This window comes from Ranitomeya imitator, chromosome 2 (genome assembly GCF_032444005.1).
Source record: "Ranitomeya imitator isolate aRanImi1 chromosome 2, aRanImi1.pri, whole genome shotgun sequence".
Lineage (NCBI taxonomy): Eukaryota > Metazoa > Chordata > Amphibia > Anura > Dendrobatidae > Ranitomeya > Ranitomeya imitator.
In genome coordinates this window covers 334142003-334286181 of record NC_091283.1, presented here as the reverse complement: position 1 = coordinate 334286181, position 144179 = coordinate 334142003, and the positions used below count along the sequence as shown (strand labels likewise).

Here is a 144179-nt window from a genome sequence, read left to right as displayed (position 1 = left end):
CTGATACCCCAATACTGAGTTGCTGCTGCCATATGTTTCTATTACTGCACCTGATACCCCAATACGGAGCCGCTGCTGCCGTATGTGTCCCTATTACTGCACCTGATACCCCAATACTGAGCCGCTGCTGCCGTATGTGTCCCTATTACTGCCCCTGATACCCCAATACTGAGCCGCTGCTGCCGTATGTGTCCCTATTACTGCACCTGATACCCCAATACGGAGCCGCTGCTGCCGTATGTGTCCCTATTACTGCACCTGATACCCCAATACTGAGCCGCTGCTGCCGTATGTGTCCCTATTACTGCACCTGATACCCCAATACTGAGCCGCTGCTGCCGTATGTGTCCCTATTACTGCACCTGATACCCCAATACTGAGCCACTGCTGCTGCCGTATGTGTCCCTATTACTGCCCCTGATACCCCAATACTGAGCCGCTGCTGCCGTATGTGTCCCTATTACTGCACCTGATACCCCAATACTGAGCCGCTGCTGCCGTATGTGTCCCTATTACTGCCCCTGATTCCCCAATACTGAGCCGCTGCTGCCATATGTGTCCCTATTACTGCACCTGATACCCCAATACTGAGCCGCTGCTGCCGTATGTGTCTCTATTACTGCACCTGATACTCCAATACTGAGCCACTGCTGCCGTATGTGACCTTATTACTGCACCTGATACCCCAATACTGAGCCACTGCTGCCGTATGTGTCTCTATTACTGCCCCTGATACCCCAATACTGAGTCGCTGCTGCTGTATGTGTCCCTATTACTGCACCTGATACCCCAATACTGAGCCGCTGCTGCCGTATGTGTCCCTATTACTGCCCCTGATACCCCAATACTGAGCCACTGCTGCCGTATGTGACCCTATTACTGCATCTGATACCCCAATACTGAGCCACTGCTGCCGTATGTGTCCCTATTACTGCCCCTAATACCCCAATACTGAGCCGCTGCTGCCGTATGTGTTCCTATTACTGCACCTGATACCCCAATACTGAGCAGCTGCAGCTGTATTTGTCCCTATTACTGCCCCTGATACCCCAATACTGAGCCGCTGCTGCCGTATGTGTCCCTATTACTGCCCGTGATACCCCAATACTGAGCTGCTGCTTTCTGATAGAGTCGTTCACTTTTCCAGTCTTTTCCATCTGGCCCAGACCGACATGACAACTTCTTCCAGCCAGGACTCGTCTGCAGAGAATACAACAAAGACACATTTGACTTCTCATATTCCAGCCCCATCACCATCTTTTCCCAACCTGCACAAACTCCTCATCCTGCTGATAACCCAATACTGAGCCGCTGCTGCTGTATGTGTCCCTATTACTGCACCTGATACCCCAATACTGAGCCTCTGCTGCCGTATGTGTCCCTATTAGTGCACCTGATACCCCAATACTGAGCCGCTGCTGTCGTATGTGTCCCTATTACTGCACCTGATACCCCAATACTGAGCCGCTGCTGTCGTATGTGTCCCTATTACTGCACCTGATACCCCAATACTGAGCCGCTGCTGCCGTATGTGTCCCTATTACTGCCCCTGATACCCAATACTGAGCCGCTGCTGCCGTATATGACCCTATTACTGCACCTGATACCCCAATACTGAGCAGCTGCAGCTGTATGTGCCCCTATTACTGCCCCTGATACCCCAATACTGAGCAGCTGCAGCTGTATGTGTCCCTATTACTGCCCCTGATACCCCAATACTGAGCCGCTGCTGCCGTATGTGTCCCTATTACTGCCCCTGATACCCCAATACGGAGCCGCTGCTGCCGTATGTGTCCCTATTACTGCCCCTGATACCCCAATACGAAGCCGCTGCTGCCGTATGTGTCCCTATTACTGCACCTGATACCACAATACTGTGCTGCTGCTGCGGTATGTGTCCCTATTACTGCCCCTGATACCCCAATACGGAGCTGCTGCTGCCGTGTGTCCCTATTACTACACCTGATACCCCAATACTGAGCCGCTGATCCAGTATGTGTCCCTATTACTGCCCCTGATACCCAATACTGAGCCTCTGCTGCCGTATGTGTCCCTATTACTGCCCCTGATACCCCAATACGGAGCCGCTGCTGCCGTATGTGCCCTATTACTGTACCTGATACCCCAATACTGAGCCACTGCTGCCGTATGTGTCCCTATAACTGCCCCTGATACCCCAATACTGAGCTGCTGCTGCCGTATGTGTCCCTATTACTGCCCCTGATACCCCAATATGGAGCCGCTGCTGCCGTATGTGCCCCTATTACTGCACCTGATACCCTAATGCTGAGCCGCTGCTGCCGTATGTGTCCCTATTACTGCCCCCGATACCCCAATACAGAGCCGCTGCTGCCGTATGTGTCCCTATTACTGCCCCTGATACCCCAATACGGAGCCGCTGCTGCCGTATGTGCCCCTATTACTGCACCTGATACCCCAATACTGAGCCGCTGCTGCCGTATGTGACCCTATTACTGCACCTGATACCCCAATACTGAGCCGCTGCTGCTGTATGTGTCCCTATTACTGCACCTGATACCCCAATACGGAGCCGCTGCTGCCTTATGTGTCCCTATTACTGCACCTGATACCCCAATACTGAGCCACTGCTGCTGTATGTGTCCCTATTACTGCACCTGATACCCCAATACGGAGCCGCTGTTGCCGTATGTGTCCCTATTACTACACCTGATACCCAAATACTGAGCAGCTGCTGCCGTATGTGTCCCTATTACTGCACCTGATACTCCAATACTGAGCCGCTGCTGCCGTATGTGTCCCTATTACTGCCCCTGATACCCCAACACGGAGCCGCTGCTGCCGTATGTGTCCCTATTACTACACCCGATACGCCAATACTGAGCCGCTGCTGCCGTATGTGTCCCTATTACTGCCCTTGATACCCCAATACTGAGCCGCTGCTGCCATATGTGTCCCTATTACTGCACCTGATACCCCAATACTGAGCTGCTGCTGCCATATGTGTCCCTATTACTGCACCTGATACCCCAATACGGAGCCGCAGCTGCTGTATGTGTCCCTATTACTGCCCCTGATACCCCAATATGGAGCCTCTGCTGCCGTATGTGTCCCTATTACTACACCTGATACCACAATACTGAGCCGCTGCTGCCGTATGTGTCCCTATTACTGCCCTTGATACCCCAATACTGAGCCGCTGCTGCCGTATGTGTCCCTATTACTGCCCCTGATACCCCAATACGGAGCCGCTGCTGCCGTCTGTCCCTATTACTACACCTGATACCCCAATACTGAGCTGCTGCTGCCGTGTGTCCCTATTACTACACCTGATACCCCAATACTGAGCCGCTGCTCCCGTATGTGTCCCTATGACTGCCCCTGATACCCCAATACTGAGCAGCTGCTGCCGTATGTGTCCCTATTACTGCCCCTGATACCCCAATACTGAGCCACTGCTGCCATATGTGTCCCTATTACTGCCCCTGATACCCCAATACTGAGCCGCTGCTGCCATGTCCCTATTACTGCACCTGATACCCCAATACTGAGCCTCTGCTGCCGTATGTGTCCCTATTACTGCACCTGATACCCCAATACTGAGCCGCTGCTGCCGTATTTGTCCCTATTACTGCACCTGATACCCCAATACTGAGCCGCTGCTGCCGTTTGTGTCCCTATTATTGCATCTGATATCCAATACTGAGCTGCTGCTGGCATATGTGTCCCTATTACTGCACCTGATATCCCAATACTGAGCCGCTGCTGCCGGATGTGTCTCTAATACTGCACCTGATACCCCAATACTGAGCCTCTGCTGCCGTATGTGTCCCTATTACTGCCCCTGATACCCCAATACTGAGCCGCTGCTGCCGTATGTGTCCCTATTACTGCACCTGATACCCCAATACTGAGCCGCTGCTGCCGTTTGTGTCCCTATTACTGCATCTGATATCCAATACTGAGCTGCTGCTGGCATATGTGTCCCTATTACTGCACCTGATATCCCAATACTGAGCCGCTGCTGGCGTATGTGTCCCTAGTACTGCCCCTGATACCCCAATACTGAGCCGCTGCTGCCGTATGTGTCCCTATTACTGCACCTGATACCCCAATACTGAGCCGCTGCTGCCATATGTGTTTCTATTACTGCCCCTGATGCCCCAATACTGAGCCGCTGCTGCCGTTTGTGTCCCTATTACTGCACCTGATATCCAATACTGAGCTGCTGCTGGCATATGTGTCCCTATTACTGCACCTGATATCCCAATACTGAGCCGCTGCTGCCGTATGTGTCCCTATTACTGCCCTTGATACCCCAATACTGAGCTGCTGCTGGCATATGTGTCCCTATTACTGCACCTGATACCCCAATACTGAGACTCTGCTGCCGTATGTGTCCCTATTACTGCCCCTGATACCCCAATACTGAGCCGCTGCTGCCGTGTGTCCCTATTACTGCACCTGATACCCCAATACTGAGACATTGCTGCCGAATGTGTCCTTATTACTGCCCCTGATACCCCAATAGAATCGATCTCCCTGCCCTGCTGCCCACTATGGGGCCCCTGAGCAGGCCGGGGGGGCCCAGTGTCGGTAGTGGACCCCCAGCCCGTCACCGCGCTGATGAGGGAAGGACTGCTGCGCTGCGCTCCTTCTATCATCCTCCTGTCAGCGTCTGGGGTCACCGACGCCGCTGGCAGTGGGAGCGATGACGTAACCACCCTGCGCCCGCTGTCAGAAGATGAGCGGGAGGTCAGAGCACTGCTGGAATAAGGAGGAAGAGAGGTATTTATTTATTGTTTTTTTTTATGGGGGCTGCCATCACACTAGCAGTATTTGGTCAGTATTTTACATCAGTATTTGTAAGCCAAAACCTGGAGTGGGTGATGAATACAGAATTGTGTGCATATGTTTCTATTATACTTTTCCTCTATTTGTTCCACTCCTGGTTTTGGCTTACAAATACTGATGTAAAATACTGACCAAATACTGCAAGTGTGATGGCAGCCTCATACTTCAGGATCTGCCTATAAAGGGTGCTGCTTTAAACTTCAGGATCTGCCTACAAGGGTGCTGCTTTAAACTTCAGGATCTGCCTGTAGGGGGCTGCCTTATACTTCAGGATCTGCCTATAGGGGGCTGCCTTATACTTCAGGATCTGCCTATAGGGGGCTGCCTTATACTTCAGGATCTGTCTATATGGGGGCTGCCTTATACTTCAGGATCTGCCTATAGGGGGGCTGCCTTATACTTCAGTATCTCCCTATAGGGGGGCTGCCTTATACTTCAGGATCTGCCTGTAGGGGGGCTGCCTTATACTTCAGAATCTGCCTATAGGGGGCTGCCTTATACTACAGGGTCTGCCTATGGGGTGATGCCTTTTACTACAGTCTGCCTATGGGGTTCTGCCTTATACTACAGGGTCTGCCTATGGGGTGCTGCCTTATACTAACAAAAGGGGAGAAGCCAGCGCTGCTTGTGGTCAGAACGCAATACTAAAAGTGCACATGCACATATTAATTTCTGACTGTATATCAAAATGAGACATTTAGCAAACAATTGATCAATTCTTTGAGCCACACCCCCAAAGCATTTCTGAATCACTCCCATGGCGCCAAAAAGGGTATGCGCAAATAACGGTCGACCAGGTCCAAGCATGGACATTTCAGATCTGACCTCCACACAGCCTGACCAGCACCATAGATAAAGAGAGAGACAGGCACAGGTGCACTAATTAAAACAGAGCCTGGGGCAGGGCAGGGCTGCTGTATGTGTGTACAGCAGCCTAGATCAATCACAAAGAAAAGAGAAAGAACGGCGTAAATGACCAAGCGCGCACGGCAACAGTGGTGGTCAGCCACAAACCAATATAAGAACAAAAGGGGAGAAGCCAGCGCTGCTTGTGGTCAGAACGCAATACTAAAAGTGCACATGCACATATTAATTTCTGACTGTATATCAAAATGAGACATTTAGCAAACAATTGATCAATTCTTTGAGCCACCCCGCCACTTCACGGCATTCTCTTGGGGCAGTCCTACTCTACGATTTTTATATTTGCTGTGCCATTACGGCCTCCTTAATATGTTAGGAGAAAGACCACGTTAATCCCACTCTACGTTTTTTTGGGGGGTTATATTCGCTGTGCCATTACGGCCTCCTAAATGTGTTAGAAGCGGGACCATATTGAATGCAAACCGTTCACATGTCACTAATCCAATGTGATCTACTTACTACAATTATCGCTTGTTCCGATCTTGTGTGGCACACTAAAACTAGCATACTAATCTATTCTCAGTCTGCCACACAAGATCGGAACTAACGGCTGCAATTACTGATCCCAATAAAAAAAACATTCTCACAAAGTTTGCTTGATAAATTTTATTTAATAAAATATTATTTTTTGTAAAATAATTATTGTAGAAACTTGATTCCAGCTCACCCAATTGCTCCACGCTCATCTACCTGGGGCCCAGACTCCGGCTCGCCCTGGCCTCACATCAAGGAAAATAGAAAAAAATTGGAGTCCGGCACAACAGGACTGGATTTTCCTTTTCTTTTTCAAAAGAAATTATAGTGCATGCAAAAGAAAAATGTACATGGTTGACATGACCCAGTCAACGCGTTTCCACTGCACTAGGCAGTCTTACTCATGACTAATATTATTTGACCATTAGCCATGAGTAAGCTAAAGCTCGTTAATATCTCCTCCTCTGGGCCTTCTGGGTTTTTTTCTGCAAAAAATCTAGTATTTCCTGGGATATCTCAGACGGAGGCATCACATCAAGAACAGCAGCAGCAGCAGCACTCCGCTAGCCACGGCTACCTCCACTAGTGCTGGGCTGCGATGTTATGTCTACAGTGATCACCTGTTCTGCAGGACATTCCGAGCGCTCTTCTAATATGATGCTTGGTTCAGCGGAATCAAAAGATGTATTTGCACCACTGCTGCTTGACTGCTGCTGCTGTGATTGTGTGGACTCCGCAGGAAGACTTTCTTCAGGTCTGCAAATGAGAAAAGACAATTAAAGAACCTAGACAGCAAAGATCAACATGGAGGATATTTCATATACTTACTCGCGCATGTCAAGGACAGGAAGCAGAAACTAAAGCTGTTTTGGTGAATCTGTAGGGCTTCTTTTTTTTCTCATCAGCCTCTCCAGATCTCTCTCTCTCTCGGCTTTGGCCTTTATTTCACGTTTCAATTGGTCCCTTGCAGATCCCCACTTAAGCCCCGAGGGTGGTTTGCACGTTAATGACAGGGCCAATTTTTACAATTCTGACCACTGTCCCTTTATGAGGTTATAACTCTGGAACGCTTCAACGGATCTCGGTGATTCTGACATTGTTTTCTCTAGACATATTGTACTTCAGGATAGTCATAAAATTTCTTTGATATTACCTGCGTTTATTTGTAAAAAAAACAGAATTTTGGCAAAAATTTAGAAAATTTCGCAATTTTCCAACTTTGAATTGTTATGCCCTTAAATCACAGCGATATGTCACACAAAATACTTAGTAAGTAACATTTCCTACATGTCTACTTTACATCAGCACAATTTTGGAAGCAACATTTTTTTTTTTGGTGAGGTATAAGGGTTAAAATTGACCAGCAATTTCTCATTTTTACAACACCATTTTTTTAGGGACCACATCACATTTGAAGTCATTTTGAGGGGTTTATCTGATAGAAAATAACCAAGTGTGACACCATTCTAAAAACTGCACCCCTCAAGGTGCTCAAAACCACATTCAATAAGTTTATTAACCCTTCTGGTGCTTCACAGGAATTTTTAGAATGTATAAAAAAAATGAACATTTAATTTTGTTTCACAAAAAAAATTATTTCAGCTCCTATTTGTTTTATTTTACCAAGGGTAACAGGAGAAAATGGACCCCAAAGTTGTTGAACGATTTGTCCTGAGTAACCCGATACGCCACATGTGGGGGTAAACCACTGTTTGGGTGCATGGCAGAACTCGGAAGGGAAGGAGCGCCATTTGACTTTTCAGTGCAAAATTGGCTGGAATTGAGATGGGACGCCATGTTGCGTTTGGAGAGCCACTAATGTACCTAAACATTGAACCCCCCACAAGTGACACCATTTTGGAAAGTCGATCCCCTAAGGAATTTATATAGATGTGTGGTGAGCACTTTGACCCTCCAAGCGCTTCACATAAGTTTATAATGTGGAGCCATAAAAATAAAAATAATATTTTTTCACAAAAAAGAAATTTTCGCCCCCAATTTTTTATTTTCCCAAGGGTACCAGAAGTAAATGTACCCAAAAAGTTGTGCAATTTGTCCTGAGTACGCTGATACCCCATATGTGGGGTGTCACGATATGGTATGAAATATCATATAAGTAGTTTCTCTTTTTAGCAGGCTGCGGGCTAAAAAGCCCCCCTTCCCTTGCACTCAGCCAAGAGCTTTCCTTTCCAAGGGATGGGGGAAGAAGAGTTTATTACCTCTAGCTCGGAGAGCAAAGGTATTTACGACCGGCATTCCTGCAGTGGAAAGTGACCGGCTAGAACTGGATTCTAAGTCTCTAGAATCCATGGAAGTTCTTTGTTTTGCTTTTGTAAGGTATTACGCAAACCGTTTATGTTAAGAACACGAAAATATATATTCTTAATCTCCCTCGGTGGATCTACCCATCCCTCTAAACACGGGCTTCTAACTCCATCTGGTAAAGAAGTAGGGATTTCTCTGTAAATATGTATCCCAGATAGGACATATTTGATCTCATTAGAATGCCCACGTTAATCCGAGATGAATGCTGGGTTTGTTATGACTATTACATGTTTTGTAGCGCAGTTATAGAAATTAGATAAAGGTTAGGGAAAAATTAGTTAACTGAAGAGGTAGGAGGGACGAGGTGATCCAACCCCTTTCTGGGATGTTACAGGCTGCAGCTATAACTGCCCAGATCCCAGCAGGGTCTTCTTGTCTTTTTTCCTGGAGAGCCCTGAGCATGTTCAATGAACTGGGACGTATGGAAACTTCACTAGCCTGGTTGCCTGCAATGCTTTGAACATGTGTTATCTTTTCTCCTGTAATCCCTTTATGTTATAATTACCTTGTACATATTTGCAATTGTCTCATTTGTAACATCTTTATAAAATATTTTGATAAAACACTGCCTGAAACTTTTGATGGGGTATATTATTTAACCCCTTCATGACCCAGCCTATTTTGACCTTAATGACAAGGCCGTTTTTTGAAATTTTGACCAGTGTCCCTTTATGTGGTAATAACTCGGGAACGCTTCAACGAATCCTAGTGGTTCTGAGATTGTTTTTTCGTGACATATTGGGCTTCATGTTAGTGGTAAATTTAGGTCAATAAATTCTGCGTTTATTTGTGATAAAAATGGAAATTTGGCGAAAATTTTGAAAATTTTGCAATTTTCATATTTTGAATTTTTATTCTGTTAAACCAGAGAGTTATGTGACACAAAATAGTTAATAAATAACATTTCCCACATGTCTACCTTACATCAGCACAATTTTGGAAACAAAATGTTTTTTTGCTAGGAAGTTATAAGGGTTAAAATTTGACCAGCGAAACGAAATTTACAAAACCATTTTTTTTAGGGACCACCTCACATTTGAAGTCAGTTTGAGGGGTCTATATGGCTGAAAATACCCAAAAGTGACACCATTCTAAAAACTGCACCCCTCAAGGTGCTCAAAACCACATTCAAGAAGTTTATTAACCCTTCAGGTGCTTCACAGCAGCAGAAGCAACATGGAAGGAAAAAATTAACATTTAACTTTTTAGTCACAAAAATGATCTTTTAGCAACAATTTTTTTATTTTCCCAATGGTAAAAGGAGAAACTGAACCACGAAAGTTGTTGTCCAATTTGTCCTGAGTACGCTGATATCTCATATGTGGGGGTAAACCACTGTTTGGGCGCAGGGCTTGGAAGAGAAGGAGCGCCATTTGACTTTTTGAATGAAAAATTGGCTCCACTCTTTAGCGGACACCATGTCGCGTTTGGAGAGTCCCTGTGTGCCTAAACATTGGAGCTCCCCCACAAGTGACACCATTTTGGAAACTGGACCACCCAAGGAACTTATCTAGATGCCTAGTGAGCACCTTAAACCCTCAGGTGCTTCACAAATTGATCCGTAAAAATGAAAAAGTACTTTTTTTTCACAAAAAAATTTCTTTTCGCCTCAATTTTTTCTTTTTCACATGGGCAATAGGATAAAATGGATCCTAAAATTTGTTGGGCAATTTCTCCCGAGTACGCCGATACCTCATATGACCCCATTTTGGAAACTAGACCCCCCAAGGAACTTATATAGATGCATATTGAGCACTTTAAACCCCCAGGTGCTTCACAGAAGTTTATAACGCAGAGCCATGAAAATAAAAAATAATTTTTCTTTCCTCAAAAATGATTTTTTAGCCTTGAATTTCCTATTTTGCAAAGGGTAATAGGAGAAATTGGACCCCAAATGTTGTTGTCCAGTTTGTCCTGAGTACGCTGATACCTCACATGTGGGGGTAAACCACTGTTTGGGCACATGCTGGGGCTCGGAAGTGAAGTAGTGACGTTTTGAAATGCAGACTTTGATGGAATGGTCTGCGGGCGTCACGTTGCGTTTGCAGAGCCCCTGATGTGGCTAAACAGTAGAAACCCCCCACAAGTGACCCCATTTTGGAAACTAGACCCCGAAAGGAACTTATCTAGATGTGTGGTGAGCACTTTGAACCCCCAAGTGCTTTACAGAAGTTTATAACGCAGAGCTGTGAAAATAATAAATACGTTTTCTTTCCTCAAAAATAATTATTTAGCCCAGAATGTTTTAATTTTCCCAAGGGTAACAGGAGAAATTTGACCCCAATATTTGTTGTCCACTTTCTCCTGAGTACAGTGATACCCCATATGTGGGGGTAAACTACTGTTTGGGCACATACCAGGGCTCGGAAGTGATGTAGTGACGTTTTGAAATGCAGACTTTGATGGAATGCTCTGCGGACGTCACGTTGCGTTTGCAGAGCCCCTGGTGTGCCTAAACAGTAGAAACCCCCCACAAGTGACCCCATTTTGGAAACTAGACCCCGAAAGGAACTTATCTAGATATGTGGTGAGCACTTTGAACCCCCAAGTGCTTCACAGAAGTTTATAACGCAGAGCCGTGAAAATAATAAATACGTTTTCTTTCCTCAAAAATAATTTTTAGCCCAGAATTTTTAATTTTCCCAAGGGTTACAGGAGAAATTAGACCCCAAAAGTTGTTGTCCAGTTTCTCCTGAGTACGCTGATACCCCATGTGTGGGGGTAAACCACTGTTTGGGCACAGGTCGGGGCTCAGAAGGGAAGTAGTGACTTTTGAAATGCTGACTTTGATGGAAAGCTCTGCGGGCATCACGTTGCATTTGCAAAGCCCCTGGTGTGCCTAAACAGTAGAAACCCCCACAAATGACCCCATTTTGGAAACTAGACCCCCCAAAGGAACTTATCTAGATATGTGGTGAGAACTTTGAACCCCCAAGTGCTTCACAGACGTTTACAACACAGAGCCGTGAAAATAAAAAATCATTTTTCTTTCCTCAAAAATGATGTTTTAGCAAGCAATTTTTTATTTTCACAAGGGTAACAGGAAAAATTAGACCCCAGCAATTGTTGCGCAGTTTGTCTTGAGTACACCGATACCCCATATGTGGGGGTAAACCACTGTTTGGGCACACGTCGGGGCTCGGAAGTGAGGGAGCACCATTTGACTTTTTGTATACAAGATTGGCTGGAATCAATGGTGGTGCCATGTTGCGTTTGGAGACCCCTGATGTGCCTAAACAGTGGAAATCCCTGAATTCTACCTCCAACACTAACCCCAACACACCCCTAATCCTAATCCCAACTGTAGCCATAACCCTATTCACAACCCCCCCAACCACAACCCTAATTCCAACCCTAACCCTAAGGCTATCTGCCCACGTTGCGGATTCGTGTGAGATTTTTCCACACCATTTTTGAAAAATCCGCGGGTAAAAGGCACTGCGTTTTACCTGCGGATTTACCGCAGATTTCCTGTGTTTTTTGTGCGGATTTCACCTGCGGATTCCTATTGAGGAACAGGTGTAAAACGCTGCGGAATCCGCACAAAGAATTGACATGCTGCGGAATATACAACACAGCGTTCCCGCATGCGGTATTTTCCGCACCATGGGCACAGCGGATTTGGTTTTCCATAGGTTTACATGGAACTGTAAAGCTGATGGAAAACTGCTACGAATCCGCAGCGGCCAATCCACTGCGGATCCGCAGCCAAATCCGCACCGTGTGCACATAGCCTAATTCTAAAGGTATGTGCACACGCTGCGGAAAACGCTGCGGATCCGCAGCAGTTTCCCATGAGTTTACAGTTCAATGTAAACCTATGGGAAACAAAAATCGCTGTACACATGCTGCAGAAAAACTGCATGGAAACGCAGCGGTTTACATTCCGCAGCATGTCACTTCTTTCTGCGGATTCCGCAGCGGTTTTACAACTGCTCCAATAGAAAATTGCAGTTGTAAAACCGCAGTGAAATGCGCAGAAAAACCGCGGTAAATCCGCCATAAATCTGCAGCGGTTTAGCACTGCGGATTTATCAAAACCGCTGCGGAAAAATCCACAGAGGAGCAGAATACGTGTGCACATACCGTACCCTAACCCTAATCCGCAGAGGACCAGAATAACGTGGCGTCAAAGGTCGGGAAGGGGTTAATACTAGTTTGTTCTCCTGTTCTAAACCGTACCCCAAGTCTCCTGAAGGGAATTACGCTACTGTTGTGTTGGGTTAGCTTCGGACCCGTTTAATCGAAGCTGGTGGCAGCGATACCGTGTGCAGACTTTTGGGTGATGTTGTAGCGACTGTGGCGTTGATAATTATTGTTCCTGCCTGAGTGGGAGTAGTTTATCGTGTCGCTGCAGCGTGCCCAATAGCCAGTACATAGCAGGCAGCCTGTCTGGCGACTAATTACCCAGGGTGCAGTACCTCATCTGACCTGAGTTAGGGGGGCGCCAGAGAGCTGAAAGTTTTAAGTGGAACTGTAAGCGGGATATACATAAATCCCTGCAGTTCGTGGTATATTGAAGAGCAGTGGGATACCTAGAATAAGCCCCTGCTGTAAACTAAGAGGTCAATAGCCATGTGTTTTTTCATCACATTGTGGAGTGGAGGGATAACTAAGATAAGCCCCCCTGCACATGTGATAGCCGTCTGTTGGCCTAAAGTCACCCCGATCTGTGACATAGGGGTGACGGTCACTGTGTGAATCGTGACATGGGGGTAAACCACTGTTTGGGTGCATGGCAGAGCTCGGAAGGGAAGGAGCGCCGTTTGACTTTTCAATGCAAAATTGGCTGGAATTAAGATGGGATGCCATGTTGCATTTGGAGAGCCCCTGATGTGCCTAAACATTGAAACCCCCCCACAAGTGACACCATTTTGGAAAGTAGACCCCATAAGGATCTTATCTAGATGTGCTGTGAGCTTTGAACCCCCAAGTGTTTCACTACAGTTCATAACGCAAAACCGTGAAAATAAAAAATCATATTTTTTCCACAAAAATTATCTTTAACACCCAGTTTTGTATTTTCCCAAGGGTAGCAGGAGAAATTGCTCCCCAAAAGTTGTTGTCCAATTTGTCCTGAGTACGCTGATACCCCATATGTGGGGGGGAGCCACCGTTTGGGCGCATGGCAGAGCTCGGAAGGGAAGGAGCGCCATTTGGAATGCAGACTTAGATGGATTGGTCTGCAGGAGTCACGTTGCCTTTGCAGAGCCCCTGATGTACCTAAACAGTAGAAACCCCCCACAATTGACCCCATATAGGAAACTAGACCCCCCAAGGATCTTATCTAGATGTGATGTGAGAACTTTGAACCCCCAAGTATTTCACTACAGTTTATAATGCAGAGCCGTGAAATAAAAAAATCATTTTTTTCCTACAAAAATGTTTTTTTAGCCCCCCAAATTTTTATTTTCCCAAGGGTAACAAGAGAAATTACACCCCAGAAGTTGTTGTCCAATTTGTCCTGAGTACGCTGATACCCCATATGTTGGGGTAAACCCCTGTTTGGGCGCACGGGAGAGCTCGGAAGGGATGGAGCACTGTTTTACTTTTTCAACGCAGAATTGGCTGGAATTGAGATCGGGCGCCATGTCGCGTTTGGAGAGCCATGATGTGCCTAAATAGTGGAAACCCCCAATTCTAACTGAAACCCTAACCCAAACACACCCCAAACCCTAATCCCAACCACACCCCTAACCCCAACTCCAACACACCCCTAACCCTAATCCCAACCATAACCCTAACCACACCCCTAACCCTGACACACCCATAACCCTAATCTCAAACCTAAATGTAATCCAAGACCTTACCCTAGCCCTAACCCTAGCAGGAAAATGGAAATAAATATATTTTTTTAATTTTTCCCTAACTAAGGGGGTGATGAAGGGGCGCTTGATTTACTTTTATAGCGGGTTTTTTTAGCGGATTTTTATGACTTTCAGCAGTCACACACTAAAAGATGCTTTTTGTTGCAAAAAATATTTTTTTGTGTTACCACATTTTGAGAGCTATAATTTTTCCATATTTTGGTCCACAGAGTCACGTGAGATCTTGTTTTTTGCGGGATGAGGTGACGTTTTTATTGGTAACATTTTCAGGCACGTGACATTTTTTGATCGCTTTTTATTCTGATTTTTGTGAGGCAGTATGACCAAAAAACAGCTATTCATGAATTTCTTTTTTGGGGGGGCACTTATACCGTCCTGCGTTTGGTAAAATGGATAGAGCAGTGTTAGCGTATGTGCACATGTTGCGGATTCTCTGCAGATCTGGAGCATTTTTTGCAGTGCAGAATGTACAGTACAATGTAAATCAATGAGAAAAAAAAAATGCTGTGCACACTTTGCGGAAAATCCGCTGCGGAAACGCTGCGGTTCAAAAGAAGTAGAATGTCACTTATTTTTTGTGAATCTGCAGCGATTTTGTACCCATTCCATTATAGAAAACTGCAGGGGTAAAAAACGCAGCAAATCCGCAAGAAAACCGCAGCAAAAACGCACAAAAAACGCTGCAGAACCGCCCAAAAAGCACGACAAATCCGCAGATGCGTTTTCTGCCAGGAGAGGCAGAATCCGCACCAGAAATTCCTAAGCCTAATCCGCAACGTGTGCACATAGCCTTATTCTTCGGGTCAGTACGATTACAGCGATACCTCATTTATATCATTTTTTTATGTTTTGGCGCTTTTATACCATAAAAACTATTTTATAGAAAAAATAATTATTTTTGCATCGCTTTATTCTGAGGACTATAACTTTTTTATTTTTTCGCTGATGACGCTGTATGGCAGCTCGTTTTTTTGCGGGACAAGATGACGTTTTCAGCAGTACCATGGATATTTATATCTGACTTTTTGATCGTGTGCTATTCCACTTTTTGTTCGGCGGTATGATAAGAAAGCGTTGTTTTTTACCTTGTTTTTTTTTTACAGTGTTCACTAAAGGGGTTAACTAGTGGGACAGTTTTATAGGTCAGTCGTTACGGACGCGGCGATACTAAATATGTGTACTTTTATTGTTTTTTTTATTTAGATCAAAGAAATGTATTTATGGGAATAATATATATATATTTTTTTTTTCTTTATTTAGGAATTCTTTTTTTATTTTTTTTCACACAACTAAATATTTTTTTTCAGAACATTGCCCCGGGGGGGGGGCATCATGTTATAAGGTCAGATCGCTGATCTGACACTTTGCAGAGCACTGTGTCAGATCAGCGATCTGACGTGCACTGCTCCTGGCTTACCAGTGCCAGCTCTGAGCAGGCGCTTGATAAGCCACTTCCCTGCAGAACCCAGATGCAGCCCCATGGCCATTTGGGATCCGGGGCCTGCAGGGAGAAGAATGTAGGAGACCCTCGGAGCAACGCAATGTGATCGCATTGCTCCGAGGGTCTCAGGGAAGCACGCAGTGAACCCCCTCTCTGCGCGATGCTTCCCTATACTGCCGGAAAACTGCTATCATGTTTGATCGCAGTGTGCCGGGGGTTAATGTGCCGGGGCAGTCCGTGACCACTCCTGGCACATAGTGCCAGATGTTAGCTGCGATAGTCAGCTGACACCCGGCCGCGCTCCCCCCGTGAGCGCGGCCGATCGCTATGACGTACTATCCCGTTCCTGAGAATTAAGTCCCAGGTCACCTTGACAGGATAGTACATCAAATGGGATTAAGGGGTTAAAATCCGCACACTGCCAGTGGTTTGGGATGAGGGACTGGGCCACATCCTCCCAGGCCCGCTCTTCATATCACGGTCGTGATAACTCTTCCGCCTGGAATCCCAAATGCTGGAATGATCTGAAGCTAAAAAGGGGGGGTCATTAGCAATAGCATATTTTTGAAAAGCTATGCAACCCCTCTTTTGCACTCTCTGCCATCCCTCTTTTGCACTCTCTGAAACCCCTTTTCCACTCTCTGCCACCCCTCTTTTGCACTTTCTGCCACCCCTCTTTTGCACTCTCTGCAACCCCTCTTTTGCACTCTGCAACCCCTCTTTTGCACTCCCTGCCACCCCTTTTGAACTCTATGCCACCCCTCTTTTGCACTCTCTGCAAACCCTCTTTTGCACTCTGCCACCCCTTTTGCACTCTTTGCAACCCCTCTTTTGCACTCTCTGCAATCCCTCTTTTGCACTCTGCAGCCCCTCTTTTGCACTCTGCCGCCCTCTTTTGCACTCTATTCGACCCCTTTTGCACTCTGCCACCCCTCCTTTGCACTCTCTGCCGCTCCTCTTTTGCACTCTCAGCCACCCTTCTTTTGCACTCTCTGCAACCCCTCTTTTGAACTGTAAGCCACCCCTCTTTTGCACTCTCTGCAACCCCTTTTTTGTACTCCCTGCAACCACTCTTTTTAATTCTATGCCACCCCTCTTTTGCACTCTCTGCCACCCCTCTTTTGCACTCTCTGCCACCCCTCTTTTGCACTCTCTGCAACCCCTCTTTTGCACTCTCTGCCACCCCTCTTTTGCACTCTCTGCAACCCCTCTTTTGCACTCTATGCCACCCTTATTTTTCTATTCTTTATATTCCCCTCCAATCTCTGTATGGCCCCCGTCACCGCAAAAAACAACAGTACCGGGAGCCTGTGAGGGCTCTTCACCCGCGGTCCCCCATAATAACCTGGAGCCTCCCGTACACTCCTCTACACCGAACAGGGGGGGGGGGGGGGGGTTTAGCACCCTACATACCTGAACGATGATTCTCTCTAGGTCCATCTTGTGTGTCTGCAGGCATGGAGTGATAAACTTCAAAGTGATAAACAGAAGTACATGGGAGTGTTCTAGTAAAAATACGGCGTTCCGCAAATACGGTCTTCACTGTGTACCGCAAAATCAACACACTGGGCAAGCTTCCATTGTTTTTGTGGCCCCATAGATTTTCAATGGGGCTGGGTCCGTAAGCCGTGAAAAATATCGAGGAGGCTCAATATTTTTTCACGGCCATAAATACAGCCCTCACGGCCGTGTGGCATACGGCGCTCTGACGAAATCTATTCGGGCCGCAAAAACATGGCAAGTGTAAAAGAAGCCTAAATAAGCCTCTTCTGGTTGATGACCACAGATCGGGGGATTTGGCAATTATGGCTCAGATTCCAGGTGGGAATAGGAGACGGTTTTCCTTGATGCCCCAGGAGGTTCCGGTAAAACATTCTCATTAATTTGCTGCTCTCAGAAATTCCCTCCATCAATAACATTGCTCCGGCCGCTGCATCGTCTGGGGTTGTGGCCGCTCTCTTAGATGGAGGCGCACGGCTCAGTCAGCACTAGGATCACCCCTGAATCCAGCGCTCTTGGAATCTCCCGTCTGTAATATCACTAAGGTCTTTCAAAGGTCTGGGGGGATCCAATCACTTAATGGGGGGAATTGTTCTACTTTTTGCAACGTTACCTGTTCTAAAAGGAGCAGCACCAGCAGTGGAGCTGAATACTTGTCAGCACAGCAGAGTCCTGCATACACTGAGGCCCCTGATCATGTGACCCTGACTCCTCCCCTCCTGTGACCTCATCACAGGTCCTGTGCGCAGTTGCGCACAGAAAAGCCATATATGTGGTGGCGGCTCTGCAGGTGGAGGTAGGTGCTGGAGATTCCCCATTACTGGGTGCGGGGGACATTAACCCCTTCAGCACTGAGGCACTTTTGGGGTCCCTGTGTGGTGTGAACAGTGAGGTAACCGCTGAGGACAGAATGCGGCTTCGCTGGTTCCACATTATTCCCAGTCAGACACCTGCAGGATGGGAGGACAGAAGCCCAGAGAAGTTCTCCCACAATGCGATGATTCCTCTCCTGGCTCCAGCACAATAATGTAGATACCAGTGATGAGTGACCGCTCTCCACTACTCGATCCGGCATCGGGGGCTCGGACAAGCTTGTTACTGGAGTATCGCAGGTGATGGAGCGCCGTGCTCGAGTTCCCAGCCAATAAACATGCGGGGATTGCCCGCCATACACGGTAGTGCTGTAGCCATGTTGGGTACTGGTATTACTGTGACTGTCCGGCCGCATCACGTTATCGGGTTTATAGAAGACCCAGTGACACGACGCTCGGCACACCGTCCTCAGGAAGAGCTGTTATAGGAGGGAGCGCTTAGATTATTGTCAGCCCCCTAAATATTATAAAGCTGTATATTTAGTGTATTTCATGTGGCGGTATAGGGTGTATTTAACCCCTTCACTCCGAAGCTTGTTTTCACCTTCCTGACCAGGCCAATTTTCAACTCTGACCAAAGTCACTTTATGATTTAATAACTCTGGACGCTTCAATGGATCCCACTGATTCTGAGACTTTTCTTTATGACATATTCTACTTCATGACAGTGGTAAAATTTATTTAATATGACTTACATTTATTTGTGAAAAAAATCAGAAATTAAGAGAAAATGTTCAAAATTTAGCAATTTTCGAAATTTTAATTTTTGTGCCCATAAATCAGAGAGTCATGGCACACAAAGTAGTTAATAAATAACATTTCCCACATGTCTACTTTACATCAGCACAATTTTTGAGACATAATTTTTTTTTTGGTTAGGAAGTTATAAGGGTTAAAGGTTGACCAACGATTTCTCATTTTTACAATAACATTTTTTCAAAGCAATTTTTTTTTAGGAACCGCATCACATTTGAAGTGACTTTAAGAGGTTTAGATGACAAAAAGTACCCAAAAGTGACACTATTCTAAAAACTGCACCCTCCAAGGTGTTCAAAGCCACATAGTGTATCCTCACCCATCCCCTGTAGACTGTGAGCCCTTGCGGGCAGGGTCCTCTCTCCTCCTGTACTTGTGTGCCTTGTTTTACTCATGTTTATTGTAATTGTCTATATTTGCCCCGTTCACATGTAAAGCGCCATGGAATAAATGGCGCTATAAAAATGTATAATAACATTCAAGAAGTTTATTTACCCTTCAAGTGCTTCACAGGACCTGAAGAAACGTGGAAGGAAAATATTAACATTTAACTTTTCAGTCAAAATGATCTTTGAGCCCAAGTTTTTTTTACTTTATATAAGGGTAACAGGAGAAAATGGACCACAAAAGTTGTTGTGCAATTTCTCTTGAGCATGCCGATACCCCGTTTTGGGGGGAAAACCTTTGTTTGGGTGCACAGCAGGTCTCGGAAAGGAAGGAGCACTGTTTAAATTTTTGTACACAAAATTGGCTGGAATTGAGATCGGACACCATGTCGTGTTTGGAGATCTCCTGATGTGCCTAAACAGCGGAAATCCCCTACAAGTGACCCCATTTTGAAACTAGACCCCAAAAGGAATTTATCTAGAGGCATACTTTTATAGTAATGATTATAATTCTTTTGGTTTTACTGGTGTATGAACTTATTATGTGGTGTTATGTGTAAGATGTGTGGAGTACATCAGATTATAAAAGTGTGTTGTGTCAACAGGTTAAAAACTAATTTTATTAATTTGTCGACATGTGGTATGCTTTGAAGCAATCCTTAATTCCAAGACCAGGTTTCTCAGCCAAGGTTTCACAATGGTAAATTGTGTTCTTTCGGATTCCCTTCTTGGAGCATACTCTGCACTGTTTTTGTGATAGTCCTTTCTTTGCTGTTTTGGGAACCGGTCCTGGAAAATGTTGACCTGGGACAAGAAGGGAACTATAAGTTTTCCGAAGTACCGGAACCCTCATCTTTGAGTGCCAAACATTAAGGCCTTGATGACTACCTCCTCATATTGAAAGAAGGTCCCTGTATTGCCTGCAGATCAGAACAGCACAAAAGCATTGTACGGTGTCATCTATACAATGTGCACGGCCAATTTTTTGTACCATGCTTTAGCTTTTCACGGCACTGTATGGTTTGAGGACCTGATCTGAGAGATCTACACCCCATGTACCGATTGTAATTCAAGATCCAATTTGGCTTTGGGAATTGTGTTGTGGAACCATGAACAGTGACAAGGGAGCTGTTGTCACGGTGTATGGTGGTGAAGATAAGGATATACCTTTTAACCTTATACTCACCACCAGCATGTTGTCGCTATATTGGGCTCGGCTTTCGTCCTTTCTCAGCATTTGCTCAATTTGTGGCTTAGGCAGGCCTCTCTGATTTTTTTCACATGGTGCTTCAGGCAACTGTACTTCTGACAGAGAGGGCCTTGAATAGTGGGACGCTGGTGTAAAAGTTACCAGTGTAGAAGTGATAACCCTTATCCAGCAGTGGGTGCAGCAATTTCCACACAATTTTCACACTCACCCCCAAGAAAGGGGGGCTTTCACAGGGGTTAATCTGGGTGTGCTTTCCCTTGTGGAGCCTAAATCTGTGGGTGTACCCTGAGGTGCTCTCGCACAGTTTGCACAGTTTAATTCCATACCTGGCCCTCTTACTGGGCAGGTATTGGTGAAATTTTAGCCTCCCTTTGAAATGAACCAGAGATTCATCTATAGTGATGTCCCTTTGAAGGTTGTATGCTTCAGCAAATTTTCTACTAAAGTGTTCAACTATTTGCCGAATTTTATATAGAAGATCAAAGTTCGGATCGTCTCGGGGAGGACAGTGTGCATTATCACTGTAATGCAATAATTTTTGGATCTCTTGCAAATCGTGTCCTTGCTATGGCCATACAGAATACCGGTACTGTAGAGAATATCAATACTCCAGTATCGCTGATTTTCGGATTATGCCCATATGCAGCACAATTCACCAAAATGTCATCATCTCTGCTGCATCTACAGGGGTCCATCTGGCGTATGATAACTTGGGATTTTGGGTGAAAAATAAATGGGCATACAAGTTTGTCTGGGCCACCATAAATTTATTATCTCCTCCCTGAAAAAGAATTTTAAGAAGTCAATTTCAGTGAGACAAAGGTGTCAAACTGGATTCTTGAGCTGCCGATGAAATCCGGAATGACGGGCTGATAATTTTTAGTGTTCACTACACTAATGCTCGCCCCATAAATTTACTCGACAATAACTATTCTTTTTTTTTTTTTTGCAAAAGAAAAATGGACATCACCAACAATACACCATACGCTCCCCCGATGTACTACCTAAAAATTTACTGAAAGCAAATAATTATTTTTTGGTACTGATGAAAAACGCAAATAATTGTTTGGAAAAGAAAACAACGTCACCAAGAATGTGACGTACGCTTCACTAATATTCTAGAAATTACCCGGCGATAACCATTTTTTTTGTGCAAAAGAAAGATGCTACCTCCTTAAATATATAGCTACTCTGTACAATTTTTTTCTCTAAAACAGAATCCGCATCACCAAACACTGTGACATCCGCTACACTGACACTATTCTGTGCAATTTTTTTTCTCTAAAATTACACGTTACCAACTACTAGTATTTTTTTCTAAAAAAAATAATCGAAAGTCACTTACAGTGCGACATCCGCTAACTAAAAAAGTCCCTTTATTGACACATTGCCAATGCAGGGGGTTACAGACCCCCGGGAAAATGTGCAGGGATGGTCTGCTATCCCATTTTAACCTGGTCACTGCACGTTGCAGCGCGGTGACCGGAAATAGCAGCGCCGAATATATAATTCACTTTGTGGGAGCTCAGCAATATATATACAGCACATGTCAAGAAGGGGTTAACTTTTTAAACCTATTAAATAACTAAAAAAAACTGACGTGGGGTCCCCACAATTTTTGATAACCAGCCAAGGTAAAGCAGACAGCTGGGGCTGATATTAAGGTCGTTGGTAATTAAATCCCTAACCAGCCTTAAAATACCAGCCCATAGCAGCCCCAAAATTGGCACATCACATTAGATCCACCAATTATGGAATTTTGCCTGGTTCTTTCCGGGTGCATGGGCAATCGGGGTGATATTTTTGAAGGTTGATGTCAGCTGTGTAGTGTAGTTATCAAAAATGGGAAGGGACCCCGCGTCATTTTTTATTTAGTACCCCAGAGTGACCTTCGAGTCTGATATGTGTCCAGGTGTCTTCACCATGCTGTTCATATTCCTTTTGAGCACTGATTCCATCCATTTCTGCCATTTTCCTGGCCCCCAAGCCCTCCTGTTAGGGTTTTCTGTTAAAATGCTTTTTCATTGACTTCCATTATAGTCAGTACTCGAGTCTGAGCATCCGACCTGCTTGATTTAAATAAAGAGCACTCAAGCATTTTAGTCCTCGCTCATCACTAGTGGATACAATTGATAACACTTCAGGGAATTTGCAGGAATATGTGGCGAATACTCAATGGATCTTCTGCTTTCTGGACCGGTTCCACCTCTATGTCCTATTAAACAATCCAGGAGAAGATCTTGTCAGAACCGTGACGTGAGATCCATCTGCTGCCGGCACAAGCAGCGTTTCATGGGGACATCATGGAAAGGGAGTTAAAGTGTGAAAACGCTCCTTTTGTGATTTTTCTGGGTCGGACGCCTTTTTTAAGTATAACAGGAACACATGAGCCTTTTTTAAGTATGCGTCATATCCCTTGGGTGTTCCTTATATAGTGATTGTCAAATGACAAGAAGATACCAAATGTCAGAACCAATACACATACAGTGGGTACGGAAAGTATTCAGACCCTTTTAAATTTTTCACTCTTTGTTTCATTGCAGCCATTTGGTAAATTCAAAAAGGTTCGTTTTTTAACATTAATATACACTCTGTACTCCATCTTTACTGAAAAAAACAGAACTGTAGAAATTTTGGCAAATTTATTAAAAAAATTAAAACTGAAATATCACATGTTCATTAGTATTTAGGCCCTTTGTTCAGTATTGAGTAGAAGCACCCTTTTGAGCTAGTACAGCCATGAGATTTCTTGGGAATGATGCAACAAGTTTTTTTCACACCTGTATTTGGACATCCTCTGGCATTCTTCCTTGCAGATCCTCTCCAGTTCCATCAGGTTGAATGGCCAACGTTGGTGGACAGCCAATTTCAGGTCTCTCCAGAGTTGTTCAATTGGGTTTAGGTCAGGGCTCTGGCTGGGCCAGTCAAGAATGATCACAGAGTTGTTCTGAAGCCACTCCTTTGTTATTTTAGCTGTGTACTTAGGGTCATTGTCTTGTTGGAAGGTACATTTTTGGCCAAGTCTGAGGTCCAGAGCATTCTTGTTTCTTTCAATTGCAACCAATCATCATGTCCCTGCTGCTGTAAAACACCCCAATAGCATCAGGGGCTGGCTGGCACTTTTCAGTCTGGGGGGCAATCACAAGGCAGTGGCCCTTCAGTTGCGGTGGCCCTCCTTTTCCCTGCTTACCTCTGGCCATTGCATTAAAGCAGCAGACATAACAGGCTTTAAAAACATGCTGGTACAGAGATATGGAAACAGAACTGAGCTTGCTGCATAGATATGGGAGCAGAACCAAGCTTACTACAGAGATAAGGGAGCAGAACCGAGCTTACTACAGAGATAAGGGAGCAGAACAGAGCTTACTATGAGATATGGGAGCAGAACTGATCTTACTCCAGAGATAAGGGAGCAGAACAGAGCTTACTGCAGAGATATGGGAGCAGAACGGAGCTTACTACAGAGCAGTGGCGTAACTACTAAAGTTATGGGCCCCGCTGCGAACTGTCAAATGGGGTCCCCCATGCCAAAATATATAGATGAATTAGAAATGGCGACACACGCAAACGTCATCTGCATTAGTAATACATGCACCATTACATAATTAGTTGTAGGCTGGGTTCACAAGAGTGAAGTTTACATTCTGTATACACACCACAACCTCCAGCCTAGCGGAGGGTATCCCTCCTGTAAACCCAGCCTGATGGGGTCAACCCCTTATAAATGGAAGTGTGCTCCTCTAATCCATGTAATCACTGCCAATCCTCCAACCGTAAGTGGTGAATTTCCAGAGCTGGGAAATGGGAGCTCAATATTAGAACATGTCAACTTTAGTTCCCGTCCCACCTCAAGGAAGTATGGCAGACAGGTGTGATAAGACTATTAGAAAAACTACTGCCACACACACAGCAGTACATACTGGCAGAAATGTGAGGGCATTAGTGCCTGTGTATGGACATGTTAGTGCCTCTTAGCTTCTGGCAATGTTTTACCTCAGCTCACATTTGGGCCATACCATTGTAAAACAGGTAGACACATTTACCCACTGACCCTACTATTCATAAGGAACTGCTGTCTACCGCTTAGTTGCCCACTGTATATCGTCAGTGTGGGGATGTGGGCCACAGAACAACACAGGGCGATGACACTGCTACCTGAACCCTTCAGCTGCCCTACTATGTGCAGGGAATGAAACCAGTACAAAGTATGGCAGCCTCCCTGCAGAGCTGTCCAGGGCCGGACTGGGACTAAAAAGGAGCAGTGCCACACAAACCCCACCAGCCCACAGACTATAACACTCCACCCCAGGGCCGCCATCAGGGCATTACAGCCATCACTACAGTATGGGGCCCGATGAGCTGAAGCAAAAAGGGGGGCCCGCACATGCTTGCAGCCCGGTCTGAGCGGGCCCCCCTCTCTTTGCTAATGCTCATCGGGCCCCTGGGATATTTTGTGTAAAGCTGCCGCAGATCAGATACATAACAACGCTGTGGTGATTTAAAGTTACACCTACAGCGTTGTTAATGTATCCGGCGGAGAGAAATGGGCACTGTACCTTTAATTTGCGGGCCCTGGTGCATCATGGTCCTGACGTCACGTTACACACTGAGCACTTCCTCATTCCTCAACACGTGTGTGTTGTCGTCGGGCGGGCTGAGGCACAGGCAGAGAGCAGGAGAAGTGAGGAGACTGCACATCCAGTGAGAAGAGGCTTCGGGTGGCTGCATCTGCTGGCGGTAATTCAGGTCTCTCCTCCTCCCCCCTGTCTGGCAGTTGTGCAGCTCTGTGCTCTTAGTCAGAGAACTGTCACTCCAGTCCTGTTGGACACAGTGGGGGCAGAATGCTGGACACAGTGGGGGCAGAATGCTGGACTCAGTGGGGGCAGAATGCTGGACACAGGGGGGCAGAATGTTGGACACAGAGGGGGCAGAAAGCTGGACACAGTGGGGGCAGAATGCTGGACACAGTGGGGGCAGAATGCTGGACACAGTGGGGGCAGAATGCTGGACACAGTGGGGGCAGAATGCTGGACACAGTGGGGGCAGAATGCTGGACACAGTGGGGGCAGAATGCTGGACACAGTGGGGGCAGAATGCTGGACACAGTGGGGGCAGAATGCTGGACACAGTGGGGGCAGAATGCTGGACACAGTGGGGGCAGAATGCTGGACACAGTGGGGGCAGAATGCTGGACACAGTGGGGGCAGAATGCTGGACACAGTGGGGGCAGAATGCTGGACACAAGGGCAGACTGTGAGACCCGGGGGCAGAATGCTGGACACAGTGGGGGCAGAATGCTGGACACAGTGGGGGCAGAATGCTGGACACAGTGGGGGCAGAATGCTGGACACAGTGGGGGCAGAATGCTGGACACAGTGGGGGCAGAATGCTGGACACAGTGGGGGCAGAATGCTGGACACACTGGGGGCAGAATGCTGGACACTGGGGGCAGAATGCTGGACACAGTGGGGGCAGAATGCTGGACACAAGGGCAGACTGTGAGACCCGGGGGCAGAATGCTGGACATGGTTGGAGACATAGGGGGCAGAATGGAGACATGGGGCATGATTGGAGACAAGTGGCAGGATTTCAGACATGGCATGGTTGGAGACATAGGGGGCAGAATGGAGACATGGGGCATGATTGGAGACACTGGGGGCAGAATTGGAGACAGATCGTGCAGGATCATGGGGCAGGATGGATACGATGGAGACAGATGGGGCAGGATGGAGAGATCACATGGGGCGATCATATGGGGCAGGATGGGGAGATCATATGGGACAGAATGGATACTCATGAGGGCAGGATGGGAGAACATATGGCTGACGCCAGGAATGAGACACACGGTGGCCAGGATGGGGAATATTATTACCATAGGGGCTAATTTAGGGATATTATTACTGCAGTGATGTATTTATTTTATTTTTTAAAGACACGGTTTTAAATGGGGGGGGGGTGGTCCTGTTACTGTGTAGAGTGACACTATGTCGCCTCTTTTTCTTCATGTGGTGTAATGTAGAAGTTGGGAAAAATTAAGTAATGTATTCTACAAGCAGAGCTCGAGATAACGGTGTTATTTCCTGCAGAGACGAGTCCTGGCTGGATGAAGTGATGGCGGTCTGGGCTGGATGAAAGTTGAAGGACTTCACCTAGAGACGTCACTGGTGAGTCAGTGTGTTGCCTATACACTGACACTATACACTGTATACAGAGCTCCTGTGTATAATTTCACTAGTGATCACTGTATTATCTGTACACAGACACTGCATACTAAGTACAGATTTCCTGTGTATAATGGCACTTATGGTGATGGTATGGTGCTTTTTTTTAAATTACTGATCAGAATTGTAGTATTCAGTCACTATGTGGTGGTAATATGTGGTGTCACGATTACCCCCGACCGCTGTCACCAACGGGTCAGGAGTCACACCGTGACCGTCACCCCTACGTCACGGATTGAGGTGACTTTAGGCCAACAGACGGCTATCACATGTGCAGGGGGGCTTATCTTAGTTATCCCTCCAGTCCACGATGTGATGAAAAACCACACACAAGGCTATTGACCTCTTAGTTTACAGCAGGGGCTTATTCTAGGTATCCCACTGCTTTTCTATATACCACGAACTGCAGGGATTTATGTATATCCCGCTTACAGTTCCACTTAACACTTGCAGCTCTCTGGCGCCCCCTTAGTCTCAGGTCAGATTAGGTACTGCACCCTGGGTAATTAGTCGCCAGAAAGGCTGCCTGCTATGTACTGGCTATTGGGCACGCTGCAGCGACGCGATAACTACTCCCACTCAGGCAGGAACAATAATTATCAAACCCGCAGTTGCTTCAGCATAATCCAACCGTCAGCACACTTTCGCTGCCACCAGCTTCGATTAAACGGGTCCGAAGCTAACCCAACACAACAGTAACAGTAGCGTATTTCCCTTCAGAGACTTAGGGTACGGTTTAGAACAGGAGAACGAACTAATATATAATAGTATATCCCATTAAAAATAATTAGGCAATGCTTTATCAAAAATAGTTTATAAAGAGGTTATAAATGAGACAATTGCAAATATGTACATGGGTAATTATAACATAAAGGGAATAAATGAGAAAAGCAACACTTACATGTTTAAAGCATGACAAGCAACCAGGCTAGTGGAGTTTTTCCATACGTCCCAGCTCATTGGGACGTGAGCAGGGCTCTTCCAGGACAGGACAAGAAATCCAGCAGCAAGTGACTCCTCAGAGCCTGCCAGACACTTAAAACATTAAGGCTGTGACATCACAGAAAGGCTGGCTTATCCAGACCCTCCTCTCTCTACATTCTGCCTAAACTTTAAACTATTCTCTCTGATTTCTATAACTTCACTACAAAACATGTCAGCGTCCTAAAAAGCTCATCATTCATCTCAGATTAACGTGAGCATTCTAATGAGATCAAATATGTCCTATCTGGGATACATATTTACAGAGAAAACCCTACTTCTTTACCAGATGGAGTTAGAAACCCGAGTGTCATGAGATGTGTAGCTACACCGAGTGAGACTACGAATATATATTTTCGTATTTCTAGCTTAAATCGTTTGCCTAATATCTAACAAAAACTAAACAAAGAATCTTTCATGGATTTTTGGAGCCATTTTTCCTGTTCTAGCTGGACAAGAGCTTACACAGGAAATGCCAGTCGTAAATTCCGTTCGGCCATAAAACTTCTAACCCCCACACTCTCTGAGAAGGAAAGCCAGGAATTTGCAGCTACAAACTGTTCTCCAAGAAGGGGGCTTAGCCCACTCAGGCTAGCAAGAGACCTACTTATGATATTTCATACCATATCGTGACATGTGGTCTGGACATGGTGTTGCGGTATTTGTTCCTTGTATGTATGTGACATTATTCGATCACTGTGGTGGTAATATGCGGTCTGGACATGGTGTAGCGGTATTTCTTCCTTGTATGTGATATTATTGGTCATTTTAAAAATTGAAAAATAAATAAAAATATACCTAAATTGTATTGCATATTTTAACAAATATTTAATAGGTTACAGTAGAGTAAGGCTAGGTTCCCATTGCGTTAATGGAAACGCGCTAACGGACAGCGTTGCACGGCGTCCGAGGCGCGCCCGCGGTCCGTTCCCCGCTCTCGCAGATCGGGGATCTGCGAGAACGGGGACGTTACCGCGACCCCGGAACGCAGCCCCGTTAAAAACATTGCGTTAGCGCAATCCGCTAGCGCTAAACGGATTGCACTAACGCAATGTGACCCTAGCCTAAGGCCCGGCCAAAAGTGTCTACCGTGTTATGGTGGCGGCTTAAAAAAATCTTTTGGCCAAAACAAAAGCTGCCGGCTATATGTGTGATCTGGTGATGGGAACTGTCAATGTGTGATAGGTGAGAAGTGGAGTTTTTCCAAGAGAGAACGGTGGGACTGTGGACAGTTCGAGGGGTGGAGCCTAGAGGCGGGGCTGGGGTGGAGCCTGGGCGGAGTCTCAAGGGGGCCCCGAAAATTTTGCCAGTTTGGGGCCCCGAAATTTCTAGTGGCAGCCCTGCTCCCCCCACACCCGATCAGTGGATTTTCCTATACTGTGTTGTGCCCTTCAACACTCCTCTTAAAGGCGTTATTTGAAGAGCTATGTGTGAATGCCGTCGCAGTGCGCACGATTGATTGCTTCTTTACAGCGCCGGTTCTCGAAATCATGGGGGTCCCAGCGGTCGGACCCCAGCAACTACAAAGTTCTCGGGAAAGGGGATAACTTGGTATAATCCATTTAACCCCTTCCCGACCCATGACGCCACGTAGGCGTCATGAAAGTCGGTGCCAATCCGACCCATGACGCCTATGTGGCGTCATGGAAAGATCGCGTCCCTGCAGGCCGGGTGAAAGGGTTAACTCCCATTTCACCGGATCTGCAAGGACAGGGGGAGTGGTAGTTTAGCCCAGGGGGGGTGGCTTCACCCCCTCGTGGCTACGATCGCTCTGATTGGCTGTTGAAAGTGAAACTGCCAATCAGAGCGATTTGTAATATTTCACCTATTATAACTGGTGAAATATTACAATCCAGCCATGGCCGATGATATTTCAGCTGGAAATACTAATGTGCCCCCACCCCACCGATTGCCCCCCCAGCCCCCTGATCTGGCCGGTACACTGCTCCGGCTCCCCTCCGTCCAGTGCTCCGCTCCCCCCCGTGCTCTTGTCCGCTCCCCCCATGCTCCAATCACCCCCCCGTGCTCCAATCACCCCCCCTGCACTCCGATCCACCCCCCCGGTGCTCCGTTCCTCCCCCCCCCGTGCTCCATTCCAGCCCCCCTGTGCTCCGTTCCACGCCCCCCGTGCTCCGTTCCACCCCTCCCGCGCTCTGATTCCCCCCCCCATGCTCCGATCCCCCCCTCCCCGTGGTCCCCCCACCCCATCATACTTACCGATCCAGCCGGGGTCCCGTCCGTCTTCTCCCTGGGCGCCGCCATCTTCCAAAATGGCGGGCGCATGCGCAGTGCGCCCGCCGAATCTGCCGGCCGGCAGATTCGTTCCAAAGTGCATTTTGATCACTGAGATAGATTATATCTCAGTGATCAAAATAAAAAAAATAATAAATGACCCCCCCCCTTTGTCACCCCCATAGGTAGGGACAATAAAAAAATAAAGAAATTTTTTTTTTCCACTAATGTTAGAATAGGGGTAGGGTTAGGGGTAGGGTTAGGGCTAGGGTTAGGGTTTCGGTATGTGCACACGTATTCTGGTCCTCTGCGGATTTTTCCGCTGCGGATTTGATAAATCCGCAGTGCTAAATCGCTGCGGATTTAAGGCGGATTTACAGCGTTTGTGATTTACCGCGTTTTTTTCTGCGCATTTCACTGCGGTTTTACAACTGCGATTTTCTATTGGAGCAGTTGTAAAACCGCTGCGGAATCCGCACAAAGAAGTGACATGCTGCGGAATGTAAACCCCTGCGTTTCCGTGCAGTTTTTCTGCAGCATGTGTACAGCGATTTTTGTTTCCCGTAGGTTTACATTGAACTGTAAACTCATGGGAAACTGTTGCGGATCCGCAGCGTTTTCCGCAGCGTGTGCACATACCTTTAGAATTAGGCTATGTGCACACGGTGCGGATTTGGCTGCAGATTGGCCGCTGCGGATTCGCAGCAGTATTCCATCAGGTTTACAGTACCATGTAAACATATGAAAAACCAAATCCGCTGTGCCCATGGTGCGGAAAATACCGCGCGGAAACGCTGCGTTGTATTTTCCGCAGCATGTCAATTCTTTGTGCGGATTCCGCAGCGTTTTACACCTGCTCCTCAATAGGAATCCGCAGGTGAAATCCGCACAAAAAACACTGGAAATCCGCAGAAAATCCGCAGGTAAAACGCAGTGCCTTTTACCCGCGGATTTTTCAAAAATGGTGCTGAAAAATCTCACACGAATCCGCAACGTGGGCACATAGGGTTAGGGTTAGGGTTGGAATTAGGGTTGTGGTTAGGGTTGTGATTAGGGTTATGGCTACAGTTGGGATTAGGGTTAGGGTTGGAATTAGGGTTGTGGTTAGGGTTGTGATTAGGGTTATGGCTACAGTTGGGATTAGGGTTAGGGGTGTGTTGGGGTTAGTGTTGGAGTTAGAATTGAGGGGTTACCACTGTTTAGGCACATCAGGGGTCTCCAAACGCAACATGGCGCCACCATTGATTCCAGCCAATCTCGTATTCAAAAAGTCAAATGGTGCTCCCTCACTTCCGAGCCCTGACGTGTGCCCAAACAGTGGATTACCCCCACATATGGGGTACCAGCATACTCAGGACAAACTGCGCAACAATTACTGGGGTCCAATTTCTCCTGTTACCCTTGTGAATCTAAAAAAATGCTTGCTAAAACATTATTTTTGAGGAAAGAAAAATGATTTTTTATTTTCACGGCTCTGCGTTGTAAACGTCTGTGAAGCACTTGGGGGTTCAAAGTGCTCACCACATATCTAGATAAGTTCCTTAGGGGGTCTAGTTTCTAAAATGGGGTCACTTGTGGGGGTTTCTACTGTTTAGGCACACCAGGGGCTCTGCAAACGCAACGTGACACCCGCAGACCATTCCATCAAAGTCTGCATTTCAAAAGTCACTACTTCCCTTCTGAGCCCCGACGTGTGCCCAAACAGTGGTTTACCCCCACTCATGGGGTATCAGCGTACTCAGGAGAAACTGGACAACAACTTTTGGGGTCCAATTTCTCCTGTTACCCTTGGGAAAATAAAAAATTCTGGGCTAAATAATTATTTTTGAGGAAAGAAAACGTATTTATTATTTTCACGGCTCTGCATTATAAACTTCTATGAAGCGCTTGGGGGTTCAAAGTGCTCACCACAAATCTAGATAAGTTCCTTTCAGGGTCTAGTTTCCAAAATGGGGTCACTTGTGGGGGGTTTCTACTGTTAAGCCACATCAGGGGTTCTGCAAACGCAACGTGACGCCCACAGAGCATTCCATCAAAGTCTGCATTTCAAAACGTCACTACTTCACTTCCGAGCCTCGGCATGTGCCCAAACAGTGGTTTACCCCCACATATGGGGTATCAGCGTACTCAGGAGAAACTGGACAACAACTTTTGGGGTCCAATTTCTTCTGTAACCCTTGGGAAAATAAAAAATTCTGGGCTAAATAATTATTTTTGAGGAAAGAAAACGTATTTATTATTTTCACGGCTCTGCATTATAAACTTCTATGAAGGACTTGGGGGTTCAAAGTGCTCACCACACATCTAGATAAGTTCCTTTGGGGGTCTAGTTTCCAAAATGGGGTCACTTGTGGGGGGTTTCTACTGTTAAGCCACATCAGGGGCTCTGCAAACGCAACGTGACGCCCACAGAGCATTCCATCAAAGTCTGCATTTCAAAACGTCAGTACTTCACTTCCGAGCCCCGGCATGTGCCCAAACAGTGATTTACCCCCACATATGGGGTATCAGCGTACTCAGGAGAAACTGGACAACAACTTTTGGGGTCAAATTTCTCCTGTTACCCTTGGGAAAATAAAAAATTGCAGGCTAAAAGATCATTTTTGAGAAAGAAATTTTTTTTTTTATTTTCATGGCTCTGCGTTATTAACTTCTGTGAAGCACTTGGGGGTTCAAAGTCCTCACCACACATCTAGATTAGTTCCTTTGGGGGTCTAGTTTCCAAAATGGTGTCATTTCTGGGGGATCTCCAATGTTTAGGCACACAGGGGCTCTCCAAACGTGTCATGGTGTCCGCTAATGATTGGAGCTAATTTTCCATTTAAAAAGCCAAATGGCGTGCCATCCCTTCCGAGCCCTGCCGTGTGCCCAAACAGTGGTTTACCCCCACATATGGGGTATCAGCGTACTCAGGACAAACTGGACAACAATATTTGGGGTCCAATTTCTCCTATTATCCTTGGCAAAATAGGAAATTCCAGGCTAAAAAATCATTTTTGAGGAAAGAAAAATTATTTTTTATTTTCATGGCTCTGCGTTATAAACTTCTGTGAAGCACCTGGGGGTTTAAAGTGCTCAATATGCATCTAGATAAGTTCCTTGGGGGTCTAGTTTCCAAAATGGGGTCACTTGTGGGGGAGCGCCAATGTTTAGGCACACAGGAGCTATCCAAACGCGACATGGTGTCCGCTAACGATGGAGATAATTTTTCATTCAAAAAGTCAAATGGCGCTCCTTCCCTTCCGAGCCTTACCATGTGCCCAAACAGTGGTTTACCCCCACATGTGAGGTATTGGTGTACTCAGGAGAAATTGCCCAACACATTTTAGGATCCATTTTATCCTGTTGCCCATGTGAAAATGAAAAAATTGAGGCTAAAAGAATTTTTTTGTGAAAAAAAAGTACTTTTTCATTTTTACGGATCAATTTGTGAAGCACCTGGGGGTTCAAAGTGCTCACTATGCATCTAGATAAGTTCCTTGGGGCGTCTAGTTTCCAAAATGGGGTCACTTGTGAGGGAGCTCCAATTTTTAGGCACACGGGGGCTCTCCAAACGTGACATGGTGTCCGCTAAAGAGTGGAGCCAATTTTTGATTCAAAAAGTCAAATGGCGCTCCTTCCCTTCCAAGCCCTGCCGTGCGCCCAAACAGTGGTTTACCCCCTCATATGAGGTATCAGCGTACTCAGGACAAATTGGACAACAAATTTCGTGGTTCAGTTTCTCCTTTTACCATTGGGAAAATAAAAAAATTGTTGCTAAAAGATAATTTTTGTGACTAAAAAGTTAAATGTTCATTTTTCCCTTCCATGTTGCTTCTGCTGCTGTGAAGCACCTGAAGGGTTAATAAACTTCTTGAATGTGGTTTTGAGTACCTTGAGGGGTGCAGTTTTTAGAATGGTGTCACTTTTGGGTATTTTCAGCCATATAGACCCCTCAAACTGACTTCAAATGTGAGGTGGTCCCTAAAAAAAATGGTTTTGTAAATTTCGTTGTAAAAATGAGAAATCGCTGGTCAAATTTTAATCCTTATAACTTCCTAACAAAAAAAATTTTTGTTTCCAAAATTGTGCTGATGTAAAGTAAACATGTGGGAAATGTTATTTATTAACTATTTTGTGTCACATATCTCTCTGGTTTAACAGAATAAAAATTCAAAATGTGAAAATTGCGAAATTTTCAAAATTTTCGCCAAATTTCCGTTTTTATCACAAATAAACGCAGAATTTATTGACCTAAATTTACCACTAACATGAAGCCCAATATGTCACGAAAAAACCATCTCAGAACCGGTAGGATCCGTTGAAGCGTTCCTGAGTTATTACCTCATAAAGGGACACTGGTCAGAATTGCAAAAAATGGCAAGGTCTTTAAGGTCAAAATAGGCTGGGTCATGAAGGGGTTAAATGTGTTTTCCTATATATATATATATATATATATATATATATATATATATATATATATATATATATATATATATATATATATATATATATATATATATATATATATATATAATTTTCCCATAGTATTCCTGAAAATAATAAACCAATATTAACCCTCCCAAAGACCAATGTCGCCTATCCGAGAACAGGACAGGAGAAGTGGTACTGTGCATCGTATATATACAGGACAGGAGGAGTGGTGCTGTGCAGTGTATATACAGGACAGGAGGAGTGGTACTGTGCAGTGTGTATATATACAGGAGGAGTGGTACTGTGTAGTGTATATACAGGACAGGAGGAGGGGTACTGTGCAGTGTATATATACAGGACAGGAGGAGTGGTACTGTGCAGTGTGTATATACAGGACAGGAGGAGTGGTACTCTGCAGTGTATATATACAGGACAGGAAGAGTGGTACCGTGCAGTGTATATATAGGACAGGAGGAGCGGTACTGTGCAGTGTATATATACAGGACAGGAGGAGCGGTACTGTGCAGTGTGTATATATACAGGACAGGAGGAGTGGTACTGTGCAGTGTATATATACAGGACAGGAGAAGTGGTACTGTGCAGTGTATATATACAGGACAGGAGGAGGGGTACTGTGCAGTGTATATATACAGGACAGGAGGAGTGGTAATGTAAAGTGTATATATACAGGACAGGAGGAGTGGTACTGTGCAGTGTATATATACAGCACAGGAGGAGTGGTACTGTGCAGTGTATATATACAGCACAGGAGGAGTGGTACTGTGCAGTGTATATATACAGGACAGGAGGAGTGGTACTGTGCAGTGTATATATACAGGACAGGAGGAGTGGTGTGTATATATATATATATACAGGATATAGAGGTGGTACTGTGCAGTATATATATACAGGATATAGAGGTGGTACTGTGCAGTATATATATATATATATATATATATATATATATATATATATATATATACAGGATATAGAGATGGTACTGTGCAGTATATATACAGGACATAGAGGTGGTACTGTGCAGTATATATACACAGGATATAGGGGTGGTACTGTGCAGTTTATATATACAGGATATAGAGGTGGTACTGTGCAGTGTATATATACAGGATATAGAGGTGGTACTGTGCAGTATTTATATACAGGACTAGCTGAAGAGCCCGGAGTTGCCTGGGCATAGTAAATATCTGTGGTTAGTTATAGCACCTCACTTCTCTTATTTTCCCATCACGCCTCTCATTTTCCCAATCACATCTTTCATTTTCCCCCTCACAGCTCTCATTTTCTCCCTCACACCTCTCATTTTCTCCCTCACCCCTCTCATTCCCCCCTAACACTTGTCATTTCGACCTCACATGTCATTTTCCGATCACTCCACTATTTTCCCTCACTCCTCTCATTTTGCACTCACACCTTTTCATTTTCACCTCACACCTCTCATTTTCACCTCAGTATGTACATGTTTGTCATCTCCCTTATATATAGTATACACCTGTATGTCATCTCCTGTATATAGCATATACCTGTATGTCATCTCCCCTGTATATAGTATATACCTGCTGTGTGTCATATCCTCCTGTATATAGTATATGCCTGTATGTCATCATCTCCTATATATAGTATATTATTATTATTATTTATTTATATAGCACCATTGATTCCATACCTGTATGTATACCTGTATGTCATCTCCTTCTATATATAGTATGTACCTGTATGTCATCTCCTCTTGTTTATAGTATATACCTGTGTCATCTCCCCTGTATATAGTATATATCTGTGTGTAATTTCCTCCTGTATATAATATATACCTGTATGTCATCTTCTATATATAACATACACCTGTATGTCATCTCCTCCTGTATATAGTATATACCTGTGTGTCATCTCTCCTGTATATAGTATATATCGGTGTGTCATCTCCCCTGTATATAGTATATACCTGTGTGTCATCTCCTCCTGTATTAGACCTCGTTCACACGTTATTTGCTCAGTATTTTTACCTCAGTATTTGTAAGCTAAATTGGCAGCCTGATAAATCCCCAGCCAACAGGAAGCCCTCCCCCTGGCTGTATATATTAGCTCACACATACACATAATAGACAGGTCATGTGACTGACAGCTGCCATATTTCCTATATGGTACATTTGTTGCTCTTGTAGTTTGTCTGCTTATTAATCAGATTTTTATTTTTGAAGGATAATACCAGACTTGTGTGTGTTTTAGGGCGAGTTTCGTTTGTCAAGTTGTGTGTGTTGAGTTGCGTGTGGCGACATGCATGTAGCGACTTTTGTGAGATGAGTTTTGTGTGGGGACATGCGTGTAGCAACTTTTTGTGTGTCGAGTTGCATGTGACAGGTTAGTGTAGCAAGTTGTGTGCAGCAAGTTTTGCACATGCCAAGTTTTGCGTGTGGCGAGTTTTGTGTGTGGTGCCTTTTGAGTATGTGCAAGTTTTGTGTGAGGCAACTTTTGCATGTGTTGCAACTTTTGTGCATGTGGCAATTTTTCCGCGTGTGCAAGTTTTGCGTGTGGCGAGTTTTCCATTAGGTGAGTTTTGCACTTGTGGCGAGTTTTGCGTGAGCCTAGTTTTTGCATGTGGCGAGTTTTGAGCGGCGACTTTTGTGTTTCGACTTTTATGTGGCGAGGTTGGTGTATGTGTGGTGAAATGTGTGCTGAGGGTAATATGTGTTCAAGCACGTGGTAGTGTGTGGTGCATTTTCTGTGTGTGTTCATATCCCCGTGTGTGGTGAGTATCCCATGTCGGGGCCCCACCTTAGCAACTGTACGGTATATACTCTTTGGCGCCATCGCTCTCATTCTTTAAGTCCCCCTTGTTCACATCTGGCAGCTGTCAATTTGCCTCCAACACTTTTCCTTTCACTTTTCCCCATTATGTAGATAGGGGCAAAATTGTTTGGTGAATTGGAACGCGCGGGGTTAAAATTTCGCCTCACAATATAGCCTATGACGCTCTCGGGGTCCAGATGTGTGACTGTGCAAAATTTTGTGGCTGTAGCTGCGACGGTGCAGATGCCAATCCCGGACATACACACATACACACACATTCAGCTTTATATATTAGACTAGCTGAAGAGCCCGGCGTTGCCTGGGCATAGTAAATATCTGTGGTTAGTTATAGCACATCACTTCTCTTATTTTCCCATCACGCCTCTCATTTTCCCAATCACATCTTTAATTTTCCCCCTCACATCTCTCATTTTCTCCCTCACACCTCTCATTTTCTCCCTCACTCCTCTCATTCCCCCCTAACACTTGTCATTTCGACCTCACATCTGTCATTTTCCGATCACTACACTATTTTCACCTCACACCTCTCATTTTCACCTCAGTATATACATGTTTGTCATCTCCCTTATATATAGTATACACCTGTATGTCATCTCCTGTATATAGTATATACCTGTATGTCATCTCCCCTGTATATAGTATATACCTGCTGTGTCATCTCCCCTGTATATAGTATATACCTGTATGTCATCTCCTCCTATATATAGTATATACCTGTATGTCATCTCCTCCTATATATAGTATATACCTGTATGTCATCTCCTCCTATATATAGTATATACCTGTATGTCATCTCCTCCTATATTTAGTATATACCTGTGTGTCATCTCCTCCTGTATATAGTATATACCTGTGTGTCATCTCCTCCTGTATATAGCATATACCTGTGTGTCATCTCCTCCTGTATATAGTATATACCTGTATGTCATCTTCTACATATAGCATATACCTGTATGTCATCTCCTCCTGTATATAGTATATACCTGTAGGTAATCTGCTCCTGTATATAGTATATACCTGTGTGTCGTCTCCTCCTGTATATAGTATATACCTGTATGTCATCTCCTCCTGTATATAGTATGTACCTGTATGTCATCTCCTCCTCTATATAGTATATACCTGTGTGTCATCTCTCCTGTATATAGTATATATATGTGTGTCATCTCCCCTGTATATAGTATATATCTGTGTGTCATCTCACCTGAATATAGTATATACCTGTGTGATCTCCTGTATTAGACCTCGTTCACACGTTATTTGCTCAGTATTTTTATCTCAGTATTTGTTAGCTAAATTGGCAGCGTGATAAATCCCCAGCCAACAGGAAGCCCTCCCCCTGGCTGTATATATTAGCTCACACATACACATAATAGACAGGTCATGTGACTGACAGCTGCTGTATTTCCTATATGGTACATTTGTTGCTCTTGTAGTTTGTCTGCTTATTAATCAGATTTTTATTTTTGAAGGCGAATACCAGACTTGTGTGTGTTTTAGGGCGAGTTTCGTTTGTCAAGTTGTGTGTGTTGAGTTGCGTGTGGCGACATGCATGTAGCGACTTTTGTGAGATGAGTTTTGTGTGGCAAAATGCGTGTAGCAACTTTTTGTGTGTCGAGTTGCATGTGACAGGTTAGTGTATCAAGTTGTGTGCAGCAAGTTTTGCGCATGGCGAGTTTTGCGCGTGGTGAGTTTTATGTCTGGTGCCTTTGAGTATGTGCAAGTTTTGTGTGAGGCAACTTTTGCATGTGTTGCAAATTTTGTACATGTGGCAATTTTTCCGCGTGTGCAAGTTTTGCATGTGGCGAGTTTTCCATGAGGTGAGTTTTGCACTTGTGGCGAGTTTTGCGTGAGCCTATTTTTTGCATGTGACGAGTTTTGCGCGTGGCGAGTTTTGAGCGGCGACTTTTGTGTTTTGACTTTTATGTGGCGATATTGGTGTATGTGTGGTGAAATGTGTGCTGAGGGTGGTATATGTGTTCAAGCACGTGGTAGTGTGTGGCGCATTTTGTGTGTGTGTTCATATCCCCATGTGTGGTGAGTATCTCATGTCGGGGCCCCACCTTAGCAACTGTACGGTATATACTCTTTGGCGCCATCGCTCTCATTCTTTAAGTCCCCCTTGTTCACATCTGGCAGCTGTCAATTTGCCTCCAACACTTTCCCTTTCACTTTTTTCCCCATTATGTAGGTAGGGGCAAAATTGTTTGGTGAATTGGAAAGCGCGGGGTTAAAATTTCACCTCACAACGTAGCATGATGCTCTCAGGGTCCAGACGTGTGACTGTGCAAAATTTTGTTGCTGTAGCTGCGACGCTTCCAACACTTTTCCTTTCACTTTTTTTCCCATTATGTAGATAGGGGCAAAATTGTTTGGTGAATTGGAACGCGCGGGGTTAAAATTTCGCCTCACAATATAGCCTATGACGCTGTCGGGGTCCAGATGTGTGACTGTGCAAAATTTTGTGGCTGTAGCTGCGACGGTGCAGATGCCAATCCCGGACATACACACATACACACACATTCAGCTTTATATAGTAGACTAGCTGAAGAGCCCGGCGTTGCCTGGGCATGGTAAATATCTGTGGTTAGTTATAGCACGTCACTTCTCTTATTTTCCCATCACGCCTCTCATTTTCCCAATCACATCTTTAATTTTCCCCCTCACATCTCTCATTTTCTCCCTCACACCTCTCATTTTCTCCCTCACTCCTCTCATTCCCGCCTAACACTTGTCTTTTCGACCTCACATCTGTCATTTTCCGATCACTACACTATTTTCCCTCACTCCTCTCAGTTTGCACTCACACCTTTTCATTTTCACCTCACACCTCTCATTTTCACCTCAGTATATACATGTTTGTCATCTCCCTTATATATAGTATACACCTGTATGTCATCTCCTGTATATAGTATATACCTGTATGTCATCTCCCCTGTATATAGTATATACCTGCTGTGTGTCATCTCCCCTGTATATAGTATATACCTGTATGTCATCTCCTCCTATATATAGTATATACCTGTATGTCATCTCCTCCTGTATATAGTATATACCGGTGTGTCATCTCCCCTGTATATAGTATATATCTGTGTGTCATCTCCTCCTGTATATAGTATATACCTGTATGTCATCTTCTATATATAGCATATACCTGTATGTCATCTCCTCCTGTATATAGTATATACCTGTAGGTAATCTGCTCCTGTATATAGTATATACCTGTGTCATCTCCTCCTGTATATAGTATATACCTGTATGTCATCTCCTCCTGTATATAGTATGTACCTGTATGTCATCTCCTCCTTTATATAGTATATACCTGTGTCATCTCCCCTGTATATAGTATATACCTGTGTGATCTCCTGTATTAGACCTCGTTAACACGTTATTTGCTCAGTATTTTTACTTCAGTATTTGTAAGCTAAATTGGCAGCCTGATAAATCCCCAGCCAACAGGAAGCCCTCCCCCTGGCAGTATATATTAGCTCACACATACACATAATAGACAGGTCATGTGACTGACAGCTGCCGTATTTCCTATATGGTACATTTGTTGCTCTTGTAGTTTGTCTGCTTATTAATCAGATTTGTATTTTTGAAGGCTAATACCAGACTTGTGTGTGTTTTAGGGCGAGTTTCGTTTGTCAAGTTGTGTGTGTTGAGTTGTGTGTGGCGACATGCATGTAGCGACTTTTGTGAGATGAGTTTTGTGTGGCAACATGCGTGTAGCAACTTTTTGTGTGTCGAGTTGCATGTGACAGGTTAGTGTAGCAAGTTGTGTGCAGCAAGTTTTGCACATGGCGAGTTTTGCGCGTGGTGAGTTTTATGTCTGGTGCCTTTTGAGTATGTGCAAGTTTTGTGCGAGGCAACTTTTGCATGTGTTGCAAATTTTGTGCATGTGGCAATTTTTCCGCATGTGCAAGTTTTGCGTGTGGCGAGTTTTCCATGAGGTGAGTTTTGCACTTGTGGCGAGTTTTGCGTGAGCCTATTTTTTGCATGTGGCGAGTTTTGCGCGTGGTGAGTTTTGAGCGGCAACTTTTGTGTTTCGACTTTTATGTGGCGAGGTTGGTGTATGTGTGGTGAAATGTGTGCTGAGGGTGGTATATGTGTTCAAGCACATGGTAGTGTGTGGCGCATTTTGTGTGTGTGTTCATATCCCCGTGTGTGGTGAGTATCCCATGTCGGGGTCCCACCTTAGCAACTGTACGGTATATACTCTTTGGCGCCATCGCTCTCACTCTTTAAGTCCCCCTTGTTCACATCTGGCAGCTGTCAATTTGCCTCCAACACTTTTCCTTTCACTTTTCCCCATTATGTAGATAGGGGAAAAATAGTTTGGTGAATTGGAAAGCGCGGAGTTAAAATTTCACCTCACAACATAGCCTATGACGCTCTCAGGGTCCAGACGTGTGACTGTGCAAAATTTTGTGGCTGTAGCTGCGACGCCTCCAACACTTTTCCTTTCACTTTTTTCCCCATTATGTAGATAGGGGCAAAATTGTTTGGTGAATTGGAACACGCGGGGTTAAAATTTCGCCTCACAATATAGCCTATGACGCTCTCGGGGTCCAGACGTGTGACTGTGCAAAGTTTTGTGGCTGTAGCTGCGACGGTGCAGATGCCAATCCCGGACATACACACACACACACACATTCAGCTGTATATAGTAGATATAGGTGGTACTGTGCAGTATATATATACAGGATATAAAGGTGGTACTGTGCAGTATATATATACAGGACAGGAGGAGTGGTACTGTGCAGTGCATATATACAGGACAGGAGGAGTGGTGCTGTGCAGTGTATATATACAGGACAGGAGGAGTGGTGCTGTGCAGTGTATATATACAGGACAGGAGGAGTGGTGCTGTGCAGTGTATATATACAGGACAGGAGGAGTGGTACTGTGCAGTGTATATATACAGGACAGGAGGAGTGGTACTGTGCACTGTATATATACAGGACAGGAGGAGTGGTACTGTGCAGTGTGTATATACAGGACAGGAGGAGTGGTACTGTTCAGTGTACTGTATATATACAGGACAGGAGGAGTGGTACTGTGCAGCGTATATATACAGGAGGAGTGGTACTGTGCAGTGTATATATACAGGACAGGAGGAGCGGTACTGTGCAGTATATATATATACAGGATATAGAGGTGGTACTGTGCAGTGTATATATACAGGATATAGAGGTGGTACTGTGCAGTGTATATATACAGGACAGGAGGAGTGGTACTGTGCAGTGTATATATATACAGGACAGGAGGAGCGGTACTGTGCAGTATATATATATACAGGATATAGAGGTGGTACTGTGCAGTGTATATACACAGGATATAGAGGTGGTACTGTGCAGTGTATATATACAGGACAGGAGGAGTGGTGCTGTGCAGTGTATATATACAGGACAGGAGGAGTGGTACTGTGCAGTGTATATATACAGGATATAGAAGTGGTACTGTGCAGTATATATACAGGATATAGAAGTGGTACTGTGCAGTATAGATATACAGGAGGAGTGGTACTGTGCAGTATAGATATACAGGACAGGAGGAGCGGTACTGTGCAGTATATATATACAGGATATAGAGGTGGTACTGTGCAGTGTATATATACAGGATATAGAGGTGGTACTGTGCAGTGTATATATACAGGACAGGAGGAGTGGTACTGTGCAGTGTAGATATACATGACTTTTGGATATGGGATGGACCCCACTCCTTCTTAAAACCACCATAACTACTGTAAACCTAGGTACTAAAATAAATACACAAAACACATTATTTTGGTTGTCAAAATGGCCACAGCTTTTATTCAAATCACAGGATTAAATAATCACAGTAGGAGTCAGGTGGAGTGCTAGTACATTGGGATTCACAAGTACTGCGATATCCCCAGCTGTCTGACATACAGCACCAGGACAGACAGCCATAAAGGGGCGGCACGCACTGGCTTGCCATTCAAGCAGAGCCAGTAAACTTTCAGGGCACCAATGACCCTATTATCCTCACCCTGTGCTTAACCACTGTGCCCGCCCCTGATTGATGTTACCATTACAACGTCCTTGAGGCTGGCCACCAAAGCCGAGCCTGCTCACCACCATGAGGTTTTACATCCTCTATTAGTTAAAATGAGTCCACCTTAACTTGTCTGCAACTTCCACCTGACTCCTAAACCGCCACCAGCGAGGCCATTTGACACCTTGAATGGACTCGACCCCCATCAACCATGCCTAATAAAGTCATCAACCAGATCTGCATGCTATGGAAAGACTGTGCATATAAGGAACAAAATTCCAGGACTGCAACAGATTAATTTTATCAATGCAACACTACCAAATTATGATCGATAATATGGTAACTACAGCAAAATAACAGCCGCTAAACACCCTGCAATGTGGATCCTATAATAGGGAATGCAGAAACTAAACCATAACAAAGGGGTAGCCACAGTCTGACTACCTGTATAATGACATCTGTGATGCCTCAAAAACTATTATACTGCATGTATTGTAGCCAGCTCTAATAACTCACTAATTCACAGATTTCAGTTCAAGAAACCACCATTACATACAGTAGCTGGGCTGTGCAGTAACCAATTCTTAAACCCACTTACTATTACTACCCAAAAAGTGATGAGTGTATATAAAGAGAAAGATACTATAAACAAGGAGTAATTAAAAGCCATACACAATATAAAATCGACATTATAACCGATCATTAAATAATTTAAATAATTTCTGCAATATTTGGACATGGTAAATGAAATAAGCCTATTGCAGAAAAGTCTACAAAGACATTATTAATAACCTTGCCACGCCATTGTTAATTGCTTTACAGGCACTTGATAACATATACCATTAACCTTCTCCAACTGGGACAAAGGCATTGGGAATAGGCACATTGCCCTTCGTGTCAATGCACTTGATGTCTTCACCCCTAGCCGCTCCCACTGGCTAAAGGGCATCGGGATGCATTTTATTACTTTTCTCTTAGTCACTCCCACTGACTCCAGGGCATCCATATTAGGTACATTGCTCTTCAGTTTGATGCTCCAGATTACTGCATTCTCCAGACAACAACCTTGAAAGAAATAGGAGTTGGTCAATATAAACAGTCAAAATCAGTGCCTCAGCATTCTCAAGTCACAGGTACTATTCAGGACCTCGTCCAACACACCAGGCATATGACCTGTCCAGGTGCTATTCAGGATGTCAGTCCAACACCCCAGGCATATAACCTGTCCAGGTGCTATTCAGGACATCAGTCCAACATCCCAGGCATATGACCTGTCCAGGTGCTATTCAGGACGTCAGTCCAATACCCCAGGCATATAACCTGTCCAGGTGCTATTCAGAACATAGTCCAACACCCCAGGCATATGACCTGTCCAGGTACTATTCAGGACCTCGTCCAACACCCCAGGCATATAACCCAATTTGTATGCATGTAGAATATGATTGCCATGACCACAGGGACTTTACCCTAACAGGGTCTTGTAAGATATAAATGCTTCTGGAGACCAGGGGGCCATACCATGATGGTCACTCCTCCACACCAGGGGGCCATACCAAAGATGGTTACATCTCCATTCCACGGGGTCATACTATGATGTACACCCCTCCATCCAGGGGCCACACCCGAGATGTTTACTCCTCCACACAAGGGGTGATACTATGATGAACACCCCCCCCCTAAACAGAGGGTCCATACCTGAGATGGTTACCTCTACTGACCAAATTATAATTAGCTTCAAGGACCCACTAAAAAAGAAACAAATAAGTGCTTTTTTTTTTTTTAATACACACCTTTATTAATACAAACATACAATAACCCAACAAAGCATAAATAACCTTAGCTAGCTGGGAGGAGTCCTTGAAGCTCATAAGATCTGGAGATTACCAAGCATAAAGTGAACATATAATGTACCAAAAATTACTCCCAGCCGTTACCCCACTGGCTCGGGAGCACCATAACCACAGGGTTCCAATGTTCACTTGAACTTCCTGAGGATCCGACAAACCTTTGCCGAAACTCCCCTCCACATTTCACCAGATCAGAACCATATTTAATACCAAAAGGAAGAATCCATATCCCAATGGATCCCCCAGACCAATTTGTAATGAACTTCAAGGAACCCCCCAACTGCCCGGCTCCAGGTAATCCACTTAGTCTGTGCTATCCACCATCTTAGGTAATATAAAATTTAGCACTCAGTGGATATACACCATTCCTGCAAATATATGAAGGGGACAATATAAGAATTAAAAACAGCATACAATAAAACATCAAAGCATAAAGAACATTAACATGCTGGGAGGAGTCCTTGAAGCTCATAAGATCTGGTGATTACCAAACAAAAAGTGAACATAAAATGTACCAACAATTACTCCCAGCCGTTACCCCACTAGCTCGGGAGCACCATAACCACAGGGTTCCAATGTTCACTTGAACTTCCTGAGGATTCAACAAACCCTTGCTGAAAATCCCCTCTACCATTCACCAGATCAAGAACCAAATTAAATTCCAAAAAGAGGAATCCATATCCCAATGGATCCCCCAGACCAATTTATAACCAACTTCAAGGACCCCTCCCCCCCCAACTGCACAAGATGTGGGATAAGTGAAGATGAAAACACCATGTAAGTTTACAACCAAGGTATATTACAGGTTGATCCTGGAACATGTCCCATCATAAGGTCAGATACATTCGATGATGGGCAATGCTGTTATATGCTGTAACAATAAAGAAGCCGCCTGCTCCTCTACAGCAGTTACAGACAGGCTCTCTAACCACCAGCTGCACATACATCATAAGAAAATATAATATGTAGATCTAGTATAAGCTGCCTGCAGCCATAAGTGTATGTGCAGAAAATGGCAAGGTCTGTGTCCCCAGTCAGTCACACTACCTACATACAATAGACAAGAGACAGGGCTGAAAACTGGGCCCAGGATGTGTTCTCCAGAGCAAGGTGCAGCATCACACTAGGAGTGCCCACTCACTGCCCGCCATGTGCTGAGTTATTAGTGCCCACTCACTGCCCCCGCCATGTGCTGAGTTATTAGTGCCCACTCACCACCCCACCATGTGCTGAATTACTCCCCGAATAATTATTGACACCTGATAAAATATATATAGTAAGGCTCCAGGTAATCCACTCAGGCTTGTGATAAGCTGCCTGCAGCCATAAGTATATACAGAAAAAGGGGTGGATATATCAGGCAGGACAGCATGCAACATAATAGGACTAAAGGCTGCCTTATCTCCAGAAATAAAGCACGGATTTGGAAGTCATGTACAGATTATATGTGCAGCAAGGAAAATAACCTGGAGACCCAGGATCTAACATGTACTCAAAGTCTGTATACATGATAAGCATGCTGCGCAGAGATGGAGCCTTTTCTCATATATCACATATAGATAGTGAGAGTAACCTGGTTATCACCCAGCATCATCAGACTGTACTGCAGCAGAGATGAGGTCACATACAGGTCACCAGACTCCATAAATGGGAAGAGGGGAATCAGCAGACAGCAGCATGCAATGCACAGACAAGAAGTGCAGCCTCTTACCCTCATATATATATAAGGTATATATATATATATATACCATCCCTTTACTGCTCCCTCTCACCAGTGACTAGTCCCTGCAACTGCCCAGCTCCATGCTACCAATAGCAGACACTGTATGTGTCAATGCTCTGACCCATCACACAGATACACAAAACTCATGAAGACTCTGCACAATACAGCAGAAATAAGACACAACAGCCATGTCTGTAAGGAGGTCACACAGGAGCTGTCTCTGCAGTGTGTGAGGCAACTTGTAACAGACCCATGAGGGAACATGGCAGCTACATGAATCTCTGAGGTAATATTACTCCCAAATAAGATGTAAGAGCTGAGACTACACTAATACATAATGAATGTGGATAGTATATCAGCCATGTCTGCAGGGAGGTACACATGAGGGAACATGGCGGCTACATGAATTTCTGAGGAAAAATTGATCCCATATATGATGTAGGAGCTGATACTACACTAATATATGATGTGTGAAGTGAATGTGCTCCTATCAGCTATAATGTGAGGTGATAACCCCAGTATTATACTCCCTTAAACTGCAGACATGTGTCCTCCAATGTTTCCTCCTGTCCATCGAGTGAGAGAGAAAGAGAGAGAGCCAGAGTTGCCTCCCCTATATAAGCCCCACCCTCCTCACAGTAATACACCAGGCACAAACATCTAAACTCCTTCCTCTTAAAGCAACATCACTCTTGTTTAAAATCTACACTGCAATACAAACAAAGGCTGCAGGAGTTCTCAGTCCACCCATCCCCAAGTCATGTCCACCTCTGTCTAGTCTCCGGTGGTTTCTGGACAGGAGGAGTGGTACTGTGCAGTGTATATATACAGGACAGGAGGAGTGGTACTGTGCAGTGTAGATATATAGGACAGGAGGAGTGGTACTGTGCAGTGTATATATACAGGACAGGAGGAGTGGTACTGTGCAGTGTATATATACAGGACAGGAGGAATGGTACTGTGCAGTGTATATATACAGGACAGGAGGAGTGGTACTGTGCAGTGTATATACAGGACAGGAGGAGTGGTACTGTGCAGTGTATATATACAGGACAGGAGGAGTGGTACTGTGCAGTATATATACAGGACAGGAGGAGTGGTACTGTGCAGTGTATATATACAGGACAGGAGGAGTGATACTGTGCAGTATATATACAGGACAGGAGGAGTGGTACTGTGCAGTGTATATATACAGGACAGGAGGAGTGGTACTGTGCAGTGTATTTATACAGGACAGGAGGAGTGGTACTGTGCAGTGTATATATACAGGACAGGAGGAGTGGTACTGTGCAGTATATATACAAGACAGGAGGAGTGGTCCTGTGCAGTATATATACAGGACAGGAGGAGAGGTACTGTGCAGTATATATACAGGACAGGAGGAGTGGTACTGTGCAGTGTATATATACAGGACAGGAGGAGTGGTACTGTGCAGTGTAGATATACAGGACAGGAGGAGTGGTACTGTGCAGTGTATATATACAGGACAGGAGGAGTGGTACTGTGCAGTGTATATATACAGGAGGAGTGGTACTGTGCAGTGTATATATACAGGAGGAGTGGTACTGTGCAGTGTATATATACAGGACAGGAGGAGTGGTACTGTGCAGTGTATATATACAGGACAGGAGGAGTGGTACTGTGCAGTGTATATATACAGGACAGCAGGAGAGGTACTGTGCAGTGTATATATACAGGACAGGAGGAGTGGTACTGTGCAGTGTATATATACAGGACAGGAGGAGAGGTACTGTGCAGTGCATATATACAGGACAGGAGGAGTGGTACTGTGCAGTGTAGATATACAGGACAGGAGGAGTGGTACTGTGCAGTGTATATATACAGGACAGGAGGAGAGGTACTGTGCAGTGTATATATACAGGACAGGAGGAGTGGTACTGTGCAGTGTAGATATATAGGACAGGAGGAGTGGTACTGTGCAGTGTATATATACAGGACAGGAGGAGTTGTACTGTGCAGTGTATATATACAGGACAGGAGGAGTGGTACTGTGCAGTGTATATATACAGGACAGGAGGAGTGGTACTGTGCAGTGTATATATACAGGACAGGAGGAGTGGTACTGTGCAGTGTAGATATACAGGACAGGAGGAGTGGTACTGTGCAGTGTATATATACAGGACAGGAGGAGTGGTACTGTGCAGTGTATATATACAGGACAGGAGGAGTGGTACTGTGCAGTGTATATATACAGGACAGGAGGAGAGGTACTGTGCAGTGTATATATACAGGACAGGAGGAGTGGTACTGTGCAGTGTATATATACAGGACAGGAGGAGAGGTACTGTGCAGTGTATATATACAGGACAGGAGGAGTGGTACTGTGCAGTGTAGATATACAGGACAGGAGGAGTGGTACTGTGCAGTGTATATATACAGGACAGGAGGAGTGGTACTGTGCAGTGTATATATACAGGACAGGAGGAGTGGTACTGTGCAGTGTAGATATACAGGACAGGAGGAGTGGTACTGTGCAGTGTAGATATACAGGACAGGAGGAGTGGTACTGTGCAGTGTATATATACAGGACAGGAGGAGTACTGTGCAGTGTATATATACAGGACAGGAGGAGAGGTACTGTGCAGTGTATATATACAGGACAGGAGGAGTGGTACTGTGCAGTGTATATATACAGGACAGGAGGAGAGGTACTGTGCAGTGTATATATACAGGACAGGAGGAGTGGTACTGTGCAGTGTAGATATACAGGACAGGAGGAGTGGTACTGTGCAGTGTATATATACAGGACAGGAGGAGAGGTACTGTGCAGTGTATATATACAGGACAGGAGGAGTGGTACTGTGCAGTGTAGATATATAGGACAGGAGGAGTGGTACTGTGCAGTGTATATATACAGGACAGGAGTAGTGGTACTGTGCAGTGTAGATATATAGGACAGGAGGAGTGGTACTGTGCAGTGTATATATACAGGACAGGAGGAGTGGTACTGTGTAGTGTATATATACAGGACAGGAGGAGTGGTACTGTGCAAGGCTGCCATTAGAAATTTCGGGGCCCCATACTGGCAAAATTTTCGGGGCCCCCTTGAAACTCCGCCCAGGCTCCACTCCAGCCCCACCTCCAGGCTCCACCCCACGAACTGTCCACAGTCCCACTGCTCTCTCTTGGAAAATCTCCACTTCTCACCTATCACACATTAACAGTTCCCATCACCAGATCACACATATAGCCGGCAGCTTTTGTTTTGGCCAAAAGATTTTTTAAGCCGCCACCACAACAAGGTAGACACTTTTGGCCGGGCCCTACTCTACTGTAACCTACTAAATATTTGTTAAAATACGCAATACAATTTAGGTATATTTTTATTTATTTTTCAATTTTTAAAATGACCTATAATACTACATACAAGGAACAAATACCACAGCACTATGACCAGATGACATATTACCACCACAGTGATCGAATAATATAAAATACAAGGAACAAATACCGCTACACCATGACCAGACCGCATATTACCACCAATGACTGAATACTACAATAATGATCAGTAATAAAAAAAAAAAAACCACAATACTATTACCATCAGTGCCATTATGCACAGGAGATCTGTAATTAGTAAGCAGTGTCTGTGTACAGGTAATACAGTGATCACCGGTGACATTACACACAGGAGCTCTGTATATAATGTATAGGTAATACAGTGATCACTGGTGACATTGTACACAGGACCTCTGTATATAGTATACAGTGTATAGTGTCAGTGTATAGGTAACACTGACTCACCAGTGACATCTCTAGGTGAAGTCCTTCATCTTTCATCCAGCACAGACCGCCATCACTTCATCCAGCCAGGACTTGTCTCTGCAGGAAATAAAACAGTTATCTCGAGTTCCGCTTGTAGAACACATTACTTAATTTTCCCAACTTCTACATTACACCACATGAAGAAGGCAACATAGTATCACTCTACACAGTAACAGGACCGTCCCCCCATTTAAAACAGTATACTCAAAAAATAAAATAAATACATCACTGCAATAATAATATCCCTTAATTAGCCCCTATGGTAATATTCACCATCCTAGCCCCCGTGTGTCTCATTCCAGGCTCCAGCCATATGTTCTCCCATCCTGCCCTCATGAGTATCCATTTTGCCCCATATGATCTCCCCATCTGTCTCCATCGTATCCATCCTGCCCCATCTGTCTCCAATCTTGCCCCATCTGTCTCCATTCTGCCCCATCTGTTTCCAATCCTGCCCCATTTATGTCCAGCACTCTGCCCCATCTCTGTCCAGCACTCTGCCCCATCTCTGTCCAGCACTCTGCCCCATCTCTGTCCAGCACTCTGCCCCATCTCTGTCCAGCACTCTGCCCCATCTCTGTCCAACACTCTGCCCCATCTCTGTCCAGCACTCTGCCCCATCTCTGTCCAGCACTCTGCCCCATCTCTGTCCAGCACTCTGCCCCATCTCTGTCCAGCACTCTGCCCCATCTCTGTCCAGCACTCTGCCCCATCTCTGTCCAGCACTCTGCCCCATCTCTGTCCAGCACTCTGCCCCATCTCTGTCCAGCACTCTGCCCCATCTCTGTCCAGCACTCTGCCCCGTGTCCAGCTTTCTGCCCCCCCCCCCCCGTGTCCAGCTTTCTGCCCCCCCGTGTCCAGCTTTCTGCCCCCCATGTGTCCAGCCTTCTGCCCCCCCTGTGTCCAGCTTTACTGCCCCCCCGTGTCCAGCGGCCTTCTGCCCCCCTGTGTCCAGCTTTACTGCCCCCCTGTGTCCAGCCTTCTGCCCCCCCTGTGTCCAGCTTTACTGCCCCCGTGTCCAGCGGCCTTCTGCCCCCCTGTTTCCAGCTTTACTGCCCCCCTGTGTCCAGCGGCCTTCTGCCCCCTCTGTGTCCAGCTTTACTGCCCCCCTGTGTCCAGCCTTCTGCCCCCCCGTGTCCAGCTTTACCGCCCCCCTGTGTCCAGCGGCCTTCTGCCCCCGTGTCCAGCTTTACTGCCCCCCTGTGTCCAGCCTTCTGCCCCCCCTGTGTCCAGCTTTACTGCCCCCCTGTGTCCAGCGGCCTTCTGCCCCCCTGTGTCCAGCTTTACTGCCCCCCTGTGTCCAGCGGCCTTCTGCCCCCTCTGTGTCCAGCTTTACTGCCCCCCCTGTGTCCAGCCTTCTGCCCCCCCTGTGTCCAGCTTTACTGCCCCCCTGTGTCCAGCGGCCTTCTGCCCCCCTGTGTCCAGCTTTACTGCCCCCCTGTGTCCAGCGGCCTTCTGCCTCCCCCCCTCCCCCCCCCCCCCCCGGATCGCCGCTCTCAATAGAAAAAAAAAAGTTCTGCTTACCTGCCGCGCTCCTGATCTCTCCACGCAGCTGCACTGTGCACTCGACCGGCGACTGACAATGATGTCAGACGCCGGCGACCTGCACGCTGCGGCTGGCGGCTGTTAACTATTGACGTGCGGGCGCGGGCCCGCATGTCAATAGCGTACAGCTGTAGCGCCGGCCGCCGCTAAGGGCCCGGTTCAGCCTGCGGCTGCCGGTAGGGGCCCGGTGAGCAGGTAAGAGGGGGCCCGATGCGGGCCCCCTCTGCTCACCGGGCCCCATACGCCAGTCACGGCTGTAATGCCCTGATGGCGGCCCTGGTACTGTGCAGTGTATATATACAGGACAGGAGGAGAGGTACTGTGCAGTGTATATATACAGGATATAGAAGTGGTACTGTGCAGTGTATATATACAGGACAGGAGGAGTGGTACTGTGCAGTATATATATACAGGATATAGAAGTGGTACTGTGCAGTGTATATATATATATATATATATATATATATATATATATATATATACAGGAGGAGTGGTACTGTGCAGTGTATATATACAGGACAGGAGGAGTGGTACTGTGCAGTGTATATATACGGGACAGGAGGAGTGGTACTGTGCACTGTATATATACAGGACAGGAGGAGTGGTACTGTGCAGTGTGTATATACAGGACAGGAGGAGTGGTACTGTGCAGTGTGTATATATACCGGGGGAGTGGTACTGTGCAGTGTATACATACAGGACAGGAGGAGTGGTACTGTGCAGTGTATATATACAGATACTTAGATTTACGCCATGCAGGCAATATATATCATAACTGAGCAGCACCACATATTTACGGGCTTGTCCACTACTAGGACAACCCCTAAATGTTCGGCCCCAATAAATTAATAAAACCTATACTCACCTCCTGTGCCAGCGCTGTTCCCACAGAGGCTGTTATGTGGTGTTATGACATATATATATATATATATATATATATATATATATATATATATATATATATATATATATATATATATATATATATATATATATATATATATATAGATATAGATATAGATATAGATATAGATATATATATATATATATAGATAGATATATATATATAGATATATATAGATATATATATATATATATATAGATATATATATATATATATATGTATATATCTATATATATACACACACACACACACACACACACACACACACACACACACACACATACATAGACACACACACACTCACTCACACATCTACTATATAAAGCTGAATGTGTGTATGTGTGTGTGTGTGTATGTCCGGGATTGGCATCTGCACCGTCGCAGCTACAGCCACAAAATTTTGCACAGTCACACGTCTGGACCCCGAGAGCGTCATAGGCTATGTTGTGAGGTGAAATTTTAACCCCGCGCTTTCCAATTCACCAAACAATTTTGCCCCTATCTACATAATGGGGAAAAGTGAAAGGAAAAGTGTTGGAGGCAAATTGACAGCTGCCAGATGTGAACAAGGGGGACTTAAAGAATGAGAGCGATGGCGCCAAAGAGTATATACCGTACAGTTGCTAAGGTGGGGCCCCGACATGGGATACTCACCACACACGGGGATATGAACACACACAGAAAATGCACCACACACTACCACGTGCTTGAACACATATTACCCTCAGCACACATTTCACCACACATACACCAACCTCGCCACATAAAAGTCGAAACACAAAAGTCGCCGCTCAAAACTCGCCACATGCAAAAACTAGGCTCACGCAAAACTCGCCACAAGTGCAAAACTCACCTAATGGAAAACTCACCACACGCAAAACTTGCACACGCGGAAAAATTGCCACATGCACAAAAGTTGCAACACATGCAAAAGTTGCCTCACACAAAACTTGCACATACTCAAAAGGCACCACACACAAAACTCGCCACACGCAAAACTTGGCATGTGCAAAACTTGCTGCACACAACTTGCTACACTAACCTGTCACATGCAACTCGACACACAAAAAGTTGCTACACGCATGTCCCCACACAAAACTCATCTCACAAAAGTCGCTACATGCATGTCGCCACACGCAACTCAACACACACAACTTGACAAACGAAACTCGCCCTAAAACACACACAAGTCTGGTATTATCCTTCAAAAATAAAAATCTGATTAATAAGCAGACAAACTACAAGAGCAACAAATGTACCATATAGGAAATATGGCAGCTGTCAGTCACATGACCTGTCTATTATGTGTATGTGTGAGCTAATATATACAGCCAGGGGGAGGGCTTCCTGTTGGCTGGGGATTTATCAGGCTGCCAATTTAGCTTACAAATACTGAGGTAAAAATACTGAGCAAATAACGTGTGAACGAGGTCTAATACAGGAGGAGATGACACACAGGTATATACTATATACAGGGGAGATGACACACCGATATATACTATATACAGGAGAGATGACACACAGGTATATACTATATACAGGAGGAGATGACATACAGGTATATGTTATATATAGAAGATGACATACAGGTATATACTATATACAGGAGGAGATTACACACAGATATATACTATATACAGGGGAGATGACACAGGTATATACTATATACAAGAGGAGATGACATACAGGTACATACTATATATAGAAGGAGATGACATACAGGTATACATACAGGTATGGAATCAATGGTGCTATATAAATAAATAATAATAATAATATACTATATATAGGAGATGATGACATACAGGTATATACTATATACAGGGGAGATGACACACAGCAGGTCAGAGGTGTAGCTAGAGCTTTTGCCGCCCGGGGCTGTTCCCGAGTTTGGCGCCCCCCCCCCCTCCCCAATACACACAAAGGTTACCAAAAATGGTTTTCCTGTTTTGTAGAACTTAAACTGGGCCTAATGGTGTCACCGCCACATGCCAAACCTGTGACTTAATACCACCACACCATGACCAGGCCACATAGTGACCGAATAATACTACATACAAGGGACAAATACCACAACACCATATCCAGACCACATATTACCACCACATAGTGACTGAATACTACAATACTGATCAGTAATAAAAAAAATAAAAACACAATACTATCACCATAAGTGCCAGTATTCACAGGAGATCTGTACTTAGTATGCAGTGTCTGTGTAGAGGTAATACAGAGATCACTGGTGGTATTATACACAGGAGCTCTATATAGTATACAGCGTATAGTGTCAGTGTATAGGTAACACTGACTCACCAGTGACGTCTCTAGGTGAAGTCCTTCATCTTTCATCCAGCACAGACCGCCATCATTCCTTCCAGCCAGGACTCGTTTCTGCAGGAAATAACACAGTTATCTCGAGCTCCGCTTGCAGAACACATTACTTAATTTTTCACAACTTCTACATTACATCACATGAAGAAAAAAAGGTGATATAGTGTCACTCTGCACAGTAACAGGACCGCCCCCCATTTAAAACAGTATACTCAAAAAATAAAATAAATACATCACTGCAGTAATAATATCCCTTAATTAGCCCCTATGGTAACACTATTCCCCACCCTGGCCCCGTTTATCTCATTCCTGGCTCCAGCCGTATGTTCTCGCATCCTGCCCTCATGAGTATCCATTCTACCCCATATGATCTCCCCATCCTGCCCCACCAGCCTCCATCGTATCCGTCCTGCCCCATGATCCAATCCTGCCCCGTGTCTCCAATCATGCCCCGTATCTACATTCTGCCCATGCCTCAAGTCCTGCCCCCAGTGTGTCCAGCAATCTGCCCCAGTGTGTCCAGCATATTACCCCCATGTTGTCCAGCAATCTGCCCCAGTGTGTCCAGCATATTACCCCCAGTGTGTCCAGCAATCTGCCCCAGTATGCCCAGCACTGCCCCCAGTGTGTCCAGCATTGCCCCAGTGTGTCCAGCAGTCTGCCCCAGTGTGTCCAGCATATTACCCCCAGTGTCCAGCATTGCCCCAGTGTGTCCAGCATATTACCCCCAGTGTGTCCAGCAATCTGCCCCAGTGTCCAGCATTGCCCCAGTGTGTCCAGAAGTCTGCCCCAGGGTCTCCAGCATTGCCTCAATGTGTCCAGAAATCTGCCCCAGGGTCTCCAGTATTGCCCCAGTGTGTCCAGCAATCTGCCCCATGGTCTCCTGTATTGCCCCAGTGTGTCCAGCATTCTGCCCCATGGTCTCCAGTATTGCCCCAGTGTGTCCAGCATTCTGCCCCATGGTCTCCAGTATTGCCCCAGTGTGTCCAGCAATCTGCCCCATAGTCTCCTGTATTGCCCCAGTGTGTCCAGCATTCTGCCCCATGGTCTCCAGTATTGCCCCAGTGTGTCCAGCAATCTGCCCCATAGTCTCCTGTATTGCCCCAGTGTGTCCAGTATTCTGCCCCATGGTCTCCAGTATTGCCCCAGTGTGTCCAGCAATCTGCCCCATAGTCTCCTGTATTGCCCCAGTGTGTCCAGCAATCTGCCCCATGGTCTCCAGTATTGCCCCAGGGTGTCCAGCAATCTGCCCCATAGTCTCCTGTATTGCCCCAGTGTGTCCAGCATTCTGCCCCATGGTCTCCAGTATTGCCCCAGTGTGTCCAGCAATCTGCCCCATGGTCTCCAGTATTGCCCCAGTGTGTCCAGCATTCTGCCCCATGGTCTCCAGTATTGCCCCAGTGTGTCCAGCATTCTGCCCCATGGTCTCCAGTATTGCCCCAGTGTGTCCAGCAATCTGCCCCATGGTCTCCAGTATTGCCCCAGTCTGTCCAGCAATCTGCCCCATGGTCTCCAGTATTGCCCCAGTGTGTCCAGCATTGCCCCCAGACAGTCAGACATAAAGAAAAAAAAAAAGTAAAATCCTCACCTCTCCCGTTCCTAGCGCAGGTCCGGTGCGGTGCAGCCAGTCAGCGTCTCTCCGGCTCTGCGACGCTCAGGACAGAGAGGCAGAGCGGGATGCACAGTAGTGACGTCATCGCGCCCTCTGCTCTGAGACGTCGCAGAGTCAGAGGGCGCTGAAGACACTGCAGCTGCCGCAGGAACCAGGGGAGGTGAGTATTAGAGCAGGGGGCGGGGGCCCCGGGGGTGGGGGGAGCCTGGTCGTGGCGGCGGACGGCGCCGCCCGAAGATTTAAAGGGGCGTCTTTTTTTTTTTTTTCTCTCTCTTTCTCCTCCTGCAGCGCCGGCCGCCCCCCGCATTGTGCCGCCCGGGGCGGACCGCCCCCCCCGCACCCCCCTTCCTACGCCACTGCAGCAGGTATATACTATATACAGGTGAGATGACATACAGGTATATGCTATATACAGGAGATGACATACAGGTGTATACTATATATAAGGGAGATGACAAACATGTACATACTGAGGTGAAAATGAGAGGTGTGAGGTGAAAATGAAAAGGTGTGAGTGCAAAATGAGAGGAGTGAGGGAAAATAGTGGAGTGATCGGAAAATGATAGATGTGAGGTCGAAATGACAAGTGTTAGGGGGGAATGAGAGGGGTGAGGGAGAAAATGAGAGGTGTGAGGGAGAAAATGAGAGCTGTGAGGGGGAAAATGAAAGATGTGATTGGGAAAATGAGAGGCGTGATGGGAAAATAAGAGAAGTGAGGTGCTATAACTAACCACAGATATTTACTATGCCCAGGCAATGCCGGGCTCTTCAGCTAGTACATTATATAGGTGAAACCGCGACTGCGGTACGTACATTATATAGGTGATACCACTGTGTGTAATATACTGTGACCGCTATGTATAGCCCGTAAAGGCCAGGCGCTGTGTGTGTACAAATGTGTGTGTGTGTCTGTGTGTGTGTGTGTATGTGTGTAATATATATATATATATATATATATATATATATATATATATATATATATATATATATATATATATATATACATATATACATACACTGTGTGTATGTATGTATATATATATATATATATATATATATATATATATATTCACACACATACACACACACACACACTCACACCCACATAAACACTGCGGCTGACCTATATGGGCTATACACAGCGGTCGCAGTATATTACACACAGTGGTATCACCTATATAATGTACGTACCGCAGTTTCACCTATATAATGTATATACAACAGTCAATATACATTAGTCAGGTCAAACTGCAAATGCTGCATATACTTACAAAAGTTTTCATCTTGGTTCTCACCTGAGATAGGGGAGGATGAGGAGGGTCCACTGTCCAGCCAGCAGAGGAGGTGCTAAGGACGTGGGGTGGATGCCGGCCGGGGATTGGTGAGGAGAGCCCTGTTCTCTGACACTGGTTCTGGCCAGGGTCAGACATGGTGAGGCTCAGGTGTCTCTGCGTGCGGTGGCGGCCTTTTCAATCTTTTGCACAGGCCCTGGTGCGTGCGCTCTCCTGTTTGCCTTCACTGACAAAGGCTGCAGCCGTGTACGCAAGCAAGAACAAGGGCCATGCTCATGTGGGCCGCCACGGCCTTGGTCAGCGCGTTCACCAAGAAAGCACGCACCAGGGCCTGTGCAGTGGATTTAGAGGGCCGGCAGCCCATTTTGTAGCTCAGCGTGCTTAGGGGTCCCTTAGCACTCCGGGCCCCGCTGCAACCTCTGTAGTTACGCCCCTGATAGTGGTATACCATAGGCAGAGATATACAATGTTATATACACTGGATGGCTCAATTCTGCACCTGGCCCAGGACATACATGCACTGTATATATACAGGGCCATGTATATAGCATGTGATGCCCAGTCACCAGGTTCAGGCTTGATCACTCCAGTGCTGGATTCTGTAGACAGTCTGTTATCACTCTCGGTATAGGGAGATTTATTGCATGAGACTGCCCTGGAGCCGATGACCTGGCACTGACAGGGTGAAAGTTCAGAGCCCTGCAATAAATCTGAGCATCAGCAGAGCGGCCACTGATACTATAGGGACCGGCCCTGGACTTATCGGGAGGTGAGCAGCAGTGTTCACTTCCTCACCACACAGAGAGCTGAAGGTACTACTGTACTCACTGATATCTGAGCCATCCACATGCAGATCTCCAGCAGTTACATGCAGCAGTGTCCCCTCTCTACCTCAGCAGCCGGCCGCACACACAGGGGGGCAAGGGGCATGTCTGCTCCACTGTGAGGCAGCTGCCAGGACATATACAACACAGCGCCGGCCACCAGCAGCTCGAATCAGCTGCTTGGTGACCGGCTCAGGGGGCCCCTCTGCCACCCGGCCCAGCCCGCGCCTGAATAGCAAGATGCTGCCACCACCATGTTTCACTTTTGGGATTGTATTTGGAAGGTGATGAACAGTGTCTAGTTTTCTCCACACGTACCGCTTAGAATTATCACCAACATGTAACGCTTAGAATTATCACTAAAAAGTTCTATCTTCATCTCATCAGACCAAAAAATCTTATTTCTCATAGTCTGGGAGTCCGTCATGTGTTTTGTAGCAAACTCTATGCTGGCTTATATATGTCTTGCTCTGAGGAGAGACTTCCGTCGGGCCACTTTGCCATAAAGGCCCAACTGGTGGAGGGCTGCAGTGAGAGTTGACTTTGTGGAACTTTCTCCCATCTCCCTACTGTATCTCTGGAGCTCAGCCACAGTGATCTTTGGGTTCTTGTTTATCTCTCTCACCAAGGCTCTTCTCCCACGATTGCTCAGTTTGGCTGGACGGCCAGGTCTAGGAAGACTTCTGGTAGTCCCAAACTTCTTCCATTTAAGCATGTAACCTTGGCCAGATCTGTGCCTTGCCACAATTCTAATTGAAAAAAGTAAAGCGGTCTGGATGGAGCGCTCCATCCAGACCGCTTTACTTTTTTCAATTTGAATTACTGCTCCCTCCATGACTTAATACATTCCTGATTCCGGAGACTAATAGAAATACGGCAGAAAACAGAGGAAGAAAGTTCAGAGAAGAAGCTTCATAGAAAGACATTGAAGTTACAGACGCCATTTATCCTTTGGGAGAAAGTGATTCCAGCACTTTACCGAGCAAATCCCACAAGAACTGTGGGGGGGAAACTATCACCTCTAATAATCCTCGGACAGTTCTGACAAACACAGTAAAGTGCCCCTTTATGGAGGTGACAGAAAGTCTGTTCAGTCACTTTAGCTTCATAGTATCAGCTCTAATCCAATGGTGAGAGAGCGATTTACCCTGAAGAGTTACAAATTGTGGGGTTGTTATAAAATGTTATATTTAGGGGATTTTGTGTTGTATAAGAATCACAATAGTTTTGATCCTTTTCCGCTGATAGATACAAATGACCCAAATATGAAACACGGGAACCAAGGAAACATGTATTACTCTCATAGTACGGGGCCCCTTTTTTGGCCCCGAAACACGGGAACCAAGGAAACATGTATTACTCTCATAGTACGGGGCCCCTTTTCTGGCCCCCAGACACAGTATAATGTTCTCACAATACCACCATCCTCAATATTATTTTTGTAATCCAGGTAACGGAATGGAGAAAGTCAGGACTTGCCCCTTTTAGAAGATACTTCAGTCCTTCTACTGGTTCATGTTCATAGACCAGTGAAACATGGACTTAGTAGAAGTGCAAATTAAGTCCAAAACGTTCGTTGTCCGTAATGTCTTTTTTTTTTTTTTTAAATCGCTGCACCTGCCATCACACTGTTAGCACTGTTGCCCTTTTTGTCATTGTCCTGAATTAAATAAAAATTAAAAAGGACTGAAGTATTTTCTAAAAGGGGTTAGTGCTGATTTTCTTCATTCCGTTGTCTTGATTAGGTCGGGGAAACACTAGCGTATAACACGGACGAGTGCTATGTGAGAAAACATCACCTAGCACTCGGATCAATGTTACTCTATGGGCCAACTCACATCTGCAATTATTTTCTCATCGGCATGCAAGAACAATCGCAGCATGATGCAATTGGCACCGAGACTCAGCCGAGTCTTGGCTCACTCGCACCCATATAAGTCTACGGGTGTCAGTGACAGCGCACAGCACTCGGATCTCATTTGAGTGCTGTGCGATATACACCGACCCCGGCAATGAAGGAGATGGAGAAATTAGTTTCTTCGCCTCCTCCACAGCTGTGCTCAGATCCTCTCTGTGCAAGAAGCTCAGAGCACAGTAGCATGACACTCAGCTCCGCTCGCAGCAGAGCAGAAGCCGAGAGTCATTAGTATATCACATTTGATGCTCTTGCGTCGAATGCCATACGCTAGTGTGACCACGGCCTTATAAATAGTCTCACATCTTTGCCCCACCCTGAAGATTTATTATAGTGGAGGATGTAACATTGGTTCAAGGTGTCCATATCCTGGGTAAAAACTTTGTATTTGGTGCCTCAACACTTCACTATAATTAGAATATTTTCACACCTGTTTTTTGGGTGCTTTTCATCTAATATATGGAAGCCTACATGGAGACATTGGCATCAAATATCTCCTGTCTTGGTTCTTACAAACAAGCTTTTCTAAAAGCCTCAAACTTCTGTGTGTGAATCAGACATGAGATCTAACATGATAGAAGATTACAGTGCGGGGAAGATGGGGAAACCTTCATATAGACGGCCGGTGGTGATGGAGTCAGTGACGGACTCTGGACAAATATGTTTCTAGAGCCGTAGTAGAAGATGAAGATGTCGTCCTCATCATGAAGTAGTTATTTCTCCTGTCACATGTAATGAATATCTCCTGCAGTATTGCTAATGCCGATTCCAGTGTCGGTAAATGAGAGGAGAATTAGCGTTATGGAAGATGAGTCTATGAGGAACGTATTCAGCTGCCGACTCCGAGGAAGAAACTGCTTGTTGTCTGTGGCCTAAAATATGTAGGTTTTATTAGTAGATATCAGGGAAAAAAACAGAATGTTGTAAAATTAAAAAAAAAATAACATTGATGCATGGGTCCCCGCCAATCTCTGTATTTTCTGGTCAGTCTAAAGGAACTTGTAATTCCTACAGCTAATTAGCTGCCATAGAAGTGAGTAACATAGCCAGTGAATAGGAACATGGAGGAGATGTCTAAGGGTGGTTTCACATTTGCGTTTATTTTTGCGTTTTTGCGGTAAAAAACGCAAAAAAAGCATGCGTTTTTTCCCCTATACTTAACATTAAAAACGCATGCGTTTTTTGCATGCGTTTTGACGTGTTTTTGCAACGCATGTGTTTTTTCTCTGCATGCGTTTTGTTGCAGAAATGCAACATGTAGTAATTTTAATATCACCCAAAAGGCCCCCAAGAATGTTATTCAGGGCCCAGAATGTTTTGGTTCAAAAATATAAATTTTTATTGATCCATAAGAAACAACTTTATAAAAAAACATATAAAATATGACAATTTGTACATGTACCTCCAATCCAAAAGAACAACAATTGACATGTGCTTAATAATAATACCTGACATGCATATTTCTCTTTGGTTGAATACCTTATTTCAAGTCAATTTTTATATGACAATGCTATGCAGGCTCTAAGTTACTATTACTGCAAGGTGGCTGCCTTAAAAATCACTAAAGTGCCAATGTGCTTATTTGTATGCCAGAATTTGGCGGCCAAAATCCACTATGGAAGTGCTAATATATATAAAGGTAAAGTAAATCGACTGTTTTTTTGGCTCAACCTCACTGGAAGGTCCCTTAGTGGTCACCTTAATAGTCCTGCACATACTCAGTTAGAATGTTACGATGGTAAGTATAAAATGTAAAAGCATATTCACCTTGCTGAAGCACACGCAATGGAAAACCCCTACGCGCGTTTCGATAGTATCTTCATCCGGGGGCGTGTACAGTGGAGGGTAAGTTGGGTCTATTTACATCCACCTCTAGCCAATCACTGCCTTACTACTAACATCCAATAGCTATTCCCGTACTGAAAATTACTCCCCACTTCCGGTGTATGACCTCCGTATCTGCAGCAGATATTCCTACTCCTAAGTATAATGTTGTGCTGTAACTACCGACAAACCTGTGTCTTGTCACCGCACAACACTCTTTGTTGTGACCGAGGTAAAAAACCATATATATCGCATAGTGATTTGGTCAGACACAAGTGTTGCTTAGCAACATAATATATGTCACTGCGCAACTGCGGAAGTCAGCGGAAAAGGGGAAACTGTACTACGTTCCCACAGTACAGCGCTGATCGACAGCCACTGTGTATACAAAAGGTGCTCTATTAGTCAAAAAACTCATTTGCCTGTTGGAGATGACCTACATCCTGTGCCGCCGAGTAGAATGCCGTATGATAATGATCACGGACTCAAACAGACGTTGCTTAGCAACATACATCACACGACTCCCAGGTCAGGGAAAACAAAGGAAGCTGCACTCTAATAAGCAATAGCGAAGCGTGGCAGATAAGGGGCGATGTATTAATTGTAAGGACATCTTGCCATGCTTCAATATGTCACGCATAGCCCACCACTCAATAATGAAAGATTATTTTACACTATATTAAAGCTATATTGCCTAGGTAACAACTTGCCGCTTGTATGCTATCTAAGAGTACATTACCCCAGGCATATGCTAATTCCATATACCATATAGAGTTATATTGCTGGAATACAGAAATAATAAACAAAAAATAATAAAAATTGAAAAATACAAAAATAAAAAGAAGTATAAGTATTTGACTAAGTGTATACTTAGAGTTGGGTCAGGTCATGGGTCATGCCATAGCCGCTGGTGTGTGGATCCCCAACCTCGGACTCCGTAGGGCATGCGCCAATGGAACCCATCTGTGCCCAATTTATAGGTTCACTAGTCACCTAAGGTGATATTGACCCTGTGTTCCGAGCCATAAACATTGTATAATTATTATACGGCACAGAGTTACCTCACACTCATATAATCCCACTATTATTCACATATGTCACACAGCCACGGACCATATAGTTATATACAGATGCATCTCTCTTCTTTTTTTGTGCTCCGATAGCGATTATCTAGGGGACAAGCTCTGTTATAGCATAGCCATTATGGTATACACTTAGTCAAATACTTATACTTCTTTTTATTTTTGTATTTTTCAATTTTTATTATTTTTTGTTTATTATTTCTGTATTCCAGCAATATAACTCTATATGGTATATGGAATTAGCATATGCCTGGGGTAATGTACTCTTAGATAGCATACAAGCGGCAAGTTGTTACCTAGGCAATATAGCTTTAATATAGTGTAAAATAATCTTTCATTATTGAGTGGTGGGCTATGCGTGACATATTGAAGCATGGCAAGATGTCCTTACAATTAATACATCGCCCCTTATCTGCCACGCTTCGCTATTGCTTATTAGAGTGCAGCTTCCTTTGTTTTCCCTGACCTGGGAGTCGTGTGATGTATGTTGCTAAGCAACGTCTGTTTGAGTCCGTGATCATTATCATACGGCATTCTACTCGGCGGCACAGGATGTAGGTCATCTCCAACAGGCAAATGAGTTTTTTGACTAATAGAGCACCTTTTGTATACACAGTGGCTGTCGATCAGCGCTGTACTGTGGGAACGTAGTACAGTTTCCCCTTTTCCGCTGACTTCCGCAGTTGCGCAGTGACATATATTATGTTGCTAAGCAACACTTGTGTCTGACCAAATCACTATGCGATATATATGGTTTTTTACCTCGGTCACAACAAAGAGTGTTGTGCGGTGACAAGACACAGGTTTGTCGGTAGTTACAGCACAACATTATACTTAGGAGTAGGAATATCTGCTGCAGATACGGAGGTCATACACCGGAAGTGGGGAGTAATTTTCAGTACGGGAATAGCTATTGGATGTTAGTAGTAAGGCAGTGATTGGCTAGAGGTGGATGTAAATAGACCCAACTTACCCTCCACTGTACACGCCCCCGGATGAAGATACTATCGAAACGCGCGTAGGGGTTTTCCATTGCGTGTGCTTCAGCAAGGTGAATATGCTTTTACATTTTATACTTACCATCGTAACATTCTAACTGAGTATGTGCAGGACTATTAAGGTGACCACTAAGGGACCTTCCAGTGAGGTTGAGCCAAAAAAACAGTCGATTTACTTTACCTTTATATATATTAGCACTTCCATAGTGGATTTTGGCCGCCAAATTCTGGCATACAAATAAGCACATTGGCACTTTAGTGATTTTTAAGGCAGCCACCTTGCAGTAATAGTAACTTAGAGCCTGCATAGCATTGTCATATAAAAATTGACTTGAAATAAGGTATTCAACCAAAGAGAAATATGCATGTCAGGTATTATTATTAAGCACATGTCAATTGTTGTTCTTTTGGATTGGAGGTACATGTACAAATTGTCATATTTTATATGTTTTTTTATAAAGTTGTTTCTTATGGATCAATAAAAATTTATATTTTTGAACCAAAACATTCTGGGCCCTGAATAACATTCTTGGGGGCCTTTTGGGTGATATTAGATTTTTGAATGTGTTCCAGCAATAATTATATGGACTAATATGTATAAATGTAGTAATTTTAGCGGCGTTTTTTTGCCGCGAAAAAAACGCATGCGTTTTTAAGCACATGCGTTTGCATGCGTTTTTATAGAAAAACACAAGAATACACACTTATAAGCCATCCCCCAACCCTAAAACACAAACTCTAAAACACAAACTCTAAGGCTGGCGTCACAGTTGCGAGTTTTACGGACGTAAGAGCGCAGAAACTACGTCCGTAAAACTCGCAAAACATACGGCACAATTATTCTCTATGCCCCTGCTCCTATCTGCCGTATTAAACTGATCAGTATTATACGGCTTTCTACGGCCGTACAAAATCGCAGCATGCTGCGTTTGTCACCGTACTGCGCAAGAAATACGCCAATGAAAGTCTATGGAAGCGTGAAAAATACAGATTACACACGGACAAGCAGTGTGACTTGCGAGAAATACGCAGCGGTGTTAGAGAGAAAAGCCGGTAATTCAGTGCGGTGTACAGTAAAATCACACTGACAGCTTACAGAAGAATAGGTAGAATTAATGTCTACACATAGAATAGGTATATATATATATATGTCATTGAGACACATACATGTATATATATTAATATTTATTCCAGCGCTATACAGCTTGAAAGCCGGTAATTCAATTACCGGCATTTTCTTTCTCCTTCCTAAACCCGACATGATTTGAGACATGGTTTACATACAGTAAACCATGTCTTCTCTCCATTTTTTTTGCAGATTCCACACTACTAATGTCAGTAGTGTGTATCTGCAAAATTTGGCCCTTCTATCTACTAAATTAAAGGGTTAAATGGCGGAAAAAATTGGCGTGGGCTCCCGCACAATTTTCTCCGCCAGAGTGGTAAAGCCAGTGACTGAGGGCAGATATTAATAGCCTGGAGAGGGTCCATGGTTATTGGCCCCCCCTGGCTAAATACATCTGCCCCCAGCCACCCCAGAAAAGGCACATCTGGAAGATGCGCCTATTCTGGCACTTGGCCACTCTCTTCCCATTCCCGTGTAGCGGTGGGATATGGGGTAATGAAGGGTTAATGCCACCTTGCTATTGTAAGATGACATTAAGCCAAATTAATAATGGAGAGGCGTCAATTATGACACCTATCCATTATTAATCCAATTGTAGTAAAGGGTTAAATAAAACACAAACACATTATTTAAAATTATTTTAATGAAATAAAAACAATGGTTGTTGGAGTATTTTATTCTACGCCCAATCCAGTCACTGAAGACCCTCGTTCTGTAACAAAAAAAACATAATAAACCAACAATATCCTTACCCTCCGCAGATCTGTAACGTCCAACGATGTAAATCCATCTGAAGGGGTTAAAATAATTTGCATCCACGAGCTTTGCTAATGCAATGATGCTCATGGCTGCAGAAACCCCGGAAAATGAAGGTAAAGTAGGTCAATGACCTATATTTACCTTCATTTGCGGTGAGGCGCCCTCTGCTGGTTGTCCTCATATGAACTCGAGCCTGGGAGCTTTCTAGGAAAGTTCCCACAATCTAGGAACAACCAGCAGAGGGCGCCTCACCGCAAATGAAGGTAAATATAGGTCATTGACCTACTTTACCTACATTCTCCGGGGTTTTGCAGCCATGAGCATCATTGCATTAGCAAAGCTCGTGGATGCAAATTATTTTAACCCCTTCAGATGGATTTACATCGTTGGACGTTACAGATCTGCGGAGGGTAAGGATATTGTTTGTTTATTATCTTTTTTTTGTTACAGAACGAGGGTCGTCAGTGACTGGATTGGGCGTACAATAAAATACTCCAACAACCATTGTTTTTATTTCATTAAAATAATTTTAAATAATGTGTTTGTGTTTTATTTAACCCTTTACTACAATTGGATTAATAATGGATAGGTGTCATAATTGACGCCTCTCCATTATTAATTTGGCTTAATGTCACCTTACAATAGCAAGGTGGCATTAACCCTTCATTACCCCATATCCCACCGCTACACGGGAATGGGAAGAGAGTGGCCAAGTGCCAGAATAGGCGCATCTTCCAGATGTGCCTTTTCTGGGGTGGCTGGGGGCAGATGTTTTTAGCCAGGGGGGCCAATAACCATGGACCCTCTCCAGGCTATTAATATCTGCCCTCAGTCACTGGCTTTACCACTCTGGCGGAGAAAATTGTGCGGGAGCCCACGCCAATTTTTTCCGCCATTTAACCCTTTAATTTAGTAGATAGAACGGCCAAATTTTGCAGATACACACTACTGACATTAGTAGTGTGGAATCTGCAAAAAAAATGGAGAGAAGACATGGTTTACTGTATGTAAACCATGTCTCAAATCATGTCGGGTTTTAGGAAGGAGAAAGAAAAAGCCGGTAATTGAATTACCGGCTTTCAAGCTGTATAGCGCTGGAATAAATATTAATATATATACATATATGTGTCTACTGACATATATATATATATATATATATATATATATATATATATATATATATATATATATATATATATATATATATATATATATATATATATATATATATATATATATATATATATATAGACAGTATATTTATTTTTTTATTTTTTTGGGACACCGCTATAGAAGTGATCCATGTATGTTGGTTTTGCAAGCCTGCGAGAAAACCACGCAGTACGGATGCCATACGGATTACATACGGAGGATGCCATGCGCAAAAAACGCTGACACACCCTGCCTACGGAGGAGCTACAGACCACTATTTTCGGGACTTTTCAGCGTATTACGGCCGTAATATACGGACTGTATTGTTTTACGCTGTGTGTGACGCCGGCCTTACACAAACTCTAACACAAACTCTAACACAAACTCTAACACAAACTCTAACACAAACTCTAACACAAACTCTAACCCTAACACAGTTTGTGTTTTAGGGTTAGGGTTTGTAACACAAACTGTAACACAAACCCTAGGCCTAACCCTAGCCCTAGCCCTAACCTAGGGATCCTAACCCTAACCTTTAGGGTTAGGATCCCTTAGGGTTAGGGTTACGGTTAGAGTTAGGGTTTGTGTTAGGGTTAGGATCCCTAGGGTTAGAGTTTGTGTTTTAGGGTTAGAGTTTGTGTTAGGGTTAGAGTTTGTGTTAGGGTTAGGATCCCTAGGGTTAGGGTTTGTGTTTGGGTTAGGATCCCTAGGGTTAGGGTTAGGGTTTGGGTTAGGGTTAGGATCCCTAGGGTTAGGGTTAGGATCCCTAGGGTTAGGGTTTGTGTTAGGGTTAGAGTTTGTGTTAGGGTTAGGGTTAGTATCCCTAGGGTTACTAGGGATCCTAACCCTAACCCTAAGTATTTGTTTATAGTGGGTTTTCTAGTTGATTTTGATGATTGGCAGCTGTCACACACTTCTCATTATGCGTTTCAAAAACGCAAACGCAGGAAAAAATGCGTTTAAACGCGTCTAAACGCAAAAACGCATGCGTTTAAACGCGTTTTTGCATCAAATGCGTTTGCGTTAAAAACGCTGCGTTTTAAAACGCAAGTGGGAAACCAGCCTTAGTCAGCAATTCAGCTTATGTTCCAGTCCTATAAAACTAGAGAATACAACACCTACACGTTCTATCTCCTATGTTTATTCAGTCGCCATGACAGCACAACGAGAGAGAGGGGATCCGCCCTTCAGGGACAGGAAACCTCAGACATAAAAAGGGCGGCACCTCACTCCCCCGCCAGTTGGTTTCCTGTCCCTGACAGTGGAACCTCTTCAGGCAGACCTTTTTTGAAGAAGGTTGAAGAAAGAAGTCTTCCCACTCCTGACAGGCCGGATCAGGTAGCGGGGGTCCCCTGCCTCGGCCTAGTCAGGAGGCCGGTAGCACCACACGGCAGGGGGACTGTTAGTGTCGGTGAGAGCAGGAGGAAGCAACCCCAAGGGGTTAGCTTCTAGGTGTCACATTACCTTGTGAGTATACGCCGCCGTGTCTACGTGGCCTCTGGGGTCTGTCCACTCCTGCCTTGGTGGTCCGTCTTGGCCGGAGGACGCTGCCGTCCTCTGTTCGGCGCGTCTGCCCTCGGCGCCGCAGCTGTGACCGGAAGGGGCGTGTCCGGATGACGCAGCGAGCGGCGCCGGGCGGTGGCGCGGCCGCGCACGCGCGGTAGCGTTCTTTCGCCGGCTAATGGCGGCGCCCAGGGGCAGGGGGAGGATACTGGCCGCAGGGAGTTCGGCGCTCAGCGTGGGGCACGGCGTGCAGTGGCCAGAGCCTATCGGTAGTTAATACCGATCGTTGACACCTGGAGGAAGCCCTGCTGACCCCCATCCGGGGGTGGTACCCAGGGGGATGTATTTAAGAGCCGCACAGATGCCCATCCTGGTTCCTGTCCATTTCCTAATGGAGTCACCGGAGGGAACTCCGCAGCTGTGCGGTGAACAGCAGCAGCCTTTGGAGCAGCCACAAACAGGAAAGTCTCAGAGAAGCTCCCAGCGGCGTTCCAGTGGCAGTAGTCGTGCTGGTGGAGCTAAAGCTGCTCAGAGATCCACCAAATCCTCGGGCCGTAGGAATTCTCCGGCCAAAGAGGACCCCCCGATCACGGTACCGTTTACTTCAAGGATGGGTAAGTGAGCTACGTGAAAGTACGCTTTCTGATTGGTGTCCCTCCTTGTATTCCCTCTCTCCTTATTTAGGGGAAAAAATGTGCTTCCAAAGCTAAACATAGGGAGTGTGCCGTTTGTACAGAGCCTCTCCCAGATGGGCATAAAAAGAAGCTGTGCAGATCCTGCATACAGCACTTAATCGAAGAGGAGGCCCCTGACCTGACGTCTACCCTTAGGGACATGGTCAGACAGGAGATCAGGGACTCCTTAAAATCCAGTTCTCATAAGAAACAATCCAAGAAGAGAATACTAGGTTCATCCCCTGTATCAGAGATGGATTCCGATAGTGTGAGCTCGGATTCTCATCCATCATCTTCATCTTCAGAGGACGTAGAGTCTAGCCGAACATGTCTATCATTAGATAGGATTAATCATCTGGTGAAAGCTGTCAACAACACCATGGGGATTGAAGAGACTCAGCCAGAATGCTCCATTCAGGACATTATGTTCAGGGGCATAGACCGTAAATCCCGAAGGGTTTTTCCTGTGGTGGAGAAAATCAAGTCTCTGATTATGAAGGAGTGGAAGAAGCCCGAAAGAAAGGGGTCACTTCCGCCAGCATTTAAGAGAAGATACCCGTTCGAGGAAGAAGCTTCAGCTTCTTGGGACAAAGTCCCGAAGTTAGACGCAGCAGTGGCCAAAGCATGCAAAAATTCTTCTCTTCCATTTGAAGATTTAGGTAACTTAAAGGACCCGCTCGATAGAAAGGCTGATGTGTTCCTTAAAGGAGCTTGGGAGACTTCTGCGGGATCCCTGAGACCGGCAGTGGCGGCTACTTGCACACCTCGGTCCTTGATGGTGTGGCTAGGCCACCTGGAAGATCAACTTAAGGATAAAGTTCCTAGAAGTGAAATCCTATCATCTATGCCCATGATCCAAGATGCTGCAGCCTTCCTTTCGGATGCATCAGCGGATTCGGTCAGGCTGGCCGCAAGATCTTCAGCCTTATCCAACGCAGCCCGCAGAGCACTTTGGATTAAATGTTGGCCAGGTGATTTACAAGCTAGGTCAAGGCTATGCGGCATCCCCTGTGAAGGAGTTCATCTGTTCGGTCCGGTACTTGATGAGCTGCTTGAGAAGGCGGGCGACTCTAAGAAGCGGTTCCCTCTATTAAGAAAACCTTTTTATAGGCGTGACTACAGCAGGGGATGGTCTTATCGCCGCAGATCTGATAGAGAACCAAATAGAGATTCATCCAGATATTACAGCAGCAGCAGAAGAAGAGGTAGGGGGTATATGTTTAACACCCCTCGGGACTCGAAGAAAACTCAATGACTAGCGGTCCAGGTGGGCGGTAGGCTTTTAGCTTTCTACCCAGCCTGGTTGAGGATCACCAACAGTCCATGGATACTCAGTATCATTAAAGAGGGATTAAAGTTCCAGTTTCATCAGATCCCTCAGGACAAATTTAAACTAACTCCTATCCGTTCTTCTCCTGCAGAACAGTTGGCGTTGGAGTCAGAAGTTCAGGATCTCAGACAAAAGGGGGTTCTTATTCGGGTACCCACGGAAGAGCGAGGTAGGGGGTTCTATTCCCCGTTATTCTTGGTAAAGAAGCCAGATGGGTCATACCGTACCATTATTAATCTGAGAGGCCTGAATGAATTCTTGCTAATCCCATCCTTCAAAATGGAATCTGTGAAAACGGCAATAAAGCTTCTTTTTCACAAGTGCTTCATGGTGGTCTTAGATCTAAAAGACGCCTATTACCATGTTCCGATACATGCAGATCACCAGCGTTTTCTCAGGGTGGCGATTTCTCTTGCCGGCACAGTGGAGCACTTCCAATATCAGGCACTCCCCTTTGGTGTTGCAGTCGCACCCCGGGTCTTTACTAAGGTTATGGTAGAGGTTATGGCACACCTTCATGAGCAAAACATACTGATAATTCCTTACTTGGATGACTTACTGATCGTGGGGCATTCAAAGTTACACTGTAAAGAGCAGTTAGAGAAAGTGATGGTAGCACTTCGTAACTTAGGTTGGATTGTCAATCTTAAAAAATCGCGTCTTCAACCCTCCACATCACAGCAGTTTTTGGGTCTTATTGTAGATTCAGCTCAGCAGGAATGTCGCCTGCCAGACTCAAAAGTCGATGCTATCCACCGGCTGGCCTCTAGAGCAATTAAAAATCCCGCAGTCTCCTTAAGAAGTGCTATGTCTCTTTTGGGGTCACTTACTTCTTGTTTTCCGGCGGTGATGTGGGCACAGTTTCACTCTAGGTCTCTTCAGTGGGATGTTCTACGTAATTTTCGGCGACTAGGCGCCAACCTAGATAAGAAATTCTCTCTATCCGTAGAGGCCACGGTTTCACTAAGGTGGTGGACGCACATCCCTAATCTGCGTAAAGGGGTACCTTGGACATATCATATATCACGAGTAATAACAACTGATGCTAGTCCCACGGGGTGGGGAGCACATTGGGAAAATAATTACGTTCAGGGTCTATGGTCCCGATCTGAGCAGGACTCGTCTTCCAATCTGAAAGAATTGATGGCGGTGGAACGCGCCTTGGATAGGTTTCTTGTACCTCTACAGGGTAGACATGTTAGAATACTCTCTGACAACCAGGTGACAGTTGCTTATGTGAACCGCCAAGGAGGCACACGGTCTACGTCATTAATGAACGTTACAAATCGTATTTTTCAGATGGCCGAAAATCACCTACTCTCCCTTACGGCCCTTCATATAAAGGGGAAACTAAATACCATGGCCGATTACTTAAGCCGCAACGAGCTCAAACAAGGGGATTGGTCTCTAAAACCGGCTGTCTTCAATCAGATCGTACGGTTGTGGGGATGTCCAGAAATAGATCTGTTTGCCAGTCGAGGAAACAAGAAGCTCCATCAATTCTGTTCCCTAGACCCAAGAGACAACCCGTACGCAATCGACGCTCTTCTGATCTCCTGGAACTTCAGTCTCGCCTATGCGTTTCCCCCTCTGAATCTAATTCCTTTAGTTCTGAGGAAGATTCGGGAAGACAAAGCCCGAGTTATATTAATAGCTCCATTCTGGCCCAGAAGGTCTTGGTTCCCATGGTTAAGAAGCATGTCCATTTCCCAACCATGGATTCTCCCAGAAATTCCAGACCTCCTCTCCCAGGGTCCAGTTTTGCATCCACGAGTAGCCAACTTACATCTGACAGCGTGGAACTTGAGAGGTCACTTCTGAAAAAGAAGGGATTCTCTCAGAACCTTGTAAATACGCTGCTTAAGAGTAGGAAAGCCTCCACGACTAGCATTTATGTTAGGATATGGAGGAAGTTCCTATCAAGCTCAGGAGCACAGATCGATCAGAAACCTGATATTGCTCAGATCCTAGAATTTCTACAGAAGGGCCTAGATTTAGGCTTAGCCACCAGCACCCTTAGAGTTCAGGTTTCGGCTCTAGGGGCACTATATAATTCCAACATAGCTAGTAATCACTGGATAACAAGGTTTTTCAAAGCGGTCACCAGATCCAGGCCGGTTATTAAACAGAGAATAGTTCCATGGGACCTAAATCTTGTGCTCTCGGCTCTAACACAAGCTCCGTTCGAGCCCATTGACTCTGTCCCGATCAAGATCCTGTCTGTCAAAACAGCCCTCTTAGTTGCCCTCACATCGGCAAGAAGGGTTAAGGTACCTTCACACATAACGATATTGTTAACGATATCGTTGCTATTTGTGACGTAGCAACGATATCGTTAATGAAATCGTTCTGTGTGACAGCGACCAACGATCAGGCCCCTGCTGGGAGATCGTTGGTCGCTGAGGAAAGTTCAGAACTTTATTTCGTCGCTGGACTCCCTGGAGACATCGCTGGATCGGCGTGTGTGACACCGATCCAGCGATGTCTTCACTGGTAACCAGGGTAAACATCGGGTAACTAAGCGCAGGGCCGCGCTTAGTAACCCGATGTTTACCCTGGTTACCATGCTAAAAGTAAAAAAAAACAAACACTAGATACTTACCTACCGCTGTCTGTCCTCCAGCGCTGTGCTCTGCTCTCCTCCTGTACTGTCTGTGAGCCGGAAAGCAGAGCGGTGACATCACCACTCTGCTTTCCGGCTCACAGCCAGTACAGGAGGAGTGCAGAGAAGCAGAGCGCAGCGCTGGAGGACACACGGCTGTAGGTAAGTATCTAGTGTTTGTTTTTTTTTACTTTTAGGATGGTAACCAGGGTAAACATCAGGTTACTAAGCGCGGCCCTGCGCTTAGTTACCCGATGTTTACCCTGGTTACCGGCATCGTTGGTCGCTGGAGAGCGGTCTGTGTGACAGCTCTCCAGCGACCAAACAGCGACGCTGCAGCGATCCGGATCGTTGTCGGTATCGCTGCAGCGTCGCTTAATGTGAAGGGGCCTTTAGTGATCTGCAAGCATTGTCCAGGCAGCGTCCGTATATGCAAATTACGGAAGATAGAGTGGTGATGAGGCCTGACCCTCTTTATCTTCCAAAGGTCGCGTCAAAATTTCATAGGTCCCAGGAGGTAATCTTGCCTTCATTTTGTCCTAATCCCTCTAACAATAAAGAACAGAGATTTCATTGTTTGGACGTGCGTAGATGCCTTCTCAGATATATTGCAGTAACAGACGCCTGGAAAAAAGATCATTCCTTATTTTTATCCTACCAGGGAGTTAGGAAGGGGCTTAGGGTATCAAAGAATACGCTAGCCAGATGGATTAGGGAGGCCATATTTCTTGCTTATACCGCAGGTGGCGTGGAAATTCCAGAAGGCATAAAGGCACACTCTACTCGTGCGGTAGCCACATCTTGGGCTGAGAGGGCAGAAGTGTCGATTGAAGACATCTGTAAGGCGGCCACATGGTCTTCTCCATCCACCTTTCTTAGACACTATAGGTTAGATCTAGGTGGCTCCTCCGACCTCACGTTTGGGAGAAGGGTGCTGGAGGCGGTTATCCCTCCCTAGTCACTTTTTTCACTTCTCTGAAAGTCTCTCGTTGTGCTGTCATGGCGACTGAATAAATACGTACGCTACTCACCTGGTAGCGGTGTTTTTTCAGGAGCCATGACAGCACCCTTATATTCCCTACCCTCTTTGTTTATGGGTTCAACACTTCCTTTAGTTAATTCCTAAGTTTAGTCACTGGGTGAATTGTACCATATATTAATATTGTCTATGTGCTACTAACCTAGAAGGTCCTTTCATACTCTGTAAACCAACTGGCGGGGGAGTGAGGTGCCGCCCTTTTTATGTCTGAGGTTTCCTGTCCCTGAAGGGCGGATCCCCTCTCTCTCGTTGTGCTGTCATGGCTCCTGAAAAAACACCGCTACCAGGTGAGTAGCGTACGTATTTCCCAGTAATTGAATTATTACACAGGATTTTATGATGTTACATCGTGTCATCTTCTGCATTCAGGGCTCTACAATATCAGATCCTCTCAGTGAAGATCTTCTATATAAGAGAATTTTCCTGATTTACCCATCAAAGATGGATATGGACAGAGACAAGATGGCAGAGAGGATATTACACCTTACCCTAGAGATCCTCTTCCGGCTTACTGGAGAGGTGAGAGATTCTGATGATGTCACATTACATCATTCTTATCTATGGGAATAACAAATGGACAGAACTGGAGAGTTGAGGACTCTGGAAATGTCTACAGTGAGATTTATTAATGTGTTTCTCCATAACCAGGATTACACAGTAGTGAAGAAGACCTCTAGTGAGCACTGTCAGGACCCTGAGTCTGAGGGATGGGGAAGACCCCTGAGCCCAATCACGGGGCCTCCACCTGACCCCCTGATACATGAGGACATCAATGACCAGAAGATCCTAGAACTCACCTACAAGATGATTAAGCTGCTGACTGGAGAGGTGACAGTGCTGGGAATGCTGGGACATTACACAGTAACGCTATGAAGGGATCGGGGGGATGACGGTATCATTGTATGTGTCAGGCTCCTATAAGGTATCAGGATGTCGCTGTCTATTTCTCCATGGAGGAGTGGGAGTATTTAGAAGGACACAAAGATCTGTACAAGGACGTCATGGTGGACGTTCCCCAGCCCCTCACATCACCAGGTAATAGACAGGACTAAATACACACAGCCTAAATTTATCTGTATGTAAAGAATGAATTCAGTCCCTGTATGTTTCCTCCAGATCTATCCTGTAAGAGGACAACACCAGAGAGATGTCCCAGTCCTCTTCTTCCACAGGACTGTAAACAAGAAGATCCCAATGTTTCTCAGGATCACCAGGTAGATGGAGAGACGGTGTCATGAGATCTTCCCTATGATGTGTAGATGGCTGTGAAGGTCTTGTGCTCAGTCTTGTTTTATCCACAGTATTATATGCTTTATACTTGTGTAATGAGAACGGTGGAGATGGCAGGATTAGAGCTGATCATAGATGTGACTTCTCCATCTGTCTGTGACTTTTACTATATTTGTTTCAGAGTGAAAATCTGGCTCATATTAATACTACAAAGACATATGTGAGGGGTGATGAGCGGTGTAAAGAGGAAATTCCTATATATGACTACCCAGGTGAGTTGTAACCAGGGGTGAATTAAGGGTAGCCAGGGCCCCGGGCTGTTCAGACACTTTGGGCCCCCCGGTCATGTGACGGGGTCATCATATACCTGAACCAGATTATTCCAGAAAAATAGTTGCTGTGTGAAACTATAACCTGTCAAACATTCATTGATCTAGTCAATTTACCCTTCAGTTAGGAAGAAAAAAAACAAAAAACACAATACTATCACTATAAGTGCCAGTATTCTCAGGAGATCTGTACTTAGTATGCAGTGTCTGTGTACAGATAATACAGTGATCACCAGTGACATTGTACACAGGACCTCTGTATATAGTATACAGTGTATAGTGTCAGTGTATAGGTAACACTGACTCACCAGTGACATCTCTAGGTGAAGTCTTTCATCTTTCATCCAGCACAGACCGCCATCACTTCATCCAGCCAGGACTCGTCTCTGTAGGAAATAATACAGTTATCTGGAGCTCCGCATGCAGAACACATTACTTAATTTTTCCCAACTTCTACATTACACCACATGAAGAAAAAGAGGCGACATAGTGCCACTCTACACAGTAACAGGACCGCCCCCCCATTTAAAACAGTGTCCTCAAAAAATAAATACATCACTGCAGTAATAATATCCCTTAATTAGCCCCTATGGTAATAATAATATCCCCAATCCTGGCCCCGTGTTTCTCATTCCTGGCTCCAGCCATATGTTCTCCCATCCTGCCCTCATGAGTATCCATTCTGCCCCATATGATCTCATCCTGCCCCATATGATCTCCCCATCCTGCCCCATCAGTCGCCATCGTATCCATCCTGCCCCATGGTCCTGCATGACCTGTCTTCAATCCTGCCCCATGTCTTTCATTCTGCCCCGTGTCTCCAATCATGCCCTGTATGTACATTCTGTCCATGTCTCCAATCCTGCCCCCTCTTTCTCCAGTCCTGCCCCCAATGTGTCCAGCATCTCTGGCCCCAGTGTCCAGCATCTCTGCCCCCAGTGTCCAGCATCTCTGCCCCCAGTGTCCAGCATCTCTGCCCCCAGTGTCCAGCATCTCTGCCCCCAGTGTCCAGCATCTCTGCCCCCAGTGTCCAGCATCTCTGCCCCCAGTGTCCAGCATCTCTGCCCCCAGTGTCCAGCATCTCTGCCCCCAGTGTCCAGCATCTCTGCCCCCAGTGTCCAGCATCTCTGCCCCCAGTGTCCAGCATCTCTGCCCCCAGTGTCCAGCATCTCTGCCCCCAGTGTCCAGCATCTCTGCCCCCAGTGTCCAGCATCTCTGCCCCCAGTGTCCAGCATCTCTGCCCCCAGTGTCCAGCATCTCTGCCCCCAGTGTCCAGCATCTCTGCCCCCAGTGTGTCCAGCATCTCTGCCCCCAGTGTGTCCAGCATCTCTGCCCCCAGTGTGTCCAGCATCTCTGCCCCCAGTGTGTCCAGCATCTCTGCCCCCAGTGTGTCCAGCATCTCTGCTCCCAGTGTGTCCAGCATCTCTGCCCCCAGTGTGTCCAGCATCTCTGCCCCCAGTGTGTCCAGCATTTTGCCCCCAGTGTGTCCAGCATTTTGCCCCCAGTGTGTCCAGCATATTGCCTCCAGTGCTCCAGCATCTCTGCCCCCAGTGTCCAGAGCAGCATCTCTGCCCCAAGTGTCCAGCATTCTGCCCCCAGTGTTTCCAGTATTCTGCCCCCAGTGTTTCCAGTATATTGCCCCCAGTGTGTCCAGCATTCTGCCTCCAGTGCTCCAGCATCTCTGCCCCCAGTGTCCAGAGCAGCATCTCTGCCCCAAGTGTCCAGCATTCTGCCCCCAGTGTTTCCAGTATTCTGCCCCCAGTGTTTCCAGTATTCTGCCCCCAGTGTGTCCAGTATATTGCCCCCAGTGTGTCCAGCATTCTGCCTCCAGTGCTCCAGCATTCTGCCACCAGTGTCCAGCATATTACCCCCAGTGTGTCCAGCATATTGCCCCCTGTGTGTCCAGCATATTTCCCTCAATGTGTCCAGCATATTTCCCTCAATGTGTCCAGCATCCTGCCCCCAGTGTGTCCAGCATATTTCCCTCAATGTGTCCAGCATATTACCCCAGTGTGTCCAGCATTCTGCCTCCAGTGCTCCAGCATTCTGCCCCCAGTGTGTCCAGCATGTTGCCCCCCAGTGTGTCCAGCATATTGCCCCCCCAGTGTGTCCAGCATATTGCCCCCCAGTGTTTCCAGCATATTGCCCCCCAATGTGTCCAGTATATTGCCCCCCAGTGTGTCCAGCATATTGCCCCCAGTGTGTCCAGCAATCTGCCCCAGTGTCTCCAGCAATCTGCTTGTGTCGCCAGCATATTGCCCCCAGTGTGTCCAGCATTCTGCCTCCAGTGCTCCAGCATTCTGCCCCCAGTGTGTCCAGCATATTGCCCCCCCCAGTGTGTCCAGCATATTGCCCCCCCAGTGTGTCCAGCATATTGCCCCCCAGTGTGTCCAGCATATTGCCCCCCAATGTGTCCAGCATATTGCCCCCCAATGTGTCCAGCATATTGCCCCCCAGTGTGTCCAGCATATTGCCCCCCAGTGTGTCCAGCATATTGCCCCCCAGTGTGTCCAGCATATTGCCCCCAGTGTGTCCAACATATTGCCTCCAGTGCTCCAGCACCCAGTGTGTCCAGCATATTGCCCCCAGTGTGTCCAGCATATTGCCCCCAGTGTGTCCAGCATATTGCCCCCAGTGTGTTCAGCATATTGCCCCCCAGTGTGTTCAGCATTTTGCCCCCAGTGTGTTCAGCATATTGCCCCCCAGTGTGTCCAGCATATTGCCCCCCAGTGTGTCCAGCATATTGCCCCCAGTGTGTCCAGCATATTGCCCCCAGTGTGTCCAGCATATTGCCCCCAGTGTATCCAACATATTGCCCCCAGTGTGTCCAGCATATTGCCCCCAGAGAGTCCAGCATGTTGCCCACTGTGTCCAGCATATTGCCCCCAGTATCCAGCATATTGCCCCCCAGTGTGTCCAGTATTCTGCCTCCAGTGCTCCAGCATTCTGCCCCCAGTGTGTCCAGCATATTGCCCCCCAGTGTGTCCAGCATATTGCCCCCAGTTTGTCCAGCATTCTGCTCCAGTGTGTCCAGCATATTGCCTGTCCAGCATCTCTGCCCCAGTGTGTCCAGCATATTGCCCCCAGTGTGTCCAGCATATTGCCCCCAGTGTGTCCAGCATATTGCCCCCAGTGTGTCCAGCAATCTGCCCCAGTGTCTCCAGCATATTGCCCCCAGTGTCTCCAGCATATTGCCCCCAGTTTGTCCAGCATTCTGCCCCCAGTGTGTCCAGCATATTGCCCCAGTGTGTTCAGCATATTGCCCCCAGTGTGTCCAGCATCTCTGCCCCAGTGTGTCCAGCATATTGCCTCCAGTGCTCCAGCACCCAGTGTGTCCAGCATATTGCCCCCAGTGTGTCCAGCATATTGCCCCCAGTGTGTCCAGCATTCTGCCCCCAGTGTGTCCAGCATATTGCCCCCAGTGTGTCCAACATATTGCCCCCCAATGTGTCCAGCATATTGCCCCCCAATGTGTCCAGCATATTGCCCCCCAGTGTGTCCAGCATATTGCCCCCCAGTGTGTCCAGCATATTGCCCCCCAGTGTGTCCAGCATATTGCCCCCAGTGTGTCCAGCATTCTGCCTCCAGTGTGTCCAGCATATTGCCCCCAGTGTGTCCAGCATATTGCCCCCAATGTGTACAGCATATTGCCCCCCAATGTGTCCAGCATATTGCCCCCCAGAGAGTCCAGCATGTTGCCCAGTGTGTCCAGCATATTGCCCCCAGTGTCCAGCATATTGCCCCCAGTGTTTCCAGTATTCTGCCTCCAGTGCTCCAGCATATTGCCCCCAGTGTGTCCAGCATTCTGCCCCCAATGTGTCCAGCATATTTCCCTCAGTGTGTCCAGCATATTGCCCCCAGTGTGTCCAGCATCCTGCCCCCAGTGTGTCCAGCAATCTGCCCCAGTGTCTCCAGCATATTGCTCCCAGTGTGTCCAGCATATTGCCCACAGTGTGTCCAGCATTCTGCCTCCAGTGTGTCCAGCATATTGCCCCCAGTGTGTCCAGCATATTGCCCCCTAGTGTGTCCAGCAAATTGCCCCCCAGTGTGTCCAGCATATTGCCCCCCAGTGTGTCCAGCATATTGCCCCCAGTGTGTCCAGCATATTGCCCAGTGTCCAGCATATTGCCCCCAGTGTGTCCAGCATTCTGCCTCCAGTGTGTCCAGCATATTGCCCCCAGTGTGTCCAGCATATTGCCCCCTAGTGTGTCCAGCATATTGCCCCCCAGTGTGTCCAGCATATTGCCCCCCAGTGTGTCCAGCATATTGCCCCCCAGTGTGTCCAGCATATTGCCCCCCAGTGTGTCCAGCATATTGCCCCCTAGTGTGTCCAGCATATTGCCCCCCAGTGTGTCCAGCATATTGCCCCCCAGTGTGTCCAGCATATTGCCCCCCAGTGTGTCCAGCATATTGCCCCCCAGTGTGTCCAGCATATTGCCCCCAGTGTGTCCAGCATATTGCCCCCCAGTGTGTCCAGCATATTGCCCCCAGTTTGTCCAGCATTCTGCCCCAGTGTGTCCAGCATATTGCCCCCAGTGTGTCCAGTATATTGCCTGTCCAGCATCTCTGCCCCAGTGTGTCCAGCATATTGCCCCCAGTGTGTCCAGCATTCTGCCCCCAGTGTGTCCAGCATGTTGCCCCCCAGTGTGTCCAGCATGTTGCCCCCCAGTGTGTCCAGCATATTGCCCCCCAGTGTGTCCAGCATGTTGCCCCCCAGTGTGTCCAGCATATTGCTCCCCAGTGTGTCCAGCATATTTCCCCCAGTGTGTCCAGCATATTGCCCCCCAGTGTGTCCAGCATATTGCCCCCAGTTTGTCCAGCATTCTGCCCCAGTGTGTCCAGCATATTGCCCCCCAGTGTGTCCAGCATATTGCCCCCAGTGTGTCCAGCATATTGCCCCCAGTGTGTCCAGCATATTGCCCCCAGTGTGTCCAGCATTCTGGCCCGGGCCCCCCGGATTGCCGTTCGCAATTAAAAAAAAAAAGAAAAAAGAAAAGCGTTCTCCTTACCTGTCCGGGCTCTTTCGGCAAAGCAGCTCCTTCCAGTAGGGCGCACTCGCCGGCGACTGACAATGACGTCAGACGCCGGCGACGTGCGCGCTGCGGCTGATGTCAGCTGCCAGCCTCACGGCTGGCGGCTGTTAACTATTGAGGTGCAGGCGCGCGCCCGCACATCAATAGCGTTTAACTGCCGCAGCGCCGGTAGGGGCCCGGTGAGCAGATGAGATGGGGCCTGATGCGGGCCCCCTCTGCCCACCGGGCCCATGCGCCAGTCATGGCAGTAATACCCTGATGGCGGCGGTCAATCTGAGCAGTAGCCCAGGCTAAGGCTGAAGTCTAATGTCTCCGTTTGTGCTTGAAACGCGTCCAGCGACTACATGGTCGCTTCCATCCAAGTGATGTAATTTTTCGCTTGTCAGCAGTTTTCCATATTTTATTATGTTTAAATAAATTTTTGATATTTTTTATTCCTGGGGCTGGATTTTTCTTTCCATGTGCACAAGTTTCAACGTCAGACAGAGATGTTTTTTCCTTGATCGCACATTATGTGGACTACAGATGAATGTTTCTACTGGGTGAGCTGAAAAGTTTTTCTCCTTCGCCTCATTGGGGGACACAGACCGTGGGTGTATGCTGCTGCCAATAGGAGGCTGACACTAAGTGATACAAAAAAAGTTAGCTCCTCCCCTGCAGTACACACCCTCCTGCTGGCTCTCAGCTCCTCCCCTGCAGTACACACCCTCCTGCTGGCTCTCAGCTCCTCCCCTGCAGTACACACCCTCCTGCTGGCTCTCAGCTCCTCCCCTGCAGTACACACCCTCCTGCTGGCTCTCAGCTCCTCCCCTGCAGTATACACCCTCCTGCTGGCTCTCAGCTCCTCCCCTGCAGTACACACCCTCCTGCTGGCTCTCAGCTCCTCCCCTGCAGTACACACCCTCCTGCTGGCTCTCAGCTCCTCCCCTGCAGTATACACCCTCCTGCTGGCTCTCAGCTCCTCCCCTGCAGTATACACCCTCCTGCCGGCTCTCAGCTCCTCCCCTGCAGTATACACCCTCCTGCTGGCTCTCAGCTCCTCCCCTGCAGTACACACCCTCCTGCTGGCTCTCAGCTCCTCCCCTGCAGTATACACCCTCCTGCTGGCTCTCAGCTCCTCCCCTGCAGTACACACCCTCCTGCTGGCTCTCAGCTCCTCCCCTGCAGTATACACCCTCCTGCTGGCTCTCAGCTCCTCCCCTGCAGTATACACCCTCCTGCTGGCTCTCAGCTCCTCCCCTGCAGTATACACCCTCCTGCTGGCTCTCAGCTCCTCCCCTGCAGTATACACCCTCCTGCTGGCTCTCGGCTCCTCCCCTGCAGTATACACCCTCCTGCTGGCTCTCAGCTCCTCCCCTGCAGTATACACCCTCCTGCTGGCTCTCAGCTCCTCCCCTGCAGTATACACCCTCCTGCCGGCTCTCAGCTCCTCCCCTGCAGTATACACCCTCCTGCTGGCTCTCAGCTCCTCCCCTGCAGTATACACCCTCCTGCTGGCTCTCAGCTAACCAGTTCTTGCTTAGTGTCTGTAGGAGGCACACGGGTCTGTTTCAGACCCCAACGTTTTTATTTTATTGTTTACTTTTCTGTAAATTTTTATTTTTTAATTAACGGAGTGAAGGGGGGCGACGGTTCCTTTCAAGGTTCCGATCTCCCCCGAACCATCAACAGGCGAGCACGGCGAGTATACCTCCCCGTACCCTCTCCTGCGACGTGGGAAGCCATGCCTGAGCTCACTTCAGGGGCGACGGTTCCTTTCATGGTCCCGATCTCCCCACACCAGCAGCAGGCGACCACATGGAGTGTCGCCTCCATGTATCCTCTCCTGGAGCCAGGCCTAATGCCGGACAACTGGCCCTGTCCACCCGGACTGAACTCCGTGGCTGTACAGAGGCCCCTCTCTATGGTGTCCGAGCAGCCCCCACTGTCCCACCACTGTGAAAGCGGATGGCACAAGGAGGCGGACGGTTCCTCTCCACCTCCCTAACAAACGGATGATGGATTGAGGCTTATCCCTGCACCGTCCACGCTGCACAGAACAGTGCTGAAACCCACATCCGCGGCGGCTCCATGCCGGGACGCGCACCAATGGTGAGTGGATCCATCTTCAGTGGGATATTCACATGTTCACATTACCTCTCTGAGGTAACGCTCTGGATGGCTGCAAAAATTTAGTCCCCGGCTTCGGCCGATTTGTAGGCCGCATCCTGGAAGTCTTGCCTGGAACGCCCCGCTGGTGTCGCCCGCGGGCTACAGAAATTTAGGCCCCGGCTTGGGCCTATTCAACATCGTGTCTGTGGCTCCGCCCCCCAAATTGGCGCTTCTCGCTCTCTGCGAGATTTTATCAACTCTGCAGCTCCCGGTGGCCATCTTGGTCCACCCGGCCAGCTCACACTGGGGTGACAGTATTTTTGCAAGGCATATGGCCAGTATTCCCAGTCTTAAAGGCGCATGACGAGTATTCTCTGGTCTTAAAGGTGCATGACCAGTATTCCCTGGTCTTAAAGGCGCATGACCAGTATTCCCCGGTCTTAAAGGTGCATGGCCGGTATTCCCCGATCTTAAAGGCGCATTGCCGGTATTTCCTGGTCTTAAAGGCGCATGACCAGTATTCTCTGTTCTTAAAGGCGCATGACCAGTATTCCCTGGTCTTAAAGGCGTATGACCAATATTTCCTGGTCTTAAAGGCGCTTGATCAGTCCGAGGAGCCCTCCGCCGCCGACCCCAGCTTTATCCTCTAGTTCCCCTCAGTGGACTTCTTCACTGACCAATCCATGGTTCTCTGACCAAGAGATTGAATCCCTCTGTGTACCCTCTGTGTTTGGAGTGCTCGCAGGACCAATATACATGGTCCCTATCCTACATGGGAGCCGTCGGCTAGCAGGGGCCGCAAGTATTCTAGAAACGTGCAGGCGTCTAGAAACATACAGGCATCTAGAAAACGGAAGTTTTTCGTTTCCTGCTCCCTCACCAATGATTTGATGACAACAAGGCTCTGAATATGGATTGGATATTGCCTGAGCTTGCCAGAGCTTCAGAGACTAAACTCCCTTGAGAGCATTTGCCATTCAATTCGGATAAGCGATTCACTGGACAGAAGCCTCTATGTGGGATGCCATGCCTGGCCTGTTTTTTAAGGGCGACGGGTCCTTTAAAGGGCACCGATCTCCCCACACCATCAACAGACGAGCACATGGAGTGTCGTCTCCATGTTTCCTCTTCTGCATCCAGGCCTAACGCCAGACAACCTGTCCTGTCCACCTGGAGACCTGTACTCTGTGGACATATAGAGGCACCCTTTTTGGCGTACGAGCTCCCCCCTCTGAATCACCACTATTTAGTGGATGATGCAAGAAGGCGGACAATTCCTCTCCACTTCCCTGTTAAGAGGTTGATGGATCGAGGGTGCCTAATTTTTATCTCTGCACCGTGAAAAGAGGAGATGGCAAGAGGCTATGACCTGCTGGATGCAGCCGCACATTCTGCCATGGGGCAGATTAACCAGGTAGAATCTCCTGTGGTATTCCTACCAGTATCCCTACCTGATGGGTCATCAATTAAATATACCACGGACTGTCAGATAGCAAATCTGGTTCGTTCCGTCTTGCGGCTTCGAGTCCAGCGTTCTATCCTCCTTAGCGGCCGCATGGATTGCTAGAGCAATGGTCTCCTGGCTGGAGACCTTAACTACCTTGATTCACACCAGCAACAACTGGCCAATCAAATCCTTTGAGCGGGAGACTGACAAAGGATTGTATAAGGATTGTCCAGCACAATCTAGATCTAAGGGACCTTGTTTCCAAAGAGGGGAACGAAAAGTAAGATCGACCCTGGACCTCAAACTTCTAACAACCTTTGACATGGTCCTCGTTCTTTGGATGGAGTTCCTCCGCTCAGCCATTACTTCAACAGAAAAAGGTGCAGTTTCCGGCATCCATCGACATTCGGGTTGCTTGCCCTCTGCAAAAATTCCTTCGCCTTTCCATTCGTCAACAGCATTTTCATGTCACAACCTTGTCCTTTGGCCTTGCTTCCGCACCCAGAGTGTTCGCTCGGGTCATGGCGGATGTCATGTTTCTCTTGCACTCTAGAGGCGTGCTCGTCCTGCCCTGTTTGGTCTGTCTAGCCGCCCTTCCAGCACTACGCTGAGTCGTCTATATCTCTTGCGATACCTTCTCTCCTGGGCTGGCAGCTACACTTAGACAAGTTCGCCTCATTTCCAGCCCAGCAGATATCCTTTTTGAGGATGATCCTGCACACTTCTAGAAGGATGGTAATTCTTCCTCGAGACAAGGTCATGGCCCTTCAACTGGGAGCTCGCCAAAGGAGAGTTCTGAGGACTTGATTACTCACCCCCTCATTTCATTCGATTTGCTAAGAGAGTTCTGAGCAAAAATGGTGACGACAATGGAAACGGTTTCCTTCGCTCCGCTCGTTTTCAGCAAGTCAAATAGACTTTCAGACAATAGTCTCTGAGCTCCTTCTTTTTCCAGGGCCTTTCTCCCGGTTCAATGGTTATTAGTAACTACCAATGCCAGTCTTCTTCTCCCCATCATTGTTCTGGAGATCCGAACGGTAGTCTTACATCAGGTCCACTGCCTTCTGGCGGGTCTCCCTATCCGAATTCAATTGGATAATGCCACGGCCATGCTTTACGTCAGTCATCTAGCAGGTACCCACGATCAGGCGCCATGACCGAGGTACCTCACTTTCTCTGATGGGCCGAAGTCTATTATTCGGTGATCTCGGCAGTATATATCCCAGAAGTAGAACTCTGAACGGCAAACAAATTCAGCCGTCAGGGTTCCGCCTCAAGTCAGTGGGAACTTCACCCCGAAGTCTTCCATCAGATCTGTCCTTATTGGAGTTCTCCAGTTGTAGGTGGGATGACATCCAGACTGAAGGCCAATGTACTCGAGTTCGTGGTTCGGCCTCGAGATCCAAGAGCCATTGCTCTCCATGCTCTGCTTCTGCCGTGGTACCAGTTTCCATAACTCCCCTTCCACTGCTTCCGAAAGCCTTTCGGAAGCAGAAAGGGGCCCCATTGATCCTCAGAGATCCGCACTGACCACGTCCGTTTTTTGTTTGCGGAGCTAGTATCTTCTCGCCTTATCGCAGCACAACTGCAAGTAGGGACTTTCTCACAGGGAGTTTTCACACGTAGTTCTTCCCTATCGCATACCGTTAGATCATTGGGACCTTATTATTCCTAGGAGCCTTACAGTAGGCTCCTTTTTCATCCGGGCAGACTTTACTATCAGGGAAAGTCGTCCCGTTCTCCTCTGCGATATTCTCACTCTGACGAGTCTTCGGAGCTAGCTTCTCTGCTCTTTCAGACTTTTTTCCCTTATTACCTTCGAGGCAAGGTTGTCCTCAGGCCATCTCCATCCCTTGTTACCAAGGTGGTACTGTATTACCACTGTTATGAGGGCATAGTTCTTCCCTCATCTCTTTTGGCTCCAGTCCACAAAATGGAATAAGATCCCTTCTGAAGGTTGGACATTTTATTTGGGCTTCCTGACGGTAGAGGAAGGCTTCCTGTCATTTTCAGGAAGGGTTTAGCCGTTTCATCGACCATGATAACCTGGTGAATTCTTTTCACCATCCAGGAGTCCTTCCGTGCTAGATGTCAGCCTATCTCCCTGTCTATCAAGGGTTCTAGGCACCAGGCGTCAGCAAGGCACGCCTGCAAGCTTGCGGATTCATCCAGTCCGCATGCATTCTTGAAGCACTATAATTCCCACACTTCCACAGATGTGAGTCTGGGCAGGCGGACTCTGCAGGCCGCGGTGGCGCACTTGTAAGTAGCGGTTACACAGGGCCTGATCTATTGTTGTCCCCACCCAGGGACTGCTTTGGGACGTCCCACGGTCTGTGTCCCCCAATGAGGCGAAGGAGAATATCGTAGTTACTTACCGATAACGGTATTTCTCTGAACCCATGACGGCACTAACGAGAGAGAGGGATCCGCCCTCAGGGACAGGAAACCCACAGGTTAAAAAGGCGGGACCTCTCCTCCACCTCAGTTTGTTTACAGAGCCTTGCAGGGAATTTCTGCTGTAACTCAATTGGTTATTTTTACACAACAAAATAAAACTGTATAACTTATATAAGCTCCTCTCTCTCTCTCTCTCTCTCTCTCTCTCTCTCTCTCTCTCTCTCTCTCTCTCTCTCTCTCTCTCTCTCTCTCTCTCTCTCTCTCTATCTCTATATATATATATATATATATATATATATATATATATATATATATATATATATATATATATATATATACACACATTTATTTATTTATTTTTTTATGCACACCTCGTGACTTAATTTATAAGTAGTGTGGACACCCATACGTGAAGGGAGGGAATATACAGGTGCCATCATGGGTTCAGAGAAATACCGTTATCGGTAAGTAACTACGATATTCTCTTACCCCATGACGGCACTAACGAGAGAATTTCAAAGAATGAAAATTTTAGGGTGGGACTACTGCCTCAAGAACTCTCCTACCAAAAGTTAAGTCTGAGGGAGAAGATAGATTAAGCTGATAGTGCTTGAAGAATGTAGAGGGGGAAGACCATGTGGCTGCTCTACATATTTGATCTATTGATGCTCCACCACGTTCAGCCCAAGAGGTTGCCACCGACCTGGTTGAATGAGCCTTAATTGTGTCCGGAGCTTGTTCTCCGGAAGAGGTATATGACATCTTGATGGCATCTCTTACCCACCTCGCCAACGTGGCTTTCGATGCCTTGTGACCCTTATTTGGTCCCTGAAAGCAGACAAACCGAGCCCTCCCTTTCCTACACTCCCTTGTGGCTGATAGATAGTGTGTTAGACATCTCTTTACATCTAGAGTGTGTAGAGCCTCCTCTTTTTTGTTTTTTGGATTGGGGCAAAAAGATGGTAACGCTATCTCTTGAGATCTGTGGAATTTTGACGCCACTTTGGGAAGGTAAGAAGGGTCAGTTTTGAGGATTACTCTGTCATCTAATATTTGTGTTAGAGGTGGGTAGGCTGATAAGGCCTGCAGATCACTAATCCTGCGAGCTGAGGATAGGGCCACCAATAAACAGGTTTTCCAAGATATTATTTTTAGTGAAGCCTGAGATAAAGGTTCGAACGGCGCTTTAGTTAGTGCTGAAAGGACTAAGTTCAGGTCCCAGGGAGGAGCGGTGAGATGTATAACAGGTCTGGACCTAGTAGATGCTCTAATAAATCTTTTTACCCAGTGATTCCCCGCCAAATCCTGGTTGTAAAGGGCACCCAATGCTGCAATCTGAACCTTCAGAGTGTTTGTTGCTAGGCCTTTCTCTAAACCTTTTTGAAGAAATTCTAAGATTTCCTGAATTGGCATCTGATTTGATAGGATAACTCCTGACGTGGAGAGGAACTTTTTCCAGACTTTGCTGTAGGCTCTGGTAGTTATAGGTTTTCTACTGGCCAGCAGGGTAGAAATTAGATTTGAAGAAAACCCCCTTTTTGTTAATAGTTCCCTTTCAAAAGCCAGGCCGTCATGTGCAAACTTTTTATTTGAGGGTGATTCACTGGCCCTTGATGCAGAAGGTCTGGGATATCTGGGAGTACCCATGGATCCGCTATGGACATTAGGCGTAGCCATGGGAACCATACTCTTTTCGGCCAGAACGGAGCTATCAGTATCACTTTGGCTCTGTCTTCCCTGATTTTCTTCAAGACTAAGGGAATTAGAGCTATCGGAGGAAACACATAAGCTAGATGGAATTTCCATGGAATTAACAACGCGTCTATAGCCACTGGACTCCCCCGAGGATCTATCGAGCAGAAGGCCTCCGTTTTCCGATTTTGATTGTTTGCAAATAGATCTATATCCGGGGCCCCCCAAAGATCCACTATGCGTTTGAATATACTTGTATTTAACTCCCATTCCCCCTGTTTTAATTGGGTTCTGCTTAGAAAATCTGCAGTTTGATTTTCTGACTCTTTTATGTGAAGGGCTGTCAGGGAGGACAAGTTGGCTTCTGCTTGTGACATGATGAAATTTGTCACTTTCATTAGGGATTGAGACCTCGTCCCTCCCTGATGGTTTAAATATGCTACTACCACCCTGTTGTCCGTCAGTACTCTCACGTGGTGGGAACGGAGGGAAGTTAAAAAATGATTGATGGCGTACTGAACTGCTAAAAGCTCCTTCATGTTTGAAGTAAGGTCTTTTTCTTCTACTGACCAAGGACCTTGGGCAATTTGCCTGTTTAGGTGGGCCCCCCACCCCCAAGGGCTTGCGTCTGTGGTCAGGATTATCGAGACCGGCCATACCCATGGAACCCCCCTCCTGAGATTGGACGGGTCTGTCCACCAAGCTAAGGAAGTTTTTGTCCGAGAGGATATTTTTAATTGCTTTTCTAAATTTCCTCCTGCGTGGGATACCGCCTCTAGTATTTCCCACTGGAGATCTCTCGAGTGGCTCTGAGCCCACTGTACCGCTGGGATACAGGATGTCATCGACCCCAGTATGGACATGGCTCTCCTTAGAGAGATCAGAGGAGAGATACTCAACTGATTCACTAGATGTATCATGTTGGATACTTTTTCTTCCGGCAGACGACACTCTTGCTTTGTTGAGTCTATTACTATCCCCAAGTACAACTGTACTTGAGATGGGATAAGCCTGGATTTTTCCAGGTTCAAAAACCATCCTAGATTCGATAGGGCTACCATCACTCTGTTTAGTTGCTGGCTGCAATGTAGAGAGGAACTGCCCATCACTAGGAGGTCGTCCAGATAAGGCACAATCAATATGTTTTGTTCCCTTATATGGGCCATTACTTCCGCCATTAATTTTGTGAATACTCTCGGGGCAATGGCTAGACCAAACGGAAGAGCCCTGTATTGGTAATGTTTCAGTTGCCCTTGTATCATTACTGCAACCCTGACATATTTCCGGAAATCCGGATGGATTGGCACATGATAGTATGCGTCCTTTAAGTCTATAACAGTCATGAAACAAGACGGGATAAGGGATCTGACACATGATTTTATTGTCTCCATTTTGAATTTTTCTATTACCAGGTATCTGTTTAGTTGTTTCAAATTTATAATTACTCTGAAAGTTCCGTCCAGTTTTGTTCGAAGAAAGAGCGGAGAATAAAACCCCCTCGTCTCTTCCTGTTGTGGAACTTCCTGTAAGACTTTCTTCTCCAGAAGACTGAGAACTTCTCTCTGGATGCTCAGCTGCTCCATCTCTGACTTTCTTCGTGGTGTGACCACAAACTGATTGTGTGGCATTGTGTGAAAGCTTAGTTTTAGGCCCGTCTTTATGATGTTTAGAGTCCAGGCACTTCCAGAAATTTTTTCCCAGGTTGGAAGAAAGTGGGTCAGTCTCCCTCCTACCTGGGGCACACCCTCATTGTGGCTGTTTTTTATTATCCGGCTTGTTGAACATGAAACCTCCTCTTTTGAATTTTCTGTCTTCCCACCCCTCCTTTTGATTTTTTGGGGGGCGTCTTTGTGTGAACCTCCTTCCTCGAAAGGGCCGCCTATAAGATTGATTTAGGAATCCCGGAAAGACTTTCTTTTTATCAACCGCTTTTTCGAGGACATCGTCTAGGGTGGGACCGAACAAATATTCACCTTCACACGGAATGGAACACAACTTAGCTTTAGTTTGCAGGTCCCCCGGCCAGCACTTTAGCCATAATGCTCTCATAGCCGCATTTGAGAAGGAAGCCGATCTTGCCGTCAGTCTAACTGAGTCTATTGAGGCATCTGCTAAATATGCAGCGGCCCCTCTCATCGCTGACACGGAGTCTAGTATAGACTCTCTCTGGGTTTTATTTTTTAATTGAGTCTCTAAATGATCCAGCCAGACCATTAGTGCTCTAGCTGTACACGTAGCAGCTATACCGGGTTTTAGCCCCCCGCTGGCGGCCTCCCAGGACCCTTTTAGGAAGACATCGGCCTTTTTATCCATAGGATCCTTGAGGGTCCCCATATCTTCAAAAGGCAGAGCGAACTTTTTAGAGGCTTTCGCGATGGCGACGTCTAATTTTGGCGCTTTTCCCCATGAGGCGCAGGCTGGGTCATCAAATGGGTATTTCCTTTTGGGTGTTAACAGTACTTTTTTGTCTGGTCTTTTCCACTCCTTTTTTATAAGGGCTTGAATTTTTTTATTTAATGGGAACACTCTGTACTTCTTTTGTTCCAGGCCACTAAACATAAGATCTTGTACAGATTTTTTGGAACGAGTGTCTGCCAGACCCATTGTCGCCCTAACCATTTTCACCAACGCATCCGTTTCATCTATTGGGAAACAGTTGCGACCGCTTTCTGAAGATGCGGAGGAGGAGGATGAAGCTGTAGAGCTATCAGAATCCCCACTCGTACTATCTCCCTCGCTGGAGCTGTAATCTGGAGATTTTTGTTTATGTTTTCTTTTACGTTTTTTTACGCTTTTTAATGCGTCTGCTACTTGGGTTTTAATTAAATCTTTTAATTCAGATGTGAAACTTGGTGTCTCCTCATCAATGGTGTTCTTAATACATGGCGCACAGAGTTTTTTAACCCATGAATCCGGCAAATCTGCTGAACAAAGCGGGCATACTCTATGTTTACTTTTCCCCTGGCATTTCTTTCCCTAGGAAACAATAAACCCCTATTAGAATTTACACTTTCACGGAGGTCACTTACCCTCCTAATGTGAGGAAGATACCGGCTGTGGCTTTGAGGATGCCTCCTCCACTTGAACCACCGTCTCCCTCCTGGATCCACCAGAGCCTCTGCTACGCTGGGATCCTGAGCTGCTGCGCTGCGTGGGTTTTCTTGAGGAATGGCGCTCCTTCAGGTTCTTTGTCACAGGGGCCTGTGAAATTTCTTCCACCGACTGCTCTATTCCACTCATGGTGGTAATCTCTGAGCAGCGGTATACCCCTTTCCTTCTGGATATATACTAATGGAGCGGCGCCAGGCAACTTCCGGATTACCCAGAGGTGCCCTGCGCCGCCCCGGAAGTGACCCCCACGCCTGCGCAGTAAGTCGCCGAACCCCGCGCGCGCGCTCACTGTTTGCCGGCTCACAGGAGGGATGGAGCTTCCGCAGCCACCGCTGCTCCCAGCGTTCTCCTGTCGGTGACCGGCGTCACCACCTCCTGTGTGCCTTATGGATCGGTGGAGAAAACCTCCAGGTAGCCGCCGCTACCTATTGCCGATCATCCCTTTGAAAAGGAAGAGGCAGGCTTTCTCGGCATCCTCTTCACTGCCTCCCCTCTGCGCGCATCTACGAGGCCCGCCGACCCCGGATCGCGCCCTCAGGGAGGAATCCACCTGAGACCGTGGCAGGGCCCCCCGCTGCCTGAACTCGGCCTGATGGTCCCTGGACTCCTGGATGGTGAGTTGTGGGATCCCCGTCGGGGACAGGAAACCGAACTGAGGTGGAGGAGAGGTCCTGCCTTTTTAACCTGTGGGTTTCCTGTCCCTGAGGGCGGATCCCTCTCTCTCGTTAGTGCCGTCATGGGGTAAGAGAAATAGGGATTTTTGTGTACTCACCATAAAATCCTTTTCTCCGAGCCATTCATTGGGGGACACAGCTCCCACCCTTTTATTAGCTTATGCTTGTTTTTTAGAATATGACATGCTATACGCTCATATATTGTTATTGATCTCCTACTGCTTTTGCACCGAACTGGTTAGCTGAGAGCCAGCAGGAGGGTATATACTGCAGGGGAGGAGCTAACTTTTTTTTGTATCACTTAGTGTCAGCCTCCTATTGGCAGCAGCATACACCCACGGTCTGTGTCCCCCAATGAATGGCTCGGAGAAAAGGATTTTACGGTGAGTACACAAAAATCCCTATTTCTGTTTTTCTATTACACTTACCTACCCGGGGCTCCCTCGCAGCGTTCTGTTCCGCTCTCAGCAACTGCTATATGCTTGTACACACAAGCAGAGCACAGTTGCCGGAATACTCACCGGAACTGTGCACGCAAAGAGTAGTGAGTATTCATTGCTGTTCAGTAGCGCTCAGTGTCAGCCGCTGACTTCCTGCTGCTACCGGCGGTCACGTGTGCTGATACTTAAGAGAAATTAATATTCATGAATACCCACTGTTCTCTGCACTGCTTACAAGCATAAAGCAGTTGCTGGCACTGGAGCAGGAGGTTCAGAGGGAGCGCCGGGTAGGTAAGTGTAATGTTTTTTTTTTATTGTTTTCTGATGGGGCCATGCAAACCAGGATAGGGATGGGGGTGGGGGTCACTTATAAGGATGGGGCCCTGCATACCAGGATAAGGATGAGGGGGTCCTGCATACCAGGATAGGGATGGGACCATGCATACCAGGATAAGGATGAGGGGGCCCTGCATACCAGGATGGAGATGATAGGACCATGCATACCAGGATAGGGATGAGGCACCCTGCATACTAGGACGAGATGGGGGGCCCTGCATACCAGGATAGGGATGATAGGACCATGCATACCAGGATAAGGATGAGGGGGCCCTGCATACCAGGATGGAGATGATAGGACCATGCATACCAGGATAAGGATGAGGCACCCTGCATACTAGAACGAGATGGGGGGCCCTGCATACCAGGATAGGGATGATAGGACCATGCATACCAGGATAAGGATGACAGGACCATGCATACCAGGATAAGGATGAGGGGGCCCTGCATACCAGGATAGGGATGATAGGACCATGCATACCAGGATAAGGATGAGGGAGCCCTGCATACCAGGATAGAGATGATAGGACCATGCATACCAGGATAAGGATGAGGGGGCCCTGCATACCAGGATGGAGATGATAGGACCATGCATACCAGGATAGGGATGAGGCACCCTGCATACTAGGACGAGATGGGGGGCCCTGCATACCAGGATGGGGATGGAGCCATGCAAACCAGCGTAGGGATGAGGGGGCCATGTGTATCAGAATGGGGATGAGGGGACCATATATACCAGGATAGGGGATATTAAGTACAGAGTTGACCTCGTCTTTTGCTTCAATTTTTTTTCCTAATTTCCTCCTTTAATAACCCCTTCATGACCTTGGGATTTTCCATTTTTCCGCGTTCGTTTTTCACTTCCCTCCTTCCCAGAGCCATAACTTTTTTATTTTTCCATCAATTTGGCCACGTGAGGGCTTATTTTTTGCAAAACAAGTTGTACTTTTGAACGACATCATTGGTTTTAGCATGTCTTGTACTAGAAAGTGGGAAAAAAATTCCAAGTGCGGTGAAATTGCAAAAAAGTGCAATCCCACACTTTTTTTTTTGATTGGCTTTTTTGCTAAGTTAACTAAATGCTAAAATTGACCTGCAATTATGAGTCATTACGAGTTCATAGACACCAAACATGTCTAGGTTCTCTTTTATCTAAGTAGTGAAAAAAAATTCCACACTTAGCTAAAAAAAACAAATTGCGCCATTTTCCGATACCCGTAGCGTCTCCATTTTTCACGATCTGGGGTCAGTTGAGGGCTTATTTTTTGCATGCTGAACTGGCGTTTTTAATGATACCATTTTTGTGCAGATACGTTCTTTTGATCGCCCGTTATTGCATTTAAATGCAATATCGCGGCGACCAAAAAAACGTAATTCTGGTGTTTCAATTTTTTTTTCTCACTATGCCGTTTAGCAATCAGGTTAATACTTTTTTTCATTGATAGATCGGGCGATTCTGAACGTGGTGATACCAAATATGTGTAGGTTTGATTTTTTTTTTTTATTGATTTATTTTGAATGGGGCGAAATGAGGTGATTTAAACTTTTATATTTTTGTTATTTTTTTCACATTTTTTTTAAACTTTTGCCATGCTTCAATAGCCTCCATGGGAGGCTAGAAGTTGGCACAACTCGATTGCCTCTGCTACATAGCAGCGATCATCAGATCGCTGCTATGTAGCTTAATAACAGGCTTGCTATGAGCGCCGTCCACAGGGTGGCGCTCATGGCTAGCCGGGATCAGTAACCATAGAGGTCTCAAGGACCTCTATGGTTACTATGCAGAAGCATCGCTGACCCCCGATCATGTGACGGGGGTCAGCGATGCGCTCATTTCCGGCCGGAAGCATCAGTTAAACGAGGCATTTAACTAGTTAATAGCGGCGGGTGAATCGCGATTTCACCCGCCGCTATTGCGTGCACATGTCAGCTGTTCAAAACAGCTGACATGTCCCGGCTTTGATGCGGGCTCACCGCCGGAGCCCTGCATCAAAGTGGGGGATCTGACCTCGGACTTACTATCCCGTCCGAGGTCAGAAAGGGGTTAAAACCTAGGTGCGTCTTATGGTCCAGTGTGTCTTATAGTCTGAAAAATACGGTAATTTCAAGGATTGTGATAAACTACAGGACAAACATTACATCTGTGCCATGTGTAAGATAGTGCTTACTGAATGTGTTGGGAGGACACTCACTTGGCTTCAAGATTTAAGGCACACAGGAACACTTTCCACTTAAACAGTCTATGCGATTTATTATGCAGTCATAAACCGTACTGCGAACATTCCTTTACACACTGTACCGGAACATGACATTAAGTTGCGCTCACTAAACATGCGGGACCTTACTCCGTAAAGTTACCATGGGTGACTGCACAGTTCATAACTGACCTTCATCAGTACAAACAGTCCCCCAACTCTGGGTTACCTTCCTGGAGCTCCTGCTCCACATGCTGACCTCCTGTCCTCTTTCCTGGGGAAACTGTCTTACTGGGATCACCGTCCTTGTGACCAGGGCACTCACGACAGTCCAGACCCGCAGAAGAAACGGTAGCTTCCCCAACGCAGTGCCGTCACAGACTCTGCACATACGGTCTCTCCATGTGCTATTCAGGAAGTCCTACTCCCAGGATCTTCCAACACAGGCCTTCAAATCCATGGGCTCACCATTTGCTCTTCAGCGGTCCGATTCTACTCTCAGGATCTCCCAACACTCAGGCCATCCAGGATCTTAGAACACACAGGCCATTCCGGTCCATACACTCTCTCCTTCAGAGACATTTGACCCAAACCATGGTAACATTATGTACCTGTAACCACTCCCATAGGTGGGAGGTGTGTGGTTAGTCAGACCTGCCCAGCTCTCCCTTTAACCCTCTAAGTCTCCCTTTACAGCTATACAAACACAACTCTAATGGAACTACAAGTCCCAGAATAACAATACTGGCTTACAGCGAAGGCTCCCTCTGCGACACTGCCATTTACAATCATGCCGAACACTGTTTCACAAACCCAGTTACGCCTCCATGCGTATCCTGAGGAGCACACATACAGCGCCCCCTGGCTACAGCATGGGTTACTGCATCACACATGGTTTATCTCTAAGCTGTACATGGCTGATGGCTGTAATAAACATTTATTCAAGACTGCAGGAGATGTGTTGGCATGGCTCGAGCCCTGGTTTCATAGGTTTATTTAGACGTCATGAATTCCATTATGTTTTCCATCCTAAGGAATTCAGATTACTGCACAATCTCTCCTGAAATGGGGGCGCTAATACATTTTCTACTCTTTTGGTCAGGACTCATAGTAGCGCTAATGGTCCACTATAAATGAGTGCAACTCCGGTTTAGTGTCCTCCCCTCTTACATACGTTGTTGTTGGGGATGTAACTTTTATTTTATTCTGTCTTTTTTTTACCTGTTCATTCTGTATGATAGTTTGATTGTGGTGGGATCGCCCATCCTGACTAATGTGAGTCTGTATCTCCCTGATAGTCTTGAAAAAAAGCTCTTTTTATTCAGTCGCCATGACAGCACAACGAGAGAGGGGATCCGCCCTTCAGGGACAGGAAACCTCAGACATAAAAGGGCGGCACCTCACTCCCCCGCCAGTTGGTTTCCTGTCCCTGACAGCGGAACCTCTTCAGACAGGCCCAGAGAAGAGGGTCGAAGATAGAAGCTATCCCACTCCTGACAGGCCGATGCAGGTAGCGGGGGTCCCCTACCTCGGCCTGATCAGGGGGATGGAAGCACCACACGGCAGGGGGACTGTCTGTGTAGGTGACAGCAGGAGGAAGCAGCCCTAAGCGAAGGGCTTGACTTCTGTGATGCCGCTAGTCACCTGGTACATGGGGCCCATATCTGCCGGAGCCTTTGGGGTCGGTCCGCCGCTGGTGCTGGGGTCTGCGGTGGCTAGGTGAGCGCTGCCGTCCTTGTCGGCGCGTCTGCTCTCAGCGCCGCGGCCGCGTCCGGAAGGGGCGTGTCCTGATGACGCGGGTGCGGCGCGGGGCGATGACGCGGCCGCGCATGCGCGGTAGCGTCTTATTCTGGCTAATGGCGGCGCCCGGCGTCGCAGGGGGGGGATTTCGGCCTCAGGGTGTCTGGCGCTCTACGGGCGCTAGCGGGGGCAGTACCAATGAGCGGTGCACCGAGGGATGTCCCTGCTGACCCCCCATCCGGGGGTGGTACCCAGGGGGATACATTTAAACGCTGCACTGAGGCTCAACATTGTTCCTGTCCACCATTTTGAAATGGAGTCTCTGGAAGGAACACCGCAGCTGGGCGGTGAGCAGCAGCAGTCACCTGAACAACCTTTGAGCAGCTCCCAGCGGCGTTCTAGTGGCAGTAGTCGTGCTGGTAGAGCCAAAGAAACTCAGAAGTCAACTAAGTCCTCTGGCCGTAAGGAATCTCCGGCTAAGAAGGACCCCCCGATCACGGTACCATTCACTGCAGGGATGGGTAAGTGAGCTTCGTGAAAGTACATTTCTGATAGCTGTCCCTCCTTGTATTCCCTCTCTCCTTATTAGGGGAGGAAATCTGTGTCCAAATCCAAACATAGAGAGTGTGCCATCTGTACGGAACCTCTTCCGGATGGACATAAAAAGAAATTGTGCAGCATCTGCATTCAACAATTAATTAATGACGAGACCCCTGACCTTACGTCTACTCTTAGGGATCTGGTTAGACAGGAGGTCAGAGATTCCATAAGGTCTCAGAAGACAGTCTCAAAAAACAGGAGGGAAATATTATCCCCAGCCTCGGATGTGGATTCAGACACGGGTGGTGTGAGTTCAGATTCCCATCCGTCGTCATCATCAGAGGACGCGGAAACTAGTCGAACCTGTCTATCACTGGACAGGGTTAACCGCTTAGTCAAAGCTGTCAACAGTACTATGGGCATTGAGGAGACCCAGGCGGAAAGTTCCATCCAGGATATAATGTTTAAAGGCATAGATCGCAAATCCAGAAGAGTATTTCCCGTAGTCGATAAAGTTAAGTCTCTGATTACGAAAGAATGGAAAAAACCCGAAAGGAAGGGGTCTCTCCCACCAGCGTTCAAAAGAAGATACCCCTTTGAGGAGGAAGCTTCTTCATCCTGGGACAAGGTTCCGAAATTAGATGCGGCAGTGGCTAAAGCGTGTAAAAAGACGTCTCTCCCGTTTGAGGATCTGGGGAGCCTAAAAGACCCGCTTGATAGGAAGGCTGAGGTATTCCTTAAAGGAGCTTGGGAAACATCAGCGGGTTCCCTGAGACCGGCGATTGCGGCCACCTGCACTGCCCGGTCGTTGATGGTATGGCTGGGTAATCTAGAAGACCAGCTCAAGGATAAGGTTCCTAGGGCCGAGATCCTATCATCCATGTCTATGATTCAGGATGCAGCAGCCTTCCTCTCGGATGCGTCAGCCGATTCCGTTAGGCTAGCGGCAAGGTCATCAGCACTGTCCAATGCGGCCCGTAGGGCTCTTTGGATAAAATGCTGGCCAGGAGACTTGCAGGCCAGATCAAAACTATGTGGCATCCCCTGTGAGGGGGTTCATTTGTTTGGCCCGGTACTGGATGAGCTTCTAGAAAAAGCAGGCGACAGTAAAAAGCGTTTCCCTCTCCTAACAAGACCCTTCTATAGACGGGACTATAACAGAGGAGGGCCATATCGCCGAAGATCGGACAGGGATTCAAATAGAGAATCGACCAGATACAACTCTTATAGGAGAAGAGGTAGAGGTTACATGTTTAACTCTTCTACAGACTCTAAAAAGCATCAATGACTGGCGGCCCAGGTGGGCGGTAGGCTTTTGGCCTTCTACCCAGCCTGGGTAAAAATCACCAATAGTCCATGGATACTCAGTATCATTAAAGAGGGGCTAAAGTTCCAATTTCACCATACCCCCCTGGACAAATTCAAATTAACTCCTATCCGTTCTTCTCCCGCAGAACAGTTGGCGTTGGAGTCAGAGGTTCGAGATCTCCAAAAAAAGGGGGTTCTCGTTAAAGTACCTACGGAGGAACAAGGTACGGGGTTTTACTCCCCTTTATTCCTGGTAAAGAAGCCAGATGGATCTTATCGTACCATCATCAATCTGAAGGGTCTGAATGTATTCCTGCTGGTCCCATCCTTTAAAATGGAATCTGTGAAATCGGCAATAAAGCTTCTTTTTCACAATTGCTTCATGGTTGTCTTGGATCTGAAAGACGCCTATTATCATGTCCCGATACATGCAACTCATCAGCGCTTTCTCAGGGTAGCAATTTCTCTTGCCGGCACAGTGGAGCACTTTCAATACCGGGCACTCCCCTTTGGTGTTGCAGTCGCACCTCGGGTGTTCACTAAGATTATGGTGGAGGTTATGGCGCACCTTCATGAGCAAAATATACTAGTAATTCCCTATCTAGATGATTTATTGATCGTTGGGCGCTCAGAGATACACTGTAACGAACAGTTGGGGAAAGTGATGGCGGCGTTACACAACTTAGGATGGATTATCAATCTCAAAAAGTCGCGTCTTCAGCCCTCGACATCACAGCAGTTCTTGGGTCTTACTGTGGATTCAGCTCAGCAGGAATGTCGCCTGCCAGACTCAAAAGTTGATACTATTCACCGGCTGGCCTCCAGAGCAATTAGTAATCCCGTGGTTTCCTTAAGGAGTGCTATGTCACTCTTAGGTTCACTTACCTCTTGTTTTCCGGCGGTGATGTGGGCTCAGTTTCACTCCAGGGCTCTGCAATGGGATGTTCTGCATAATTTTCGGCGTCTGGGCGCTAACCTTGACAAAAAATTTTCCCTATCTGTAGAGGCCACGGGTTCACTAAGGTGGTGGACACACATCCCTAATCTGCGTAGAGGGGTACCTTGGTCATATCAGATATCACGGGTAATAACAACGGATGCTAGCCCCACGGGGTGGGGAGCACACTGGGAAGGCAATTGCGTTCAGGGTCTGTGGTCCCATTCTGAGCGAGACACGTCCTCCAATCTGAAGGAATTGATGGCGGTGGAACGCGCCTTACATAGGTTTCTTATACCTCTGCAGGGTAGACATGTTAGGCTACTCTCTGACAACCAGGTGACCGTTGCTTATGTGAACCACCAAGGAGGTACACGATCTAGGTCATTAATGAACGTTACGAATCATATCTTTCAGATGGCCGAGAATCACCTGCTCTCCCTCACGGCCCTTCATATAAAGGGAAATCTAAATACCATGGCCGATTACTTAAGCCGCAACGAGCTCAAACAAGGGGACTGGTCTCTAAAACCGGCTGTCTTCAACCAGATCGTGCGGTTGTGGGGATATCCAGAGATAGATCTGTTTGCCAGTCGAGAAAACAAGAAACTCCATCAATTCTGTTCCCTAGACCCAAGGGACAATCCATACGCAGTCGACGCTCTTCTGATCCCCTGGAATTTCAATCTCGCCTACGCTTTCCCTCCTCTGAATCTCATTCCTCTAGTTCTGAGAAAAATTCGGGAAGACGGAGCCCGAGTGGTTTTAATAGCCCCATTCTGGCCCAGAAGGTCTTGGTTCCCATGGTTGGGAAGCATGTCCATTTCCCAACCATGGATCCTCCCAGAAATACCGGACCTCCTTTCCCAGGGTCCAGTCTTCCATCCACGAGTAACCAACTTGCACCTGACAGCGTGGAACTTGAGAGGTCACTTCTGAAAGGAAAAGGATTCTCCCAGAATCTTGTAGATACTCTACTTAAAAGTAGGAAAGCCTCCACGACTAACATTTATGTTAGGGTATGGAGGAAGTTCCTATCAAGTTCAGGAGCACAGATCGATCAAAAACCTAATATTGCTCAAATCCTAGAGTTTTTACAGAAGGGCCTAGAGTTAGGCTTAGCCACCAACACCCTTAGAGTTCAGGTTTCAGCTCTAGGGGCACTATATAATTCCAACATAGCCAATAATCACTGGATAACAAGGTTTTTCAAAGCGGTCACCAGATCCAGGCCGGTTATTAAACCGAGAATAGTTCCATGGGACCTAAATCTTGTGCTCTCGGCTCTAACACAAGCTCCGTTCGAGCCCATTGACTCTGTCCCGATCAAGATCCTGTCGGTCAAAACAGCCCTCTTAGTTGCTCTTACATCGGCAAGAAGGGTTAGTGATCTTCAGGCATTATCCAGGCAACGTCCATATATGCAATTTTTGGAAGATAGAGTGGTGATGAGGCCTGACCCTCTTTATCTTCCAAAGGTTGCCTCAAAATTTCATAGATCCCAGGAGGTGATCCTACCTTCATTTTGTCCTAATCCCTCTAACAATAAGGAGCAGAGATTTCATTGTTTGGACGTACGTAGGTGCCTTCTCAAATACATTTCAGTAACAGACACCTGGAAAAAAGACCACGCTTTATTTTTATCCTACCAGGGGGTTAGGAAGGGACTTAAAGTATCAAAAAATACCCTAGCCAGATGGATTAGGGAGGCGATATCTCTTGCTTATACCGCAGGTGGCGTGGAAATCCCAGAAGGTATAAAGGCTCACTCTACTCGTGCGGTGGCCACATCCTGGGCTGAGAGAGCAGAAGTATCGATTGAGGACATCTGTAAGGCGGCCACATGGTCTTCTCCATCCACCTTTCTTAGACACTATAGATTAGATCTAGGTGGCTCCTCCGACCTCACGTTTGGGAGAAGGGTGCTGGAAGCTATTATCCCTCCCTAGTCACCTTTTCACTTCTCTGAAAGTCTCTCGTTGTGCTGTCATGGCGACTGAATAAATACGTACGCTACTCACCTGGTAGCAGTGTTTTTTCAGGAGCCATGACAGCACCCTTATATTCCCTACCCTCTTTGTTTATGGGTTTAACACTTCCTTTAGAGAAATTCCTAAGTTTATTCACTGGGTGAATTGTACCATATATTAATATTGTTTATGTGCTACTAACCTAGAAGGTCCTTTCATACTCTGTAAACCAACTGGCGGGGGAGTGAGGTGCCGCCCTTTTATGTCTGAGGTTTCCTGTCCCTGAAGGGCGGATCCCCTCTCTCGTTGTGCTGTCATGGCTCCTGAAAAAACACTGCTACCAGGTGAGTAGCGTACGTATATTGCCTCTTCCAAAGGCGTAAGATCTAAATTTAAAGGGAACCTGTCAGCAGGATTGTGCACAGTAACCTACACACAGTGTCAGGTCGACGCTGCTATACTGATTACATTGATACCTTGTGATGAAATCCATCTTGTGGTTGTTGTTTAATCGTTATTTGTAGTTTTCAGTTAATGAGATTCTCGTGTTTTGGGACGGGGACTGTTGGTGGGGCTGTGAGCAATGTGTTATGTGTTGCTCTGCATACATATTCATCTGTATTGACTTATTACACTGATCCCTCAGTGACCTGCCCCCTATTTTACATAATGCATATAATAGTGTTGATATTATTGTTGATGATGCCTATAATATGGTGGCTATTGTGAGGCTTAGAAATTTTTTTTTACAAATGACACTGGCAGTGACTGTCCAGTAGCATCTACCGTATCTCTTACTTATAGATGCTACTGCGCAGGCGCCGCCATCGCCAGTGACATTTTGCTGGATGTAATTTTTTATGTAAAATAGGGGGCAGGTCACTGAAGGATCAGTGACCTGTCATAAGCCAATACAGATGAATATGTACGCAGAGCACCACATAAAGCCCCGCCCACAGTCCAACCCACAGCCATGCCCACAACACCACCCTGAAGCATGAGAATCTCATTAACTGAAAACTACAAATACAGATTAAACATTAACCAGCCCACAGCTACCCAGAAAAGATACATTTATTAGATGCACCAATTCTGGCACTTTGCCCGGCTCTTCCAACTTGCCCTGTAGCGGTGGCAAGTAGGGTTCATATTTGTGGGGTTGTTGTCACCTTTACATTGTCAGGTGACATCAAGCCCACGGATTAGTAATGGATAGGTGTCTTTCTATTAATAACACCATAGTTACATGGTAAATAAAGACGCAGCCAGAATAAAGTCTTTTATTAGTCTTGCTCTGTATCTTGCAATGATTTTCTTTGTGCCAGCTAGCACCCTGAATGGTATGCAGTGAATATCCCCAGCTCTCCCTGGATCCTGAATGATCTGTATCTTGCAATGATTTTCTGTGTGTCAGCTAGCACCCTGAATGGTAATTTCATGTCATTCAACTCCTGTGCTAGAATTCATCATCAGTTACATGGTTATCAGTACTCACTGTTGTAGCTCCAGGGGGTGTTTCTGTAGATGCTTATCACAGAAGAGGTGTTAGTATAGAGATGTTATCAGGATTGCATCTTTGATCATCTATCCACACCAGGATGTGTTGAGCAACTGTCCCTAATTTATAACTAACCAACTCCCATAATCCCGCTGGCCTCTCCCTGCACTGGGGGCCTATAAATTTAGATTCATTCTTAGGGGTGCACGCAGCAAGTGTGGGGTCGCACGCATTTAGCAAAGCATCGCATTAGCTAAGCATCAAGTTATAGCAGTTATTCCATGGCAGTTAGTCAGGGCAGGAGTCAGATAACCCACACTCTGCTCTTTCTTTTACCCATGTGCTTTATTCCTATCCTCCTGTGTTTCCTTGCAATCCACACCCACCGACCAATCCCCCCTCCATCACGACTTGTATACATCAGCTCCTCACTCTTTCCCTCTCCGTTGTACAGCTCCCATGCACTTCTCACCTTCCTGAAAAACCTCAGTCCATCTTGCCAAAACACACTGCACAAAAAAAACTTCTTACAATTCCAAAAACTTCTTGCTTTTTATCGTCCTACTCCTACTGATTTCGGGAGACATCTCACCCAACCCTGGTCTACCATCCCAAAACCTCAACTGCTACCCTACCTCACATCAAAACCATTCTAACCTTATTAATATTACTTGCACTCCCTCATCTCTTTCTTTTAATTGTGCCCTTTGGAATCCACGGTCTGTATGTAACAAGCTTCCTTTCCTGCACAACTACTTTCTGAACAACTCTCTAAATCTATTGGCCCTCACTGAAACCTGGATCCAGGATTCTGACATGGTCTCCCCTGTTGCCATTTCCCATGGTGGCCTACAATTCTCCCATTCCCGAGACCCACAAACAGACCTGGGGGTGGAGTTGGCATACTCCTCTCCCTACAATGCACCTTCCAGATCATCCCACCAACTCCATCACTCTCATTCCCTTCTTTTGAGGTCCACACAATCAGGCTCTTCCGTCCCCTCTCCCTCAGAGTAGCGGTCATATACCGGCCCCCAGGCTCACCCACCCACTTCCTGGACCATTTCTCTGCCTGGCTGCCACACTTCATGTCCTCAGAACTCCCAACCCTTATCCTGGGAGACTTCAACATCCCCATAAACAACCCCACTTCTACATCTGCATCCCAGCTTCTATCACTAACCACTTCGCTCGGCCTCTCACAGCTCTCAACCTCTGAGACACACAAGGACGGTAACACCCTTGACCTGGTCTTTGTCCGGCTGTCAATCTCCTACCTAAATAACTCACCGCTTCCCCTCTCTGACCACAACATTCTCACGTTCATGCTCACAAATCCTCGCTCACCCCAGCACCCTCCTACCTACCATTCAGTCAGAAATCTACAAGCCATTAACCCTCATACACTTTCAGACTCCTTACACTCATCACTGTCCCCAATCTCCTCTTTTTTCTGTCCTGATCTGGCTGTACATCACTTCAATGACACTCTTAGAAGCACCCTAGACCAAGTAGCTCCCCTCACCCTCAGAACCTCCAAACACAGAGTAAAACAGCCCTGGCTCACTCTCCGCATTTGATCCCATCACAGAAGAAGAAGTAGTCTCCAGGCTCCTCTCTTCTTCTCGTCCGACTACATTCTCTACCGACCCCATTCCCTCTCATCTCCTCCAGTCTCTCTCTCCAGCCGTCACTACTCACCTAACTACAATCTTTAATCTCTCACTCTCCTCAGGCATTTTCCCGTCCTCCTTCAAACACTCTATCATTACTCCGTTACTAAAAAAAAAACCACCCTCGACCCATCCTGCACAAACAACTACAGACCGGTCTCCAATCTCCCCTTTATTTCGAAACTCTTGGAGCGCCTAGTCTACTCCCGCCTTACCCGTTACCTCTCCATTCACTCCCTCCTAGACCCTTCACAGTCCGGCTTCCGCCCCCTACACTCGACAGCAACTGCACTCGTCAAAGTGACCAACGACCTTCTGACAGCAAAATGTAACGGTGACCACTCTCTGCTCATTCTTCTCAATCTTTCTGCAGCTTTCGACACTGTTGACCACCCTCTCTTACTCTCTAGGCTCCAGGCACTTGGCATTAAGGACACTGCTCTCTCCTGGTTCTCCTCCTATCTTTCTGACCGCTCCTTCAGTGTTCTGTGCTCTGGCTCTCTGGCTCTACTTCATCTCCTCTTTCTCACTGTCGGGGTACCTTAGGGCTCAGTCCTTGGCCCCCTTCTCTTCTCCCTCTACACAGCCCCAATTGGACAGACCATCAGTAGATTTGGCCTTCAGTACCATCTTTATGCCGATGACGCACAACTATATACGTCATCCCCTGGCCTTACTCCTGCTGTACTACAGAACACCACTGACTGTCTGTCCGCAGTCTCTGACATCATGTCCGCTCTCTATTTGAAACTCAACCTCTCCAAAACTGAACTTCTTCTGCTCCCACCATCTACTAACCTCCTTAAACCTGACGTTTCCCTCTCTGTGGGTGGCACCATAATAACACCCCGGCAGCAGGCACGCTGTCTGGGTGTTATGTTAATTTATTTAGTTATAGCGCAGGTGGCGGGTAAGAAATACCCCATCATTCGCTCCTGGTGTCACTGTTCTTAGCAGCAGCAGGTGTAGGTTAATGGGAGTAATAGTCCCAAAAGCCCCCACCTGCTGTCATCATTCTGACTTTAAAGGGACACTGTCACCTGAATTTGGAGGGAACAATCTTCAGCCATGGAGGCGGGGTTTTCGTGTGTTTGATTCACCCTTTCCTTACCCGCTGGCTGCATGCTGGCTGCAATATTGGATTGAAGTTCATTCTCTGTCCTCCATAGTACACGCCTGCGCAAGGCAAGATTGCCTTGTTCAGGCATGTACTACAAATTTTGAAAATTGCTAATTTTTTTACATTTTTCTCAAATTTTTGATATTTTTTATAAATAAACACAAAACATATTGACCTAAATTTACCATTATCCTAAAGTATAATGTGTCACGAAAAAAACAGTCTCAAAATCACTGGAATTTGTTGAAGCGTTGCAGAGTTATTACCATATAAAGTGACACTGGTCAGATTTCAAAAATTTGGCTCCATCACTAAGTGGTTAAATGCCTAATATTTCTTCTTGAAACTCATCAGACTGAAAATATTGGAGCTTACGATAGTTTAGATTGTGAAGTCTCGGAGACTAATGCTAATTACACCAGAGAGATGCTAATAAGAGATAATCCACTGGGGCTTGACAAAAAAGAAATAATGAAGTTTCCAGCTGCCAATCGGGATAACAACCACCACCTGATGTTACTAAATGAAAAGGTTTCACCACTAGTTACTCATTTATTACTGATGAAGACTGTTGAGTTTGATCATTTCAGTAGTTCCTAATCAGGCCCCATTTTTGATATCTGTGTCACTTTATGTGGTGGTAAGTTTGGAATTCTTCACAAAGGATTATAGAATACAAATGGATGTTACAAATTATTTTCCAGATTTGCACAATACCCTATATACAGTTGTACATTACTGTCTGGGCACATGGCAGTGTTCAGAAGGGAAGGAGCGCCATTTAGCTATTAGAATACGGATCTTGCTGGAATATTTTAATGACACAATGTATTGGGAGCACTGTTCATGGTCATTTGGCAGCTCAAAAGATGTCCACCATGAACATGATTGGCACTATCTTCTCTGCTTTCCATATTCCAAGGATTGCCTTGCTCATCACTCTTTAGCACCCTTACATGGAATCTGGAATTACAAAGGTACCGCTAGGCTTGGACCATGGTGTTACCTGCTATTCCGTGGTGTTAGATGGTGAGAAGAATAGTCAGGTAGCTGACAGAATCAGAAGATGCGAGTAGTCAGTAAACTGGCCACGGTCACAACAGTAAACAAATACACAAGCCGCAAGCTGAGCACAGAGGACTCAACCAGAGGAGAACAACACGGTATCAGGTGTCGGGGTCGTCACGACAATACCCTTCATCCACCAGTCATTCCAAATCAGATTAGGAGCATGTTGGTACCGGATAAGAATGAGTCAGACTCAATGCTGGTTCAAACTCATTGCACGCTCGTGTGTAACGTCACAGCAACTGAACTGTTTATTTCATATACATAACATTATATAGTCCATTGGGGGAAGGTGTGCAGAGGGCGGGGTTAGGCGGGGTTTAAGCAATGTATCTAGTATTCAGTCCCTCTGATTGGCTATGACATCATCTGATGAATCTTCCTTTGTCCACATCTTGTTAAGTTTCCATTTCTCCAGAAACGATACTTTAGCTTCAGAAACGAAAGTAGATTCTTGGCAAGTACAAAAACTAAGGCAAAAGTGAATACTGGCAGCCATCTTAAATACAGTTAAATTTGCATTTGGCAAGCAAAGGGGAAAAACTTATTGTTTCACAGCATAAGAATATGTAAAAGTACAAAAGGGTATAAAAACGTATATTTTTACCTTGACAATCCCCCCTAAACACTAAGTTTTTCCCTAAAAAGAAAGATCCTTCGAGACTGTCCATGTGATGGGGAAAGGGGAGGTGGATTTCTTCATCCAGACACCTCAGAAGCTCTCCCCTTGTGAGAGGCCTCCAGGCAGCTGAACCCTTCACTAGCTTCACATGGAGTTCTCCTGCTGTCCCTAAACTAGATCTCTTAGCACCTGAGAGTAAGGGGTATTGTCTATCTTCTTGAGGGGGACGTACTTAGGGATTTCCCCCGGATCAGTGCCATCATACTCTGGTGAGTCCACTTCTTGGTTGAGGAAGGTGCCAGTCGGAGTTGCCTCAGTGATAACCTTTTTATACAGGGGAATAACACAACAGAGGATTATCGATCCAACTACAAGAAGGGCAATCAGTACCAGACAAGCTTGTTGAAAGAATCCTTTGAGCCCACCCAACCAGCCGGAAAAGAAAGATGTGTCTACTCCAGCATTAGATTTTAATTCTGCTGCTAACCCATTTATCTTCTTAAGGGCTATCATGGTCTTTCCATTTACCCCAGAGTTCTGAGGGATATAGGTACAACACTCCTCTCCCACCATCCCACAGACTCCTCCTTTCTCAGCTAAGATCATATCAAGGGCTAGTCGGTTTTGGAGGGTCATTCTAGTGTTAGGTCCCAATTCCTCAACTATACCCTGGAAAGCATCACAGGTAAAATTGACAAACCTTTGTTCACTGTAATATGTGTAATTGATCCCATCAACATTTTTATTAATCTGCACCTGTGGATTAAAGAAGCAAAGCCAGCATAGATCTGGTTCTGGGCTTTAAATTGGTCAGGCAACCCCCTTGGCACTCCAACGCCATCGACATATACCAATGGATTTTCTTCATAACTCATGTGGAGCTGATCAAGGCTTCTCCTCATTCTGGTATATTCATCAGGTGCCTCTGGATCCCAAGGTAAAATCTTGAACTGCATAGCTAGTTTAACAAGGGTGCATTGACCTGTCCAGGCATTAGGCAACCTAGGACGGAGCTTACCATCTCCACATAACCAATAAATATCGTACATATACTGTGTATGATTAGCTAGCAAATCAGTATCTAGGGAACTGTTCTCTTTACAGAAACCTGTCTTGAAGACCCCTACTGATGTACCTGTAGTGTCGTGGGAATTATAGCAGGTATAATTATCAGCTAACACAGTTATCCCTCCTGGGACCTTTAATTTAGGTGCTTCATGAATTAGTGGGACATAATCTGACATTGTATCTTACCCATTCTAACCATAAACTTGTCATTGGGGCTGTTTGTGTTTCTATGGAGAAGACTTCTTGCCAACTGAGACCTGGAATGGGGATTACTTCGTTAACTATATTTTGCAAACGTTCACCTGGGCCTGTTTTAGATGTACTGGTAACGGGGGCCTTGGTTGGTCTGAAGCTAATATCCTGGAGCTGTATATGGCCTAAATTCCCATTGTATCCACTATTAAACACATTATGAAAATATCTTCCCAGTACAATTGTTATCTCTGGTAACACATATATATACTGGATAATTCCCTCTACCACCCGCTGAGTCTCGGGGCACTTGACTACATCGCAGAAATCAAATCACCAGATATTTACCGGGGCCGTTAGGTTTACCCAGAGAATAGTGGCACCGGAATTCTTATTTACAATAGGGGCCGAGGAGGTAGGGGCGAGGATGGCCCCCAGCCTCAGGACCAAAAACAACAGCAACATTTTCCTTCGATCACCACTGTGACTAAACGCTGGTCCGGTCTCTTTTGCAGTGTGAAGCGTGGATTCAGGTGCTCTTTCCTTCAAGTTTTACTGACATAGCTTTTCACGACCATAAAACCACCAGGCTTCAAATTGCGACCAGTGTCGGTTCCTGCTGAACCTGGAAGGGAAGAAAAAACTAAAACATGGGTGTTAGCAACATTTTTACTAAGCTGAATAACATATTGAACAGCACGGTCAGTTTCTTTTAACAACTACTGAGACTGAAAATTTACAACTGAAAACCTAGCACCAAACAATATCTCATATGGGGACAGGCCATGTTTTGCAATAGGGTAGTACGAATGTGTAAGAGCCCTGGCCATGGAGCCGTAGTCTCCTGCATCATTTTGGTCAATTGTCCCTTCAGTGTGCCGTTCAGCCTCTTAACTTTCCCACTGGATTGTGAATGGTACGGAGTATGGAGGGCTACAGTGGATCCAAGCATTGTCAGAACCTCCTGATACACATGAGAAGAAAAGTCCGGGCCTTGGTCACTTTCAGCAACTTCTGGAACACCATATCTGCATATAACTTCCATCACCAGTTTCTTTGCTGTGGTCTTTGCAGTCACGTTGGTAACGGGGAATGCTTCTGGCCAACTGGAGAACATGTCGACAACCACCAGACAATATTCATACCTTCAGACTTAGGCAACGTGATGAGGTCCTGTCGTCCACCTGGAGCTTTTGGAAATGATAATCGGGCTTAGCAAGATGCTTCGGGGGTACACGTTGAAGTTGACCGGGTTAGCAGGTCTGACAGATACCTCGATGTGTGGGCCCATGCGCCCACGTGACAATAGCAGGGTACATCTGCTTAGGGAGACACACAAGTTGGTCCTTTTTCCAGCGACCATGTCCATACGTGCTCCATCAGCTTTCCACTGCTTCACTTCTTCCTTTGGAGACATTCTCTGCATCGTCATTAAGCGGTCTTGCGGGGTCCGGCAGAAAACCTCAGTCTGGCATAGATCATCAGGTTCCTGTAGAGTCAGTGTTTCTTGTAACTGTTTACACTGAGAGCGTGTGGTCACCATAGCTGGTATGGGCTGTTCAACAGGCAGGAGAGCAGCAGCTTTTGCTTGCATATCCGCAAAGGCGTTACCAACAGTCTGTGGACTGTTCCATAGTACCGTGCTCCTTAACTTTGATAATGGCCACCTGGGTAGGTAATTCGATTGAGTCCATGAGGGCTTTAACAGCTTCAACATTCTTCACTGAGTTCCGGCGGTAGTAACAAATCCTCGATTGGTTCATAGGCTCCGAAATCATGAGCAATACCAAATGCATACTGTGAGTCCGTGTATTTATTAGCCCGCCTGTCCTTGGCCAAAGTACATGTAGTAGACAGAGCCTGACGTTCTGCTTCTTGCGCTGACAGGGTGGGAGGGAGTGAGTGCAGCTCCGTGCACTACAGTGTCTTCCGTAGTAACAGCGTATCATGTGTGAAATCTGCCAAAATCATCACCATATCTTGAACAGTATTTCAGGGCCTTGTAGAGAGGTAACATTATGCGGGATGCGTCCGGTATCCACTGACAACAATAAGTACATAGTCCAAGGAAACGCTGGAGCTCAGTCACATCTTTTGGGAATGGAAGGGAGCCGACGGCTATTTTTTCTTTCTTCTGTGAGGTGTCTGGCACCCTGAAGGAGACAGTGACCCAAAAATATCACTTGACCAAGGCAGAACCGAAGTTTCGAGGCCGAAGCCCGACAGTTCAGATCTGCCAGATACTTGCGAAAACTAACAGTGGCAACAATGGCTTCCTGCTCTGTCTGTGCACACAACAAAAAACAAAAAAATTACCCACATACTGAAGTAACGTGACATAGGCATATTCTAACTGACAGGGTTAGAGACACTATCCCCCCTATTTTTTTTTTTTTTTTTATAACACATCTCATTATACTCATCTACATAGGGGATATATAACATAAATACCATCTGACCATCATCTTGGCTCACCAACTCTCTAGGTCTGCTCAGGTGCACTTATACGTCCATCATATTATCTTTGTCTGTAAATTGGGAAAGGTTTGTTCTCAGGGTCAGCCAATTATTTTAGCGTAGCTAGCTAGTCAGAGGGCTTCCAGGGATAATACTCCTGTATCTGTCTTACACTACCTGGTGTGGTTGGTTCTCTGGTGGTGGGGGTGACTAGATGACCGGTTGGGGGTGACATGACATGCTGGTCTACAGCTCCTTCCCAAAAGGATTACTGTCAGCCTACTCCCAAAATTAATGTCCCCACTACCCACAATCATGTGTCAGGTTCTTATATCACTACATCACTACATGTGATCTTATCTGGACAGGAATCAGTGTAATTCACTTAGGTTGCAGCACAGATTATACAAGCATTTCTCCCGTCTGGGTTTGTCTGACCGCAAAATTTACAAATCCATCTGTCCTGTCTTGGTCTGAGAATTAACATGGCGAGGGAGATTTCCGGACACAGGGTTAAAATGAATATTGGAATATGAGACTAGATTTGCATAAGGGAGGGGGAGCTGGAGCTGAAGTCTTCTGCTTCTTGGGCCACTGATAAGGAAGCGAGCTGCGAGTTGTGTCCTTGAAGCTGCGAGGGGAGGGGGACTAGAGAGCGAGTGAGGATCGCTGCAGCTGCTGATACAGACTGGGTTAAGTTCTTCTGGAAACTTTGGCCCCCCTTTCTCTGGCCGGCAGCACAAAGAAGAGAAGTAAAAAAAAACAATTCGCGCAGGGGTTCACCCCTCCCATCGGCCACAGACACACAGACAAGAATTTACAGCATTCCTTAACACAAAAGAAGACAATAATGCAGCTATTTGACTCCACCCTCCCATTGGGTGTCTCGGAAAACCACACAGAGTGACAAAATACAGCAGTTCTCAGACTCAATTAATTTCTACAAAACCTTCACACAACTCATTTGCCAGAACACCCTAGAAAAACTAATGATTGAGGTATTTTATAGCCAAACACGGGCTCTGCATCCTTTCATCTTTCCTCTCCATCAACCTTTTTGCTCGTTCTTTATGAGATGGTGCCATGTAGACAGCTGCAATCTCCCTGTCGAGGGCAATCCTACATGCTCGTACACCTTCTCGACATTCTTGACTGCCTTCTTGCCCTCCCGTGACTCTACTATTGTCTTGACTTCCACAGCATCCTCATCTAACTCGTGGGGCACGGACTTCTTCTGCCATAAGAGACGCAACATGACTCACAGAATACTACGCCCTTCTGCAGTAGGCCGCTGACAGCTGTAACAACACTGGTTTCCCAACAAAAAAACACGGAGCCTCGCGTTCGACGTGCTGTCCCTAACCCCATGAACACCAGTGATTAACAGTCTACCCTGTCACGATATTCTAAACGTTGGGAGGCGGTCTCCTAGTGAGAGCCCTCCACAGAAAAACAGGTGGTCCCCTCTCGGGACGTCTTAATTACCTATCTGGACAATATCACAGAGGCTGCGTCTCCTATCCCTTTCTCAAAGCCGCCCCCAATCCACAAACTTCTCAATCTTTCACTCTATCACTACTAGGCAACAGTCACGGGTAGGGTGGTTGAATGGAGTACAATGACCGGTGGAGGAGGTGTGGTGTACACGAGGACGCGCAGAGTGCGACGTCTCTCAGTTGCTGGTTCGAAGCGTGGCACGGGATCGCGCTCGGTCTCACCACTCGACCGGTCACTCCCCAGACCCAAGGAGACCACAGACTAACCAATAACGGCTGAAACACTAGCAAGTGTGACACATACATAGTATGCGATCTCCACTTACCGTGTTTGGAGGGTGATCAGTCCTCGAGGTCAGCCACTATGGGTGTCGTCCACGGACGTCCAGGCATGGGTCCAGGGGGTCTCGGATCGCGGGCCACGCCCCACGTTGGTTGCGCCAAATTGTCGGGGTCGTCACGACAATACCCTTCATCCACCAGTCATTCCAAATCAGATTAGGAGCATGTTGGTACCGGATAAGAATGAGTCAGACTCAATGCTGGTTCAAACTCATTGCACGCTCGTGTGTAACGTCACAGCAACTGAACTGTTTATTTCATATACATAACATTATATAGTCCATTGGGGGAAGGTGTGCAGAGGGCGGGGTTAGGCGGGGTTTAAGCAATGTATCTAGTATTCAGTCCCTCTGATTGGCTATGACATCATCTGATGAATCTTCCTTTGTCCACATCTTGTTAAGTTTCCATTTCTCCAGAAACGATACTTTAGCTTCAGAAACGAAAGTAGATTCTTGGCAAGTACAAAAACTAAGGCAAAAGTGAATACTGGCAGCCATCTTAAATACAGTTAAATTTGCATTTGGCAAGCAAAGGGGAAAAACTTATTGTTTCACAGCATAAGAATATATAAAAGTACAAAAGGGTATAAAAACGTATATTTTTACCTTGACACAGGCAGATTCCGGCAATGGGCTTTGAGGTTTAGTAGGGTGTGGTACTTTACAAATGGCTGAAGTATGGAGCAGATTACTCCAGCTGGACAGCAGGAACAGATCCCAGATGAGATTGGACACACCATATGCAGAAGCCCTAATATAACTAAATGACAGCAAATCAGAACAGTCAAAATCCCCATAAAGTGATTCTATTTTATAAATTAATTCACTGGGGGTTATGATCCTTAGGAGGAGTGACTATTTTGACTCCACAGCCACTTTCTGTAAATTAACACGCAGTGGATGTTGGAGAGTGAAAAATTACACAATTGCCATTTTATTACACAACATATAGGGCCCAAATTGTGCTCCATGAGACACACACACCATAAATTAACCCCTTAGTGACAGAGCCAATTTGGTACTTAATGACCGAGCCAATTTTTACAATCCTGACCACTGTCACTTTATGAGGTTATAACTCTGGAACGCTTTAACGGATCCCGCTGATTCTGAGATTATTTTTTCGTGACATATTGTACTTCATGGTAGTGGTAACATTTCTTTGATATTACTTGCGATTATTTATGAAAAAAACGGAAATATGGCGAAAATTTTTAAAATTTTTATGCCCTTAAATCACAGAGATATGTCACGAACAATAGTTAATAAATAACATTTCCCACATGTCTACTTTACATCAGCACAATTTTGGAAACAAAATTTTTAGGGAGTTATAAGGGTTAAAAGTTGACCAGCAATTTCTCATTTTTACAACACCATTTTTTTTTAGGGACCACATCACATTTCAAGTCATTTTGAGGGGTCTATATGATACAAAATAACCAAGTGTGATACCATTCTAAAAACTGAACCCCTCAAGGTGCTCAAAACCACATTCAAGAAGTTTATTAACCCCTTCATGACCTTGTGATTTTTCGTTTTTCCGTGTTCGTTTTTTCGCTCCCCTCATTCCCAGAGCCATAACTTTTTTAGTTTTCCGTTAATATGGCCATGTGAGGGCTTATTTTTTGCGGGACGAGTTGTACTTTTGAACGACATCATTGGTTTTGGCATGTCGTGTACTAGAAAATGGGAAAAAAATTCCAAGTGCGGTGAAATTGCAAAAAAAGTGCAATCCCACACTTGTTTTTTGTTTGGCTTTTTTGCTAGGTTCACTAAATGCTAAAACTGACCTGACATTCTGATTCTCAAGGTTAGTACGAGTTCATAGACACCTAACATGACTAAGTTATTTTTTACCTGTTCAAAACAGCTGACATGTCCCGGCTTTGATGCGGGCTCACCGCCGGAGCCCGCATCAAAGCAGGGGATCTGACCTCGGACATACTATCCCGTCCGAGGTCAGAAAGGGGTTAACCCTTTACGTGCTTCACAAGAAACGAAACAATGTGGAAGGAAAAAATGAACATTTAACTTTTTTTGCAAACATTTTACCTCAGAACCTTTTTTTTTTTATTTTCACAAGTGTAAAAACAGAAATTTAACCATAAATTTTGTTGTGCAATTTCTCCTGAATACGCTGATACCCCATAAGTGGGGGTAAACCACTGTTTGGGCGAACCGCAGGGCTTGGAAGTGAAGGAGCGCCGTTTGACTTTTTCAATGCAGAATTGGCTGGATGATTGAGATTGGATGCCATGTCACGTTTAGAGAGCCCCTGATGTGCCTAAACAGTGGAAACCCCCCACAAGTGACACCATTTTGGAAACTAGACCCCTTATGGAACTTATCTAGATGTGTGGTGAGCACTTTGAACCCCCAAGTGCTTCACAGAAATTTATAACGTAGAGCCGTGAAAATAAAAAATCGCATTTGTGTACAGAAAAATGATCTTTTCGCCCCCAAATTTTTATTTTCACAAGGGTAACAGAAGAAATTAGGAGAAATTGGACAACAAATTTTATGGTCTGAGTACGTCAATACCCCATATGTGGGGGTAAACCACTGTTTGGGCGCACGGCAGAGCTCGGAAGGGAAGGAGCGCCGTTTTGGAATGCAGACTTTGATAGAATGGTCTGCGGGAGTTATGTTGCGTTTGCAGAGCCCCTGATGTACCTAAACAGTAGAAACCCCCCACAAGTGACCCCATTTTGGAAACTATACCCCCCAAGGAACTTATCTAGATGTGTGGTGAAAACTTTGAATGCCCAAGTGCTTCACAGAAGTTTATAATGCAGAGTCGTGAAAATAAAAAATATTTTTTTGTTTTACACAAAAAAGATTTTTTTAGCCCCTAAGTTTTTATTTTCACAAGGGTAACAACAGAAATTGGACCCCAAAAGTTGTTGTCCAATTTGTCCTGAGTATGCTGGTACCGTACCCCATATGTGGGGATAACAGCAGAGCTCGGAAGGGAAGGAGCACCATTTTGGAATGCAGACTTTGATAGAATGGTCTGCGGGCGTTATGTTGCATTTGCAGAGCCCGGGTGTACCTAAACAGTAGAAACCCCCAACAAGTGACCCCATTTTGGAAACTAGACCCCACAAGGAACTTATCTAGATGTGTGGTGAGAACTTTGAATGCCCAAGTGCTTCACAGAAGTTTATAATGCAGAGTCATGAAAATATTTTTTTTTTCCACAAAAAGAATTTTTTTTAGCCCCCAAGTTTTTTACACATGGGTAACAGGAGAAATTGTACCCCAAAAGTTGTTGTCCAATTTATCCCGAGTACGCTGATGCCCCATATGTGGGGGTAAACCACTGTTTGGGTGCACGGTAGAGCTCAGAAGGGAGGGAGCACCATTTGACTTTTTGAGCGCAAAATTGGCTGTCATGTTTGGAGACCCCCTGATGTACCTAAACAGTGGAAACCCCCCAATTCTAACTCCAACCCTAACCCCAACACACCCCCAACCCTAATCCCAACCCGATCCATAATCCTAATCACAACCCTAACAATAATCACAACCCTAACCCCAAAACAACCCTAATCTCAACCCAAACCATAACCCTAATCAAAACCCTAAATCCAACACACCCCTAATCTCAACCCTAACCTCAAACCTAAACCTAATCCCAATACACCCCTAATCCCAACCCAAACCTTAACCCTAGTCCCAAACCTAACCCTAATCCAAAACATAACCCTAATACCAACCCTAATCCTAACTCTAACCCTAACTTTAGCCTCAACCCTAACCCTAACTTTAGCCCAAACCCTAGCCCTAACCCTAATTTTAGCTCCAACCCTAGCCCTAATCCTAACTCTAAATTTAGCCCCAACCCTAACCCTAAATTTACCCCTAACCCTAGCCCTAACTTTAGCCCCAACCCTAACCCTAAGGCTACTTTCACACTTGCGTCGTGTGGCATCCGTCGCAATCCGTTGTTTTGGACAAAAAAACGGATCCTGCAAATGTGCCCGCAGGATGCCTTTTTTGCTCGTAGACTTGTATTGCCGATGGATGGCCACATGTCGCGTCCGTCGTGCACTGGATCCGTTGTGTTTTGGCGGACCGTCGTCACAAAAAAAAGTCCAATGTAACCTTTTTTTTGTACGTCACGTCCACCATTTCCGCGCATGCGTGGCCGTAACTCTGCCCTCTCCTCCCCAGGACATAGACTGGGCAGCGGATGCGTTGAAAAACTGCATCCGCTGCCCACGTTGTGCAAAATTTTCACAGCGTGCGTCGGTACGTCGGGCCAACGCATTGCGACGGCCTCGTACCGACGCAAGTGTGACAGAAGCCTAACCCTAGCCCTAACCCTAAATTTAGCCCCAACCCTAACCCTAAATTTAGCCCCAATTCTAACCCTAATTTTAGCCCTAACTCCTCTCTCCTGCCGGCCGGCAGATGGCGGGTGCACTGCGCATGCGCCCGCCATTTTCTTTCCATATGAAGAAGCCGGCAGGTAGGAGGGGACGCAGGAGGACCCAGGGACACCTGTAAGTATGATAGGGTCCCCAAATCCCCCTATTTCTCGGTCTTCTGATGTGCGATCACATCAAAAGACAAAGAATGACAGATCGCTTTTTTTTTTGCGACTGCCAGTAAACGGTTAATTACCGGCGATCGCAAAACAGGGGTCGGTAAGAACCAACCCCGATCATGTTCTTTGAGGTCTTGGCTACCCCCGGCAGCCGAGACCCCAAAGATCTTCCGGATGCCGGCCGGCGGGCGCACGACAGGTGAGTATCGGGGGGCTATCGGGGACCCCATTTCTCTGTCCTCTGATGTGCGATCACATCCCAGGACAGAGAAATTAAAAGGGAAATCGCGTTTGTTTGTTTTTTTTGCGATCGCCGGCAAACGGTTAATTACTGGCGATCGCAACTCGGGGTCGGTAAAAAAAACCCCGAATCATGTTCTCTGGGGTCACGGCTATCCCCGGCAATGAGACTACACAGAAAATCCGACTCTGGGGGGCGCTTTTCACTTTTTCCACAGCACCGTTAATTAACGTTGCTGTGGTTTAAGTACCCATAACTGCCGCCGTTAAAAGGCGTATCGGCGGTCGTTAAGGGGTTAAATGGGTTCTTCTCACTATAGTATTGCTAAATACAGGGATCCTAAATGTTGTTTGAGCACACTGCAAGACTGTCATTGTCTTGGTTAATAATTAAAGTTTTTTACATAGCTTACCATTTTTATGGACAAGTTAAGTAGAAATGTTCAAAAATATAAAACTCAAGGATATTTTATTCAAAAAGTTTTTTTTATCTTACCAGATGACTGTACCAGGAGATTAGAGGGACAGCTGACATCTTCAATTTTTAAATCTGATGATCTTCAGATCCTACAAGATACAACTGAAGTGATTGCTATTACTCCAGATATACCATCATCCATTCACAGCAAAGATCTGTCATCTGATCCTATGAAACAGGTCCCATCTTCTGATTCATTACCCACTACTAAGGAAAATCAAAGTCCAAAAAGAGGCAATAAAAAACAAACTGCTCCTAAAGCAAAGAAGCCATTTTCATGTTCAGAATGTGGGAAATGTTTTAATCATAAATCGGTTCTTGATAGACACCAGAGAACTCACACAGGGGAGAAGCCTTTTTCCTGTTCAGAATGTAGGAAATGTTTTACCAATAAATCATATTGTCTTACGCACCAGAGAATCCACACAGGGGAGAAGCCTTTTTCCTGTTTAGAATGTGGGAAATGTTTCGCACATAAATCAAATGTTATTAAACACCAGAGAACCCACACAGGAGAGAAGCCTTTTTCCTGTTCAGAATGTGGGAAATGTTTTAGCCGTAAATCAGATATGGGTAAGCACCAGAGAATTCACACAGGGGAGAAGCCTTTTTCATGTTCAGAATGTGGGAAAGGTTTTAACCGGAAGGCGTATCTTGATAGCCACCAGAGAACCCACACAGGAGAGAAGCCTTTTTCATGTTCAGAATGTGGGAAATGTTTTAATCATAAATCGGTTCTTGATAGACACCAGATAATTCACACAGGGAAGAAGCCTTTTTTATGTTTAGAATGTGGGAAAAGTTATAGCCAGAAATCATATTTGGTTACCCACCAAAGAACTCACACAGGGGAGAAGCCTTTTTCCTGTTCAGAATGTGGGAAATATTTTGCACAGAAATCACATTTTGTTTCCCACCAGAGAACTCACACAGGGGAGAAGCCTTTTTCCTGTTCAGAATGTGGGAAATGTTTTATCAATAAATCAGAGTGTGTTACGCACCAGAGAATTCACACAGGGAAGAAGCCTTTTTCCTGTACAAGCGCTTCTTGTTAGACATCAGAGCAGTCACACAAAGAACAAGCCTTTTTCATTTTCTTAATGTATGAAATATTTTACTTGGAAATCAACTGTTAATAAACATCAGAGATGTCACATAGGGGGAAGCCTTTTTTATGTTCATAATGTTGGAATCGTTTTAACCAAAATTGGATCTTCTTAAATGGGTTGTCTCTTGTCATTCCTCATGTTTGCTGACAAAAGGATAAAAGTAAACGTTATTAATTTCAAGTGTTAAACTATACCCATTCACCCCCTGAAGGTTAGTCAGAAAGTGACTAATAGAAAAAACATATAACTTGCGGTTCAGTACATAGTGTGAGGTGACGTATACACACTCGCTCTCCAAGCCTCTCATTTCTACAGATTTTGTCGTCCTCACCAAAGATGACTCATCAGGAGACTTTATGTAATATTGACCTATATTCAAGTGAGACTAGACAAAAAGAAACTAAAATCATGTATGGGCAGCACGGTGGCGCAGTGGTTAGCACAGCAGCCTTGCAGCGCTGGAGTCCTGGGTTCTAATCCCACCCTGGACAACATCTGCAAAGAGTTTGTATGTTCTCTCCGTGTTTGCGTGGGTTTCCTCCGGGTACTCCGGTTTCCTCCCACATTCCAAAGACATACTGATAGGGAATTTAGATTGTGAGCCCCATCGGGGACAGCGATGATAATGTGTGCAACCTGTAATGCGCTGCGGAATATGTTAGCGCTATATAAAAAAAAAAAAAAATGTATCATGTTATCCAAAACAGCCAGAAAACTAGCCATATATAGGCAGATCCCAGACGTCATCAAACTATATGCTTCGTAAGTTTATAAGCCACTCCAGTGTTAGAAACTTACTTGCTCCAAAGATCATTACCAGCTTCTAACTAATGGCCATGCTGTGGTTTGTCAGGGAATGAGTGCAATATCTTTATAAAGACTAGGGATATGTGCAACCATAATGTCTGGGAGATCAGTGCAATTACTTAGTATGAGTATGGAAATTATCTCTGAAAGTTAAGTGTACCCTGAGCAGTATATACTGTATTTTCACATACTATCCATTCCTGACATTGCAGTGGCTTAGAAACTTACAAAATATATAGTTTGAAGTCTATGATCTGCCAATATATGGCTAATTTTCTGACTGTTTTGGAAAACATGATATGTGATTTTAGTTGTTTATTTTTTTTGGGTAAGTCACGCTTGAATATAGGTCAACTAGCTATTGAACCCGTACTACGCCCGGGTGGCGAGCATTTATATTGGCATATGGTCTCCATCCTGGTATGTGCTGCTTCCATCCTGGGCCCTAATCTTGTGTGCTGTTACCATCTTGCGCCCCCTTCCTGTCTATAAGGTAGCACCCCCCCCACAGGCAGACTCTGTAGAATAAGGCAGCACCCACAGGCAGACTCTGTAGTATAAGGCAGTACCCCCACACAGGCAGACCCTGTAGTATAAGGCAGCACCCCCACACAGGCAGACTCTGTAGTATATCGTTGGTAAGTCGTTGTGTGGTCGCTGGGGAGCTGTCACACGGCTAGCTCTCTCCAGCGACCAACGATCAGGGGAACAACTTCGGCATCGTTGAAACTGTCTTCAACGATGCCGAAGTCCCCGGGTAACCAGGGTAAACATCGAGTTACTAAGCGCAGGGCCGCGCTTAGTAACCCGATATTTACCCTGGTTACCATTGTAAAAGTAAAAAAAAAAAACAAAACCACTACATACTCACATTCCGATGTCTGTCACGTCCCCCTCAGTCAGCTTCCCGCACTGACTGTGTCAGCACCGGCCGTAAAGCAGAGCACAGCGGTGACGTCACCGCTGTGCTCTGCTTTACGGCCGGCGCTGACAGTCAGTGCAGGGAAGCTGACGCCGGGGGACGTGACAGACATCGGAATGTGAGTATGTAGTGTTTTTTTTTTTTTTTACTTTTACAATGGTAACCAGGGTAAATATCGGGTTACTAAGCGCGGCCCTGCGCTTAGTAACCCGATGTTTACCCTGGTTACAGGTGAACACATCGCTATATCGGCGTCACACACGCCGATCTAGCGATGACAGCGGGGTGATCAGCGACCACGAAAAAAGGTCCTGATCATTCCCCACGACCAACTATCTCCCAGCAGGGGCTTGATCGTTGGTCGCTGTCACACATAAAGATATCGTTAGCAGGATCGTTGCAACGTCACAAAAAGCGTGACGTTGCAACGATATCCTTAACGATATCGTTATGTGTGAAGGTACCTTAAAGGTACCGTCACATTTAGCGACGCTGCAGCGATACCGACAACGATCCGGATCGCTGCAGCGTCGCTGTTTGGTCGCTGGAGAGCTGTCACACAGACAGCTCTCCAGCGACCAACGATCCCGAGGTCCCCGGTAACCAGGGTAAACATCGGGTAACTAAGCGCAGGGCCGCGCTTAGTAACCCGATGTTTACCCTGGTTACCAGCGTAAAAAAACAAACAGTACATACTTACATTCAGCTGTCTGTCCCTTGCCGTCTGGTTCCTGCACTGACTGCTGGCCATAAAGTGAAAGTGAAAGCACAGCACAGCAGTGAGTCACACAGCGGTGACTCACCGCTGTGGCTGTGCTCTGCTTTCACTTTACGGCCAGCAGTCAGTGCAGGAACCAGACGGCAAGGGACAGACAGCTGAATGTAAGTATGTACTATTTGTTTTTTTACGCTGGTAACCAGGGTAAACATCGGGTTACTAAGCGCGGCCCTGCGCTTAGTTACCCGATGTTTACCCTGGTTACCAGTGAAGACATCGCTGAATCGGTGTCACACACGCCGATTCAGCGATGTCTGCGGGGAGTCCAGCGACCAAATAAAGTTCTGGACTTTCTTCCCCGACCAGCGACAGCACAGCAGGGGCCTGATCGTTGCTGCCTGTCACACTGGACGATATCGCTAGCGAGGACGCTGCAACGTCACGGATCGCTAGCGATATCGTCTAGTGTGACGGTACCTTAAGTCTGTAATAGTGACTGTACATAGGGTGTTTTAAGCTTTGTTTATTGATGTGTGCTGATATGCTAATAGTGCTATGTGATCCCATTACCATTGTTTACCTTATCTTGATGTTTGACTGAAGGACACTGGATAATTCTAAAAATAGCTTACATGTCTTGGGTATAAAAAGACTCAGAGATCACATCATGAGAGACTGAAGTAACACAGAGCTACCAGCCAGACATTCTGCAAACCACCCAACAGACAAGAGAAAAGACTGCAGCCAATTCATCATGGCACCATCACGAGGGACACTGATCTATGATTCTATAGGAAACAACCTAGGGGTTTTCAGCTCCGGTTGGAATGACACAGATCTGATCAAGTGACCATCTCTGAACCATGGATATGTTTGGAGAAAGTCAGGTTTGGGACCCGCTGGTCGACTGGTTCCATGGAGATGTCAGATAAGCCAGGTGGTGACTCTCGTGTTAACTGGCTTTGGACTTTGTATGGACTCTATGGACAGTTCTTGGTCATCTCCCTATGCCTGCCGTTACCTCTTCTCTGTGTGTGCATCACAGGTGGAATAGTGACCCTGGGAGCTCTGACATCATGTCAACTGGCTTTGGACCTTGTACGGACTCTTCAGGATCTTAGCCGGGGGTCTGTCGGACCCGGCTGAAGAACACAGGACTGCTCTCGGATATCTCCCTACGCTTGTCATTACCTCCTCTGCCATTATCTCGGCGAGTTAGTGGAAGGGTGAGGCCCTGTAATGTGCACCATCTTGGGGTAATTGCTGAGATTGTTCTGTTTGCTATTGTGTGTTGTGGTTCAATAAAGTATTGCCACAATGTTTTACCTTAACTCTGTGTTGTCTGTGTAGTGTATTGCCCACCGGGAGATAGAGCAGGCATTCAGTGGTATGAGCCCTGGTCCATGTAGTCTTGCTAAAGACAGCGGGGCCAGCGGACAAGAGCACCCACTGACCCCGTTTCTCCACAACCCCCCACATGCAGACTCTAGCATAAGGCAGCACCCTCCACACAGGCAGTCCCTGTAGTATAAGGCAGCACCCCCCCACAGGCAGACCCTGTAGTATAAGGCAGCACTCCCCCACAGGCAGATGCTAGTATAAGGCAGCACCCCCCCACAGGCAGACTCTAGTATAAGGCAGCACTCCCCCACAGGCAGACTCTAGAATAAGGCAGCACCCCCCCACAGGCAGGCTCTGTAGTATTGTCGGGGTCATCACGACAATACCCTTCCTTCACCAGTCATTCCAAATTAGATTAAGAGCATTGGTACCGGATAAGAATGAGTCAGACAAAATGCTGGTTCAATCTCAGTGCATGCTCGTGTTTCTACAAGTTGTAGCAACGTCACAGCAACTGAACTTTATTTCCTGTTACATAGCATTATATGGCCCATTGGGGGAAGGTGTGCAGAGGGCGGGGTTAGGTGGGGTTTAAGCAATACGTCTAGTATTCAGTCTTTCTGGTTGGTTCTGACGTCATCTGATGGATCCTCCTTTCTCCACGTCACTTTAAGTTTCGACTTCAACAGAAATGATACTTAGCTTCTGGAATGTGAAACTTGCTTCTCAAAAGAAGCAGAACTAGGGCAAAGGTGAATACTGGCAGCCATGTTAAATACAGTTACATTTGCATTAGCAAGCATAAAGGGAAAAACTTATTGTTTCACAGCATAAGAATATAAAAGTACAAAAGTGTATAAAGAAAATATATTTTCACCTTGACAATCCCCCCTAAACACTAAGTTTTTCCCTAAAAAGAAACATCCTTCGAGACTGTCCATGTGATGGGGAAAGGGGAGGTGGATTTCTTCATCCAGACACCTCAGAAGCTCTCCCCTTGCGAGAGGCAGCTGAACCCTTCTCTAGCTTCACATGGAGTTCTCCCGCTGTCCGTAGACTAAATCTCTTAGCGTCATCTGAGAATAGAGGGTATTGTTTAATTTCTTGAGGGGGACGTACTTAGGGATCTCCCCTGGATCAGTGCCACCATACTCTAGTGGGTCTATTAACCTGACACATACCACCCTGTGCTGCTGGTAAGTAGTCCAGTACTACAGTGTATTGATTAGTGACTATGATAAGTTGGTTTTGGACAGTGACAGTAGTATTAAGTATATCCAATATATCCCCAAATTTGATCATCTAGATAGTCTGTGGCCCTAAGCAATTTATCCCACATTTGTGTAATCATAGGGTAAATGAAAATAAAACTGACAATTTTATTGGCTATACCCATCTGAGCTACTAATCTTTCATGATATTGTACAAACTTATTGTTCAAGGATATTGGATAATTTAGGCTGTCCCATACGGTTACCAATATTATTAAATGGAAATACGAAAAAGCAAAACATTATGTTCCCTTATTTGCTACTAGTCTGTTTGACCAGCTTGCAGTGTGATACGTTGATCCATGTCGGCCTTCCTTCCAGCTTTACTGACATAGGAGTAATGAGGAGGACTTGGTAGGGACCGTCATACAAGGGTTCTAGTCCGTGTTTTCTGACATAGCTTGTCACGACCATAAAACCACCAGGCTTCAAATTGTGACAAGTGTCGGTTTCTGCTGAATCTGGAAGGGAAGAAGAAACTAAAACATGGGTGTTAGCAACATTTTTACTAAGCTGAATTACATATTGAACAGCACGGTCAGTTTCTTCTGACAACTACTGAGACTGAAATTTGCAACTGAGAACCTAGCACCAAACAATATCTCATATGGGGACAGGCCATGTTTTGCAATAGGGGTAGTACGAATGTGTAAGAGCCCTGGCCATGGAGCCGTAGTCTCCTGCATCATTTTGGTCAATTGTCCCCTCAGTGTGTCATTCAGACTCTTAATTTTCCTACTAGATTGTGGATGGTACGGAGTATGGAGGGCTACAGTAGATCCAAGCATTGTCAGAACCTCCTGATACACGAGAAGAAAATGCCTGGTCTTGATCACTTTCAACAACTTCTGGAACACCATATCTGCATATAACTTCCATCACCAGTTTCTTCGCTGGGGTCTTTGCAGTCATGTTGGTAACGGGGAATGCTTCTGGCCAACTGGAGAACATGTCAACAACCACCAGACAATATTCATACCTTCCAGACTTAGGCAACGTGATGTGGTCCACTTGGAGCCTTTGGAAAGGATAGTCGGGCTTAGCAAGGTGCTTCAGGGGTACACGTTGAAGTTGACCGGGATTGCAGGTCTGACAGATGTTACATGCACGGTTGAATGCTGTCAGGACTGTAGAAACACCTGGAGCCCAGTAGAATTTTTGTACCAGGGCTAGGGCCTGTTTTCTCCTCGATGTGTGGGCCCATGTGCCCACGTGGCAATAGCAGGGTACATCCACTTAGGAAAACACACAAGTTGGTCCTTTTTCCAGAGACCATTGTCCATACATGGTCAATCAGCTTTCCACTGCTTCATTTCTTCCTTTGGAGACATTCTCTGCATCGTCATTAAGCGGTCTCGCGGGGTCCGACAGAAAACTTCAGTCTGGCGTAGATCATCAGGTTCCTGTAGAGTCAGTGTTTCTTGTAACTGTTTACGCTGAGAGCGTGTGGTCACCATAGCTGGTATGGTCTGTTCAACGGGTAGGAGAGCAGCAGCTTTTGCTTGCATATCCGCAAAGGCGTTACCAACAGTCTGTGGACTGTTCCTAGGACCGTGCTCCTTAACTTTGATAATGGCCACCTGAGTAGGTAATTTGATTGAGTCCATGAGGGTTTTAACAGCTTCAGCATTCTTCACTGGTGTCCCGGCGGTAGTAACAAATCCTCGATTAGCCCATAGGGCTCCGAAATCATGAGCAATACCAAATGCATACTGTGAGTCCATGCATATATTAGCCCGCCTGTCCTTGGGCAGAACACATGCAGTAGACAGATCCTGAAGTTCTACTTCTTGTGCTGACTGTGAGGGAGGGAGTGCAGCTCCGTGCAGTACAGTGTCTTCCGTAGTAACAGTGTATCCGGTGTGGAATCTGCCAAACTCATCATATCTTGAACCGTCTTTCAGGGCCTTGTAGAGAGGTTGCATTATACGGGATGCGTCCGGTATCCATTGACGACAATAAGTACATAGTCCAAGAAAACGCTGGAGCGCAGTGTCATCTTTTGGGAAAGGAAGGGAGCTGACGGCTATTTTTCTTTCTTCTGTGAGGTGTCTGGCACCCTGAAGGAGACAGTGACCCAAAAATATCACTTGACCAAGGCAGAACTGGAGTTTCGAGGCCGAAACCCGACAGTTCAGATCTGCCAGATACTTGAGAAAACTAACAGTGGCAACAATGTGGCTTCCTGCCCTGTCTGTGCACACAACAAAAGATTACCCACATACTGAAGCAGCGTGACATAAGGATATTCTAACTGCCAGGGTAAAAGACACTCGCCCATATTTTTTTTTTCTACAGGCATTATTGGGGGTGGATCTGGGCTTATCAGGGCCATCATAACCGTGGAAAGGGCATGTAAGATATACATCTCATTATATTCATCTGCATAGGGGTTATATAACGTAAATACCATCTGACCATCATCTTGGAATTATATTCTGGAGCGGAACTGTGATAATAAATCTGCCCTCAGTAAATTTACCGGACATGAGGGAGAGATTACGAACTGAGCAGTAACTTCAGGGAAAGGTCCCACAGGGATGGGTTTTGTGAGAGTATACAGTGGGGCAAAAAAGTATTTAGTCAGTCAGCAATAGTGCAAGTTCCACCACTTAAAAAGATGAGAGGCGTCTGTAATTTACATCATAGGTAGACCTCAACTATGGGAGACAAACTGAGAAAAAAAAATCCAGAAAATCACATTGTCTGTTTTTTTAACATTTTATTTGCATATTATGGTGGAAAATAAGTATTTGGTCAGAAACAAAATTTCATCTCAATACTTTGTAATATATCCTTTGTTGGCAATGACAGAGGTCAAACGTTTTCTGTAAGTCTTCACAAGGTTGCCACACACTGTTGTTGGTATGTTGGCCCATTCCTCCATGCAGATCTCCTCTAGAGCAGTGATGTTTTTGGCTTTTCGCTTGGCAACACGGACTTTCAACTCCCTCCAAAGGTTTTCTATAGGGTTGAGATCTGGAGACTGGCTAAGCCACTCCAGGACCTTGAAATGCTTCTTACGAAGCCCCTCCTTCGTTGCCCTGGCGGTGTGCTTTAGATCATTGTCATGTTGAAAGACCCAGCCACGTTGCATCTTCAATGCCCTTGCTGATGGAAGGAGGTTTGCACTCAAAATCTCACGATACATGGCCCCATTCATTCTTTCATATACCCGGATCAGTCGTCCTGGCCCCTTTGCAGAGAAACAGCCCCAAAGCATGATGTTTCCACCACCATGCTTTACAGTAGGTATGGTGTTTGATGGATGCAACTCAGTATTCTTTTTCCTCCAAACACGACAAGTTGTGTTTCTACCAAACAGTTCCATTTTGGTTTCATCAGACCATAGAACATTCTCCCAAAACTCCTCTGGATCATCCAAATGCTCTCTAGCAAACTTCAGACGGGCCCGGACATGTACTGGCTTAAGCAGTGGGACACGTCTGGCACTGCAGGATCTGAGTCCATGGTGGCATAGTGTGTTACTTATGGTAGGCCTTGTTACATTGGTCCCAGCTCTCTGCAGTTCATTCACTAGGTCCCCCCGTGTGGTTCTGGGATATTTGCTCACCGTTCTTGTGATCATTCTGACCCCACGGGGTGGGATTTTGCGTGGAGCCCCAGATTGAGGGAGATTATCAGTGGTCTTGTATGTCTTCCATTTTCTAATTATTGCTCCCACTGTTGATTTCTTCACTCCAAGCTGGTTGGCTATTGCAGATTCAGTCTTCCCAGCCTGGTGCAGGGCTACAATTTTGTTTCTGGTGTCCTTTGACAGCTCTTTGGTCTTCACCATAGTGGAGTTTGGAGTCAGACTGTTTGAGGGTGTGCACAGGTGTCTTTTTATACTGATAACAAGTTTAAACAGGTGCCATTACTACAGGTAATGAGTGGAGGAAAGAGGAGACTCTTAAAGAAGAAGTTACAGGTCTGTGAGAGCCAGAAATCTTGATTGTTTGTTTCTAACCAAATACTTATTTTCGACCATAATATGCAAATAAAATGTTAAAAAAACAGACAATGTGATTTTCTGGATTTTTTTTTCTCAGTTTGTCTCCCATAGTTGAGGTCTACCTATGATGTAAATTACAGACGCCTCTCATCTTTTTAAGTGGTGGAACTTGCACTATTGCTGACTGACTAAATACTTTTTTGCCCCACTGTATATATTGGGTCTGCCATCTACTCTAGTTAAAACAAGCTCTTGATCTGAGAATTGACATGGCGAGGGAGATTCCCAGACATAGGGTTAAAAAGAGATATTGGAGTATGGGACTTGACTTGTGTAAGGGAGGGGGGCAGGAACTAAAGTCTGTTGCATGGGCCACTGAAAAGGAACGGAGCTGTGTCCTTGTACTGCGGTGGGGGCTAGAGAGCGAGTAAAAAATCACTGCAGCTGCTGATTTAACCTCTAATTTCACTGCTGATACAGAGTGGGTTAAGTTCTTCTGAAAACTTTATACTACTTTTAATGCATCGTCCGGAGTGGAATTCTCGATGTCAGGTCTAACTGACATTATTGCCTCTTTCAATTCAGATTTAAGGCCGGACATCAAAGCTACCACAAAAAGGTGTGAATGGGCTTTATTATACAGTGAAAACCACAGATCTTTAAATACTACCATAAGACGCCCATAGAACTTCTCGGCAGTCCAGGATATATTGGCGCCTTGGGGTTAAGGGGCATAGGGCTTACAGTCAGGAGAAGAGGCTTAATTTCCTGGGGAGGGACCATGTTATCTAGCAGGGAGCCCCCCTGTACCAAATTTTTTCATTGTCTGCTTTGCCAACACATTAATCTCAGTCACTTTCTCAGTTCCTTCTTGCACCACAAACATTCAGCCACTTTCTCATAGTAATAGACAGCTTTCCTTTTTCAACGTAACAAAAACAAATCAGAATTCATTTCTCTGTTAATCCTTAATTTGCTATATATCAACCACTCAACTTGAAGCAGGTGAATCTTTTACCAATCTTTCAATTACACTGATAACCAAACAATCTCTTACAAGTTTCCTTCTAAAACAAGACACCATATTTCACTTTAAACTTACAATAATTCTTTCTACTTCAATACAATATTGTACTATTGCACATACTACACAAGGATAGAAAATTCCGAGAGGACGCAGCGACTCGCCCCCTCCATACCAGAAACACAGAACAGATAAGAACATCACAGCATTCCTCAACACAAAAGAAAGCAATAGCGCAGCTGTTTGACTCCCTCCTCCCATCGGGTGTCCTACACACAGTAACAGAATACAGAAGTTCTCAGACTCAATTAATTTCTACGAAACCTTCACACAATTCATATGCCAGAACACCTTAGAAAAACCAATGATTGAGGTATTTTATAACCAAACACGGGCTCTGCATCCTCTGATCCTTCCTCTCCATCAACCTCTTTCCATCCCTCGTTCTTTAAACCTCGCGCAACTCGCAGATGAGCTTGCGCTTGTTCTAACAATCCTTGATCTTTCAACATGCCCTTTTTGTTCTCTATGAGATTGTGCCATGTAGACAGCTGCAATCTCCCTGACGAGGGCAATCCTACATGCTTGTACAACCTCTCAACATTCTTGACTGCCTTCTTGCCCTCCCGTGACTCTACTATTGTCTTGACTTCCAAAGCATCCTCACTTAACTTGTGGGGCACGGACTTCTGCTTTAAGAGACGCAACATGACTCACAGAATACTACGCCCTTCTGCAGCAGGCCGCTGACAGCGACAACACTTGTGTCCTAAACACGGAACCTCTCGTTCAATGTGCTATGAATAAAGAGCCTCGCGCTCAATATTTTTCCCTAACCTGAACACCAGTGATTACAGTCTGCCCTGTCACGATATTCTAAACGTTGGGAGGCGGTCTCCTAGTGAGAGCCCTCCCCGGAAATGTAGGTGGTCCCCTCTCGGGACGTCTTAATTACCTATCTGGACAATATCACAGAGGCTGCGTCTCCTATCCCTTTCTCTAAGCCGCCCCCAATCTACAACTTTCTCAATCTTTCACTCTATTTCGCTACTAGGCAATAGTCACGGGTAGGGTGGTTGAATGGAGTACAATGACCAGTGGAGGAGGTGTGGTGTACATGAGGATGCGCAGAATGTGACGTCTCTCAGTTGCTGGTTCGAAGCGTGGCATGGGATCGCGCTCGGCCCCACCACTCGACCGGTCACCCCTCGGACCCATGGAGACCACAGACAAACCAATAATGGCTGAAACACTAGCAAGTGTGACACATACATAGTATGTGATCTCCACTTACCGTGTTTGGAGGGTGATCAGTTCTCGAGGTCAGCCACTACGGGTGTCGTCCACGGACGTCCAGACATGGGTCCAGGGGGTCTCGGATCGCCGGCCACGCCCCACGTTGTTGGGTGCCAAATTGTCGGGGTCGTCACGACAATACCCTTCCTTCACCAGTCATTCCAAATTAGATTAAGAGCATTGGTACCGGATAAGAATGAGTCAGACAAAATGCTGGTTCAATCTCAGTGCATGCTCGTGTTTCTACAAGTTGTAGCAACGTCACAGCAACTGAACTTTATTTCCTGTTACATAGCATTATATGGTCCATTGGGGGAAGGTGTGCAGAGGGCGGGGTTAGGCGGGGTTTAAGCAATACGTCTAGTATTCAGTCTTTCTGGTTGGTTCTGACGTCATCTGATGGATCCTCCTTTATCCACGTCACTTTACGTTTCGACTTCAACAGAAATGATACTTAGCTTCTGGAATGTGAAACTTGCTTCTCAAAAGAAGCAGAACTAGGGCAAAGGTGAATACTGGCAGCCATGTTAAATACAGTTACATTTGCATTAGCAAGCATAAAGGGAAAAACTTATTGTTTCACAGCATAAGAATATAAAAGTACAAAAGTGTATAAAGAAAATATATTTTCACCTTAACAATATAAGGCAGCACCCCCCACACATGCAGTCCCTGTAGTATAAGGCAGCACCCCCCCCACATGCAGACACTAGTATAAGGCAGCACCCCTAACAGGCAGACACTAGTATAAGGCAGCACCCCCCCACAGGCAGACTCTGTAGTATAAGGCAGCACCCCCACACAGGCAGTCCCTGTAGTATAAGGCAGCACCCCCCACAGGCAGACCCTGTAGTATAAGGCAGCACTCCCCCACAGGCAGACACTAGTATAAGGCAGCACCCCCCACAGGCAGACTCTGTAGTGTAAGGCAGCACCCCCACACAGGCAGTCCCTGCAGTATAAGGCAGCACTCCCCCACAGGCAGACTCTAGAATAAGGCAGCACCCCCCACAGGCAGACTCTGTAGTATAAGGCAGCACCCCCCACACAGGCAGTCGCTGTAGTATAAGGCAGCACCCCCCACATGCAGACACTAGTATAAGGCAGCATCCCCCACAGGCAGACTAGTATAAGGCAGCACCCCCCACAGGCAGACCCTGTAGTATAAGGCAGCACCCCCCCACAGGCAGACCCTGTAGTATAAGGCAGCAGCCCCCCACAGGCAGACTCTGTATAAGGCAGCACCTCCCCACAGGCAGACTTGTATAAGGCAGCACCCCCCACAGGCAGCCCCCATAAAGAAAAACAATAAATACCTCTTCTTCCTGGTTCCTGTGCTACTACCTGATCCCACTCACTTCCGGACCGTGAGTTCCGGACAGTCACATCATCGCGCCCCTCTGTCAGTGTCGGCGTCGGTGATGTCAGACGCTTACAGGGGATGATGGGAGTAGTGTAGCGCTCCTTCCATCATCATTGCAGTCAGCTGCATCGGCTAGATGCCGATACAGCTGATACTGCGATGACAGAAGGGTCCACTGCTGGCACCACCCCGCCGCCTGCTCAGGGGCTCAAAGCGGCCAGGCAGCAGAGCAAGGAGATCGATTCTCCCTGCTCGGCCGCAAAATGTAACTATCAGCGCCCTGTACATGCAAATACCATTACAGTAACGTAGCTCCGGGTGGGCCCCCTCTGAGCACCGGGGCGATGGTCCCCTCTGCACCCCCGGTAGCTACGCTACTGCCGGAAGCGTAACTCTGTGGGGTTCAGACTGCGCTAGTGCATTGCGCTTGCGCAGTCTATAAAGCTTTGCAGCATTATACAGTGGGGCAAAAAAGTATTTAGTCAGTCAGCAATAGTGCAAGTTCCACCACTTAATAAGATGAGAGGCGCCTGTAATTTACATCATAGGTAGACCTCAACTATGGGAGACAAACTGAGAAAAAAAAATCCAGAAAATTACATTGTCTGTTTTTTTAACAATTTATTTGCATATTATGGTGGAAAATAAGTATTTGGTCAGAAACAAACAATCAAGATTTCTGGCTCTCACAGACCTGTAACTTCTTCTTTAAGAGTCTCCTCTTTCCTCCACTCATTACCTGTAGTAATGGCACCTGTTTAAACTTGTTATCAGTATAAAAAGACACCTGTGCACACCCTCAAACAGGCTGACTCCAAACTCCACTATGGTGAAGACCAAAGAGCTGTCAAAGGACACCTGAAACAAAATTGTAGCCCTGCACCAGGCTGGGAAGACTGAATCTGCAATAGCCAACCAGCTTGGAGTGAAGAAATCAACAGTGGGAGCAATAATTAGAAAATGGAAGACATACAAGACCACTGATAATCTCCCTCGATCTGGGGCTCCACGCAAAATCCCACCCCGTGGGGTCAGAATGATCACAAGAACGGTGAGCAAAAATCCCAGAACCACGCGGGGGGACCTAGTGAATGAACTGCAGAGAGCTGGGACCAATGTAACAAGGCCTACCATAAGTAACACACTACGCCACCATGGACTCAGATCCTGCATTGCCAGACGTGTCCCACTGCTTAAGACAGTACATGTCCGGGCCCATCTGAAGTTTGCTAGAGAGCATTTGGATGATCCAGAGGAGTTTTGGGAGAATGTCCTATGGTCTGATGAAACCAAACTGGAACTGTTTGGTAGAAACACAACTTGTCGTGTTTGGAGGAAAAGGAATACTGAGTTGCATCCATCAAACACCATACCTACTGTAAAGCATGGTGGTGGAAACATCATGCTTTGGGGCTGTTTCTCTGCAAAGGGGCCAGGACGACTGATCCGGGTACATTAAAGAATGAATGGGGCCATGTATCGTGAGATTTTGAGTGCAAACCTCCTTCCATCAGCAAGGGCATTGAAGAGGAAACGTGGCTGGGTCTTTCAACATGACAATGATCCAAAGCACACCGCCAGGGCAACGAAGGAGTGGCTTCGTAAGAAGCATTTCAAGGCCCTGGAGTGGCCTAGCCAGTCTCCAGATCTCAACCCTATAGAAAACCTTCAGAGGGAGTTGAAAGTCCGTGTTGCCAAGCTAAAAGCCAAAAACATCACTGCTCTAGAGGAGATCTGCATGGAGGAATGGGCCAACATACCAACAACAGTGTGTGGCAACCTTGTGAAGACTTACAGAAAACGTTTGACCTCTCTCATTGCCAACAAAGGATATATTACAAAGTATTGAGATGAAATTTTGTTTTTGACCAAATACTTATTTTCCACCATAATATGCAAATAAATTGTTAAAAAAACAGACAATGTGATTTTCTGGATTATTTTTTCTCAGTTTGTCTCCCATAGTTGAGGTCTACCTATGATGTAAATTACAGACGCCTCTCATCTTTTTAAGTGGTGGAACTTGCACTATTGCTGACTGACTAAATACTTTTTTGCCCCACTGTACGTTATGGATATTAAATAGTCTCTTGATGAGTCATCTTTGGTGAGGCCTACGAAACGAGTAGAAATGAGAGGCTTGGAGAGCGAGTGTGTATACGTCAACTCACCCTATATACTGAGTCGTGGGGTATATGCTTTTTCTATTAGTCACCTTCTGACTAAGCTTCAGGGGGTGAATTATGGGTTTAATCTTACATTTGGAATTAATAAAGTTTAGTTTTATCCTTTTCTCAGTGAATCTTCTAATCAAAGGATACATATATATACTGTGTATATACATATATATATATATATATATACATACAGTACAGACAAAAAGTTTGGACACACCTTCTCATTTAAAGATTTTTCTGTATTTTCATGACTATGAAAATTGTACATTCACACTGAAGGCATCAAAACTATGAATTAACACGTGGAATTATATACTTAATAAAAAAGTGTGAAACAGCTGAAAATATGTCTTATATTCTAGGTTCTTCAAAGTAGCCACCTTTTGCTTTGATGACTGCTTTGCACACTCTTGGCAATCTCTTGATGAGCTTCAAGAGGTGGTCACTAGGAATGGTTTTCACTTCACAGGTGTGCCCTGTCAGGTTTAATAAGTGGGATTTCTTGCCTTATAAATGGGGTTGGGACCATCAGTTGTGTTGTGCAGAAGTCTGGTGGATACACAGCTGATAGTCCTACTGAATAGACTGTTAGAATTTGTATTATGGCAAGAAAAAAGCAGCTAAGTAAAGAAAAACGAGTGGCCATCATTACTTTAAGAAATGAAGGGAAGTCAGTCCGAAAAATTGGGAAAACTTTGAAAATGTCCCCAAGTGCAGTGGCAAAAACCATCAAGCGCTACAAATAAACTGGCTCACATGAGGACCGCCCCAGGAATGGAAGACCAAGAGTCACCTCTGCTTCTGAGGATAAGTTTATCCGAGTCACCAGCCTCAGAAATCGCCGGTTAACAGCAGCTCAGATTAGAGACCAGGTCAATGCCACACAGAGTTCTAGCAGCAGACCCATCTCTGCAACAACTGTTAAGAGGAAACTTTGTGCAGCAGGCCTTCATGGTAAAATAGCTGCTAGGAAACCACTGCTAAGGACAGGCAACAAGCAGAAGAGACTTGTTTGGGCTAAAGAACACCAAGAATGGACATTAGACCAGTGGAAATCTGTGCTTTGGTCTGATGAGTCCAAATTAGAGATCTTTGGTTCCAACCACCATGTCTTTGTGCTACGCAGAAAAGGTGAACGGATGGACTCTTGATACCTGGTTCCCACCTTGAAGCATGGAGGAGGAGGTGTGATAGTGTGGGGGTGCTTTGCTGGTGATACTGTTGGGGATTTATTCAAAATTGAAGGCATACTGGACCAGCATGGCTACCACAGCATCTTGCAGCGGCATGCTATTCCATCCGGTTTGCGTTTAGTTGGACCACCATTTATTTTTCAACAGGACAACGACCCCAAACACACCTCCAGGCTGTGTAATGGCTATTTGACCAAGAAGGAGAGTGATGGGGTGCTATGCCAGATGACCTGGCCTCCACAGTCACCAGACCTGAACCCAATCGAGATGGTTTGGGGTGAGCTGGACCGCAGAGTGAAAGCAAAAGGGCCAACAAGTGCTAAGCATCTCTGGGAACTCCTTCAAGATTGTTGGAAGACCATTCCCAGTGACTACCTCTTGAAGCTCATCAAGAGAATGCCAAGAGTGTGCAAAGCAGTCATCAAAGCAAAAGGTGACTACTTTGAAGAACCTAGAATATAAGACATATTTTCAGCTGTTTCACACTTTTTTGTTAAGTATATAATTCCACGTGTTAATTAAGTGGGGGAAAAAAGTATTTAGTCAGCCAGCAATTGTACAGGTTCTCCCGCTTAAAAAGATGAGAGAAGCCTGTCCCGACATCATAGGTAAACCACAACTATGAGAGACAAAATGGGAAAACAAATCCAGAAAATCACCTTGTCTGATTTGGCAATATTTTTTTTTACAAATTATGATGGAAAATAAGTATTTGGTGATTAGCAAAAGTTCATCTCAATATTTTGTTATATATCCTTTGTTGGCAATAACAGAGGTCAAATATTTTCTGTAAGTCTTCACAAGGTTGGCACACACTGTTGGTGGTATGTTGGCCCATTCCTCCATGCAGATCTCCTAGAGCAGTAATGTTTTGGGCCTGTCGCTGGGCAACACGGACTTTCAACTCCCTACAAAGATTTTCTCTGGGGTTGAGACTGGCTAGGCCACTCCAGGACCTTCAAATGCTTCTTACAAAGCCACTCCTTTTTAGGAAAAACAATTGTCATTTGGATTGTGAATGCAGAATTAAAAACCTGAGAATGTCAAAGAAGCGTCACATTAAATCAGCTGTATTTGAACATTTCACCATCACTCAAGATAGAAAACATTATGTCTGTTAGTGTATGCCAAATGATCCAGACGAAAACAAATGCTGTGAAGCCAAGATCAGTGCATATTCAGGCAAAGATAAAAATGCTCCTACCAGAGCTTCTAATTTAAGAGACATTTACAGCGCTTTCATCCAGAAGTACTGAAAGCAGTGGATGAGAAAGACTGCATCCAAACCAATGAACCAGTGCCCAGCTCTTCCAGCCAAACAAAGGAGCAGAGAACTTTGCAGCCATCAGTTGCAAGATATTTTGTCAGTGACAAAGTTACTGTGACAATGACAGTATATACATTTATAAAACAGATCATAGAGCTTGTTGTAAAGGATAGTGTGCCTATTTCATTATTTTCACGACCAGCTTTTATGTGTCTGAATGGGGAAATGGCCCGCAAGCTTGGTGTTTCTCTGGAGAGAGAGAGTATTAGAAAATTAGTAATCAAAGAAGCTTTTAAACAAAAGGAAGAACTTAGAAAAACTCTCAAGGGACGCTTTCTGTTTCTTAAAATGGATGCGTGCACACGTCACAGAGTGAACTATTTTGCCATCAATGTCCGATTTATTTGTGACAAAAATGAAATAGTTGCCAAGACATTGGCAGTAAAAGACACCAATGCTCATCACACCAGTGAGTTCCTCCAAGTCTTGGTGGAGAAGGTTCTGCAAGACTATGAACTTAAAAAAGAGCAAGTTCTTTCTGTCATAACTGACAATGCTTCAAATATGAAGTACTATTAAGCTAATGAATGAGAGTAATGATGGTGACCAGCAGCTAGAAGAACATTCTGGGTTCACAGACACAGAAATGTTTGAAATAGAGGAACACAGTATTGTAACTGAGGAGCAAACTGAAGTTGCTTCAGATGAACAGCAACATGATAGTTTAGATGATCTTGTTGAAACTGTGTCAATACGCTCTTTCATTCATCACATGTGCTGTGTTGTGCATACGCTACAGCTGGCTATAAGAGACAGTCTGCAAGAAGGACATGCTGCTGCACTGATTGGCAAGGTGAGAAAATTGGCTACCGTTGCCAAAACCCCTAAAGTTGACTCAATTTTGAAGAGATGTGCTGGAAAAGGGGCAATTATTGATCAAGCCACACGATGGGGCAGTACTTACTTAATGATTCAGTGCTTGGTTGAACTGAAAACCTTTCTTGTAGACATGTCTAACCCTCAACTGACGCTAAATGAAAGTCAGTGGAATCAGGTGACTGAGCTGGAAAAATTGCTAGAGCACCCATTTACAGTGACTAAAAAATTACAAGCAGAGGACTTAACTCCAGGTATTTTCTTAAAGGAGTGGAAGAACCTGATGTTTCGCCTGTCCCAAAGAGGAGGGTTAATTGCAAGTGGCATTGCTACATCAATGAAACTGAGAGAGGAGCTACTATTACAAAATAACATTCTTTTGGCAGCTGTTTATGTAGACCGAATGCATCGGATTCTTCTAGATGATCAACAGCTAAAGGAAAAGAAGCTCTGTTTGAAATAGCAGTAAGGATGAAAGGGTTGCAGAACAGTCAGGAGGAACAAGAAGAATTTGGTCGCCCTGCCACATCTTCACTCTCATCAACTGATGAAGAATTTAATTTTGAAAAATATTTGGATCACAAGGACCATGCAAAGCGTTCTCGCATAGAAGAGTCATCCCCATCAAAGAACACAGCCAGTACATTTCAGCAGAATTTTTTATGTGCACTAAAAGAAATTGAGAAATTTGACCGTTCATCAAAAATAACAGTGCAACAAGCGATTCCTCTGTTTCCTGACATTGTCAGAGATGTTGCCCGAGTTGTTACTGCTTTGCCACCAACCCAAGTTAGTGTAGAGAGGTTGTTCTCTGCTCCCAAAATAATTAGATCAGATTTGAGGGCATCCATGAAGGAGGATCTGACAGAGCCAATACTTTTTCTGAGGACAAATTTATAGATTTCTTCTTATTAACTGCATAACAGTGTTTAATGCATATTTACTTACAAGAGTTTAGAAAAGTTTATAAAAGTTATTTGCTATATTCTAATTGTATTCTAATAAACATAGTTTTTGCTCTAAGTGGTCTGATTACTTATGTGATGGTGAGAAACTGAATAAGCACAATGTTAATATTTTACAACAGTAAATTTATTGTTACGAATTGGCCATTTATGAAGGAGTCGGAGTGGTAGCCAGAGTCGGAGTCGGAACCTGATAAAATCCAGGAGTCGGAGTCGCAACTGTGGCTTACCGACTCCACAGCCCTGACGCAGAAAATCCGCATCAATTCTGCATCAAAACCACGTAAAAACTGTGGCAAATCCGCATCTGCAGTTTCTGCCAGGAGATGCAGATTTTGTGCGGACAATTCTGCACCCCAATCCGCAACGTGTGCACATAGCCTTATAACTCCCTCGCTGCAGCGTGCCTGCTAGCTAGTCCACAGTGAAGTGGCCCATCCGGCAACTAATTATCCTAGGTGTAGTTTCCTGACTGACCTGAGGGTAAGGGGGGTGCTGGAGAGCTGCAAGTTCCAAAGCGGAACTGGAAAGCGGGATATTTATAAATCTCTGCAGTTCATCACATATTGTAGCAGCAGTGGGATAACTAAAACAAGCCCCTGCGGTAAATTGATAGGTCAATAGCCTGGTTTGTGTTTTCATCACATTGTAGCAGTGGTGGGATAACTAAGATAAGCCTCCTGCACATGTGGTAGCCGTGTGCTGATCAAAGGTCACCCCCTTTTCGTGACAGCAGGTAATTCACTAGGTCCGCCTGTGTGATTCTGGGATTTCTGCTCACTGTTCTTGTGATCATTTTGACCCCACAGGTTGAGATCTTGCGTGGAGCCCCAGATCAAGGAAGATTATCAGTGGTCTTTTATGCCTTCCATTTTCTTTTTATTGCTCCCACAGTTCATTTAATCAAACCAAGCTGCTTGCCTGTTGTAGATTCAGTCTTCCCAGCCTAGTGCAGGGCTACAATTTTGTTTCTGGTGTCCTTCAACAGCTCTTTGGTCTTCACCATAGTGGAGTTTGCTGTGTTACTGTTTGAGGTTGTGGACAGGTGTGACAGGTGTTTTTATACTCATAACAAGTTCAAACAGGTGCCATTACTACAGGTAATGAGTGGAGGACAGAGGAGTCTCTTAAAGAAGAAGTTATAGGTCTGCGAGAGCCAGAAATCTTGCATGTTTTTAGATGACCAAATACATATTTTCCACCATAATTTGCAAAAAAAAAATCTTGCCAAATCAGACAAGGTGATTTTCTGGATTTGTTTTCTCATTTTGTCTCTCGTAGTTGTGGTCTACCTATGATGTCAATTACAGGCCTCTCTCATCTTTTTTAAGTGGGAGAACTTGCACAATTGGTGGCTGACATTTGGTAAATTCAAAAAAGTTCACTTTTTCTCAGTCATTAATGTACACTCTGCACACCATCTTGACTAAAAAAAAAATAAATGTAAAATTTTTTGCTAATTTATTAAAAAAGAAAAACTGAATTATCACATGGACATAAATACCGTACTTTTCGCTTTATAAGATGCTCTGAATTATAAAACGCACCCCAAATTTTGAGGAGAAAAATAGGAAAAAAACGTTTTTTAATAAAATGATGGGGCTTCTTATAGTCTATGCGTCTTATTGCTTACCGGGGGTGGAAGCTGGGGACCCAGGGTCGCTGCTGGAGGAGGCAGGAGTGGAGTGATGCTGCAGATCGCAGGCTGGGATGAAGGGGTGTCCGGTGGTGCTGCTGGTATCCAGCATTCTGCGGGTGTCTCCAGTGCCTGGAGGTGTGAGGGTGTCCGGCGGTGTGGCAGGTGTCTGGCGCTGCTGCCCAGTGCTCTGTTGTTGTCTCCAGTGCTGCGGGTCCCCGACCGATGCTGCTGCGGCAGCGGTCTTCAGTGCTGCCAGAGCTCTGCCGACATTTTGTGAAAGGCCAGAGCCCCAGCAGTCCCATGGTTTCCTGTGCGGTGGACTCCGGGCAGATTGCCACCTGGGGGGGCTGCACATGAGCAGATGGAGATCTCGGCACAGAGATCTCGGGAGACGAGATTTCAGCGCTAAAATTTCACCTCCCGAGATCTCTGTGCCGAGATCTCCATCTGCACATGTGCCGCTCCTCCGGCCGCCATTTTCCCAGAGTCCACCGTACAGGAAACCATGGGACTCAGCACCGGAGACCGCCGCAGCAGCATCGGGCAGCACCGATCGCACATCCGCAGCAATGGAGACACCAGCAGAGCGCTGGGCAGCAGCGCTGGACACCCCCGCAGCGCAACCGGGCACCGGAGACAACCGCAGAGCATTGGGCAGCAGCGCCGAACACCCGCAGCAAAGCCGACACACCTTCATCCCAGCCTGCAGCCTACCGCAACAGTACCGGTAAGGTACATATGCATTATAAGACGCACTCCCATTTTTTCCCCAAATTTGGGGGAAAAAAGTGCGTCTTATAATCCGAAAAATCCGGTATTCAGACGCTTTGCTGATGCACTCATATTTAAGTCAGATGCTGTCCATTTCCTTGTGATCCTCCTTGAGATGGTTCTACTCCTTCATTGCAGTCCAGCTGTGTTTAATTGAACTGATAGGACTTGATTTGTTAAGGCACATACCAGTCTATATAAGACCTCACAGCTCACAATACATGTCAGACCAAATGAGAATCATGAGGTCAAAGGAACTGGCCAAGGAGCTCAGAGACAGAATTGTGGCAAGGTTACAAAAGAATTTCTGCAGTACTCAAGGTTCCTAAGAGCACAATGACCTCAATAATCCTTAAATGGAAGAAACCGTTCTGGGCACAGTTTATTGATTACAAATTTTCTGCTATGGCAGGGCACAGAACAGGACCTTCTCGCCTTCCTTGAGATCCTGAATGATAACAGGATTAATGTTAGACTCACATGCAAATATAGTCAGACAAATCTTGAATTTTTAGATGTCTTGATTACAAAAGGTGCTAATGATTGAATTCAAACAAATGTACATAGAAAAGAGACAGCTGTGAATTCACTACTACATGCCTCATCATCACATCCTTGGCCATTAATCAATAGCATACCAACCGGTCAATTTTTAAGGATAAAAAGGATATGCTCTAATGATCATCTCTTTAATGAACAGGCTGAAGCTCTTTCTACAAGATTTGAGAACAGAGGTTACTCTAAACGCTGTATAAAGAGAGGATTGAAAAAAGCAACTCTGACTAAAAGAGAAGATTTGCTACAACCAAAAGCAAAACCCCCATGGATTCCAAGGTGAGATTTATATCCACTTAGAGTCCGATCCGTTTTTTATCATCGGCCAATATTTATTTAGCGCTTGTCTGATGCTAGACCACTTATCACTATATCTAAATATTTGTACGACAAACCCTCTATTACATACAGGAGGTCTCAAAATGTAAAAGATTTACTTGTCCATAGCTATCATGCAGGACAAACATCCGGAAAAAGCATTTGGCTCAAGAGGGCCCAAATGGTTTTTTTCCCCCTGTCATGACTGTATAGTCTGTTCCAATATGTCTCAAGCAACGCCGTTCATGTTTAGTGATGGGAAGCATGTATACACCATCACACAACACATTACATGCAACAGCATTGGTTTAGTATATTATGCTGTATGCCCTTGTAAAAAGATTTACATAGGCATAACCTCAAGAACTATGAAGACACATGTCAGAGAACATTCTAGAGATATTGTCAACGCCAGGGATGTCACTGACATTGCAACCTTAAAACCAATCCCAAGACATTTTAAGCTCAAACATGATTGCAATGCCAAACTCTTGAAAGTGACAGGTATTGACAAAGTTTACATTGACCAGAAGGGGGGTAATTGGAGAAAAAATTTAGCCCAACTTGAGTCGAAATGGATTTTTAAAATCAATTTGGTTCAACCCTATGGATTAAATGAAGTCATGAGTTTCGCTCCGTTCCTTTAACCCCTTTACCCCCAAGGGTGGTTTGCACGTTATGGATCGGGTCAATTTTTACAATTCTGACCACTGTCCCTTTATGAGGTTATAACTCTGGAACGCTTCAACGGATTCCAGTGATTCTGACATTGTTTTCTCGTGACATATTGTACTTCATGATAGTGGTAAAAATTATTTGATAGTACCTGCGTTTATTTGTGAAAAAAACGGAAATTTGGCGAAAATTATGAAAATTTCGCAAGTTTCCAACTTAGAATTTTTATGCAATTAAATCACAGAGATATGTCACAGACAATACTTAATAAGTAACATTTCCGACATGTCTACTTTACATCAGCACAATTTTGGAACCAAAATTTTTTTTTGTTAGGGAGTTATAAGGGTTAAAAGTTCACCAGCAATTTCTCATTTTTACAACACCATTTTTTTTAGGGACCGCATCTCATTTGAAGTCATTTTGAGGGGTCTATATGATAGAAAATACCCAAGTGTGACACCATTCTAAAAATGGCACCCCTCATGGTGCTCAAAACCATATTCAAGAAGTTTATTAACCCTTCTGGTGCTTCACAGGAA

General features: G+C 45.9%; 1 protein-coding gene across 1 annotated transcript; it reads left to right on the top strand.

The window, feature by feature from the left end:
- The first annotated feature begins 75434 nt into the window (after positions 1-75434).
- Positions 75435-122102, top strand: LOC138663621 (zinc finger protein 773-like). The gene is made up of 6 exons (XM_069749895.1): positions 75435-75630; positions 75760-75939; positions 76023-76146; positions 76228-76325; positions 76523-76613; positions 119417-122102. Exons 1-6 carry the CDS (start codon positions 75448-75450, stop codon positions 120448-120450), a joined length of 1710 nt encoding a protein of 569 aa, XP_069605996.1. The 5' UTR covers positions 75435-75447; the 3' UTR covers positions 120451-122102.
- Positions 122103-144179: the final 22077 nt, after the last annotated feature.

What these genes read in the sequence shown, in the direction of transcription:
- LOC138663621 (XM_069749895.1), top strand. Translation starts at nt 75,448, where the DNA reads ATGATGTTACATCGTGTCATCTTCTGCATTCAGGGCTCTACAATATCA. An exon ending in ATGTTTCTCAGGATCACCAG is followed by an intron (nt 76,326 to 76,522) that starts GTAGATGGAGAG and finishes TATTTGTTTCAG; the next exon opens with AGTGAAAATCTGGCTCATAT. An exon ending in TCCTATATATGACTACCCAG is followed by an intron (nt 76,614 to 119,416) that starts GTGAGTTGTAAC and finishes TTATCTTACCAG; the next exon opens with ATGACTGTACCAGGAGATTA.